Below are 144,179 nucleotides of genomic sequence, written 5' to 3'. Positions count from 1 at the left end.
TAACCACTTGTCCATTTTCGCGCTGCACTGAATGCTTGGAGGCAACTTCAACTGTTAGGTGTCAGTCATTTGGGTCATTTGGGCAAATCACGCCCATGTATTTTGTCAGAGCTATTTTTTTGCTGAACACCAGAGGGTGGTATATAGTCATGTATTTAACAGTCAAATAAAACTTCATTAGCGCAAATTTCGGCTTTTAAAATTTTTGATCCCCACTCCAACCCCAACCCACGCGTACCACCTACAGCCACTTGCGTACCCCCGAGGGTACGCGTACGGTAGTTTGGGAACTACTGCTGTATATAAAAGATAGACATGGTTGCATTGATGTTACTCATTTGTTAGTGAAGTCGGTTGGCAAACAAGGGTTTGACTTGATTGAGAAACTGAGGAACACTGCATTCTCTGTCAGTTATAAGATAGCATCTCAAAGTCTCTCCCTTTATTTTCCTTTTTGACTCTAATGGGTTTCATGCTTCACGAAACAATCGTGCTTCACTTAATAAAACTTAAAACTAGCAATAAACTTTATCTGGAAAATGTGGAGTTACAAACTGAGGTAAATGAGTAGCAGGGAAATATATAGAAGCAAGAGTATAGTATATAACAGAAATTGTGACAAATCAGCCTTTCTTTCTTTTTGGTCAAAGTTGTTGAGAAAGAGCCTTAACTGAGTAAAATGACCTTGTTGCATTTAACTGGCAGCTAGGATAAGAGCTGGAGGGAATGCAGGGTTAAAGAAATTCCACATTGGCTTTACTTTTCAGACCCCATCTAGGTTCAAAATCCATCATTTTAAACTGTTTTTCCTCCTGCTCTCTGGTCTGGTTGACGTCAGCGAGAGGGGATTTCCATTGTGCTTTTTCTAACTTGGAAAAACTTAGCAGTATGCCTCTGCAAGTGTTGGAAGTTGCTTTTTTGATTGTGAGGGAAAGTTCAATTTCTTTGGATGTCCAAAAGGAGAAAACAAGACAGCCGTGGATGCAGTTTATTTTTTCGTACCAGTAGCAGCCAAAGACCAACATGTTTGTTTGTTCACGCCACTTAACTTGAGCTCAGTATGAATTTGGAGTTTTGGCTAGAGGAGCTGTTCCATTTATAAAAGGCAGTATTACGTATCTAAGCCGCAAGCTGTAAGCAACATGTGGCTAAAATATTATGCTTCTATTGATATTCGAACCAAAGGCCATAATCACAGTGTTAAATATAGTTAAGCTGCTCTTTATAATTCCACTAGCTTTTGCAAGCTGTTGGTGTTATAAGCAATGGTGCAGGAAGATACAGTACAGTTAAACTCTAAAATCTATTAACATTTTATTCGACAGTCACTTTTATATTTCCTGGCAGATTCCCAGTCCAACTGGCATTTCAGCTCATTTTCCTCACATACACCTTTTAACGGGAATACGTTTAGACACTGTTTTAATAAAGTGACTTTGAAGACTAAAAGACTAAACACAGACAACCTGCTGTAATATTTGTTGCTTTCTTCATGTCTGTGATGTCTACTCTCATATTCTTGTTTGAATTAGGGCTTCACTGTACATCAGTTGATTTTCTTGCCATTTCCAATCAAGTATAAGAAATGGTTTTTGTTTCTTTGTTTTTATTTATTCGCAGGTTTGCAGTTTGTTTTTAGGTCTTTCAGATTGCAAGAGGAAAATGCTCAGTTATAGACTGTATATAAAAGGGGGAGGCAGATGGAGATTTCTGGACTCGTCACTTTGAAGCTTCAGCATGATCTTTTTGGCCCCATCACCATGTAGGCTTGAGTGTGCATTCTAGCCACTATCTGTGCTTTTCATATTATATTTTTTGTCCTTAATGTTTTGTTTTGGGGGGTTTTAACACTTTTCCCATTCCTAGTGAACTCCACTGTCACTTGCCTGCAATCGGACTGCCCAGGAGCATATTTGCATTGGTTAAAAACCCCTTTCTGTAGGCTGTTCATAGGAAAATAACTCCATAAACGGAGATGGACGCAGTCCTAAAAATTAAGCAATAGACTGCACTGGTACACAGATATCTGCGATTTAGTTCTAAGTAACGGACTAATAAATTACTAGAATATCATTCACTGGATAATCACACAGGACTATACTATTCATGAGATAATGCAATTAAAAGCGCTCCAAAAGGAAGCGAAGGGGGAAATTAGCTATAAAGGCTAAAACCAGTTTGGTACCAAGCTACCAAGGTTTCATGGCTGGTACTGTGCATTTTTACATGAAATTCAATGTGAATTTACTCGCTTTTTAAGCCAGCTTAAAGCGCCTATTAAAGGAACAGCAGTTTTAGACACTTATATGTTGGCTCCATTTTTCACCCTAGAAGTTCCTGAAAAAAGGGAATGAACAGCCAATCAAAAAAATGTAAGAATAATTTTGAACTGTGAATCATGCAAGAAACTCTAATAGAGCCCAGTAATAACGATGTGGAAAATACTCATTGTGATGCAAAATAATCACTTTTAGAGTGTACCTGAGTCTTGAAACATAGCATTTTGTGTGCAGAATTTATTCTTTTGTTGAAGATTAAGAATAATAGTGCAAGTCTTGCTTTTCAAATTTCTCCTCCAACTTAATCAGCTACATAGTGACCTCATGTAAACTACAGCAGAGCTTTATATCACCCGAAAAACACACGTGTGGGACTGCACAGCTTAAATTAATCAAAGTGTAAAGGCTAATTTAATAATACATTTATGTACAAATGATGAATAATGCAATCAAGTATGAAACAGTCCAGTGGAGCAGTGTAAAATCACACATAGTGAGGACTCAAACACAAAGTGCAAATTTACTTTCCACCACTCGTAATAGGTTGATGTGACATTAACCCTAACCACCAGTGTCTTACTTTAACTGACCTTAACCTCAGTCCACAGCTATTAGTAATCTGTTCTTTCAAATAGAAACTCAATGAGCTTACTCCAACAGTAATCTGCTCATTTCGAGATTTTCCAGCTTCTGTCAGAAAGTCGTGTCAGCCTTCCTGCCGTCGTTCAATATTTCCATGTATTTTGGCGCATTTCAAGTAAAAACACGAGACATGATCAATTTTGTCAGAAAGGAAGAAAATGAATGAATCTTATCCACAGCTGCAGCTGAAGCCGAATATAAGGGGAAGAAATCTGCTGCACCCTGGCAAGGCTGTACCAGTGTGAATACAGTATTTTTGAGAAAGCAATCAGAGCTGGGGTTTGGTTACATGAGTAGCATATACCTTGGAATAAGTTGAGGGATTTTTTTTAAGTCTGTACGAACTTTAATTCATTAGTTAAGGAAGCATCTAAGAAGCACACTGTGAAGAAATGCAAATCACCAACTTGTGCATGCTTCTTCTTCTTCATGCAGCTTCTCGTCGGTGTTTGCCAGTAACTTCTGCCTTCCTCGAGTTGATCCTGGCCTTCCGGCTCTTTTCGCCATTCTCGTGTGACTTTCAAGAGATCATTCAGCGTCTGAAAACGCTCAAGGAGAGCAATGGGACATAAGAGGGACACGAGAACATGCAGGGCTTCACAGAGAGCTGTTCAGATGGGTGAGTACAATTGTCATGAAACTCCTGTCCTTGACCTCATGAGGTTTTCCATCGAGGTCAAGGGATGTAAAAGTGAAGAAGCAGGAGGAAATATATATAGGAGCAGCAGTATGGGATGTAACAGAGATTGTGACCGAAGACTCTTTCTTTCCTTCAATTCACTCAGTTAAGGAAATGACTTCATCGCATTTTCCTGGCAGCTAGGATAAGAACTGGGTGAATTTTTAAAATCTTTTTAGAAAGATGCTTCAATAATTCACGTAAACTGAACCATACTCAAAATCAGAAATGATGCTAACAAGTTATTTAATTCAATCACACTAATGACTCACGCTGATAAATATGAGCGACCAGGTGCCCCAGCAATAATGTGATATTTTGTTTCAGCTTTTGTGTCTGATATCTTCCAACATCTATAATGAAGTAATATTTTCACTGGGCTATCCACAGTTTTATTGCCTGCATGACACAACATACGGTAGTAAGAAAGCATGGGCCCAAGTACAAAGATATGCTTTATGCTGTCCATCTTTGAAACACTGTAGTTTCACCCCAGCAAACCCAACATCTAAGATAAGATAAGATGAGATAAGATAGAACTTTATTAATCCCTCGGGTGGGTTCCTCTGGGAAATTCGACTTCCAAAAAGCACAGCAACGACCGAAGTTACAGTTACAGAATTGTTATATATATATATATATATATATATATATATATATATATATATATATATATATATATATATATATATATATATATACACACACACACACACACACACACATATATAAATACAGAGACAATATAAATAAAATATACGAAGGGGATAAATAGAATAAATAGGAATAAAAAATAAAAATACAAGTGAATTGCACATTTCAAGTATTGAGTCTATTGCACTGTTGACTATTTACAAAAAGTATTGCACAAGGTATTGTACAGTGAGGTGCAGAGGCACTACAGCTTAGTTGTTCCCCCCTCCTTTGTCCTCCTGTTTCCCCTCCCTCTCCCCTCCAGAGAGGAGTTAAACAGTTTGATGGCGTGTGGGACAAAGGAGTTTTTAAGTCTGTTAGTTCTTGTCTTGGGGAGAAGCAACCTGTCACTGAACAGACTCTTCTGATTGTTTATGGCCGTGTGCAGAGGATGCCCAGCATTGTTCATAATGTCCATCAGTTTCTTTAATGTCCTTTTCTCTGCCACTGTCACCAGAGTGTCCAGCTTCATGCCGACCACAGAGCTAGCCTTCCTGATCAGTTTCTCCAGCCTGGATGAGTCCCTCTTTGCTGTGCTGCTCCCCCAGCACACCACAGCATAGAAAAGTACTCCAGCAACCACCGACTGGTAAAACATCCTCAGGAGCTTCCTGCAGATGTTAAAAGACCTCAGCCTCCTGAGGAAGTACAGTCGGCTTTGGGCTTTTTTATACAGGTGCTCTGTGTTGCATGACCAGTCCAGTTTATTGTCCACCCACAGCCCGAGGTACTTGTACTTGTTGACCACCTCCACCTCCTCCCCCTCTATCTGAACCGGCAGTGGACCTTCTCTGGACCTCCCGAAGTCCACAACCAGTTCCTTAGTCTTTGAGGTGTTGAGTTGCAGGTGGTTTGTGTGACTCCATGCGACAAAGTTCCTCACCAGACTTCTGTACTCCTCTTCCTGATCATCCCAGATACACCCCATGATGGCCGTGTCATCTGCAAACTTCTGAATATGGCATAATTCAGAGTTGTAGCAGAAGTCAGAGGTGTACAGGGTGAAGAGAAGAGGGGACAGCACAGTTCCCTGTGGTGCTCCTGTGCTGCTGACCACAGTGTCAGACGTGATGTCCTTCAGCCTGACGTACTGTGGTCTGTCGGTGAGGTAGTCGGAGATCCAAGCCACCAGGCAGGGGTCCACCTCCATCCTGTTCAGTTTTTCCTGAAGCATACAGGGCCGGATGGTATTAAAGGCACTGGAAAAGTCAAGAAACAGGATCCTGACCGTGCCTTTTCCCCCATCCAGGTGTGAGTGGGCTCTGTGTAGGAGGTACAGGATGGCATCCTCCACTCCGACACCCGCCTTGTATGCAAACTGTAGTGGGTCCTGGGCATGTTGTACCTGTGGTCGGAGGAAGTTGAGGAAGAGCCGCTCTAGAGTCTTCATAAGATGTGACGTCAGTGCCACCGGTCGGAAGTCATTCAGCTCATTGGGCCGGTTCTTTTTGGGGACCGGGACGATGCAGGATGTCTTCCATAGGGCGGGCACTCTCCCCAGTCGCAGACTGAGGTTGAAGACTCGTTGTAGCGGCTCCCCAAGTTCAGCAGCACACGCCTTTAGCATCCTAGGACACACCTTGTCTGGGCCTGCTGCCTTTCTGGGGCGAAGCTTCCTCAGTTGCCTCCTGACCTGATCCACTGTGACACTGGGAGATGTTTGGGAGGAGGGGAGGGGGGGAGATGTCTTGCTGCTGAGAGAGGGATTGGAGGAGGGGGGTGTCATGGTCTCAGGAAGGGGGGGAAGCGAGGGAGGCAGGAGAGTGGGGAGAGGACTCTGTAGTGAAGGTGAGGGTGAGGGTGGGGGGGGTTGTGGGCTGGTCAAACCTGTTGAAGAAGTTGTTGAGTTCGTTTGCCTTCTCCACAGTCCCCCCCGCTGTGCTTTTCTTGGTGTTGTGGCCTGTGATGGTTTTCACACCATTCCAGACCTCCCTCATATTGTTCCTCTCCAACTTCTGCTCCACCTTCCTCCTGTAGGTGTCCTTTGCTTCCCTCAGGCAGCGTTTCACCTCCCGCTGTGCTGCTTTCATCTCCTCCTTCACTTTGCTCCTGAAAGCCTTCTTCTTCATGTTGAGGACAGCTTTGACTTCCTGTGTTACCCACGGTTTGTTATTAGGATAACACCGTACCGTCTTAGCAGGGGCGACTGTGTCCACACAAAAGTTGAGGTAGTCTGTAAGACAGTGTGTCGCCCCCTCTATGTCCTCACCATGTGGGCTCAGGAGCACATCCCAGTCTGTGGTGTCATAGCAGTCTCTCAGAGCATCCTCCTTTTCTGGGGTCCATCTCCGGATGGAGCGCGTTGTGACAGGCTGCCTTTGGACGAGGGGTGTGTATTGTGGCTGTAGGTAAACCAGGTTGTGGTCTGACTTCCCTAGTGGGGGGAGGGGGGTGGCTCTGTATGCATCTCTCACATTAGCATACAGTAGGTCAATTGTCCTGTTGCTCCTTGTGGGACAATTCACAAACTGGTGAAAAGCAGCCAGAGTAGAATCCAGTGTGGCATGGTTAAAGTCTCCAGATATAATAATGAAAGCCTCGGGGTTTTGTGTCTGAAGTCTTGCTGTCACTGTGTGGTATAATTGCATTACCTTTACCTGTCCCATAGTCATCTCCACTGGTGTGTCACTGAAAGATTGCGCCCAGCTTCGTCCATGCCTCTCAGTCCTCAGATGCTCTCGGATGGTGTGAGGCCTGTCCACTCACTGATGTTGTCCTCTCCCCTCTCTTTTTCTATCTTTCCCTCTTTCTGCCTCCTTGCATTCTCCTTACTTATATACATGTATCTTTTTTTCCATGACTGCAGAAAAAAAGATCTTTGCATGGTCTGATCATTGTGTTTCTCTGACATGAACTTTGCATTAGTGATGTGGTCCTTGTAAAAAAAATACAGAGGATGTGGTGGAAACGTTTCATCTCTAATGCCTTTAGCTTTTTCTCTTGAACAGATGTTTCCGTAGCTTAGAGGAAGTGCATTTGACTGAGCTGACTGTGATGCTCTTGTCATTGGAAATATGTTTCAGTTTTGAAAACACTGATGTTGTCTTACTGAAAACTTCTGGCCTTGATCCCTTGTCTGAGTCTGTATTTACTGGTTGCTCTCTTACTTGTGTGCTGCGTCTGGGGCAGCTTACTCCTGGCGGAGTCCATCCTTCTCCAGGCTTAACAGCTGGTATCCTCACCCTTGGAAATGAATACATAGTTGTTGAGGTGACCCGGCAGCCCTTTCAGCCTAGCCCTTGCCTTCATTAGGAGTTTCTTCGCTCAGTGCTGCGGTGTTAACGGCACCTTATCATGTTTTTTCAGCCAACCAGCTGAAGAGGTATACCTGGGTGTCCCACTTGCAGCCAGTATATGACAGATTTAAGCAGATTTAAGCAAAGTGGGAAAGTGTAAAATAGGTGCAGCAAATCACTGACACATGCAAATATACAGAAAATACAGTATATAAGGAAAAAACAGAGTTTGTACAAGCTTAAAAATTAACAACTGATATGACCAACTTTATTCTTCAACACAGCCTGAACTCTCTTAGACAAGCTTTCTTGTAATTTCTTTCACTACTCTTCAGGAATAGCTACCCCGGCTTCTTGAAGGTCATTAAAAGCTCTTCTTTGGACGACGACTGGCTTTTGTTACATTCTTTGTCAAGATGACCCCACACTATGACCCCATAACGTTGAGGTCCGGGCTCTGGGGAGGCCAGTCCATGCCTGCTACTGTTCCGTTTGTGTGTTTATCTATCCAGTTATGCTTTAACTACACTGCCAATGTCTTTGTGATCACTGTCATGCTAAAAAATGAAGGTGGTGCCAGTTTTGTACCATTGTTGTACCGCTCAAAAAAAAATTAAATTATTTTATACCCCTAAAACTGTTATCATTTGGTATTTTTCACAGATTTCTTTTCTTTATTTTTTTAATGGGAACAAATGATGTGTTTGGGTGACAGACAGCTAGTAACAAGGCATCTAAAGGTACAATTTAAAACTGGTTCTTTGCTCATTTGTCTGCTATATGTAGACACAACACTGCTGTCCACTTCTTTAGGTGCCATTTTATCCTTGAATGATTTATAGGTCAGTGTTGATTGGCTTAATTAACAAAAAAGCATTCTTCTAAAAGTATTCAGGTACAAGAATTGGACTGAAAATGAGAGAAAAAGCTCTCAATGTCCAAAGAAAACCTGTAACAGCACAGACACCTATTGTTCCAGATCACTTGTAAAAAATCTGAAAGTCTCCTCCGAAGCAAAATATAATGAAATGGGCGGTGGTTCAAGACTTTTGCACAGCATCCTACATTGCCCAGTGTAAATTGAGACATACATGTACCCCAACAATTGTAACAATTTTAAGTATCACAATGACAACTTTTATCAAAATCACCTTAATAAAAAGAATATTTATTTCACCACTAATTGGCACGTCACATCTACTGTCACTCTATTAATAACATTTCAAATAATTTGTATTTTACACTTAGTGCGCTACAGCCCTTTATGTAGTTTGATATCTGACAGATGAAAGAGTGCTTACTGGAGGTGGAGGCTTGATAATGGGGTGCCAAAACAACAGCATGACCCCAATTGTCAGCAACAAGACAAAACAGCTCATTTTTGACATTCGGGAGAGAAGTGAGAGCCACACTCCCATCAGTGAGACTGGAGCAGCCATTAAGGCGGTGAACAGCTTATACAGCTCCTACAGGGTGGGATTTCACAGCAGCCTGCTGTCTTGCTATTTTTCAAACAATACAGCTGTCAAGCGGACTGGATGAAGACTCAGTAGATTACAGAGCAATCTGTTCCACCTTGCTATCGCATGCAGGTCTAATTCATTACTGCCACTGGTAAAAAAAAAAAAAAAACTAAAAAAAAAACAGAGTAATCTGATCAAAAATAGAACTGATTATTTGTAGGATCAGTTGGAGCATGTTTAGTGGAGAAAATGGTATTTTGATTGTGCGCGTTGGGACGCGAACGTAATCGTAGGCATCTTGAGAATAGTTCCCGATAACACTAATGAAGCTGCAGCTCGAAAACTAAAATAAATTGCCTTCTCCGCTCGTGTCTGAGGCTGGGAAACCCAAACATGAGAGAAAACAACCACATTTTATCAGCGAGTTTGTGCATGAGTGATTAGTTTTCCAACGGTAAGATTAGGCATGACTGTTGGTCCGTGATTCTTCCCATTTTGACATAAACTTTTCAAAGAGCAGAACACTGAGGCAGACCACAGACATGCCACAGCTTTAGAGTTAATTAGTGGCATGCATCTTACGTCCGTGGAGGACATTTACTCCGCCTACTTGTGGCTAAGGCGACACATTAATTGGGTCAATAAAAGACTTTGTGGTGGCAGGGTGCCACAACAAACACTTTCATGTCGATCAGTTGCCAAATAGTAGGGGGGAAAAGAGCCCATTTTCACAACTGGCACAGCACATGCACCTCTGCTGAACCCAGACTGAAACCGTTATCTCCCTCACTTTAGACTTTATCAGCAGTCACTGGCATAAGCTCCAAGTCCACTTTACAGACTGGTGGCAAGATAAATGACTATTTCGACTACAAAAAAAGGCTTGTTTAATTCAACACCAGAGAAATAAACATGAAACTGAAGCGGTTATTAGTCACTTCACACGCATCCATAGACATATAGACACGTGCCTGCTCAATACATATTAATGTGCTCCACCCTCGACACGATCAGCGGCCAGAGGCATTAATATTCCCTCAGATTTCCATGCACACAGGCATTAAAATACTGTCATTAACATCATTACCGCCATGGAAATATATCAACAAGTCATGTTGAGTTAGTGTTAATGTGCCCACTGACGGGGCACGTGCTCCCCTCCGCCCGGCTGAAATGCCAGCATGCTGTTTTCTGCTCAGTCTGGCAGGAGGCCTGATCTGGCTGCCCACTCATGACCCTCAAACACTTGCTGTTGTCGTGGAAATGGATCTGCTTTTCTGGTGCGCTAAGTTCTTCTTCTCTCTCTCTCTTTTCAAATTGGATTAATTGGAGTAATAGGAGGTTGTCTTACCCTTGCCGCCATGCTTTTTATCTCTCACTAATTGCTCTTTCCTTCACTGCCTCCTTCTGTCTCGCTACCTTCACATATTGTTTGTGTTTGGTGTGTCTTCCCTTTTCCTTTCTCACCACCGTCAACCTATTATACAAGCAACCGTCAAAGTCTTTGTTTATCCTCCCATGAATTTCTTTTATTCAAAAAAATTAATAAATTAATCAATAAAACATCCGCCGAGCCATTGTTTAAATCTGAATGACTGCTCATTTTGTGGTTGAATCCACATTTTTACATGCTGCTGTTCAACCTTTCTTGTTTTCATTTACCGAGTGCTACTCTCGTTCCCACTTTGTGCACACTAAGCTTTCACAGTGATGCATGACATGGTTCGCAGTAACACACACAGAACTGACAGAGAGCGCCGATTTTATCTTCACATAATCGAGAGTGCACACAAACAACTCAGACTTGTGCATGAGTCAAAACAATGCACGCCCAATGCTGTACGTTGGTCCACAGGATGAGAAGAAACTTGTTGCCATGGTGAACGCATGGATGTGTGACTCAGTGTTTGACAGTGGCATTTTCCTTCCACTAGTTTGTATGCACAGAGAACCAGCTGCTGACCTTATTGTGGTTATTGTGTGATTATAAGCTATTTGCATGAGCATTTATCACCTGGTGTCAGGAGTTTCTACTAAAATGATAAACGCAGCTGCCTAAATATCGTTTACTTTACCCGCAGATGTTTTTGCAAACTATATGTAACATCTTTCATGACAACAGAAGGTGCGCTTTCCAGCAGGTGTATCAAACATAGGGCCTTCAGGCCAGCCCGCTAAAACGTTCAAATGGGCACACTGAATAGCTTTGCAAAGTGTGACAGTTGCACAGGAGGGCCTCGTTTCTTTTTACTTTTCACTGCATTTTGCATCAGAATGCTTTGTGGTGCAAGAGATGAAGAGCGGATCATGTCATGACTGTGGTTGTCCAAACTATTTGATCAGAGTCAGAGGTCTGAATCATCTCTAGTTGTACAGCAATCTTTCTTGGCTTTCCATTTCACTACAAAGAAAGGTTGTGAAGCCAAGGGGCTGACTGTCACAGGCTGGGTCTCCGACCCAGCACTTTGAGCTTTCTTTGTATTGTTCTCATTTTTTGAGATGTTGTTAGTTTTGTGGTATTTCCTATTTGCCTTTAGTTTAGGCAGTTATTGTTCCTGGGTTTTCTGTTTGAGTTCTTGCATTATTCATCACGTATTTGGTATGTTAAGTTTGTATTGTCATGTCTAGTTTTAGTGTTTCCTGTTTTATTCTGACAGTGTCATGTGTTCTTTGGTCATTGTATTTAGTTTCACTCCTCCTGGTCCTGTCATTAGATTTATGTCAGTCAGCTGTTTCCTCATGTGTCGCCACTTCCCCTGATCACCTCATGTCTGTATTTAAGCCTTTTGTTTTCTTCATGCCATTGTCAGTTCGTCTGTTTATTCTCACCAGAGTCATAGTCATAGCCTGTTTATTTTTCCACCTCGGTCATAGTTATAGTTTTTGGTCTTAGTACCTTTAGTGTTTTGTTTCTTAGTGTTTTGTCAGTTCAGTGTTTTGTTTCTTAGTGTTTTGCCTGTTTGCTTTGGTCTCTTGGTTCATTTCCTGCCGTCATCGCAATAAAGGTTCACTTTTCTGTTAATCATTACTATTCCTCGTCATCATCTGCTTTTGGGTCCTGTTTCCGCACACATCGGCGCGCCAGACTGTGACAGAACGAACTGACCAGTCATGGACCCAGCGGATTCTGCTCTCACCGAGTGTCTGGAGGAGACTGCTCGGATCCAAGCGATCCTCGACCGCTTCTTTACAGCGCCCGATTTGAAGAGCAAGCTAGTAATGATCAACGCTGCTGAAGCTATTATGGAGAGGGATCCCCGCCTTCTCCAGCTCCCGGACTCACCTGCCATCGTTGATGCCTTTACGAGGATAAAGGAGATGCTGCAGGCCCAGGGACTGTCGAGTCAGGAAATGGCTTCCAGCACCCACCAGTCACAACAACCCCACAATCAGTCATCTCCATTGCTGCCTCCGGAACCTGAGTGTGTTCGTGTCGGTTCGCTGAGATTCGCCGCAGCGTCACCACCTCTCAGCTCACCAGTTTCCACGCCCTCATCACAGTCTCGCCATACTCCTGTCACAGTTCAGCGCGAGGAAGCGCCGCACACCATAGACTTGAACGACGACGAGCGCCAGTCTATATTCTGCGCTCTCTTGGAGGAGGAGCTCCGGTGGAAGCCGTGGCTCATTCCGGAGCACGAGCACTCTTTCCGGGGAACTCGACTGGCTCTCGGGGGACCTCGGAGTTACCAGGGACTTCCACCCATCGCTCCGCCGTCTTCCACTCCTAAGAAAAAGCGGCGTGCGCGCCACCGACGCTCCGTATCACAAACGCAAGTGAGTGATTACATTTTGGCTCCTCATGTTTTCTCTCAGGAAGTTGTTGAAGTTGACACTACTTTTCCGGTTAATGAGCCCGGCTATACAGAGACTGTTTGCCCTGGAAAAGCTAGCCATCAGGCTCAGCTAAGCTGCTGTGGTACTGCTATCCAGGCCGGTCTGGAGCCAGAGACGGAGGTACAGCTGGTGCGGCCAATTTCAGTGTCAGCCGGAGGGCCCGGGGAGCCCGTCCGGCCTCATGTTTCGTCTGCTGGAGGTTCAGGAGAACCCAGCCAGCTTCATGCTTCATTTGCTGGAGGTTCAGGAGAACCCAGCCAGCTTCATGTTCTGTCTGCTGGAGGTTCAGGAGAACCCAGCCAGCCTCATGTTTCGTCTGCTGGAGGTTCAGGAGAACCCAGCCAGCTTCATGCTTCGTCTGCTGGAGGTTCAGGAGAACCCAGCCAGCTTCATGCTTCTTCTGCTGGAGGTTCAGAAGAATCCAGCCAGCTTCATGCTTCATTTGCTGGAGGTTCAGGAGAACCCAGCCAGCTTCATGTCTCGTCTGCTGGAGGTTCGGGAGAACCCAGCCAGCTTCATGTCTCGTCTGCTGGAGGTTCGGGAGAACCCAGCCAGCTTCATGTCTCGTCTGCTGGAGGTTCGGGAGAACCCAGCCAGCTTCATGTTTCGTCTGCTGAAGGTTCAGGAGAACCACATCAGCCTCGCCATGTCCAGCCTCACGCCACGTCTGCTGGCGGGCCCGAGGAGCCCGTCCAGCCTCACGCCACGTCTGCTGGCGGGCCCGAGGAGCCCGTCCAGCCTCACGCCACGTCTGCTGGCGGGCCCGAGGAGCCCGTTCAGCCTCATGCTTCGTCAGCTGGAGGGCCTGAGGAGCCCGTCTGGCCACCTTCTGCTTCACCACCTGTGGCTGCCTCACTGTCACCTGGTTCTGCCTCTGCTACGCCAGGACCAGCTCCAGCCTGTGCTTCGTCAGCCGCAGCTCCAGCCTGTGCTTCGTCAGCCGCAGCTCCAGCCTGTGCTTCGTCAGCCGCAGCTCCAGCCTGTGCTTCGTCAGCCGCAGCCTCAGAGCCTTCGTCCTCGCCTGGTCCGGCTTCAGCCTCAGAGTCTTCGTCCTCGCCTGGTCCGGCTTCTGCATCAGCTGCTCCTGCTCCACCTGGTCCGGCTCCGGCATCAGCTGCTCCTGCTCCACCTGGTCCGGCTCCGGCTTCAGCCTCAGAGTCTTCGTCCTCGCCTGGTCCGGCCTCGGCTTCAGCCTCAGAGTCTTCGTCCTCGCCTGGTCCGGCTTCTGCATCAGCTGCTCCTGCTCCACCTGGTCCGGCTCCGGCTTCAGCCTCAGAGTCTTCGTCCTCGCCTGGTCCGGCCTCGGCTTCAGCCTCAGAGTCTTCGTCCTCGCCTGGTCCGTCCTCGTCTTCAGCCTCAGAGTCTTCGTCCTCGCCTGGTCCGTCCTCGTCTTCAGCCTCAGAGTCTTCAGCCTCGCCTGGTCCGTCCTCGTCAGAGTCTTCAGCCTCGCCTGGTCCGGCCTCGTCAGAGTCTTCAGCCTCGCCTGGTCCGGCCTCTGCCTGTGCTTCTGCTACGCCTGGTCCGGCCTCTGCCTGTGCTTCTGCTACGCCTGGTCCGGCCTCTGCCTGTGCTTCTGCTACGCCTGGTCCGGCCTCTGCCTGTGCTTCAGCGTCACCTGGTCCGGCCTCAGCCTCTGCTTTAGCGTCACCTGGTCCTGTGCCCTCCAAGCCTCGGCCGGTACGCCTGACACTTGGGCGCCGCCGCCGCCTTCCGCACGGCCGGCCACCTGAACTGTTTCTACGCCGTTGCCGTCCGCACGGTCGGCCGCCTGAACTGTTTCTACGCCGTTGCCGTCCGCACGGTCGGCCGCCTGAACTGTTTCTACGCCGTTGCCGTCCGCACGGTCGGCCCCCTGAACGGTTTCCATGTCGCCACCTTTGCCGTCCGCACGGTCGGCCCCCTGAACGGTTTCCATGTCGCCACCATTGCCGTCCGCACGGACGGCCCCCGGAACTGTTCGACCATGGACTTCTGTGCCGTCGGCCTCCGGGCCGGCCCCCTGATCACATGAACTATGATTTTCTGGACCGTCACCCTCCGGGTCGGCCCCCTGAGGAGTCATGAACTGTTCCCTGCGCTCCTGTGATTTTGATGGACGTTTTGTTTTTGGTTTTTTTTGGCCTTGTTTCTGTATTTAAGCCTTTTGTTTTCTTCATGCCATTGTCAGTTCGTCTGTTTATTCTCACCAGAGTCATAGTCATAGCCTGTTTATTTTTCCACCTCGGTCATAGTTATAGTTTTTGGTCTTAGTACCTTTAGTGTTTTGTTTCTTAGTGTTTTGTCAGTTCAGTGTTTTGTTTCTTAGTGTTTTGCCTGTTTGCTTTGGTCTCTTGGTTCATTTCCTGCCGTCATCGCAATAAAGGTTCACTTTTCTGTTAATCATTACTATTCCTCGTCATCATCTGCTTTTGGGTCCTGTTTCCGCACACATCGGCGCGCCAGACTGTGACACTGACTCTTTGAATTATTAAAGCAGTGTTTCATTGTAATGAAAGTTGACTGAATATTGAAAAACTAATACTGAGGCATGCCTCTGTTGTCTTCTTTTGCTTGAGACACCGCTTTGTAAATTCATGGTTCATTATTCAATTCAGTTTTAATTATATAGCACCAAAGCACAACAGTAGTCGCCTCAAGAAGCTTTACATTGTGAGGTGAAGGTCCAACAATAATACAGAAAAACACTAACAATCAGACGGCCCTGGCAAACCTAGCAAGCACCTGGCAAAAGTGGGAAAGAAAAACTCCCTTTTAACAGGAAGAAACTTACAGCAGAACCAGGCCTAGGGAAGTGCAGCCATATACCGCGACCTGTTGGGGATTAGGGGAGGCAGATAACTAATGATTAAATTATTTGTACAGCTATATATTGATCTGAAAGTATCTATTTTGACTATATCTGCACTTCTTTGACATTTACATATAAATATTTATATATAGGTTCTTATGCAGTGTTTTTCGTTCCGGTCCAACCCAGTTGAGATCAAACAGCTTTACAGAATCGAGTCACAACCTAAATTTAATAGCTAGGAAAGCATTTGTACTGTAGCTGTGACTCTAACATGCAAACATCTAGTGTATTTATGTCCAAGGACTCATCTAACAAAAGTCAGCAACTGCCAGGGATACTGTAAAGGCCAATAACTACTTTGACACACAAACCCATGTAAGATTACAAAGGTTGTTTTTATGCTTTAGCCTTTTTGTGTGTGTTACATGTAATGACTTAATTGGAGAGGTTAGAGGAGCTGATGTGCAGATTTTGTCACCTTTTGTTACCTCTCTGTTTCACTCTTTATGCTAAACTAAATAATTGGTTTCTGGCAACAGCTTCATTTTAACTGTCAGATTTGGCAGAAGTATCAACTTTTTCTCTTTCAACTAAGGCTGTTTCCACAAAATGTCAAACTCTGGCTTTAAATGTGAAGATATTCTGCTTTTCTGTGCCTCGTATCTTGGTCAGTTAAATATTGTTGAGTTGTAAAATATCATGCTGGGTCCTTGAGCGAGGTATTCTTTACAATTTTGTGACATTTTTATAGACCAAATAGTTAAGCAGTTCATTAAGAACATGAACTGCACATTAACCAGCAGTGAATTTGTAATCATTTTCTGCCCAGCTCACTTTATTCCTGCATTTCAGTGCGTGCATTAAGAAAATAAGAAAAATAGTAATATAACATTAATAGGGGAGATGGCCAATCCTTTCGTGCTTTTCTTAGTTCTAGCACAAGCCGTATAACCTTGATGTGACTTTTATGAGCACGGGTTCTATCATTAACCACACTGCTGCCATAATCAGGTTAAGGAGGAACTTCACTCTGCGTGTAGCCACTGGCAACAGTGGACAAAGTCCACACAGGAAGAGTTAAATGTTTGCATGTGCAGTATAACCTGCTGAGAGAGACAGGAGCCTAATGATCTAAAACCCGAGAATGATAAAACTCAAATTAGGTGTCACCACCACTCTCCCATTACTGCTTGGCCCTGTGTGCACTCTGTCTCTGGTTTATGTGGCTTCTGATGGGAGGCAGAAGAGAGGGAGGGTTTATGGCTTTAAAGCCCAAATAGGGCACTCTTTGCTTCTTTAACTCACACACACACACACACGCTTTCATTCTCACTCATGCCACAGAGTGTGGAACAAATTTATGTCCTGAGTATCTGACACTTTCTGATGGTTAAAAATGAGTTATACTTAATGACTTATAAGATTCTTGCCGGTCGGAGGCTCCATAAATTCTGTACTAGGCCGTGTCATACTGGCCACCCGAGCTTGCTCTTGCTTATTAATAGCAATTTACCCACCTTGTGTTTGATGCACTGCGGCTCTGGCTGGCCAGTCCACTGCAGGCCGCTCCCCTCCGTACTCCAGTCAAGGTTTAATCTCCCCCCTCTCGGGCATCTGCGGGCAGGTTTGAGGGCTACGCTGACACCTGCTGGCCACATACGGTACTTCTACAGCGAGTCGCCCTCGATCCCCATTAACCCGTGCAATGATCCTCACACTGGAGTGATGATAAAAATGTAACACAGCTAAAGCCGCACACCATGGTGGCTGTATTCATATGGTGATTTGACCATTAGCCTATGACTTTGAACAAATGGCAGCCCATTATTAAGTTGTGATGGGGGATGGCTAAGCCTTTAAGAGTGGCTTAAAATCTCCCTTAAGACATTAAATCACGTCCTACTTTCTCGCATTTTTCGAAAGAAAAAAAAACACCGTTGCCTTTAATGAATTATGAGACTGAGGCAGTCCACTGAGTAGTGTCCTACTCTGGTTATAATATATCTTGCTCACTCTCTTTTCAGCGGGCTGGGCATTCACTCACTCTAAATATGGAAAGTTTTATCAGGACTGAGTTCTTCTCTCTGTTCATGAGCAGAATAACTTACCCTTCTCTCCTCCTCTAGAACCCCTCTTTACTCAGCGCCTGCGCCAGTAGGCATATTGAAATTGATAGTTGGGAAGCAGCAATATCCGTGTGCGTGTGTGTGTGTGTGTGTGTGTGTGTGTGTGTGTGTGTGTGTGTGTGTGTGTTATATCTATTTGATTCCCTAACAGGTAATGTAAGTACCCAGGTAGTTCAGAGCTATTTCCCCCCTGGGACCTCTTCATCACAAATGTCTTTTGCGCTACCTCATCATCTCCCTGAGCACTGATTTTCTGTCTCTCCCTCGCTCTCTCTATCAACACACACTCCCTCCCACCAGGTAAATTAAGATTATTGGTTCTGAGGCGAAATAGTAATGTCTGCGTGTCATCGCGGGTGTTTTTAATAATATCAGCAGGATTATATTGACAGAGAGGATTATATTATTTTACATGGAAGATTAGAAATCCTCAGAGGGGATGTGGTATTGTAAATTGCTATTAACACTTAACGCCATCCCATCTTCCATTTGATTCACGTCTTCTTCCCAGCGTGCATTAGCATACTGTAATGGCTGGTGGTTTGCAGAAAATCCACCATCATCACTTTTTCAGTGGATACCGCTTGATAAACACACCGTCGTGGTTTTGATAGGATCAGAATCCACATGTTGACAATCAGGTGTGAACATCTGGCTTCTGTCTGGGGACAACAACCTCATGACACTCTTTTTCTGCGGCATAACCATTTTAATAGTGATTCTCAAAAAGAGCAAAATCCGTCTCTGTGTTGGTAAGACTGCTCTGCTGAAGTGATATAAACCCACAGGCAGATTTGCTTTAAAGAATATTAAAAGAGGTTCAACGCCAGATTAAATGACTTTCCAAGAAAGACACTTTTTTATCGCCCAGAGAACCTTCGCTGCCTTTGTTCCGACTCAGCTTTTTAGGTTTATGGAGACATAACGAGGTTCTGACAGACAATTCAGCTCATGTAATTGTTACTGTAAGGAAGTTGTCTAGTCGCTTGTCCTCTGCCAACTAAAAGGGTCAGAATGCAAGTCAAGGCCTAGGCTGGTGCTTTTTATGAAATATTAACACAAGGTGGTGCTCTTGTTCTCTGGAAAAGCCATTCCCAGCCCGATGCATGGCAAAAGGAGTCACTCCAGTTGAGGATTCAGCTATTTGACTAAGCACTTAGTAGCTAAATAAGAAATTAAGGTATATTTGTGGAAAATAAACATCACTTATTGGTCTAATTTCCATTCCTGCAACAATATTCTGCTTTTGCATATGCTGATCATGGTGTTCATGTCTAAGTTGTGATAAAATAGCTGATTTTATTTCAAATTTAAAGTTTCTATATCAATATTAGACGTTTTTTGTCATGTCCGCGAAGAAGCTGACCAAAAATTAAATGACTGCCACAAGCAAAAGGGGAATTACGGAATGCCGTGATTATGTTAGATAAACAATACAGTGCCAATAAAGCATGAGGTGAAATAAAGTGTTTGCTTTCTCTTCCATTAAGTGGGCAGGGCTCAGTTTTAGGACACAGTGCGCGATCTGTCTCAGCCGGCACAGCCCTCGTTAAATCGTTTAGAAAATTGAACAGGGCCGTTTTAATGTGATTAAGGCGCAAATTGAGCGCACTACCCACCTCCTCCTCATAGCTCCTCTGCCTCTGGACAATGCAAATGTCAGGCGTGTGTAGTAGGAGCACAGAAGGAGAGGAGATGTGGGTGGCGTGCAGAGCTGCCCCTGTGTCCTTAAAGACAAAGTAAAATTGAAATTTGCAGACGACAGGGCCGGGCATGTGTGGCTCAGCAAGGCTGTGCTGGCACACAGAGAACGTGAGGAATGGACATGTTGTTAAGTGCATGTGAGAGTTTGTTTGTTTGTTTGTTTGTTTGTTTGTTTGTTTGTTTTGTTGGGGGAGGGTGAAAAAACTAAAAGCGAAAGAATCTCATAGCCGTGACTAAAAAGACATCCCACCTCTCCCCTTGCTTCCCTCTTCCTTTTCTGTAGCACTCTGTGGTCTCCTGGCCGTTCCCAAGTCATTTCAATCTAAATGCAAATTTCATCAACCTCCCACTAAAAAGACTGATATTAGTATCAAAGCCAGTGCGTTATGCCTGTGTCGTGTGGACGTGTCACTCTCCATAGCATCTCCAGAGCGTAAACCTGACAATCTCCCTCTACTGCTGAGAGTGGATCTGTGCATTCTTTCTCTCTTTTCCTCACTGTTTATGCTCCCCTTCCCACTCAACAGCACACTCTCTGGCTATCATCTCGCCTTCCTGCCCAGTTTGATCACTCAGTTTTCCCTTAAATTCGTCCTCCCACATCCCCTTATGTTTGGCCAGGGGTGTCACTAGGTTTTAAGGACAGGGGGGGCTTAGCCCCCAAGAGATGCACACGACATGAACGAACGTAGTGAATGAGCACAAAATTTCACAAACAGAAAACAAAGACTGAGAAATTGTTTTCCTACTTTTTTGGACAGATTAAACATCCTAGGCCACCAATAGATCTATTGTTTTATTTCAGTCTGCTTTATAATACAGTACAACAAAAAAACAGAGGAAATGTGTTTGCTGCATCAATAACAAGAAAAAAACTGAAAATAAAAAAGTACATTTTTCTGGCTGCAATCACCAGTTACTTGGTGGGTGGAAGCATCAAAGAATGACGTCTGTTTTTAAGAGTGGCAAATCGGTCAATCACTCTGTTGTGACTCAGATGCTGAATCGTGTCTTTTTCAATAGACATGACTGCAAGACTGTGAAGTCTTTTCTGACCCATTGTTTGACGCAGCCAGGAGTGCAGCCGACGCAGTGCACTAAAGGACCGTTCGCACGAGCAGCTGCTGACAGGCACTGTTAGGGCAACTTGGATGGTTGCCTTCAGAGAGGGAAACATGTCTGAATCAAGGAGGTTGTACACAGACAACATATTTTTGGGTGGACATCCAGCCTCTGTTTTCCGGGTAAGAAAGTTTCTGGCCACCAGAACCTCCTCTTTTTTCAGGTCAAGTCTGTAGTGCTTTGCAAGTTCATTCAAGTGTGGTTCACTCAAGAAGTTCTCAGATTTAGGACTGCATGCCTGGACGCCTTTTAGCAGCCCTGCATCTACACTGCAAAATCTTTGATCAAGCTCGCCAACCATCCGATCCACACAAGGGAAAAGTAACTCTCTTTTCAATGTGTCTGAGTTGTTCAATTCAGTGCGTGAACCCACAGTTGCCTCCAGGACAAAATCCTCCATTTTCCTCTGTTTGTGCCTTGTCTTGGCACCTGGTTCAGGGATACTGTGGGTGTTACACAGGGCCTTGGTTTTCTCATACAGCTCTGTAGCAAATGCATCTGAGTGTTTGCCCTTAAGTGTGTCACACACAGCTTGTTTGCAGATAAAAGCTTCTGCCAGGTCTAAAGTCTCTTTCTGCAGGAATTTGTGGAGTCCTTCGGTTACAGACAGAATCGACTGAAACATCAGTAGTGCATAGACTGCTGAGAACTTGTAGAGCTTTGCTCTGAGACCAACAGCTATGGGGGATCCAATTGCAGATAGGCACTCCAAAATGGCAGGCAATGTCTCAAGAACTGCACTGATTGATCGCAACTGACATGCCCAGCGAGTGTTTGAAAGTTGCACAAGCTCAGTTTTTGTCAATCCAAGCTTTGCCTGAGTCTCCATGAACTTATGATGATTGACTAGGGAGGTGCTGAAGAAAGAATACACACACTCCAACAAGCTGAAAAGCTCCACAGCCTCTGGGACAGCCTTGCAAGTATTGCACAAAACCAGGTTGAGTTGATGAGCATAACAATGCACATAGATAGCCTCAGGATGGAGCCTTCTAAAATGTGCTTGTACACCTCCAGTGGAGCCACTCATAACGGCTGCACCATCATATGTTTGTGCTACACACTTAAGCTCTGCAAGACCATAGTTTTGGATCTGCTGCTGAATCTCATTTGCAATGGACTGGGCATCAAATGATTTTATCTCTGCAAGTGCAAGGAAACGCTCCTTCACTGCCCCCTCTGACACGTACCTGACACAAACAGCTAACTGCTCTGCCTTTTTATCCCTTGCCTCATCCACCATGATGGAATAGACTTTAGACTTTGTCATTTCAGATACAATGACACTAGTAACTTCCTGGGCACAACAGTCAATCATGTCATTCTGGGATGTTGGTGAGATATACTGTGCATTTGATGGGGGATTATGTTTTTGAAGAAAAGGATCAAACTCCTTCAAAAGCTCCATGCACGCAAGAAAATTCCCTCTGTTTGGGCTGTCTTCACCTTCATCATGACCACGAAAAGGGAGTCCCTGTCTCCCTAACATAGAGGTGACTGCAACAATTCGTCTGAGATACTCTCTTCTTTCGACTATCTCACTCACATTTGCAGTTGCTATCATCTGTGCAACGTTTCCCTGTTTGCTAGTTCCCTGGTAGCTTTTCCATGTAACAACACTGTCCTTATGTGTTTGTGCCATCTCATGCTTGCCAAAGATGACTAAAGCTTTCTTCCAGTTCTTGCAACCGTTACTGACCAAACTATCATGTTTGATGTTTTTGCCAAACACTCTACATGGGAAGCAGAAAGCTGCATTCTGGTTGACTGAATATTCTAACCAGTTGTGCTTTTCAAACCAGCTGTGGTTAAATGCTCGCTTCTGTGTACCAAAAGTATCATGTGGATAGCTCTTCAGCTTCACCTGTCTGGGCCCTGTGTCTTTGTCACCTAAATCAAACCCTGTAGTAGAATGAGTTGCTGCAGCTGCTTCATCATGTTCCCTCTCTTGGCCTGTTTGCTCTCCTCTCTCTGTAATAACTTGATCTTCCTCTGCCTCTCGATCTATTTGCTGCAGCTCCTCTGTCTCTCCTTGCTCTCTCTGACTTGAACTTGCCTGTTGACCTTTTTCTCCCTCAGCCACTCCTTCTGCCTCACCCTTCAAGATACATTAAAACATACTGAATTGTAATGTAAATTGCTAATATCATGACTTCTGCTCCCGCTCCACAGTAATTTGTTGCTCCCAAATATTTTGAAGTTACAAACATTATATTTTGAGCACGCATGTGACTAAAATGGTTGCAATTTAAAGCCCTGAAAAATATTACTAAATTACTTGAATTGAAGTAATATTAAAATAGAACCCTCAAAAATATGTGAGTCAGGCTAATTTGACTTATATACATATCTCTCTCTTTGCTCTCTCCACTTTCTAACCTTGACTCTCCTAAATAAAAGCTCAAGTTAAACAGGTCTTATATGTTGTACCGTGACTGAAATGTTTCATATTTCATATCCATATTGAGTCCCATAAAATTCTAATCAGACTGTCTCCATCACAAATGACTCCATCCTTTGACTCACCTCTCCAGCAGACGTCTCTCCCCTCTGCCTCTCTGTGCTCCTCTGCCCTGACTCCTACAGGTTAATGGGGATGGAGTGATTATTATTATTTCCACTGATGATAACCATACCTGAATGAGCTCAGCTGGATTTTTCAGAGCTAAAACGAGTGACAGAAATTAACATTATGCTAACAATTTAACTTAGTGCGCTAGCCAGGTTTTTATTTACAAAATGGGGAGCACCTGGTTCATTATTTACATGGGATTCTCTGCTGTTAGCTGGAGCTAACTAATTGTTACTACCAGCCAGTGATGAAGACTTACTTTCTTGAAAAACTTGCGTATATCCATGATTTCTTGCCGTTTGCCACATGCACGCTAGTGTTTCTGCAGGTGTATACGAGCGGAGTGTAAAGTAGCAGTGAAAACGAGGACTGGATTTTCAGTCATGTGGATGTCCCCTGTGAACAACTGGAAGGGATTGGATAACGAAGCACTGACGCTACCTTAACAATGTAAAGCGAAAGGGACCAACCGAGTTATGATCATATTTGTGTGAATAGCGACAGGTTTATATTATTATTTCTTTAAACTCATATTCCTGCATCTTTATATTGAATTTGTCTGCAAGTTCTGTAAAAAAAAAATCGAATAAGTTAAAAAAAAAAAAAAACCCCACCAAATTATTTAGGGGGGCTTAAGAATATTTTAGGGAGGCTTCAGCACCCCTAAAATAGGCCTAACGACGCCACTGTGTTTGGCCTTGTCTAACCTTTCTTTGAGAAGCCCTTCAAATAGAACCTCATTAGTCTTCCATATGTTGTGTTTTGCCTCCCCGAGCCCTCTTGCCCCTACTCTGCACTAAGCAGCTCACTGGGACTCTGCACATGCTCTCAGCAGCTCTCTCCCCTCTCTCATTCTTTGAGAATTTCCAGCCTCAGTTTTCTTCCTCTCTCTATTGTTTCTGTATTTGCAGTCAGGTGAGGCGAGGTGTGGCTGTAGGGATGGAGGGATGGATGAAGAGGTCTGTGGAGGGAGGGAGAGGATGGGTACACAGAGAGCAAGGGGTGTGGGGAGGCTGAGAGAGGAGGCAGAGCGCCCTGGGGAGGCTGCGCTCCAGGGATTGTTAACATGCAGGTTGCATATTTCTGAATTGCAGAGCAGCCTTATCTTGCCGAGCTGGGTCAGTGAAGCACTTCCCTCTCTCACTGAGTGCGCCGCATGCATATATGTGTGTGTGTGTGACTGTGTGTGCGCCCATGAATGCATGTCTGCATTTTGGAATGTGTGATTGCATGTGCACGTGCTTCGCTCATGTGCAAATGTGTATGCAGCTGTGCTGGAAACAGCAGCAAATGCGAAGCCCTGATGTGAAGGGATGCTCTGCTTCTCCCTCTCCCTCTCTCCCTTTCTCGCACTGCAGCAAGAAACACTCATCAAACTGCAACACGCATCTCACAGAAACCCTCAGATAAAGCAGTAGCAGCAGCAATATAGCCTGGGTTTCCTGTTAACACACAGAAATGACACAGCGACAGCCAACAGCTTAACACTCTGCTCCCCAACTGGCTCTGCTCTCAGGTGGGCCACTGAGGTCTGCCAGATAAAAGCTTGCACTGCAGGGTATTAGGCGTTCTAGCCAGGGGGTAGCTTTCTGTGTCGCTGCCGGCCCCCATTTAATACCTGTCTGACTGCCGGCCTGGTGTAAGTCAAGGATTTTGGCCTATGTGTCCTTGGGAGGTCAGGATCCGCTCAGGGCCATTTTGCATGCTGGGTCGACATCTTCAACATGTACGGGACTCCAAATGAGCCGTTCTGCTTAACATATTTGTCACGATCCCCTCCGTTTGTCACAGTGTAGCAGCAACTCTATTGTCACAGATATTGCTGTCGCCATTATCCAAGTAACACAGTGTCATTCAGAGGTCAGAGTTAACGCCGCAGGTTGTGTGTGAGAAGAGGATCATGTAACTGTAATGGTGGAGATGCCGTGACTACTACTGAATGTTCAATTAGTTCTGTCGCTCTTTTAAATGTGTTTTTAGTCCAAAATTGACAGACAGTGGGTAGCGAGAAGCCTGTACACAGTAAAGCCTTTTCAACCTTCAACACATCTATGCATTATAGACCAGTTTGTTTCCTAAAACCAGAGAGTCTTTATGAACCACCTCATATTATGCTCACCAGTGAACATGATGTGTTTACCCACTGAGGTCATGGTCCAATTAGAATTTATATCATTTTGTTTAATAAAAAAAATATATCTAAAACTTCCACAGACTGGCTGTTGATTCATTCCTTTGACAGCATGAGGGCCAGCATGAGGGGCCCCTAAATGTCCATGTATATCCACGTAAATGCCTTCTATCCAGCTCCTTCCAATTCTTCCCGCAAAATACACTGTCCCCTTAGATTAATAATTCTGAGAATGATTTTCTGTATTGAGTTGGGCATGACCAGCTCAATAGCTTTGTTTGATGCAGAAAATTTTGCCTAACATATATTTGAGGATGAAGACGACTGTATTTGACCATCTTTTCATGTAATTGTCTTGTTTGGAAGGCTATGAATAGGAGTTTCGTCATGTGGTTCATAATCAGAATCATTAAATTCAGAACTGATTTCAAGATGGTCTTCATCTCCTTATGCTTCCTCATCCTCTATGATCAAAGTGGAGTTCTAAAATGTATGTGTTTTTATTAGTATCTATAAAGATTTTTTTTTTATCTTTCTTTATTTTTCGAGAGAGTGAGAACTGTGATCAAAATAATCTCCACCATTAGGATCATCTCTGTTTCTCTTCTCTATCACTGCTAGATGCCAGTAGTGCGACTCATTTAAACTATCGTAGTTGGTTGTCTGTTTGGTCCCACGGTATTTGAAAAATTCATATCTGCATGACATTAAAACTACCCATTACTGTTAAATGCAAGTATGCTTAGAGTGTGCTGTAGAGTTTTTTATCGCATGGGAAGGCTAGACCAGATCAGCAGCAATGCCGCAACCCACCCCTGGGTCTCACACGGTGACTAAGTGGATGTGCATGTTATAGATTCAGGTTAAAATATGCTGCTTATAATAACCACACTTTGGATCTTAGCAACCAGCTTTGCTCTTGTTTTGGATGTGGCTCAAGGTTAAATAGAGCATGTACTTGTTGAGGATATACAGCATAGCATGTCTGTGCTAAAATACATGTGTGCCCTGGGTCCTTGAGAAGCACTCTACCAGAGGCAAAGCTCACTGGTTTTTCCTCAGCTGGCCTCATTGTTGATCTCTGGCCCCTGCAAACGCATTAAAGCAATATTTGCCACATCCAGGCCAGTGTATTTTCTGAGAGGAGTCCTTTTCAGCCGCTGATATGGCTTAGCTTAAATCCCCTGGCCTTGTGACGACACACCAACGCAAATGGGCCAGACAGAGGAGGGTTCAGGATTTAGAAAGCCAAAGATGAGGAGGCTTCTAATTATGCTTCCTCTTCCCTGTCTCCTCAAATCATAAACAGCTCAGTCGTTAAATCACAAGCTTGAAATGATTTGGACTTCAGAGAAAAAAAAATCACATACTCGTTCAAATTCTAGATTATATTTATGGTTTCGTGTTGTTTGCGAAAACTGACCTTTTTGGGATTAAATATTGAAAAAGGTAGCATTTCCTCAATGTTGTGTGAAATGTTTGATGCTCTGTATTTCACCATTATACCCAGATTTGTAAAGATTTTACTTGTGAGCTGACAAATGTGAGACGTGTTTTTAATTGCTGTGTCACAAACAAGTGGACTATAGGCACAATCTTCAAAATGTTAGTGTTTGTGACCACGCTTTTACTCCTAAACTGATTTCCAGGCCTCAGTCTGAGTTTTAACCCTAAATATAGGATCAATAATAATAATAATGATAATAATAAGTTATTTTCTGCCCATTCAAATATATTGCGCCTTATACTCCTGTCATTATTCTCATACCTACATCTATTTTACTAACACAAATTCTCCACCTTCCTCTCTTCATTGTTTCCTTTAAAAAAAAATTTTTTTGCATGCCTTCCCTTTCTGCATCATCTTCTGCATGGCTGCCTCATTTTTTTGACTGGCTTGGATGTGAGTCAGGGTTCCTGCGGTGAAATGGGAGACCATGCAGAGGTCACCGTGGGTGAGCGCCAAGACTCTACATGCAAGCCAGACAGGACGAGAGAAGCTGTGTGAAGAGAGTGTGCTGAATCCATTTTGGTGGTCATCTTTGAGGAGGAGGATGAAAGGTGGGGAGGGGGTACCTGGACCAGTGAAAGGGCTAACTGCTATGTTGCTTTGGTACCTAACAGATTGGCTGCTTAGCTTGTTGATTGACAAGCTAGCTGGCAGAACAAGGAGAGTCTGGGCTCACAGCTTTGCAGTACTGCCAGCAGGCATGGATGAGGCTCTGAGGTCCACCAAAGGCCGAGATGAGTAATAAGTCATGTAACTCTGGCTGCCATGAATTCTTCCTTCCCTGAAGCATCTTGACTTGGAAAAGAGGGAGAGGGAGGGGGATGTTAGGAGGAAAGAGGCAAAAGATGATGAGAGGTGTGGGGCAAGAGGAAGATTAGGGAATATCTACATTATGGGGAAAGGTATTTACATCCGTTTGGGGTGACATATGCTTCCATCTTTGTCCCCCACATGTGCATAAATGTGGACACACGTACAGGAGTCTTTACATTCATGTGTGATGCTTGAGCTTGAGGAGAGAGCGCTGTGCAGGAAGTTGTCCAATCCGGTCCAGCTATGCCGCTGATCCCAGGCCGTTGACTCTGTTCCCAGGCCTTGTCAGGTCCAGCTTCTCTCCCTCTTTGGCCTCCTCTGAGTTTCTAAACCACCCCGAACCACAACACCCACGTTTAACTCTGTCACGGAGTTGACAACTTGGCCCCAACAGCTCGCTAACCACATTACCTGAACTCACCACAGTCATTATCCTGCACCGGGCCCACTGAAGCTTGAAAGTCATTCCAGGTTCTCTGCTAGCAGAGGTTAATAGGTGTGTATGGACGTGAGATTACATCCCAAAGGCTGCATGGCATCTGGCAAATCCCAGAAATCAATTCTTTCCAGGGAACAGCTTGGAAGAACGGTTACCAGAGGGTATTTTTTTCCTCTCTTTTCTTTATTATTCAGTTCACGTTTCCCAACTTGCACATCAGATTTAATGATAAAAGACACCCACAGGTGTCCAGAACATTGCTGTGCATCTCAAGACATAAAAGCATCAACAGCACACCTATGAACTTAACCCTAAATGCCCTTAAAATGGCTCTTAACTTTTTATTTCAGATTTGATTATGGGTTAATGTTTCTCAGGCTGACATTAAAATGGTGCTGGTGAAACGGTTCACTTTGAAACACCTATGAAGCAAGTCAAAGACAAAACTTCAACAGATAGGCATTTCTACTGAGTAGTCATGTCATGAATCTTTGCTAAGTAAAAAATATTATAATCACTAGAAGGCCATTGATTTGTCAGAGTGGACAAAAAACAGACATTTCTACATGTGCATATAAAAGAATCCCCCACTCACCCTGCAGGTGGTCTTTGTCCTTCAAGCTTGGGTTCTCTCCTGAAAGCCTGGGATCTTGAGAGTCCTGCGCAGTATATCAGCTGTTCCTAGGACTGGAATCTTCTGGACAGAGATCTCAGACAGACCCATTCTCCCAATGTGGGAGTCTCCGCCCGAGCGTTTCATTTGTCCTTCATCCATCAGGGTCGCGGGAAGGCTTGAGCCTATCCCAGCTATCACAGGGTGAGAAGCGGGGTACACCCTGGACCACTTGCCCTCTGTCATGGGGCTACCACAGAGAAACAGACAACCATTCACTCTCACATTTTCAAAAGTCAACAACACTCTGCTGGCTTGATAATTGCAATTTCAAACCTCTTCTGGCATTAACATTAGAATAAAAATTGCGCGCTGGGAGTTTCATAGCATGGGTTTCCATGGCTGAGAACCTCCTCTAGGTGTAATGTGTAGGTGGCCGAATACTTTCATCCACATAGCTGGCATGGATCCAGCATTATTGAATTTTTCCCCCTGTCCCTTTCAAGGTTGTGTCCTTTTTAACACTAATTTTAGATACCCCACTGCAAGTCCTGTCCTGAACACCCTAATTTTGTATCTGCAATTTTATATGGACCTTAAATTTGCAAAGAGAGGAAACAGGAACCTCTCTGTCAAACTGACCTTACTGACATCACGATAATTGGAATTGGACCTTCTCTAGACCCAGAGACCAAAAAGACATTTTCAGTGGAGCGCCATTAGAATCATGCTCCTTGGGGTGATTTTGATACTCACAAGGGCATATACCATAAATTAGTCCCTGTCATGCACTGCCACCCAACTTACTAAATACACAGGCCATAACATTGTCTACATTTTGTGATTAGATGAGGACTTTTCAGAGCAAACTGAAAATACTACGCTGGCTGAAGGCCGTGTAATACTGCCCAAGGTGACCTATAAAGAGAGATCTGACAAATATAAATCAGGCGGTCAATGGTTTTAGTTATTGTGGTTAGAATCATGGAGGTTTCTGATCTACCACCTATAGGTGTGATTAACTGTCAGGGCAATGCATTAATTGAAATATACATGTGACAAATTAACATTAAACTTTAAATCAGACAGTTCTGCATGGTCCTAAATATGATTCAGTGACTGTGGCATAAAATAAAATAATATCCATAAAGGCAAAATCTATTTGAACTTCCTTCTATTAGTCAATTAAACATAAAGAAAATGAAAATTGTTGCCCTAATGCACAACCCAAATGAAACTGAGTGGTTGTGTATCGTCTGAGGTTCTGCTTTACATAAAGTCCTATATACTCCCAATTTGCTTGAGACTGCTAGTAACTGTCAAACCAAATGTGTCCAGGATGTGATTTGGAAAGCCAGGTTTTTGGCCACAAAGAGTATGGTTGCTTACACAAACATTACATCACACTCCAAAAAATGAAATTGGGTGATTGTTACATGTACAAGATTCAAACTTGTAATTTGAACTAAATAATTTCATATTTCTATGGTGAACATAATTAAATCATGTAGCATCTGCATGAAATTCAGCAACTTCATTTGTTGTTGAGATGACATGATGCAATCTAGTAAGAGTGGTTAGTTGCCTGGACTCACGAACTTCACAAGATCACATTAGATGTCAAACTGCAGGAAAATCGCTGAAGTTTTAAGAGGCAAGCAGCTACACCCACACCACGTGTATGCTATTGCTATTTATTGTGGTTTAGCCCAGCGGTCTCAACTTCCTCGGACCGGTACCGGTCCGTGAGTCGTTTGGTACCGGGCCGCGAGAGTTGAGGCTCAGGTGTGAAATGTATGGTTTTCAGGGTTTTTATCGGTTTTCAGCGTTATTTTGTTATCGTTTTTGTCGTTAACTCGGTTTTCCTGGGTCTTTTCACGTGTGTTATGAATAAATCTTCTTTTTTTCGGTACCGGTACTAGTTTTATTTTGTTGTATTTATCCACGACACCTTAAAGGCCGGTCTGTGAAAATATTGTCGGGCATAAACCGGTCCGTGGCGCAAAAAAGGTTGGGGACCGCTGGTTTAGCCTGTCAAGGACAAAAACGTACAGAAAATTCTGGATCAAGCCTTGTAATCATAGCTTTCCTAGTTTTGTTAAGCCTGGATTGACAGCTTTGTGGTGTGATGGGTTGTGCTGTTGCCTCACAGCAAGAAGGGCCTGGGTTCAAATCCACAATCTGGTTGGTTTGCTGTGTGTAATTAGAGTTAGTTTAAATGATGATTCTAAATTACCCATGAATGTAAGTGCAAATGGTTGTTTGTCTCTATGAAATCATCAACCTGCACGGTCATTAAGCAAGACTAGCAGTAACTGCCTTGATTAACAAAGTAGTTGTTCAAACAATAAGATTTCATTGCTTTTTCCTGAAGTTTTTAACTTGTGTCGAATCAAAAGAAATTTTACTCTGCATACTTAAATAAATCACTTCAAGGCAATGTAAGTATATTACGTTGATCCAACGTAATGTGATTACATCAAACCACCAAATGCCAAATGTGTTGGTTTGACATGGTCAAAAATGGGTTATTGTACTTGGTTAAATCACGTGGAAATAGGTGCCATGATTAACTTGTGTTTATCCAACAACTGATTTTTTTTGAGTGCAGGCGTGTCACTACGAATAGAGATGGATGGGTGTATTACCTTCCTTTCCACACGGTGTAGCTGAGACAAAATGAAGGCCGGGTTAGCCAGAGATACTTCACAGAATAACACATTTTATGGTTGTATTTAAGTGGCTTCAGTTAAATCTGAAAATGTATTCTGCATACAAAACGGGATTTCTAGATACATGGTATTTTATTTATTTATTAACTCCGTCATGTAGCAGAGGTCCTTCCTTAAACTTCCAAAAGTCCAAGCTGACTGATTATCACACGGTGAACCCATTAACAAGCGTTTTGGGTTTTGTTTGGGTTTTTTTTTTATTAGTATTCTGCTTTAAGGGCAGAAAATCTCTACGCTTAACTCCTTTGCATTAGGAGCCAATTATACAGCTGAAAAAAAATGACCCAGGGTAGTTTGGTGTCCAAGGTTGTTTGTGCTGACATTCTGCTTTTCAAATGCCAGTCTGTTAATTATGCAAATGGACCACAGGGCCTCTGTTCAACATATACATAGGCCCCCTTCATGTGTTCACAGTACCATATATCGTGTGAGTTATTAGAGTCAGCCGTCTCTTTTCCTAGATACAATAAAAACTGAAATATGAACAAGGCTCCTTCGGCTGCAGCGAGCCTCCCTTTCCAGTGTCCCTCTCAGACTTTCAGGCCCTCACTCTCCTCCCCTGTCCTCTTTTTCCTTGTGGTGCAGTTCTTTGCACAGCGATGCTATGCGACACCGGCCAGCTTTAGAGGAGGCGAGTCCACATTGCATTAATTCTGTGCAGAGCGAAATCCAGTATCAGATGTAATGGGTTTGAATCCAAAGCCCTGGAGCAATGTTCTGTGCTGCTGTAATGGTGGTGGGAGTAGGCAGAGATCCTGCACTCATCAGAATGGTGCCTAACACACACACACACACACAAACACACACTCACTCTCTCTTTCTCTCCCAATCTATCTCTCTCATTCTCATGTTTTCTCTCTTGTTCTTCCCATTTTCCAATCCTCCCTTAATTTCTCTCCCTTCACTGGAGCAGACCAGAGGTGTACACCACCCTGCCTCTTACTCGTCCCAACCTCCTTGCCATGTTGTTGCCTAATTACTGTCTCTAAACAAGGGTTTTGTCCCCAGCAGTCCTCAATTAAATGTCTGCTGCTCATTCGCAGATGGATAATTGTTTTGGGGGTTTTTTTCCCTTCCTCGCTCTCTTCCCCTTTTTCAGCTCAGGCCACATTTAGTCAGGTATTCTGCAGAAGGCATCAGGGAATAATGCTAAAAAAGCCCGAAGGTAAGTTTCCCTTTTCTTGTTTACTTTTTTCCACCTCTTATTTTAATTAAGGAACAGCATCCCACCGTGAGCAGGGGAACATTTCCAAGACGACATATGATTGGTGCAGGGAGTTAGAGTCAAACTGCCTGCTCCAAAAAAATGCAAGTGACATAAATCCATTAAGTCTTTCTTAAAAGAAAAAAAAAAGAAGAAAGACTGAACTTTGACTAATCAAACACACATTTGGTTTTAAATGAAATATTTGACCTATATTAAATGATGAGGTACATCGCCATAAAGTGGTGTTTAACTTTGTGGAACCCTGTAAAACTTGCAGCTGCACGCTTTATCATGCATGTAACAACTTCAGCCTGCTGTTTTCTTTTTAGGAATGGGGGCAGGCTTGGGATCATTGGAGTGGAAGTAAAGCTTTACGGCTCTTTGGTGACAACATCCTGCATGTTTTATGGCATTGGAAGTATCTGTTACTTTTTCCAGCCATTTCACCAGTCCAGAGACTTTGGGGAAATTATGAAATCAAAATAACAAAGGGCATTTATGCAGAAATATGTCCTTGTTTGTCTCTGAGGTTGAGTAGGTTATCCTCTTTATGCTGTGTTTGCATTTACAACAGCTAAATTTGCTTTCCGTAGTTTTGTGGGAGATTCCCCTGCCAGAGTCCCCAGCAGCCTAAAGACAGAGTTTAAGTGCCTCTAATGCTGTAAAACACAAACACCCAGAACAGGCGGCTGTCCTCTGGCTGCACCCTTTCTCTTCTTTCTATCTTGGGAAAACAAGGGGATTCCCTGCGCTCACCACAAAGATGAGGATGCATATGTTTACGGCTCTCTCTGTCTACCGAGGCTCCGCTTTTTATTGTGATGGATGGTCAGGCAAAAGGGCAGAGCGATGGCCCTTGCCTCCCCGTCACCTAGCCATGAACAGCGAGCAGCTCGACCGACAGTGAGGTAATTACACCATCATTATAACACGCACTTGTGCACAAGCATACTTATTTGCACACTACATAAACACAGTCCTCTACACACCAGATGGGGTCCCCAATGTCTTCAGCCTGATGACTCCCTCCCTCCCCTCCTCTGTACATCTCTCCTCTACTATCTTTTTTTCTCAGTTTCCCTCTCTATGCCAACTAGGGAATTCCAGCCTTCCAGGAAAGCTTGCCAGCTCTGGACCACAGAGTGTGTCTGCGAATATTTGTGTATGTGTGTGTGAGAGAGCAAGAGAAAGAGAGAGGCACCGTCTGTTTGCATTGTATGTGCACATATGCGCAGTTCATCTGGGCATGCTAATCCTCACTATTAACAATTGGTAAGTATTTAACACTGGTGTCTCATTGACAAGCTGACAGATGTGTAAGCTTTTGTGATGCTGTGCTGGAGGGAAGAATACCGGACATCTGTATTATCGCACTTTACCTCATAATATAAAGCACCTAGAGGCAACTACTGTTGTGATGTGGCGCTATATAAATAAAATTTCATTGAATTGAATCGAATTGAACATGTTTTTCAGCGTTTCTAAAAGAAAGTCAAAAAAAGCATTGACTCTTTCTTTTTTCCCCTCCCTTTTTTCTCTGTGTGTTGGTGTACTACGTTGTTTTGTCTGTGAATCTTGGGTGTGGCCTTCTCCAGACCCTCGCTTCATTCAGGTTCTCATCACCCTTCTGTAAATCGTACCACCTCTTTGATGTATTCATTTCAAAGAAGACTATTTCCAGTGCTTTGCATTTTGGGGTAAATAGTTTTGAATTTGTCTGTCAGTAATAATAAAATGATTGCACCCATTTTATTTGTATATTGTATATGTAAGGTTTTTGACTGTGTGCATTGTTTTTTTTTTGTTTTTTTTTTTGTTTTCTTGTTTTTTAAAGAAAAAGTACATGAAGATGCGTGGTATGTATTCCATGGCCTTAATAAATGTGAATTTAAAGAGAGAAAAAACAGGACCGGGAGCATTTAGCTCGGACAGGTTATGTAACTGGTATCCAACTGAGGTATGCAGTGCAAGGCAACAGTGCACAACAGGACATCAAACTTCCAGGGAAGATCAGGAAGGCGTTCAATAAGCCCTTGAATGTCTTGTTTCATGTCCTTGTCAGAGCACCCCTGATGCTTCGCTGTGTAACAGATGAGTAAGAAAAGAGTGGAAACTGTGCCATGCACTTGGTTGGGTCATTGGACAGGAATATGGCAACACTGATAAAAAACCTAGAGGAGCTGTCTCATTTCTTCCTCCTTTAGTGTGCTCATATACCTGTGCTGATGAATTATGATAGATTCCCCCCCCAATGAGAATAATACACCATGGAAGCATGAGGCCAGTCCATAAATAGCAGCGGTGCTTTTTTGCCCGGGGATGTAGTTGCATTTTTACAGGTCAGACTGTGATCTCCTCTTAAGCCTTTGCATTGAGACACAGCCGCAACATCTCTAGAGTGTTGACCTTGCTGTTTGAGGGCCCCCCTTTAATCTAATAAAGCAGGTGGCGTCTTAAAAAGGAAGAGCTGGACGGAGGAAGGGGCTTAATTGGGTTTTCAGATCGTAGAAAGGATGCTGTTATTAATCACGTTTTAGGGTCCATGAAGCCTTCCTAGCTCCGAAGGATGCATGACATATAAACTGAGTGACGTCTGCAGACGTAACTACTGTTAATCAGTCTCCCTAAAAGCCTTCTCAGAAAATAATGGTCTCCATAAGAAATAATCTAGGATCCACACTACAACCGTGGCTGGCGGCCAGCAGAGTGATGTGTGCGGTTTAAACGGCCCCCGCATCCTGCCCGCTTATCTGTAGGTGTCCCGATGATCGCTCGGCGTTCTACTCCTCTCGTCTATTTATTTATTTATTTATTTATTTTTTGCTGTATCCCAGCCCTCCTCCAGAGCTTCCTCCTCCTCCTCTTCCTCCTCCTCCCCTCCCTCTCCCGACTAAGTTCGATGCGATCGGCTCTGGGCCCTGCCGTGAGTTCTCGGTGCGGGCGACAGCGCTGCTGAACATGGCGTCAGACGGGATGATTTTAACGAACCACGACCACCAAATCCGGGTCGGAGTCTTGACAGGTAAACGCAGAAATGTCCACCGCCCGTTTCATCTTTCGCTCATGTTTCTGTGAATTCATTTCCGCCGGCTGCCGGCCCGGTTCTTCATACGTGTCGGCTGGCTTTGCTTGGCGGCGGCGGCGGCTCTGAGTCTCTCGCTGATTTTTTTTTTCAGCCTCTTGAAGGCGACGCTGATTTAAAGCCGGGTCTTGGGGTTTTTTCCCCCCTCTCTCCTCTCTTACCGGTATGCATGACAACCAGTGCTAATGTGGTAAATGTGGGCTCTGCATTGGCGTGTGTAGATTTCTTGTCGAGCCGTTTTCCCTGCTGCTGATGCTGAAGAAGAAGAAGCGCTCAGTTTGTGCATTGAATAATTCATGCCCCTATCTGCTTGTCAAAGCTGAGAATTACAGCTGACCGTGTGTTGTGTCGATACTGAAGATGCTCAGCCTCTATGTTGCATTACGGACACCCAACTGACCACAGCATTTTTTTAAGTGCTGCTCACGACAGTTGCTGAAGGTGGATGTGGTAGTGATGATGATGAGCGCATCTTTGGCCTATTTAGAGCAGTGGCTGATGTGAGAAATTCAGTGAAATGAGTGTTAGACGGCTCACTGGGGGTTATTTTGTGAATGACATTGCCGACCGAGAAGTTTGGGCTGTATGATAACAGCTCTGGCTCGGTTTGGTAGGGCTGAACACACCGGTGAATCCCGACATTCCTCTGAACGCAGAGCGATGACGGCGCGTCTCTCGCTTACCAACACTGGAAACGTTCTGCGTTTAGATGCGATGTGAGGCTATGAGACGGCGGATGGTGTTGGATCTGGTCGCCGCCGGCCTTCATTTTACCCATATCTGTCACGCGCGCGTGTGTGTGTGTTAGACTGCTGCTTTGTCATGTTTCAAATCGGTAAAGCATAATGCGAGGCGAAAATCAGCAGTTGTGGTCATGATCGGAAAGTAAATGAAACAGATTTGCTTTTTTTAGTGATATGGAGCGAGGGAGGGAGGGATGGAGACGATATCGGTGCTGGTAGTGGGAGCATGATAAAGGCTGTGCAAAGGAATACCCCCCCTCCAACCTTCCCCCCTCACCCCCTCCCTTTCCCTCTCTCTTCCTCTCCGTGTCCATGAGGCTGGATCGATCAATATTTCATGAAAAGCCGTGATCTCTCTCACACACATATGGTATTCCTCCGTATGGAAATCCAGTACGGAGGAGGTAGTAGGCGGTTTGCAGCGATGGAGGAATGACTGTGTAGACCCTCTGCTGAAATCTGCCAGGGAAACCCCCTCCATCACCAACAACAACACCACCACCACAACCACTCGTCTCCATCTCCATCCCTCCTCCTCCTCTCCCTCCTCTCCTAGCGCTGGAGGAAAGAGGCAACGCGCTGTCCGTGGTGCTGAAATCCAAGCGTCACTCACAAATCAGTGCGGTACTGACCCTACCACAGTAAATACTGCATGAGGTAGATACAGCCGGGAATGTAGCGGAGGATAAACGCATCCCAAGCCACTTTGATTTCTCTTCTTATCTACATCATCGTTTTTGGGCTGTATGATGGGGAGTTCCAAAGAGAAATAGTCATCGGCTGATGAGGATTTGGCATTAAAATTGGAAGTAAGCTTTTCTTGTGGATTCTGATTATGTTGGTGGCTGTTAGGTGGCTTATGTTCATCACCAACTGGAGGTCAAAGGATACTCATCCCTTTTTTCATTTTTTTTAAACTGACATTAAGGCCCACGCCACATTAGAGTCTGTTAATTTCTGTGTGTGTCATCAGTCACTTAAATCCCCAACTGTATCCCCAGCAAACTGACAGATTGCCAGTTTGATCTTGCTGTGCAGTGTTGACAATTCCCGCATACATATGCCGATGTTGAGACGCACAGAGACACAACCGACAGCTTATTTGTCTTTTTGATGTATTTGTGTGTGCAGGAAGGCTCGCACTGTCAGGTGAAACAAAGCATCAAAGGCGTGAGGGGAAAATCCTGCAGGAAATGGTGCACAATGGCATTAAGTTCCCATGTTGTACCTGACCCCTGGTCTTTTAAGACTCTAATCATGCTAGGATTACTACAATAACCTCTGCGTGTTTTGTTTTGGGTGGGTTTTTTTTCTCCTTTTGGGGAATTTACTGAGAGATGATGTATTTTGACAGCAAAAAAAAAAAAACTCCCCTGCTGTGATGCCAGAAAGAAGCAAAGCATTCAGGTTGACTGAATCTCTCTTACAACTCAGAACCTTGTTGCTAAGCCTCAGTCTTCTACATCGACAGTGTTCATTCCGAGTCTGCTATGGTATGGGCCGTGTGTGTGAGCAGAATGCTAATGGAGTCTGGAGCGTTGCTCAATCTCCTTTTCTGCCAGGGTCAAAGGTCACCCGTCCACTCCTGCATTCAGTCACCAGGGAGCAGATGAGACCTTGGCTCATCCTCCTCCATCACTTAGCCCCACATCTCTTTAGACAGGTGACAGAGCCCAGGGGACATCTCTGTTTAGACCCTGGAAACAGTGCAGGAGAGGTGAGCTGGCATCTCCAAGTGTGTGTGTGTGTGTATTAGAGAGAAAGAGAGAGAGGGGGGGGGGGAGGTAATGTATGTATTTTGTTGAACGTTTGAAGAAGAGGTGGGGTTTATTTGTGAGGAGAGGGAGGTAGAAAACTGGATAATTGGGGTGAACATGCTGTCACTTGTCAAAGATATCACATTGAAAATATGAGCTTTGTTAGGAGTGGATGAAAGCTTCTCACGCTGAGCTCAACCTTTGTGTGTGCTTGTTTTATTTTTTTGCGTCTACCTGTATGTAAGTGCTTGTGTGGTTGTGTATTTTTATGCATGATTGCTCAGTGGCTACTTTCGAACTGTCTGTGTTTCTTCCACTTTACCGTGAATTTTAATTGTCCTATGCCTCCCACCCTGGGCCTGCCTCAGGGTCTGAGCACTCATCTACGCACTCACTTCCTGTGAGTGTGTTCTTGTTTGTTGCATATGCATTTGCGTGCTCCATTCAAACACTCACATGTCATATATTTCTTGCTAAATTAGTGGTCTGACTTGGCATGATGTATATTATGCATTTACAAAATGTACTTTGTATAAAAATATGGCAAAAATTTTGACTATTCTATGACATCTTGCCTTCTGAGGTCCAGGTTCGCTCCAGTTTTTGTCTGAATTGTGTGTGTATGTGTGTGTCCTTTGCATGCACAGTATGTGCATTTGCATGTGACTCCGCTTTGCTCTTCATCTTTGTGTAGTAATACCAAGCTCTGGCTGGGAAACACAGCTTCCAAATCCCCCCAGCCCCAAATATAGCCTCTGTATGCATACCTCCCATGATCACGCACACTGAGAGAGCGTGTAAGAGAGAGACTGAGTGAGAAAGAGAGAGAGAGAGCAGCAAAAGGCATTCAGTGGCTTTTAATCTGTGCAAAGCTGGCACGTATGTGTGGGACCATACAGTATTATTACACGGCAGCGCCCCGTGCAAACGCCACGGATGCTCTTGGATGTGTGGCTTGATTCGCAGCCCACTGAAAACTCCATTGATGGTGGATGTTGTGTGTGGGTTAACGCTAGCCTTTCCTCAAAGAGACTTGGACACAACCTAACCACCAAGCTTCCGACGAAGAGCCGAGGCAGGAAAGCTCCACTGTGCGACAGTCAGCACATGTTTTTCCCTCTCCGATCTCCTTGTACCCCTTTCTCTGTCTTGTCTCTACCTCCCCACCCCACACATATATTTTTTCTCTTTTTCTATCTTCCTTGGTTTTAAGAACTCAGAGAGGCTCAGGGACATGTGGGCATCTCTCCAAACTTACATGTCTATCAGAAAGACATGAACTGACAGCAGGCAAGCTTCCCAAAACAACCACATTTAGATCACGCTCTCCATTCCTCTCTTAAGTAGAACTAATTCTGTGAATCTCATCAGAATGAATGAATGAAGCATTCATTTGGAAAGGATGGTGGTCTTTTTTTTTTTTTAATCATATGAAGTCTGCATTTTATTGCTGAGTTAAAGACCCAACATGCTGTCCTAAAAATGAGACAGAACAACAGAAAAAAGAAGTAGGAGAGTAAAGTAATTATTTTTTGAACATATATGTATTTCCCCTGCTTATTGAACAGTGCCCCAAAAATTTCAACCACAAAAATTTTGCATTAGTTCCCTTCAGCCTTAATGTATTTTGCTCGTGTGCAAGTGTGCAGGCTCACGGGATTGCGGAGATGTAAGTGTACCTTCTTGTGTGTGTACTTGTCTGGCTGCAGATGGGATAATAACTATTTAATCAGCTTTTCCACGTAATTTAATCTCTGGAGTTTATCCCAAACTCACCTTAACAACTTAGGTGCTAAAGAGGCTCTCAAGAGTAACAGGAGTCAAGTCAGCAAGAGGTGGAGCAGCTTGCCTGCGTACCTTGACCAAAATGCTATCGGGTGTCACCAAACAACACGGGTGTGTGCCAAATAATGGAGCAATTTCCTCTTAGTGTCTATTTATGACTCAACAAAGCAAAGTGCAGTTTTTGGCATTGTGGCCATTCCCATCTTGGGCTTTTTTTTTAGAGCCAACAGTGACGGCATTTAGACAATATGGTCATTATTATTGCTGCATTAATTGGCAAGCTACAGGGAGGTTGGCAAACTGCATCCATAAATTGTAGGATTGAATCACACAGATACCTGATAATTAGTGTTAAATAACATATAAATAAAAATGTTGGCAAACCAAAACAAGGAACACATGTTCTGCATGGTCTGTTTTTACAATTAACTGCAAGCCCTGTAATTCATCTTTCATTAAGTGCAGCAGCAGCACTCCCAGTATGGCCTAGAGTTCCAGTTCCATGTCTGAATTAGGGGAGGTGAAGGGCAGCAATGCTAAGTTACTAATGAAATAGTAGAAATGAACTAAAGACAACAACACCGCAAACATGGTTGAGAGGTTCAGCTCAGTCATTCGGCAAACAGATATCGGCTACAGCTGCAATCAGAAGCTGTTTCTTATTTACGGCCTAATGAAATTAACATTAAATAAGGGAGAATTTATCAATAGATACCAAATCCATTTTTATACCAGGCTGTAAACTATTCATGTAGGCATATTTTATGCTCTAAAGCCATTTTAATATTGGAATCTATGGGGATTGACTTGGTTTTGGAGCCAAGTGGCGATTCCAGGAACTGCAATGTTTTTGGCACATACGTGTTGGTTTTATTTTTCATCCCCCAGGGGCTGTTGCTTTGTTGCAAACAAGCAAATGGACATTTTTTTTGCTGGTGGGAAGCCATTGTGGGATTACCTTATGGCTTCAAGCATTAAACAAACAAGAGCCAGGAGACTGATCAGTGTTGTCTGCAAATGTTAAATGAAATAGGATCTTAAAGAAAGGTTTTGGCTTCTTGCAGAGTGTGCATGTTCTCCTCTAGCCTGTGGATTTTCAGCAGGTGCTCAGGCTTCCTCCCACAGTCTGATGAGATGAAGGTTAGGTTAACCTAATCGGCCCGTAGGTGTAAAGGTGTGTGATCTGTGTTTGACTGGCAACCTATCCACAATGGACACCGATTGTCACTAAGGAAGGATGTAAAATGACAGTGCATGGTGGTACTGGATGGATAAGTGATATGGGATATGTAGTTTAGCCTATTTTTATATGAAAAAAATGTGATATAAGACAGATTTAATTCGAAATTTGCATCCTTTTCAGTTAAACTCTTTGCTTTTTAATAACAGCACTATGTACTGAAAGAAGCAAATAACTGTTTACACACTTTTCTGGTTGTCTGTACAGTTAACAGCAGTACAATCTTTCAATCTGGAAGATGTTCTCAAACTCATTGTAGCTGTTGTAGTGTCGTGTTTTCTTCATTTGGCCAGTTATCCATAGGCAATGGCAAAAAATGCACAACTACACTACAAAGCAAGCTCAAAAAAGTCATTGCTAACTCCCTCGTGGCCACCAGCCTGTCATTGATCCCATTAGCATCACAAGATTATTATCATTCCTTCCCATTTTCCACTTCGCTGACGCTTAGACAGGCAAACGTAATATCCTGACAAAGCTGACATCATGACAGGATAACAAAAACACAAAATAAATGTTAACAGTCGGTTCTCTGGTGATATAAAGATACGTGGTTTGAATGGGAATCAGTGAGCCCCAGGCGTGTGTCTACCCACTAGCATGATTTTATTCCTCCTTTTTCCTGTTTTGACCCTACTCTTTGTGTCTGCGTACGGTTGAATCATCTCTGAGCTGTTACTGGAGTGATCCCTTGCAATGATATGTGGGCATCTGTTCAACAATATGCTAGTCTGAGAGGGATACACTTGGAACAGAAGCGCTAAATCGGGAGAAAAAAAAAAGAGCATATACTTGTTCCTGCTGCTTATTTCTCATCTGATTCCAGTATTTTTAGATCATCTCTGAGCCAAATTTGAGGGATTTCTTTGTATTTATTTAGACTTTGGTGGTTGTTGCCTGCATCATCACTGATGCGTAGGCTTCCAGCAGGCTGTCAAACTGGAAATGTTCATCATGTTACAATCCCATAGGCATGGAAGGCAAAGTGGTGCCGTTGTTAAAACGCAGGCATGCACCTTAATGGTTCCTCTTTGGACTCTACATCTATCTGAGCCCTTTATTTGCATGTGGTCAGACAAGGATTTGTCTTTTGTATGGGTGCAGCTCATACTGTAGCAGTAGGTAATACACAGACTGACCCTTTTCTCACTCGTTCTCTCTCTCTCTCTCTCTCTCTCTCTCTCTCTCTCCCACTCGCTCGCTCTCTGCATCAAATACACATACACACACAGCTGTCACAGCGGACAGCAGTAAGGCAGGCAGACCACATGACCAGAATAGACAATACGGGATCAGGGACACGAACACAGAATGAGAATTAAGTCTTCACTGCAAAGGAATTATTTTCAGCATCTAGTAGTGGGGATTGCAGGGTGTGCTGGGCCGGGAGGGGGGTGACTCCCCTCTACTCTCCTGTCCTCTCCTCTCCATTGCACACACCCCTCACTCTCTCTGGCTTTCTCTCTTTCTCTGTCTCTGCTTTCATAGCCCATGGAAATGATTCTCCCTTACTCTAAATAGTCTTCAGTTGGAATTGCGAGTTAGAACAAGAGGCAGACTGTATTGGCGGGGTCTCCTCCGCTTATGTAGGCTCTTGTCAACTCTCCAGAGAAGAGCTCCGTCGGAGCTGCCTGGAAAGCCATTCCCAGACTAAACGCGTAGGTGTAGGAGAGTTGGTTGGTTCCCACTCCCTCTAGGCATAAAGCAGTGCTACAGTCTGTCATTCATTTGACGCGATAAGCAGTTTAGACAAGAAAAGGACATTTGTGCTTGGTATTTTTAGAATGAAGGATTTGGAATTGTTAGCTTTGTGATAGTCTGGCTACCTGTACATGGTGTACCTCTCCTCTTGCGCAGTGTGGGTTGGCATAGGTATTATCCCACCACCTGTGACCCTAGGCAGTTAAGAACATAGATGAATGGAGCTTTTTAGTCGAAGCACTTAACTTGAAATGATTGATGATAAACAGGAAAGACTATCCTGACTGACAGGATATCTCTATGGCATCTGTGTGATGTTTTCTTGCCAACACATGCATGTCACTCTCCTGTTCCACCACATCCCAAAGGTGCTCTGCCGACTGTGGGAGCCATTTGAGTGCATAGAACTCATAGAGATTTTTTGAGCTTTGTGACATGATGTATTATCCTGCTGGAAGGAGACATCACGAAGATGGTGATCACAGTGTTTGCATAAAGGGACGTGATCAGAAACAACAGCATTATGCCACCACCACCAGTTTGAATTGTTGTGACAAGGTTGAATGGCGCCATGCTTTCATGTTCTTTATACCAAATTCTGACTCTAACATCTGAATATGACTACAGAGATCGAGACAAGGCAACATTTCTCCAGTCTTCTGTTGTCCAGTTTTGTGAATCATAGCCTCATGATTTAGGTCCTTGTTCTTAGCTGACCAACCCAGTGTGGTCTGCTGCTGCTGTAGCCCATCTGCTTCAAAGTTCAGTGTGTTGCACATTCAGAAATACTCATCTTCATCTCTTGGTTCCAGCAAGTGTTTATTTGAGCTGCTTTGCCTTCCTACCAACTTGAAGCCATTCTCCTCTGACTCGACGATCAACCCTGAGAGCTGTCGCTCACTAGATATTTTCTCCTTTACAGAAGGTGTTTGGTAAACCTCGAAGAGTGTTGTGTGGGAAAATCCCAACAGATCAGCTATTTCTGATGATGCCACATTCAAAGTCACTTAAATCACCCTTCTACTCCGGTCTGATGTTCAGTTTGAACTTCAGCAGGTTGTCTTGACCATGTCTACATGCCTAAATCAATGAGCTGCTTCCACCTGATTGGCTGATTAGCTATTTCCATAAAAGAACAGGTGAACAGGTGTACCTGATAAAATTTATTACAATTAGTTCTTAGCTACAAATTTCTAAAAAGGCATCATAAGGTCATGAGCTATTACCAGCTCTCTTGACTGAAATTATTATGTTATTATTATCAATATGATAGACATTTGCATACAGTTGCTTTAGTAAGTATTCGCATTTCGTTTAAACCAATTAAAAATGGAAATGGCTTGGATCAAAGTACAGAGTAAGTACTGCAATTACTCTACTTTTTCTGTCTTCTTTTCCAAGAGAAGTTTTGCACTTTGACAACAATGTAATTTGACCTTTGGAGCAAGAGAACAAATAAGGTTAATTGTTGTAAAAAACAAAAAAAAAAAACAACAACAACAGTAAAATAAATAACCCATTTACCATCAGGAGATATATCCCATGCCCTTTAAAATGATCAGAAGCAAAGTTATTGTTAAATAATTGTTTATTATATGTATTATATGTTTATATGTTTCCAAGAACGCTAAACTTTTGAGATGAAGGACACTTCTGGGCTGTCTACAGACAGCAAGGGGTGCCCCCCTCCTTTGCTCAGGTCCGTCTCCTGCGATGACCTGTGCGAGGAGAGAAGCTGCTGAGTGATGGAGATAGAGATGGAGATAAAAGATAGAGTGGTGGTTTTAACTGATGAGTTACTCTTAATGCTGGATCCTCTGTCTTGGCTTGAGCTGTTAATTAGGGCTGGAGGAAGCAAAAGATAAACGATGATGGAAAAAGAACGAAGGGGAAAAGCATCAGTGGCCTCCATGTGCTGAGATGCCACCATGCGACTTTATCATTCCTGATCTAACAGGCGTCTGAAACATATGCTTCCACCATGTTTTACTCTGAGGACAAGGTCAGATCGCCTGTATCTAAGATTTGTTGCAGACTGACTGGGTGCTGATGAGACAGGGAGCTCCTTGTTGAGAGCAGGGGCTAGGGTAACAATGCTAATAGTCTATAGGTAGGGCCTCATTTTCTTGAAACAAATGCTTTGGTTTCTGGATTGTCTCACCTGGTGTCTGCTTCAATGCAATACAACATTTCAGTTGGCCCAAAAGATCCATAAATATTCTCCAAAAGTTGATTCTGTTCATCTGGACGTAAATATTCTGTTTCTTTAATTTAAATAGCAGCTCAACTCCTTTTCCTAATGCGATCTAGTAGTTCTTCAGCCAGAGAGCGTCCTCCCCCACTGACACTAAACATACTGTAGCTAGAACCTGGATATAATTTAGATGTGTTGTACAGATTTGAAATATGTCTGACATAATCATGATGAAATCAGATTTGTCCCTCAAAATGCCGGCTGCTGGACACATCAATTATGCTGAGATCCTCACAGTAAACACCTTGCTTATATTTGGTGTCTGTTACTGTCTGAGCTGCCCACTACCTGCTTGATATACACTGCTGGTGTTTTCTGGTTGGATGCACACACAAATCACTATGTCTGTTATAATACTTGAATCTATTGTTACCATATTGGTTTAATTTTCTGATTTTCTGGGGCTCAATGCATGTTAATTTTGGTGATAAGACCGGAGGATAATTTCCTGGATTTTTTTTATTGATCGTAGGTAACGTCAGCAGAAACTGTATTATTATCAGCCTTTTTTATGTCATGTCATGGCAGACAAATTCATTCAAAGGCACACTACAACCAAGATCAGAGACAATATATAAATGGCACCAATTAAATAGTGTTGATTTTGGCTTGGAGAGTGCAGATTTTTAGTGCAGAAGCAGTGTTAGAATTTGGGGCATGGAAAGGTATAAGTTAGGACTGCACAATTAATTGAATTTTAATCTTGATGAAAATTTTGGCTTTGCACAGATAAGTGAATATGACTGACGTATACAGAAAATGCACGCGCCAACCGTAAAATGCCAAGCAAAAGTGTTCCCTAGTCTGGATGAGTAAGACTACATTAAGCGTAAGCTATACAACAGATAACAGACTGTGGAAACAAAAATTTAATGTCTAGCAAAGCAGAGTGCAAAGACTTGTCGCTAGAAGCTGATCATCATCCACTTTTTGGAAATACTTTTGATTTAAGACAATTGATGTTAACCAAGAGCAAATCATGGGCCGAGTGCTGTAGAGTTATGTGTACACTGCAACTCCTTGAACTCTAGTATAATGAATATATGAAGACCCAGGAAAGCATTTTGTCCAAGTCAGACATCCATGAAAGCGAGCCTGCACAGTATGTTTGCGTATCTGTCAATCTCATAAAGATGCACAGGAATTACTGAAATGTGATCACATTCCGTTTGGCCAAAGATATGTGTCTACTTAACACAGCAAGTAATGAAGGCTTCAGGAAAACGAAGACATGTTATCTCCTCTCGCAATTATTTTCCCAAATTGGCAATACCTGCAGTGTAAGCAAAACAGGGGAAGTGTAGACGAATCTCATAGCTGCTGCATAAGTTTTAGCCACTTCCGTTGTGCAGCAACAATATAAGGAGTGAAAGACTTCTAGGAGATACTCTTAGGTAGTTCCCCTTTTCATGCAAACATTTCATTTCTAAAATTTTCCAATATACTTATCAGCTAAATAACTTTAATGGCAAAATGCAAGACATGCTGCATGAGCCATGTAACAAAATGCCCCCACCCCCACCCCCGGACCACCATCAGTGACAGGAGTAATGCGCTGAGAGGGGGGCTTCTGAGATCTTCTATGTAGTGCAGCAGCTATTAAATTTGCTTCCCTGCAAGAAGAGACGGGGAACTTCATTTATGTCAACATCACTCAGGTTTCCAGTATTTCGACATTTTGTTATTGTTTGCCAAACAGAGCAGGAGAGTGGGGTGCAGTTTGAAGAGGGATGAGGAATGAAACACAGGAGGCAAAACAGAGTAAGTCAAAGCAAAGTTATGACAAGTGAAAAAATAATTTTTCAAAACGGTAATATTTTTCTCCCAAAAGGTGTGCACGATTGAAAACCACAAGCCCTTTAATGTTCATTCAGACATGCAAATAAAAGAGGTTAGAAAGCATCAGTCAGCAGCACACAACATCAGCCATTCATAAGAACAAAAACACGAGTCAAGAAGGAGGAAAAGGACCTCTGGGAAGTGCTGTGGTGCTGTGTGACTTCTGGCTGTCACCCTTGGCAATGGCCCTTCCACTGCTTCTTGACTTTCTGCCAGCTTATCCATTGGCTCGTCACTTCTTCAGACCTCTTCCCTCCCACCATTATCCGTCCTTCCCGAGGCCACAAGACCAGCCATGTCGAGGTGAGACGTGCTGATTGATGTGTGTGACACATGCTTCTGGGAACCTCCGTCATCTGAATTGCTTCTATTTTAGAAACAACAAATGCAAAGGTGCCACACTGGGGGGGTTGTTGTTATTGTTTTGTTTCTTTTTCTTCTTTTGAAAATGTATTCTCACTAACCATCATGTTTGGTGGTCCCCATTATGAAGGTTTTCCCCTGCAGTGTTTGGTGTCGCTATGGAGACAATGCTGCAATTGCATTCATAATTGACAGCGATAATTTAAGTCACTGTCTTGCTTGCACATGTATGTTTGCGTCAGTTTCACAAATCGATTCTGAATCAGTGATGACTGACATTGAGTTTGAAGAAAGTCTGAGGATTTCAGAGATAAATATAACACATTCACCCTACGTTTTCTACTCTTATAACACATTTTATCCCAGACCGTTCCCCCTTTTTCTCACCTACTATATTTGTCCCTGTCTCCTCACCTCTCTTTCTATGTCCACCTTTATCATTTTTTTCCCTTTGCTGTCTGTCTACATTCAGCTCACTCCATCTTCCCCGGCAAAGCAGTATGAGGGGAGCATGTGCCTGTGAATAATGGAGGAGGCCAGCTTCCCCTAACAAGGTGTGTTTGATGGCCGGCCTCGTCCCAGTGTGTGTGTGGTCAAGGTGTTCTCCTATTCTCCTCCTCCATTATTCAGTGTCATGCCTTTTCCGTTTCTACCACAAAATCCTTTCAGATCATGGCACCTAGGAATCAAATGTTAAGAGACACCCACGCGCCCGCATACTCACACACATCATAGCCATAAAATTTCAACACATGAACACAAAAGTCAATTTGATTGACAAGGCTTGACGGCTTTGTTGCCCTTTTGCATCATTTATGGTCTTGCAACAGGCATGACTGGTGATTTTTCAGTTTTGGCACGTGACACTGGACATTTAAAGATGTGAGTCAGGGAGTGTCTCACTCAGTTTCTTCAGTTTTGTTACATTAGCCCTCTTATTTTTACTTGTTTTGTCTTTTCTTACATTGGCAGCAGATTTCGAGAGATAAATAATTATCAATACTTGTGGCTTACCTTGAAATTCTGCCTAATGCAATAGAAAAACAGACATTCACTAATTCCAGTGTGGTGCTGCACTGTTGCTACTGAGATTTGCATAAGCACATCTACATGTTGTAGCAGTCTTCAGCCATTTGGGGACATTTAAAAAAAAACACAAGCTTCTTTTGTTTAAGTTTAATCTATATGTACTTTAGCTGCAGAGAGGATAAATGAAACCAAAACATAGGGGGTCAAAAACTGCAGCTTCTCTAGTGACCCTTTGGGTTCATGGAAATGTGTTTAATGTGCAAGGTAAATGAGACTGGAGGCCAGGAAATGCCTTCTAGAGTAACTATCTGGCAAGACAAACATGATTTTGAGAATTATATGTGCAAATGCAATAATTTTGTATGCATATCACAGTAGAGAATTACATGCCATCTAGCCCTTATAGTTCTTTAAGACATGGTGATAGTTTATTTAAAGGATTTGTGTAACCTTGTTTCACAGATAAATATAACTGAGTGGCATCTGCATTCAAATGGAAATGTATGCAGTGTTTTTAAATAATATGGCTCGAAACAACCATGTGTAATGTGTAGTATGGGACCTAGAACAGAGCCTTGGGGGACTCCATGACTAACCAGTCAGTCTAAAAGTCAAGCTAGTAAACTAGTAAGTCACTAGTGTAACTTAATTTCTGTGCTGTAAATCCTGGCTGGATTTCTTGTTATTATTAAACTATTCCTCTGCTAAGGATCACATATTTGATTTTCAACAATTTTTTTGAGAAGGTTGGAAATGGTTCTGTAATTGACTAAAACACCTGAATCAAGTATAGATTTTCTGAGACCCATGTCCACATATAATTTGCTAAACATGCAGTGGTGTAGTGGGTTGCCTGACAGCAAGAAGGTTCAAATCAACTCGCTGGATGGGGCCTTTCTGTTTGAAATTAATATGTTCTCCATGTGCCTGTGTAAGTTACCTTCAGGGACCTTGGCTTCCTCCCATGTAAAATGCATGCAAAGATGCATTTTGGGTTAACTGGTAATTCTAAGTCCTTAGAACTGAATCGTTGTGTATCTTGCTATCTAGCCTTGTATCAGAGTAGCAGCCTGTCCGGGCTGTACCCTGTCTCTTGCTCTGTGACAGCTGTGATTGGCTCGAGCCCCACCATAAACTGATCCATGAACTGGATAAGAGGAAGAAAATGGATGGATGATAGCATTTTCTGTCATAGCTGACAGCTATCCCAGCTAATTTCAATTCTTCTTAGCACAAATTAGCAGGCGTATGTGTCTGTGCAGTGCACCCATACGCTCATATTATACTATATAGCTGATAACTTGGCACTCCACCTTCTGGTATTGTCAATTGTCACCTGTGGCTTCAAAACAACAACATGGAGGTACCGCAAATGCACCATTCATAACAATTATACCACTAACAGCAAGTGAAGCAGCACTTATTGGATCCTGCTCCTCAAGTATGAAGATTTAATGCTGTTCTTTGTCATATATCAAAGTTAACTGAATATTTTTTTACAGTTAGTTGTGAAGAGATTACCTTAGTCTTTTTGTCAAAGTGGTGTACTTTATGATTATTTGCAAAATAGTAAATTTTTAAATTAATTATAACGTATGACCTTTACGAAGAGGTTTGTTAACAGCCTGGAAAAAAGGTCATCCTGTGGATATAAACTGAGGATATTGTTGTTTGTGGCCAGTGCCTGTGGGCAACCAAAGGCTCCAAAAGGACTAATAATACTAGGAATGTAATAAGGTAATTAAGGAGCATTGAAAAAAATCAGTAGCTGCAAATCCAGGGGGTAGAAAGATGAATGGGTGATTACCATCTACTGTCATTTATTTACATATCATCACATACATATGGATATCTTCATCAGCAATAGTGGGATTGATTGATTTGATAGGCTCCACCCCCCACACACAAAAAGCTGGATGGATGGATGAATGGATTTTATTTAAACACAGAATTATACACACAATCACACCAGTCCCAAAAACTCTCTGATCCTTAAGGATCTTCCCTCTTCAGTTGCCCCCACAGTGACATGTAGATGTATGTGTCTCAGTGGGATAAGTGATGAGATGTGTAAAATATGGCAAGTGGAGCACTCTATTAGGACGCTTCCCCCTTTGCCTCCAGGCTTCCCTTCTGCTCCACCATACAGAGAGGCTGGTAGAGTGAGTCGTCACAGGGGGTATGGTGATGTGGTGGTAGATCTAAGTTTGCATTGAGAGGTTTGGGTTTTAAAGAGCCAAGCCTGAGCCAAATACCCACTACTAAAGAAGAAGAGGAACAGGAACTCCTCCCTGCATCAACCTCAATTAGTCTGGAGAAGAAGTATCCAGCTGTAGTGTGTGTGTGTGTGTGTGTGTGTGTGTGTGTGTGTGTGTGTGTGTGTGTGTGTGTGTGTGTGTGTGTGTGTGTGTGTGTGTGTGTACATACATGTGTGAGCTCTGACAGTGGGAAGCTGCAATGTAATTGCTGACACTGTCCAGAGGATTGAATGTAATGAAGGTAGCTGCTTACAGGCTTCTTCATTAGTACAGCTGGGCCCGGGGCACTCCTCTTTCTGTGTGTGTGTGTGTGTGTGTGTGTGTGTGTGTGTGTGTGTGTGTGTGTGTGTGTGTGTGTGTGGGGGCATGTAAAACTCTGCATCCTGGGAAATAAGGGGAGTCAAATCATTTGCACACATTCATACTGATACACCCATGTATTACCACCCACTCACACATTAACAAACACATCAACAAGCACTGGCAACGTGTGGAATGTGTTCATCGTAACTTTCATCCACAGGACTTTATTTCCACTGTGAGTTTGCAACTTTAGGTACATTTTCTCAACAATGACGCCATTTCTGAATATATCACTTTTTGCATATCCTGTGAAAGATCTTTAATTCTTTGCAGCAATGCTGCACTGCATTTTTGAGCGCTTATACTGGATGTAGTCAGATTTAATGCACTGATAGATGTAGGCCTGCAACTAATGACCCTTATCCATACTCAGCTGATAATGTCTACATTTAATCAATGCACTGTTTGGTCTTTAAAAGATCACATAACAGCAAAAATCCCATAACAGTTTTCAGTTTGTTTTATTCAACCAACAGTCCATAGCCCAGAGATATTCATTTTTATGTAAATAAGTCACAGAATGAAAGCCACAATTTAGAATTGAGAAGCTAGAGCCAGCAAAAGCTTAGCAAATTTAGTTGCTGATTAATTTCCCTTCAATTGAATTGCTTATTCGACTAATCGTTTACGCACTTGAGGGATTTGCAAAACACTTTGCTTGTTCCTCTTCAGGCCTATGTGGATGTGGAAAGTGTAATTTGGGCTTGTTGAGGTGCTTCAAGTGTTTGGCATGTCCAACCACAAGGAGACTCTGGGAAACACTGGATGCCTTTGCTTACAGTGCTACTCCACAACCCTGAACTGAATAATACTTAGAAGGTTGATGCATGGATCTGTCAGTGGATGGGTGCATTAGAACAGCATCAGTTTCTGATTCATGCTTCTTTTCACTTTCTTTCAACACCTACCAGCTAAATAATGCAGGTGTCATTGTTTACTTTTAGGAAGTAGTAGCCACAAGTTTCCACACCTAAGAAGCCCATATTGTTTAAAGCTGCAGAGTGCAGTGCTCAGTACTCTTGGTTGCTGCAGAGTTTTACTTTGCTCTGTTCCACCGATTTCACGATGATTGTTGGCACAATGTCCTAAAGCCGCAGCTGTGCTGATCAGGCTTTTGTTTTGCCTTTTTAGAAGCGAGGCTGGCATGAAATGGGATTTGTGGACAGAGAGCGGAGACTGGTCATGGGGAGGGCAGCTGGTAGACCAGGCGATGATGAAGCTGCCATCTTTGCCACATGGGGACCCTGTGGAGATGCAGTTTAGATTAACTTTCCACTTAGTGAACAATGTGTCACTTACAATATGGACGACTCTTTTGCCCCAGAAATCGTCTTGACAGCTGCACCTCTTGGGACTTGTTTGTCCCAATCAGGATTGGAGTTGTGGTTGTGCATTTGTCCTGCCCATCAAATGATTCCCCTCTCAGCATGAATGTGACCATTTGCTCTGATCAGAAATGAGACACTGATTCTCAGTGGCTTTCTGTCAGTATAACCTTGACCTGTAACCCTTATTGCAGTACCATAACCGTTGGTCTGTTCCTCCCTCTGCCTTTGAGCTTCTCTACCTTCCTTCATATGAGTGAGACATATCGCAGAGGAGCAGGGAGAGCATTAAGCTTCCTCCTCTATGAAGACCAATCGATACCTGATCTGATTAGGCCTCAGCACATATGTACCACTACAAACCCTGAACGCCAACAGATTAAGAGCCCCATTGCTTATCTTAGCCAATAGCTATACATTTCAGAGGCTAACCGCTCTCCAACCTTCGATCTTTACTCATTTTAATTGACGTTTAATAAGTGAGGTGAGTGGGTTTTTTTTTTTTCCATGTTGTTGTTCCATGTTCAAACTGGGATGCGTAAATCTGTGGTTGTACTGCTGCAGCCTCGCATGAGCATCTTGGAAGGATAAAGGAGGAGGTGGGGGTGGAAGAAAGTGGAGGAGAGAGAAAGAGAGAGAGAAGGGAATTGGAGGCAGAGGGGTGGGGTGGGGGGTGGGGGGCTTCTAAAGGAGATATCAAAAATGTACAGCTATACCGATGCCAGTGTAAGCACTTCTATTGAAATCAATAGAGCTGCTCTCAAACTCATTTTGGCTTCTAACAAGAGAATGGTACCTGGCCGATTAATGGAGCAGTCATAGATATAACACACACAGCTCGGTATTTGTTTGCATTTTGTAATCCTCAAAATGACAATATCCATTATCTTTTAAATATGTTGTTTTCTGAATTCCGTAAATCAGCCAGCGAGTTGGTTCACAGAAATTGCACACACACACACAACAGAAAAATACTTTTGATCTAATTTTCCTATATTTAAAATTTTTTGGTAGCACACAAGGACTTTTGTGCTGATAGCCAGTTTAAATTTGAAATCGGCACATAATTTTGTTAATTCTGAGCAAAATCTGGATAATAAATGTTATTTTCACAATAGCCTCCCATCTGAGATGTGACTATTCCTTTAGATATGCTCCTGCACATCAAATGCAGGCGAAGTCTCTTAAATTAAACTGTTATGCATATCACATCAGTATTAATTTTGGGGTCTCCAGTACTTGGGCAAAGTAGGAACTGTCAAATAAATTTAGTCAACAGGTCATGCTGTTTATTGCTATCCCAAGTGGTAGCCACAAAGTGGTATTACGGATTATTAGGAAATAAAAAGGTAAGAGTTTTTCAGCACTGAGCTTATTTATAAATTAAGCTACATCTGTAAACTGTATATAAAAGATGAATATAACAACCGTAATAAAGCAATAGATCTTTCAGCCCAATTCTATTTTTTCTGCATAATCCATCATATAAAATGTAATCAAAAGAAAAAGCCTCTTTTTGAAACTAGTTTTATTAGTTTTAATCTTTTAACTTTACGCATGAAGCAAACATTAAATTATATGCAACATTCTCTGACTGGAAGAAATTTGTTTAACATTTAAACCTATTTTCTGCACATTCCAGCACATAAAATAAAATAGTTTTTTGTGTTTACACTCACTCTTTCAAATAAATGCACGTAAACCACAGCAGAAAATAAATAAAATCAAAGACTCAGCAGTCCTGTTGCTCTATTTTCACCTGTATAGCAGGAGTGGCATAGGCGGAGGTTTGCCCTGGTGCAGGTGTGTCGTAGTGGTCAGTGGAAGGATCTGGGAGTTTGACATTCCCGTGGCGGCGTACTGTCGGTGCTTGCTCTGCTCGGAAGTTTAGGGGTTTTTTCGCTGTAAAAAGAAGTTTTCTTCCCACGCAGTGAACAGCGGACGCTAATGTTTTTGTCACTTTTTACGGAAACAAACTCAAAGTAAGGTCAGTACTTCCACGCTTTAAACGCTGCACGGTCATACTCTCTGCCGCACTCGTTATATTATCCATTGTTGATCTGCACGCAGCTGTTGCAACGAACGTGACACTCGCTTACGTCACTGTCATGAGTCACTCGCAAACAGTGTTGGGTAAGTTACTTTAAAATAGTAACTTAGTTACATTACTAGTTACTTCTCTCAAAAGTAACTCAGTTACTTCAAGTTACTCGTTACTTTCAAAGTAACTAGTTACTAGGGAAAGTAACTTTGGTTTTACTCAGAATTCTCTTGTTAATGTGTTTCTTCCATAACTTTGCCAGTCTTCTAGCTTGCTTACTTGCCACAGTGCACTGTGCCACCTACCAATAGAAAGGAAAAAATAATGTGCACATTTCCACGAGAGAAAGCCCACGCCTGATTCTATCCTAGCCATTCTATCCTCGCTTTTTACATCCAACACAAAAACTGCAGTCGTGGTGCTTTCGATTGTACTCAGAACTCGGAAATTCTGCCTTCTGAATAGGAAGATGTAGGTAACACCAGACTGCAGATGAGCTGCATACAGGGCTGGACTGGGACAGAAAATTGGCCCGGGCATTTTGACTAGAGACCGGCCCACCATTATAGGAAAAATCATAAAGCCTTTGAATGAAAATAAACACTGTTGTGACAGTGATGTACACTGTTCTGATGGTATATATGTATCAATCTATCAATCGTTTGTTGTAAGATTCAGATAATTATTTTTTAAAAGCTAGACATTTTAAATGAGAATAAGACAGAAAAGTATTTCTTTGTGCCCCCCTTTCCCTGTTAATGCCCTACCTGGCCCCCCTGGCAACACTTTGCTAGATCCGCACCTGCACAGTTACCAGCTGTCAGCTACATAGAAAGGGATCCTGGTGTTATTTGTCTCTCAGAAACAGTTCATAACTTCCCTTCAACTCATTCATGTCACCTAAAAGGTAAACCTGTTTCTCCATCACAGCTCTTATGATTCAGTAAGGACATCTCCTGGTTTCATCTTCATGTTTCCCTCTCACCAGATAACCAAACCATATCATGACCAGCAGCTTTACAGCTGTGGCTCCAGCAAACATCAGCTGATACTAGAAATTAATATTAAATAAATTCTAACAACAGCTGATCAAGCTTAAACGTGCTGCTGTTGTTTAGCGCGACATCCTTTGGTTTCCTCTTTCTGGCGCAAAGTGAGCGATAAACAAACAAGAGAGAAAAGCCGATCAGCTGATCATTGATCAGTTTTCATGATTGAAGTAGAAACGGGAGAGGGAGGGGGGAGAATGAGAGAAGAAGAGGCAGCTGTGCAGCAAAGACACAGAATAACTCCAGCTTTGTGCCTTTTTCATTGTAGCTGAATTACGGCACAAACTGTTCCTTTTCACCTCAATAAGAAACGCGTAATATTTCCTCTGAATACCAGACGGGACGGTTGGCAACTCTAATAACTTATGAACAAAATAAAGTCCAACATCATTAACTTCATAGCACCCACCCAGCTGTATAGAAACTCTGTCATGCTAGCTAGCACGCAGAACAGAAAAAGTCAGAATAACAAAAATAAACTCCACCTAAACTTGGTTCATATCTGACCCAGAGAGACTGCAGGTCATAACTTCTTACCTGAAGTTCAGTTCACACTTGGACCGGCGGCCGCCTCGGGTCTCTTTTCCTTCTGCGTCCCTTTTCCTTCATCCACCTGCTGCCTCCACCACTTGCTAATGTTACTGAATCTGTGGAAGCTCCGCGATAGCCACCACACGAAGTAACGAGTAACGACCCTATCTAAAATCCCAGTAACGAGTAACGCGTTCCTGATTTTGGCATAATAACTAGTTACCGTGCTCGTTACCACAATAATAACGTAGTTACTGTAACGCGTTACTTAATAACGCGTTAGTCCCAACACTGCTCGCAAAGAATCACGGTTTTAGTAACGCAGTAACGCAGCGTGCTTACGGGAAAGTAACAGTAATCTAATTACCTTTTTTGCAATAGTAATCCCTTTTTTCTCATTACTTGAAAAAGTAATCGGATTACAGTAACACGTTACTTGTAATGCGTTACTGTAATACTTGTAACGCATTGCTGCCCATCTCTGCAGAGGATGCAATGCTGCCTGGTTGTGTAAGTAAGCTTGGTTAGTAAACACCTTCCAGTGTATGAGTGATGCACACCAACACACACATCTGCCTGTTAGTGTAGTAACTAACAAACTAATAAAGAACTAATAGTGTCATTCACCAAGACTGTAGCGCAGCCTTTTTTTCGACAGCCTGTATTGCACAGCAAGTCATATTATTTGTTCTGTTTGGCAGCTTTTGGAGCAATGGCGCAAGCTATGTCCGCTTTACAGTATCCAAATGGATGCGTTATGAAAAACAAAAAATCACCCACGGTGTAGATGACATGAAGGGAAAACTCATCCATAGAAAACAAAACCATGTGTGTACCAAGCTGTAAGCTTTTTAATGCTGTTAAGCTGGAAATTGTAAAAAAAATAAAATAAAAATTGGAGCCAGCCTTTCTTACTTGCGAACATTAAAAACTAAATCTAATCATTTTTCAGGAGGAAGTTAAAAAAATTTGGAATCAGAACCTCAAAAACATTCTTCTGCAGTGAGAGACTGAGAAAATTACATTTAGTGGATGTGGGCGTGTGTCATACTAGGTAGACAAAAACCCAAATTACCCACATTGTGAAATAGCGTTGGTGGCAAAATAGAATTCACTGTATACATACTTTATTTTTTAATTTCTTGTCAGCTACTATAGATAGTGTGTTTCCCTGCTTGAACCCCTGTGACTTGTGTACATCCAATGTGAAAATTACTGATTTCTTTTTTGCCCTCACCTATACTTCAAATGGCATATAGTAATAGTAATAGTAGTAATAGTAATAGGGCTATAGTAAAATAGGCCTATAGTAAAATGAATGTGTGAATGCTTGCTCTCGTGCATTCTACATACTAGCACTCGTGTTTATAAAATGCCCAGTGAACATTTAGCTTGTGTGTATGTGTGCATAAACAGCTGTTGGAAATGCCACAGAGAGCTGGCTTGCCGTGGGCTCTCTGCCATCGAAATGTCATGCTACATGGGGGAAAAGCTGTGATACCTCATCCCCCAACAGCCACACTCTCGCCCAACCTTCTTACTACATGCACACACGCGCACGCACTCCTGACTGGCTATATTGTAATGCAACGCCGAGCCACAGACACATTCATCACGCCTGTTGTCATTAGAAACAAGCCTCATTATACTCAGAGCCTGTGGTTTATGATTAATATTTGCAAGGGGTGTGGCAGATTGTCAAGCCCCTCCAATCCATTGATTTCATTGAACAAGAAAAACATAGATTGGGGAAGAAGATGGAGGCTGCTGAGGGGTAAGTGTGTGTGCGTGTGTGTGTGTGTGTGTGTGTGTGTGTGTGTGTGTGTGTGTGTGTGTGGGTGGGTGGAGGGTGAGCTGCAGGGGCATTCCAGCCATGGTGTGGGAAATAAGATGAAGGACAACGAAAGAGAAAGAAGGGTGACATAATCAAGGCCCCCGTACTCCTTGCTGCTGTAAATTGTCTCTGGAACTTTTCTACGCAGCTTCATTAGTGAGTGTCTTTTCAATATTTATGGCTATGTTAATAAAACATTAGTACCTGAGGCCTTTGTGGAGAGCTGCAGGTGACTGCAGGTTTTTAGTAATATTTGGATCATAAAGAGAAGTTCAGGTAAGTGTGATGCAGAGTGACTGCAAGGAGCTCACCTGTGGTGGGACTAACATTTGGATGACTGTGGCAACTCTGATGGTGGGTAGTTTGCAATTCACTGCCTCACACCACCTGCTTTGACTGCTGGTACTTTTGTCATTCGATATTGTTTGTAGGTAGTGTTGTAGAGTAACCATAAACTGCATTAACGTGGACGCTGTTTTGGACGGGTTTTGTATCAAGCATTGAAGTGTTGAGTTGGGCATTTGGAGATGAATGCACACAAGCAACGTATGAATATGGATAAGAAGCAGGGAACATTGTAAATGACAATGTTGCCACACTCTAATGCATACTTTCCTTTTTAATCACCTGTTTTTCTCTAAATGGGACCAAAATGTGCATAATGAACATCACAATGCATTAAAGAAGACTTCAAGCTAGCAATTGACACCATAAACTCATTAAGATGTTTATTCTGGTATTAAATAAAGTGAGAAGCTCAGTCATTTTCACATAGGCTTCTTTAAAGAAACTGCTGGAAAGAATCTAGGTTTCCTTTTGCAGTGCACTCTCAAAGGTTTCACTGTAAAACTAGATGTGGAAAAAAATTATAGTTTACTAAAATACAAATGAAAACTTTTCACAAACAGTAAAAGTAACTGAAATGATTCTGTGAACTTTAAAAAAGTAACTAAAATCAAATCAAAAGGAGAGAGGAAATATCCTTAGTTTTAGTATTTATTAGTATGGTAACTTTTTATTAGAAAACTTGCCTGATGAGCCTTTGAAGGCGGTAATTTTTAAGACTGGATGAGAGTCAATTTTATTTCAACAAGTTCTGTGTTTTATTGTAATACCAATGCTGATTTTCCTAAATCTTCCTAAATCTTGCCTCTGACATTTGCCCTCTAACACTGAAACTACTAAAAACGCATTGATAAAGGTAGGAGCCAGATTTACTAAGGTTTTTATGGCGTTAAACAAACTGCTGTCAGTATCTACAAAGACACTGAGAAGATTGTGTGTACGAAGCCGGGAGGTTGCGTTTTTGCAACTGAGCCTCTTGGATTAAAAAAAAAGGTATAGATTATATAGCCACCTAATTCAAAATTTGTTTAGTGAATTCAGAGGTGACCTCGAACCTTCACCCAAAGGGAGTCAGCTTACACCAGCAACAACAAAATTCTTCCAACTCTTTCATTTTTGGTGTTGGTCCTTTTCAGAATACTGTGGCTTCTGTAGCAGGAATTTCATGAGGTTCAAAGCTAAATGCCTGAAAAACAGAGAGACCAGAGCGAGGACGATGTTGTCTTTGGACCCTATCCTGAATATACTCAGGCCCCGGTTTGATATCAGGCACAGGAAGTCTTAAAAAGCGGTCTATTTTTTCATTTTGATGTTTTAGATGGTTTGATAGTTTGAAGGTGCTTTTTGTTTTTGGTCCGTTTAATAAACTAAACACATTTTTCCCTTAATAAAGTTTTATTACACTTAAACAGTGAAATATTAATTCAACTTGTAAACTTAAACTGAACCACAGACAGTGCAAACAGTTTTCACTCTGATTTCGTAGCTATGATCGAATATGGCTGTTTTTAGTCGTAGATCTACACAAATTCAGCTGCATGCACTGACAGCACGTGAGGGATAGATCACAGATGGGCAAACATCTGTAATCTATGATTGTTTATCCTTTTAATTAACATTGATAGATAGCATAGATAAATTGTGCTGGTACTGTCCACCAGTTGCAAAGTATAGAAATAAACGTTTGTCAATCAAACATTTCTGGTTCATTTTATCCCTTCAAGTGTTGTAAGTTGTCTTAATACATGAATGCTGCATAACGCTGTGTCAAAATATTGTTGCAGTTTACAGTTCTACATTGGAACCTGTCAATTATTGAAGCTTGTTTCCATTATAATGACTCTGTCAGGCAGACTGCCACATAGGCCTACTTTTAACGTGTACGTGTGACCTATATTTAAATGCTTTTCTGATTACAGTGAACAAGTCTGTCCTGTTAGTAATTACCCACAGCTGGCAGATTGGGCATGACATATGCATAAAACAGCAAAACCTTTGTAGATCACCGCAAAACTAACCCATTTGGGGTTTGCCCTCACAAGCCTTGTTTTGCCCTGTTTAGTAAATCTGGCTTTAAAAGCAGAGCTTGGTCCATTTGAATATTTAATATCCTAACAAATCTCTGAAATCTCAGCTATATAAAGTATTTTTACAATGGCACCAGCCTCTAGAGGCAGAGGCTCAAGTAAACAGTTAAACGTGAAGTAAAGGAATGAAACAAAATCAACCTGGCAATGACACGGCAAGTGCTAACACACATAATCAAGTATACTAAAACAATGCTAACACAACCTTGCAAAGCCAGAAGCATTTATGGCGAAACTAAAAGCTGAAATGTAAAAATAGAAAAAGAACTACAGAGGTGGAATATCATATGCCGCAGAAGAGAATGGGAAAAGAGAGAGCAATAAGATATCTGCTGCGCCTAGATATGAACCTAACAGCTAGATGTGAAGACCTGCAGAATAGACTGAGAGGCAATAATTTGAGAATATATTGTGTGCCTTAGGGGAGTGAGGAAAAAGATGTTAAGGAGTTTGCAAAGGAGCTGATACAATTCACAAATAGAGAGCTCACCGTTCACTAACAACCAAACTAAAAAACCCACCAGCAATCCTTAATTGTAATATGTGTGAACTACTTGGTCATACAAGCATGGACCTGAAAACTTGTCGAAGTAAATGTTCTTTGTAGACCATAACTACTCACTTTTTAAAAAAAGTCTCTGACCTTAAATGAGACGCCTGCGGTTCTTTAATATTGTTCTGGGTTCTTTTGTGACCTCCTGGATGAGTAGTCGTTGTCTTCTTCTTCGGGTAATTTTGGTCAGCCGTTCACTCCTGGGACGGTTCGCCACTGTTCCAAATTTTCTCCATTTGTGCATAATGGCTCTCACCGGGGCAGCACGGTGGTTAGCACTGTTGCCGCACAGGAAGAAGGTCCTGAGTTCAATTCCACCATCAGGCCGGGGTCTTTCTGTGTGGAGTTTGCATGTTCTCCCCGTGTTTGCGTGGGTTCCCTCCGGGTACTCCGGCTTCCTCCCACCGTCCAAAGACATGCAGCTTGTGGGGATAGGTTAATTGGATAATCCAAATTGCCACTAGGTGTGAATGTGCGAGTGAATGTGAGTGCGAATGGTTGTCTGTCCCTGTGTGTTAGCCCTGCGACAGACTGGCGACCTGTCCAGGGTGTACCCCGCCTCTCGCCCTATGACAGCTGGGATAGGCTCCAGCGCCCCCCGCGACCCTGAAAAGGATAAGCGGAAGCGAATGGATGGATGGATGGATGGATGGATGGATGGATGGATGGCTCTCACCGTGGTTCATTTAAGTCCCAAAGCCTTAGAAATGTCTTTGTAACCCTTTCCAGACACTTGGAAATCAGGAAGGGGGAAAACAATTTTTCACACCACTGTACATGCTGTTCACACATATAACACTAAACAAAGAACCCACCCAACAGTTATTACCTCATACCCAAGCTATCAATAAACAATTCCTGAGCACAGGAAAAATGGAGCCAATGCAGTAGTTTTCTTTTCCTTGATCAGGCAGATGCCAGGGTTTTTTTAAGGACTCCTCCAAACCTTTTTGACAATTTGATAAGGAAAAATTTGAAAAAACATTTAAGTGTTGATGTTGAGTCTCGTGATCAAATGTCATTCTGTCATGTTCAAAGAACAATTATATACTGACTCTGACTCTTGGCTTTCAAGTTACGAATATTCCCCACAGTCTTTGCCTATTTAGGCAGAAGAACGGAATAAATTGTGAGGCTAAAGAGAGACTGAAACTATAGATAGTCAGGCGTATCTGGGAGCACTCGGGGTTCTCTTCCCCCATTTTCCTTCTTCTTTTCTTGTACCTTTATATGTTCTATTCATCTCCATGTGTTTTATTTATTCCTCTGCATCTCTCTTCTCACACACTCCCATTACCAGTCTTTTCCCCGTCTTCCCATTTTACCGTACAACTCCCTTTCCTCTCCTTCTTCCTTTTTCTGTCCTCCCTCTTTGTTTTCAGAGTACTCCCACTGCTGCTCCCATCTGTCTTCTTTTCTGTGTTTACCTTCTTTTTTATCCAGTGTGAATTGCTCTGTTAATCCTCTCAGGGTTGGGCTCCAATTTACCCTCCCTCAACTCCACATGTCCATCCTACCACCTCTCCTCCTCCTTTTTTTTTTTTTTTTTACTCAGGCTGGGATGGAGCTGCCTCATCTCCAGGGAGGCAGGCAGGGGGAGAGTTGCATGAGCCGGGCTGGGAATGGTCCCTCCCTGCATGCCTGGGACACAGCTGTGAAGAACAGAACTGTCTTCCTCTCTCCGTCCTTCTTTCTCTGCACATCTGGTGCGTAGGGGGGACTGGGCCATGCTGTGCTGTGTTGTTTTGTCCTTGGCGCGACACGGCTGCCGGATTTTGGCCGGGCCACTTTGTAGTAGGTTTGGATTTGAGATGCAAATCGGCCCATTGCTATGCCCACACGGATGAGCCAGGCTCCTTTGGTTATAGTAAGCAGTGGTTATTAAGCCAATGGATTAATTATTAGCCACAGTGCTAGCGTGGGCCCAGTGCCTTTTTGAGTTGTTTCCCTCTGTAGTTTTCTTCAGCGGCTGGCTCAGTAGTAGCAGGTGGAGTGTCGCACTAGTTGCATTATGTAACTCCACCCCAATTTAGATCTGACTTCAAATAAATGAAAATCAAGCTGCTGGTTGGCTCCTTTCCCCATGGATATAAATAGCATTTTCAAATCTTATCTAGAAACAGTGTTGTAGAGGGGAGAGGCTTTGAAATGCAGCCCGACGATTAGGATCCCATTGTTCCGCTCCACACCCCCTCCATTCTCCTGACTGCTTACAGTAAGCCTGAGGTTCTGTGTGCATGTGACTATATGCGTACTCTTGCACATGTGTATGCCTTGATCTTTAGCACATGTGATTGAGATAGCAGGTAATGGCAAGATAGCATGGTGTCGTGGATTTGGATTGGATTGGATTTGGGAGTTTGAGTAATTGGTGTGTGTGCGTGTGTGTGTTGCTGCCCTGTGTGTCTTTGATGATGGATGCTGTGCTTCTGCTGCTTACCCCACTGCTCCTCACAGAATTAACAAGGTTGCTAAGATACAGTGGGCTTATATTAGATTAGGTTATCTGCCGTTATTGCTGTTACTATATTTTACCCAGCACCGTGAAGCTTTTATTAATTTGGAAATTTACCCTGCCATGGAATGAAGATGCTGGTATTTGTGCACCATTGCTCCTCTCCTCTCCTGGCTAAGAAAGGGGTTGTAGTACTGAAAGCCCCCTAGTCAGATGTCTACCCCACCCTGTTACAATCTGGAGGCGGATCCAAACCTCTATTCATCATTAAGCCCATTTAATCCAAGGCCTGGGGCCCAGTGTTTCCATTTGATGGAGAACAAGCCAGTAAAATAGATGACAAGAGGTAGTGATATCACTTTGGTAGAGGCTTATTGGTGTGCAGAGGTGTTGTCCCTCCCACCGGTAGATGTCAGCCCAATCCAGTGTTTGACCCCCCAGAGTAGCTTCTCCGGGGCTGGAGGGCCACTTGCACTGCTGTTAGCAGATAAAGAAGAAAAAACAATAGAGGTGCCAAGTGGGCTGCTGAGAAAATGAGACGATACCCTACTATCCCAGCGCTAGTGAAATTGCAGATTTTTTTCACATGTACAGATGTAATGAGCAACTTATAGCCAGCTGGATTTCTGTGTCCTTCTTTCAAAGCAGCAGGGTATATAGTCTTACTCATGGCGGAAGTGTCACAATGGGACTGGAAGCAAACTTTATCCATTCTGCTCTGCACTGATTTGTAATCTAGCTAAGCCCCGTTGCTGATCCATATAAGAGCCTCCAAGGTTGTGCGTGTCAGTGTATAGGTGTGTTCTTACACCTTGAAAGTAGAGTGCAACATTTAATAGGCATCTAAACACATCTATACACCGGCACACTGTGTGTGTAAGCTATGTGATGGGTGTGGAAGGACCTGTTATAAGAGAAAACCCCATTAGTGTGGAATCCCAGGGAGATGATGAGAGTTGACTGTTTTATGTCCTGGAAATGATTAAGTGGAACAGGCTAGCGGTTTATGAAGCAGCAGTCTCTGCTAGCGGCTAACAGACTGACAGCACACAGACAGCTAGCTAGTCAAGCAACTTACTCTTTTACAGACGCTTCCTGCCTAGTTGCATGCTAGCATTACCTATATCACAGAGACACCTAACCTGGTCTGTTTGCTGACTTCATTGTCCGTTTCACCATCACTAATAGCATAGTTTTATTTTTGAGGCTGCAGCTGAGTCCGAGTTATAAACCAAAATAAACTAATTCTAAGTCGGTTATGGACTGATACTTATATAGTGCTATTTAACATATAAAGCACTTTTTTACTACTCATTCCCCTTCTTAACTTTTATCTATGCTTTGTTAGTGCTTAGTAACATTCAGTCAGGGATCAGTCCATCGACCTTCTGATTGGAAGGTGATCCACTCGATCACCTGAGCTACAGCCTCTTATCACTTCAGGTTTATACTAATCAAAGAATAGACTATAACTAATTAATGCAGTGCAATATTTGGAGATCCTACTCACAACTTGAAAACAACAATTCAGATGTTTTGTCTGTTGTTTTGCATGTTTGCTTATGCATAAGTCTTTTGCATCATCTTGTGACATCATCAAGAATGGCAAATGGCGGGCAGGCGGAGTGGACACCTAATTTTATGAATGCGATAACTCGAGAAGGAGGCAGCGTAGGAGGTTCAAACTGATACCACATCTCTGACGAGTTCGAAACTCAGTGACCTCAAGGTCAGAGGTCAAGTTTTCTGAAAATCTCGTGAACGCAATAACTGGAGATAACTTAGATTGTCTGGAATAACTTCACTGATGTGACAAATCTAGTCATGTTTTGTTTTGTGTGTGTGTGGGACTTGCTCAAATGGAAGATCGGGATTTGCAGTTTTGATGTGATTTTATTTTCAGTTATATTAATGTGCGCACAGATGTTTACCATAATCATCACCACTACATACAGCAGATGGCAATGAAAAGACACCTTTTACTGAGGCATAACTTATTATTAACATAAACAAAAATGAGCATTTTTTTGTAAATGACATTGTTTTTGTCACTCCTTAACAAATAAGCAATGTGTATTATTTCGACCCCGCAGTCTTAGTCCAGCTGAAAGTTTCTAACCCTCTGAAATATAAGAACAAGAACAGTCAGCAAGGTTTCTTGCAGGATCCTTAACATAGTTCTGTCATGTAACCTCTAGAAGGGAAGCCTCTTGGAAATGAGATGTACTTTCTAAAAAACTAAAAAGTTTCCATTTGCTCTTGTAGTCCATGTTGTAGTCTTAGTACTAAAGACTGGTCACGGTAGGGAAGACATTAGTTGCAAGAAAGCAAACAGTCAATAGGAAGAGCAAAAGAAGAAAAAAGACTTGTGAATGACATCTCAAAACCACTAGCTATTATTTAATTCTTTAACTTTTTATTTGCTTTTTTTTTTTTTTTAAATGGACTTTAAAGTATCAGCCCAGATGTTCGATGGCCAAACACACCTCAGTCAGCCAATGATTGCTTCTGGTTTTCTAGATTGATGTGTAGGCAAGATATCTATACTGTACCGGGCATTCTTCCACAGGTTTTATTGGCATTGTCTCCATTATTCCAAGGTCAAAGATACATAGCATCAAACTTTTGTCCTATGATGACATTTCTTTCCACTTCCTGATCAGTTCTCTTTTCTTTGTACTCTTGATGTGCTCTCCTGTGCTTTCCCGTGCACTAGCAGTTTACCCTTTAAGAATGTGCAGGAGCCCGTGTTTGCGTTAGGGTGTGATCTAGATCTCATGCGTGGTGCTGCCCTGCGTAATGCTTCTGAAGCACAGGCCTCCTGTTCCCCTCCCACTACTTTAGCCTGGGGACATCCGAGCTTGTGCACTCACACACATTCACAGGCAAATATAAGATGATAAGAGTCAATACCGACAGACACCCCAGAAAAAAAGAGATTAAATAGAAAATTGATCAGGATAACGGAGATACCTGTATGGATAAATGCAATACTTTTAGGGACGTTAAATCAGTACTCAAAATACTTGTTTTTCACTATTTATTTTTTAATCATTGAAACAATGCAATAGCAATGCACTATAACATTGGTTCAACTTTGTAAATAGTTACTTAGTGGTTCTCCTTTCTTAATATAATATGACTCAGACAAATAGACAGTGACATAAATGTAGAAAAACAATGTAAAAAACTGAACATTTATCCTTAGACTCAATATAAATAACATTGAAAAGAAGAGGACAGTTCAAGGGAAATGTTCGGTTGCACTTGTTATCATTGATGTCCAATATAAAAACTAAATGCATTTGCTCAGAACTGAAACTTTTCTCAAAAGATATGAGCCTGACCACAAAATAGCAGTCAAATAGAAGTCTGTCTGGGGTTTAGCCGTCTGTCTCCTGCTGGATGTCCAGTCATGTAGAAGCATTGACCTTTAGGTTGCAGTATGTACAGTATGCAGCATGGGGTATAGCACCCTCTGGGGTGGGACAGAGGTCACTGCATTGCGTCTTTACTGTCACCGGGAACAGAGTTGCACTTTCTCAGCTGCTCACTGATCAGGTATCATCGTCGTGCTTGTAGAGTTGGAAGTAAAACTCTGCATGTGCTTGCTCTGATGATTAAATCCCTGGTGGCTACTACACCGCATCAGGTGTGAGTAGAATGCAGGCGGGCAGTGAAGGCTTGAGCTGCAGATTCACCTGGAGAAAGGTGCATGGGTGGAGCTACACGGATGGGAGATAGCGATGTCATAAATTCTCACGCCCCTTTTTCCCCTTGCCTTCTCTCTCTCTCTTCCCCATCTACCCTCCCTCTTCCCCCTTCTCTTCCCCTGTCTTCAGCTCTTGCACAGGATCACATTAATATTCCTTTGAAGCCTGTTTCAACTGCAGCCAGATCTCCCTGTCCCTCTCTCACCCGCACTCCTTTCCCCTCCTCATTTTGTTCCCCTTTCTCTCCCTCCTGCTTTCTTTTTGTTTTCCGAGCTATTGTTTTCTAGGAGGGATCACTTTCCCACCATTTCTAACCGGTGCAGAAGGGAGGGGCAGTTTTATTACCCTCAGTCAGGAGTTCCCCTTGTTGCACAAATGCATGCACGCGCACATGGACGCACGCACATACACACTAAGGGGTGGTGGATGCCGATGCCTTTGACAGACCGTGTTGATTGGTTCAGAATAGTTGCTGCCTCTTGTAGGAGAGTGGAACGGCTATTTTTAGATCAAGGGGTAGCTGGGAGAGAAAGACTGAGGAGGGCTCTGTGTGTGCGCGTGTGCAAGAGTGTGTTTGTAAGGAATACTGCAGTCTTGAACGAAGTTTCGTCCTTATACACATACATACGCTCAACCTGATACACACATACACATCCTTGCACTTATGCAGCAGTCCCCCTGTAAAGCCAAGGTGGTGTGTATTCCATGTGCTATCATCCCCTTTTCTCTCCTCCCTCAGACTTTTTCTTTTGCTTCGCCACCACCCCTCTCCGACAATCTTTCTGTCTCTCTTGCTTCTGCCTTTCTTTCTCTCTTTCTGAGAAGGCTCAGTGTGCAAATGTCAGCACTTTCCTATTTATTTGCCAGAGCCTAGAGCAACGTCCTGCTCCCTCTGTTTACCTCCACAGCGCTGCCCCATCGGCACAGCTTTTTTCGCCATTGCCCTTCCCCCTCTTTCAATTTTTTTTTTCATCTTCTACATCTTCCCATTTTCTCTTCCCCAACTCAATCTTTTATTGCCCGCACTCAGATCACGCCATACTTTCCCATCTTTTTTATACAGCTTTGTTGCATTCTCTTCATTTGAATTCCTCCCCTTTGCCATCTCAATTCCATTTTTTGCACCATTCTTGCTTCACCCATGTCCTTACCCTATCCCTCCGCCCCCACCCCCCCTCCCCCTCCCCACCCGCTCTTGTTCATGGATCATGGCACTTTCATTGGAGTAACATCATGACATTTCCAGTGTTGGCTACGACTAGTGCATCAAGTTTTTTGGCTTAAATCCACCGCCATCACCCCCTCCATTGACTCGTTTTGGATCTATTTTCAGATGCGAGTGCGTGTCTGCTCATGTTTGACCCATCGGATTACAAAACACCTTATCCCTCTCTCCATTATCTTGAAATGTCTCTTTCTGTCTCCTTTTGCTTTGTTACTCATTTTTCTTTCTCCACATATTCATCTTCCTCCCGTCGTACTCTATCCATCACTCTATCTGTCTATCATCACCGCGATGACTCATGTGGCTCACACCTGCTCTGCAGTCAAGGGGGGTTTGCGTGAAGGTGTGGCTTTCCATAGGCTCACCGATATCAAAAGCCTGCACAATGAAGGGTTTGGAAGGGTGTCACTATGTATTTTTCTCACACCCTGACCGTTTTTTTAATTTGCACTATGGTTTGGGTTGGAAGACAGGGTTCAGGCGACAATATAGCAGTTACACCAGACATGATTCTGATATACAGAAACACCTGCCTTATAATAGTCTCAGCTGACAAGTGTGGCTGCAACAAATATCAGCATCCTGTTGTCCCCGTTTTTGACAGGACGAAACCTGTGTGCTGGAGATTCTCTGTTTGCCAAGGCATAGGTGTGAAATGTAAGAATGAAAACAAAAACAGCAGAGATCCATTTAAAGGTGCGTGTGGAGGGATGTTTCCTGGATTTTCCTCCTCTGGTGTTTTTCATCTGTTCACAAGGAGAATCGTTTTGGTTTATTTCACTATTTTCCTTCATCTGGTAATCAGTTCAGTTTCCCACTGTGGATTCACAGGTAGGCACAGTTTGGAAAATTAGAGGAGTAAAAAATAGTAATTTTTCTTGCGTACTGCATTAGGAGGCAGACACAAGAATAAAAAGGTTTATGAACGTAAATTCTTGAGGTTTTCTTTTGCTTTTCCCTTGAAATTACTTGCATTTATGGCAAAGAAAAATCTTTTTCCTGGACTATGCATGTAATATAACATTAGAACTTGGAGCTAACCGCATTTTTTCTTCTTTCTATCGCTGCCTATCCAGTGAGTGACAGCTGTTTTCGAAACCTAGCAGAGGACCGCAGTGGGGTCAACCTCAAAGATCTCGTCCACGATCCCTCCCTGTGAGTACTGCCCTTTTCTAGACAAATGAACACACACACACACAAACACACAGATGAAAGTTGTTTTAAATCTACCACACACAAATGTGATGCACAGTCTCCTGCATGTGTGCGTCTTTGAGTGTAAGCCGCCTTCTTTTAGTGCAGGAGTGTAACTAAGAAACTAAAAATATCTCTTCAGCTCAACATCAGTGTTGCCCCTCATGAAGAGAATTTCCCAGCATGCATGGCAACAACAAAAGCGCTTGCAGTTCTCTTATCTATAAGGATGAATTCTGGTAGCCGCAAGAAGTCATTATTTACTCAAAAGAAGTTGAAGGAGGGGAAATCAACAGTTGTTAAAAATGTCCCAGTACCACCGTGCTCATTTGGATCATTTATTTCTTAAATAAAGTCATTCATTCAGTCACAAGAGGATTAGTGAAGTCAGGCCGGGCTCACAGTTTAAGTTCATCCTAAAGGTGGGATTCAAAATGGTTGAGGTCAGAATTCTGCGTGAGCCAGTCAGGGAAAGCCGTAAAATTTCAAGCACACCATTGTCTTGTATTTCTTCCATTTAGTGATTTGAGAGTCTTTTTATACCCCTGCAAATATCACACATAGAAGTGCCATCTCATCCTGCGAATACAACACTAAAAAGTGTGACCCCCAACACCAGCCTCAGACACGCTTCTCTAGACATCCGAGCAATTTCTCATGTGACCGTAGACCTGCTGGAGCTACCCTGCTCCCTTGTCACTGTCTCACACTATTCAATATCACTGGAGTGTCACGAGGCCCCACCACCCCCCTGTTGTGGGACCCTGGACTGATCCATGCTTGTCATGTCCTTTACGGTATGTTTATTTTGAGCCTGATGTGTAATTCATGTGTCAACTCCGTGTGACACAAAGAGGGAGTGTGGGCAGCCCTATGCCATGTCATGTGCGTCACGCTCGACAGGGTGCCAGAAAGTGATTAGGGATTCATGACATGCTTGTTTGTACAGTGTTGTGCAGCAGGAGTAGAAATTTTAAGTTGCTTGTTTCATTTTGTTTGTGTATCTATCAGTGCATGCATGCTTTAAACCACGTGTGCGTGCATGTGCGTGTGTGTGGCTGCGTGCCTTACAATATACATATTTTCGAAAGATATTTTAGAGTTGACGGGTCAAGCAAAGCAACAACAGTGTTAAAAGATCCTTCAGTTTCCTTCTGGTATTGATGGAATTGCATTTATTTGCATTAACTCTTTAGCCCTTGGACGCCTACTAGGGGTAACCCTGTATCTCTTTTGTGACCTGAGCGGTTTTTATCATACTCCAGCCCTGCTTCCAGAACAAAATCACTCGATGTACATCAGAAGTTAATAAAGGCGATCTCTTCCTATACAGTTAACTGGGGGGAAAAAACATAATCTGTTTTAATGGTCATCAAACCACATCTTTATTGATGTATTTAGAGTCAAGACTTGTCGCTAAGGGTACTCGGCAGGTTGTCAGACGTCATCTTCATGAGGGTAAGAGTTAAAGACGGGCAACCCTGTTGATATTTGAATATAATAGGTGGATCTATTTTAATATGAGGGATGTAAAAGACTTACAGAGAACTCTTGGCTCGCTCGTTGTGAACTGGGATATGAGAAAATGCAATTGGCTGTTGACAGCTGATAAAAGGTTCTGTTGTGGCCAATAATTTTGTTATAGCCAGTTCATTGTGAGACTGTTGGCTACACGTATTTGATGTTTGTCTCCATGCTGGGCTCCCACTGACTTGAGGGACTCTCATGCTACTAAAGAGCACTTGAGACGAGTGTGTTTTATACCAGTTAACTGACAGAGATGACTAGTGGTAAACCAGCTGCTGTTAAGCATAAAACTGGAAATTGGAAGGCAATGTCAGCATTGGCATCTGTTCTCTCTGGTCTGTTGGGTCGTGGTGATGATTGACCTCCCCTGGCTTAAGAGTCTCCATGCCATGTTAATCCACACCGCACCACAAGTCAGCAGCTCCATCAGGTTGACCACCCAGAACGCCGTGCCCTCAATGTGCCACTGCTGCCATGACAAAGGCACATAGACAGAGATGAAAACAGAAAGAGTGGAGGGGAGCCAGCGAGGGAGAGAGTATTGCAGCACAGCAGGACACATAACATAAACTGTAATCACAGTGTCTTTCAGGCACGCAAATACACATTGGCACATGCAATCAATCAGTCTGCCCAGTTTGACATTCAGGGGTATCCAGAGGTCTGTGTCAGGGCGAGAGAAAAATGATGTGTGGCAAGTAACAGAGGGGGACAAATAAACGATACCTCGAGTCAGGGACACACAGATGAGGATGAGGTGGATGCGTGAACAAGCGGCTCTTTGTATGTGTCTTTTTGTACGCGTTCATACCAAAGTGTCAGCAAGTTTTCATTTGAGTAATTTAGCATAGCGTTAGTCGAGCCCAGCTGCAATCCCAGGCAATCAGCTGATCTCAGTGCAGTCTAATATCAGCTTAAGGTTCAGGTGATAGCTTTCTATTTTACTGGCACTTTTTTTTTCCTGAACACAGCTGCTGTGCATCTGCAGACTGCACTTCAACCTATCATGCTTTGTCTGACTTGGTGGATGGTGTTGCTGCTTTCTGTATATATCCTTTCTGTAAGGACACTGAGATCCCTCTATCTAGCTGTCGATCTATATTGGTTTGTAATTTACGGAGGACAGATGTGGTCAGGACACTATAGCGGTCCTGACTGAAATATTTTTTTATCAATCCACTTTTTGTGAAAATCTCTGATGATACTATAATTCAAAATAACACTTTGATTGAAAGCCCATGCTGATGGGTGTTTTTCTTTGTTATTGTTTTGTTTATTTTTATTTTTTGTCATGCATTTTCCTCTTTTTTGCTTTTTGTTCTTTTTTGTAACTTACAAGTGTTAATGCTCTTTAGCCCTTCATCGCTCTACCTTTAATAAAGCTGCAGCATGCCAATTTATGAACATGAATCCCAGATATAATGATTGCAAAGCTATATAACCCAATAGATACATGGAAACTTAGGCTCCTTCTGGCTTATGTTAATTGGTTACTGCAGTTAACATTGCGTATTATCATCTGTTGCCAAGAAAATGTTACATCTATGACATTTGCTTCATGGGTCATTGTAGCTATTAGCATTTATGTTAAAGGTATGAAGGTATGTGTATGTGTCCCTCCCTTCATAACAGTTAATCTCGTGTCTTTCTGGTCTCTGCCTTCCAGTGACTCGTGTTGTAACGACCCTTTGTCAATTTTATAAATGATTATGGCTAAGAATAGCTAGAAGCCAATCAGATGCATGATAGTAGGCCTAATTTTATTGTCAGGAGATGGTCGTGGGACAAAGACGCAATTGTAAATCTGTGCTGCTAGAGATCCAGCACCAATAAACAGTCGAAGGCCAGACTTGTTGTTATTTCACATTAAAATGCTGACCATTTAAATGGAAGATTCCTGGTTTTTACCTGACTTGACACCTTTGTTAAATATCAACATGTTTACTTTACTTTTACCTATTTTTTTTTTACTCATTCTACATTTTAATATATACTTTATGAATATATATTTATACAGCAGTCACATAATAGTGTAAACCTCTCCTTGCTACTACCTCAGTTAATATTGTCAGTACTGTTGTTAACACTACTCCTACAACCATGAGCGCTGCTACTTCTGCAAGCATTATTATTATGTAGCAGTTGGAATTTTGACACTGTTGTATCACAATATAAGCAAGAAGTGAATTTATATGTATCCATACATGTAGTTCTCTGTGTAACTCTCAAATACATACGAAGTAATTGTGCACATCAGTAAGAATTTAAATATACCTGCACTGCATCCTGAATGTTTTTATGGATTTTATGGATTACCTGGATAAATCTGCACCCGTGCTAATGGTTACTGCCACCATAAACAGTGGTACTTTTTTTTTTTCAAAAATGGGTGGTGTTGACTTTGAACCGGTGGGTTGGCATGGGTGACTTTCAGGAAAGGAACCAGAGGTTACCACAGAAGTGTTTTGGTTGCTTCATCTGTTGAGCTCATCAGTGGTTCACGGAAAGTTAAATGCTATTACACAATCACAACATAGATTTTCTTCCTTTTTAATTTTTTTTAATAATTATTTTTAATTAATGCACATTTTGTTGTATTTGTGCTTACATTTAAATTGAATTACTTCTGTGCTTCCTGCGTAAATTTAGTAAATCTCTGCAGTACAACACTGCCTGCTGTTGTACGACATGTACTCACAGCAGTATTTTGTTATACTTAATTTAATAAAATGGATTTGTTCTAGAAGTCTTATCATTTGTTCAGATGCAGTTGTGCACCCCTAACCAGTGCTGGGATGGGGTTTTTTTTTTCAAGAGAGTAAGACATAACTTTCTTATTTAAATGAGGCTTATAGGGTCTGTTGTGGCATTGTGTAAACGCATCTAAATGCTCCACACCAGCAAACTGCCAAAACGTCTGCTTTATAAAGATGTTCATTCTTTCTGATCATCAGTTAATTTAATTATCGTCACCTGGCTGCTTCTCACCCTCTAAATTCCTAGCTTAGTTTTCCACAGGATTGCATTAAGTTCTGTAAAATCATAAATCTGATAAAGAAGAATATGCATGTGGAGTGAATAATGTGTGGCTGTCTGTTCGTAACCATTATCAAATTAGCTGACAATAAAGCACTGTTGTACTTTAGAAGAAAAAAAAACAAGTGCAAAAAACAGCATTTACTTTCTTTATTGCTTTGCATACATTTTAATGGTCTGCTTTGCATATTTTGCCATCATATCGTGACCAGTTTTGACTGGAGGAAATAACATCAGTATTTCAACCATGTTTGCTATTGAAGTCAGACATTGAAGACCAACTTGAATACTTGAAATGAAAAAAAAAAGAAGCTGCACCTTTCTGAAGGTCTGGGCAGGTCAAAACAGACAACCTTATCACCACAGTGCCCTCAGCTGTGTGTCAATAAGGCTGCATTATTTTAATGATCTAAATCGTTATATACAGTCTCATTGTAGGGACTTGTCTGCCTTATGGGGGCAAAAAGCAACATCCTTGTTTAAATAGTTATATTTTAAGGAAAAGACATGTTTTAACATTAGGGTAAGGTTCAGTTAAGGCTCATGTAGTAGTAGCTACGGTTTAGGTTACAGTCAAGGTTGCAAACGTCTAACGTCATTGAAACTTGACTCGGTGTGCTGTTTCTGTGGCTCTTTGCATGTTGTTTATTGGCCATGAGTTGGAGTCATGGGTGTGGAACTGGGCACTCAGAGCTCTCATCACAGTAGGACCTTGAAGAGGTTGGTTAGTCCACTCCTCCCCCTCCATCCCTTCATCGTTCCCTCTATCAGCGAACATGTTGAGCGGTGACCTCTTGAGAGCTTTCCTACATATGGATGAACCAACAACTTAGCTCTAATGGGCTCAGCTCCATGCTACTACCAGGAGTGTGGAGATGTCCAAGTCTCTCGTCTCCTCCCTGGGTGGAGTGTGAGTGTGTAAGAGAGCAAGAAAAGGAGTGAGTGAGATTGAGTGCCCTGTACAAAGAGCTTGTATTATTAATGAAATCACCCTGGCAGATGGGTCTCATCTTGGAAGTGTCCCACAACCACTGAGATTTGCAGCTGGCTCACATGCATACACACACATTTGCTTTTCCTCTCTCTTGTTAAGTGTGCCCCTGACGGTCTAGCCCTCTTCTTTCCTCTTTTTTTTCTTGCTCTTTTCACTCTGTGCCTCTCTTGCTTATTCTGTCTTCCTCTCTTTATCCTCTTCTCTGTGCTCGTCTTTTATTCATAGACAGATTTGGCCAATGCGTCCAGGCTTTCAGGCCAAAACTACTGCCATGCACACCCCCCGGTCTCTCTCTGCTTACCCCACTCTTCCCCCTGCTCCTTCCTCCACCCGCATCAGGATTTGTCCACACCTCAAACAAAAAGCTTTTTTTTTTCTTTTCTTTTTTTACCAGGCTGACTACCTCCATCCTGCAGTTTGAGGAAGAGCTTTATATGCCATAACCCCCTGCAGTAGAAAGAGACATAGATGGGTTTTGGAGATTAAAATGTTGCAAGCCCTTTCCCCTCTAATAGGCTTCTCTCAATTCAGAGCACACCCACCTAAAATACAGCCAAGCACTCTATCTGCAAAGAAGAAGCCAGTCATGCTGAAACTAACAATTTATTCATATACTCTCATATGTATAAATAACCATTTTACATCCTAGATGCATGATACTTCCATGTGCACAAATATGTATGTGTATTTTGCATGTTCACATACTGTAAGCAGCGTTATGTGAATGAACAAACCACTGTTTTGCATTTGTGGAAATAAGTGGGCAGTGGTAGGGTGATGATAGCAATCAAAGTAAATTCAACTACCTAGGTTCACACAGTGTTCATGTCATCGGATTTGCTGAGTTGCAGGGTTTCTTTGTTTTGTTTTGTACCAGCCATCAGTAAAAACTTGTGTACACTCCTGGTGTTTTCATTTTTATTAAAAAGAAAAAGAAGAAAAACATCAGTAGTCATCAGAGATAAGGAGCACCTCCTCAATTTCATCCTTTTGAAATATTTTTGTTAATTTAAACTTTGGTTGCCCCTAGGCATGTGTGCGGCCATATTTCTTACTTTTTTTCTCACAGGTAGGTGGTAGGTGGCTAACTAAGAAGATGATACCCCATTTTCTTAATCCCACCCACAAAGTATCATTCAAGTTAGTGGTGCACATCTGTGTTCTATGTCTATGTTTAAATAGTATACACATATTTGTGTGCAAACATGCACAGAAATATACACAGGTAGGTCTGGAAATTTTGTCTCCATATGCCACTGCAATAGATTTGAAAACATGCACTTGCAGCTTCAACTCGGGCATCACGTAATGCTTTGCCAGGCCTTTACTGCAGATCTCTTTTTCATTTAAACATTTAGTTAGATCCATAAATATTTAGACAATTGCAGTTTTTTGTGATTTTGCTTCTGCGCACCACCACAGGAGATTTTAAATCAAACAGTCAAGATGTGATTGAAGTGGAGACTTTCAGCTTTAATTCAAGGCATTTAACTGAAGTCTTGCATTAACTGTTGTATAGTTACAGACATGTTTATACCTGGAACCACGTTTTCTGTGGCTCAAATTGCATCGGAAAAACTAACATAATTTTAAATATAAAAATGTTTTTTAATACTTGGATGAAAATCCTTTCCAGTTTTTGACTGGATGAAGTATAGACCCCACAAACATCGCCAAATGCTGAGGTTCCTCCTATTAGATGCTCTGCTCGGCCTCTGCAGACACCTTCAGTTGTTTCTTATTTGTGGGCCCTTCTGCGTTCAGTTTTGTATTTAATAACCGAAAAGCTATTATTGGGTTGACATCAGATGACTGACTTGGACTCTGAAGAATATCCCCACTTAAAAACCCTTGGGTTGCAGTTTGTTTTGGGTCATTATCCATTTGCAGTGTAAAGCGCTTTTTGATAAGTGTTGCAGCATTAGGCTGAATCTGAGCAGAAGGTAAAGCTCTGTGCAAGAATTTGTCCTGCTGCTCCTATCAGCAGTCACATCATCAATAAAGACTAGTGGGCCGGGTCCACTGGCAGCTACACATACTCATTCTATAACATTGCTTCCACCTTGTATGACAGATAATGTGGTATGCTTCAGCTCATGAGCAGTTTCTCTTCTTCTCTGTAATTCTAAAGTTATAAGTTCATCTTGGTTTCTGGCAAAAGAAAGTTTTCCAGAACAGTGCGATTTCTTTTTGATGTTTCCCTGCAAAGTCTAATCTCGTTTTGTTAAGTGCAATCAGTGGTTTGCACATTGTTGTAAATGCTGTATTTCCATTAGCAAAGATTTTTGTGAACTTTTTGCTTTTTCTTATCACATTATGATACACCTTCCTCCTCAAGACAGTTATTAACTTGGTCTTGATCAAAGTCAGAGTTCATGTTTTTCTGAAAATCTTGTGAATACGATAACTCGAGGAGGAAGTCGCCTGGGATTGTGAAATTGATACCACAGGTGCATCTGCAAAAAGTTTCGGACAAGTTGGAATTTCAGTGATATCGAGGTCAAGGTCAGATGTCAAGTGTTTTGGATAATTTTATGAATGCAATAACTCGAGAACAAGGCGACATAGGATTTTGAAATTGATACTCGTGAGTGTATCTAATAGGAGGCAGCTGCAGTATTTTTAAAGAACCAGGTTGTGGTTCATTTGGTCTCTCTTAAAGTTTTTGCTTTTTCTCTGATGGGTATACTATATACTGATAGCATACAGTTAGCACATATTATTATAATGTAAGCAATATCCAGCTATCCATTCTTCCTATTATAAATAAAAGGCATCTACACACATCCATGTTGATGAACAGTTTCAGCGCACACACTAGAGTGCATCTCTGCAATTCTAGTGGAGGCGTGAACACCATTTGTCCCTCATTTGGTGTTTTCAGTGGGGTTGAGATCTGGCCTTATAGCATGTGAGTCACATTACGGTCCCCCTCATTAAACCGTTCAGTGACACCTCTTGTTCTATTAATCAGGGGCATTAAAGAGACCTCACCCGTTATATGACTGCCTGCTGCCCCCTTGGCCGGGTCATTCTTGAAAAAGAAACATTTAACCTCAGTTAGACTTTTACCTGAATAAATAAAGGCTCTGATAATAAAATAAAGTAAAAGTTTTTACTCAGAAGAACAGATTTGCAGTGACCTTTCCTTTGAAGGGGGCAAGTCGTCACAAAAATCCCCCTCACAGCATAACAGAAGCACCGAATTGATAAAGTTGAGGTATTTCCTTTAATTTGTCTGTTTTTCATGAACATGTACCTACAGACAAATGCTCAAAAAAAACCATCTAGTCAACACAACATATTGTTGCTTTTGCAGACAACTGGTGTCCCCGATAGTTACCAAAAACAAAACACACACGCATGCATGCACCGGCACACACAAACTCTCACTCTCACGCACTCTCTCACATTGAACAACACAGCAACTGGAGGCTTCAGACAGGAGGGGTTGCCTAGGAAACGGTGGGAAGGAACCCTAGCTATTTGTGTTGAGCATATTTTCATTTGGGCTGAAACAGAGAGGCATAAAAACCCCAGGAGAGCGAGAGAGGTGATTTGTCCTGACAGCTCCTTTACTCTCCCGAGGTGTAACACAGACGCACGCACACGCACGCACAGACACATCAACAGGCGAGTGCGCGCGCATGAACACGTATACACACATGCGCGCTCACATGCACGCGCAGATACATACAGAGATGCCAAAACCCCCACCCCTTCCGAACACATCAAGAGAAGTAAATCAGTCGTGCCATCACAGGAATGTCAGCAGGGAAGTTGTGCGGTTGTGTGTCTGTGCATGAATGCACAAGTTAGTGGATGCTAAGTGGCCCTACATGTGCAGTGTTACATGCAAAAGTCATTCTTAAATGATTCTTCCCGACTTCTCTGCATCTTTTGTCAGAAGCAGCTTCCCTCTGAACCTCGTGCTTCATCTTCATGCATGCTTGCTGCAGTATTTCGGTGTTGTCTAGCGGTGGCTCGTCTCACTGCTGCTCCATCGCACAGCTTGAAAATGAAGCAGAGCCAATGGATTCAGCAAATTATATTTCCAGGGCGCACAATTTGTAACTCCGTGTGTGAAGAGTTAGGGTTCCCATGTGGATAAAAGTATCTGAAAGGCAGAAAAAAGAGTTTTAATGTTCAGAGTTAATGGGTGTTTGTCTAAGGGAGGGTATCATAGCGTTTAAGTGTCTGATGCGGAGGGGAGACATCATGCAGAAGTCTCCCAAAATAGTGCTGGTTAGAGAAAAAAAGAAAAGGTATTACATAAGGGGGTGTCTGTGTAGAGCCTTCACCTTGAGCCTGGGGTTGTTTTTTTCTTGCCTTGTTTTGGGGGGGTTTTCTTAGTGCGGTACTGAAACTAACCACAGGAGGTCACTATGGCTCGCTCTTAAACTGAAGCACGGCCCTGTCCTTGACAGAGCTCCTTCCTCACTGGGCCATCCTGTGGAAAATCCTTTCAGGAAGGGATGTTCAAGGGCATTCTCTCTCTGGACATTTTTGCTGCTGTAAAGCTGTGTCTCTCGCTCCTTCCTGCCTCTGTTTTCAGTCTCGTAGACTGTTTTCATCCCCTTCATTTCGCCCACATTTAAAATACATCCTGAGAGTCTCTGTCTTCTCTTCTGTATTTTCTCCATCAGTGTGTCCACAGCTGTGTGTTTTCTTGAATGTGTAATAAAGGTGTAGGCCTTATTCTAAAGGCCAGTGGTAGCTGAAGGACAGAGGATGAACCTATCTAAAAATATGCCACATTCTCATTTCTGCTTTTTTCAAGCAATACTTTCTGCTTTGCTGCTTTGGGAAATATATAAGAGATTGTGTAATATTAGTGTAATATTGTATAATAGCTTTAGCCTGCTGTTTTGCAAAGGCTTTTCACTTGTGTATGTAAATGATGGACAACATCCGCTTGAGTTTGCAGATTTCCTTTGTGAAGTTTCTTGTTGATTATAAACCAGGCGTCACAAAGAATGCAGTGGATATGCTGCACACTTACTTTCTTCACTTTCTTCGATCGCAAGGTAGAAATTTTCTTCAGTATTTTAATCTAAATGGGACTGAAATTTACAAAGTGAACATCAGGAAGTATTAAAACAAAACTGAATTAGTGATTAAGACCAGAAACTCATTAGGAAAATGTTTTTCTGTGTCAATAAATCAAATGAGAAGTAGGGTGATTTCCACATGGACTCCTATACCACTGGACTTTTTTCAGTGAACAGAGAATTCGCCTCCTGCTGGCCAGGCAGTTTCTCAATGGCTTCCCTTTTTGGACCTTGAAGCCAAGAATATTGTAATACAGACTTATGGTATATACTGAGTGCAAAGAATTTTTTTTTACCTCACTCTGGTGAGAGGTGACCATGGATTACTGCTTTGTGATCAAATCATTTTTTCTACCTTTTACAGGTTGGGTGGTATGATCGCGGCCTACAAGATAGTACCTGATGAAATTGATGAAATTAAGGTAACTGCCATCTATTTAATGTATTCCTTTATTACAGGATATGTGTTTTTTGTTTGTTTGTTTGTTTTGCTTTGCTGTTTATCTGGATAGGTCGATCCCATGGTGAGCAGTAATTTGTACTCGCATGTGTGTTCTTTCTATCAGGAGACACTGGTGGACTGGTGCGACGAAAAGGAACTCAACCTCATTCTCACCACCGGAGGCACCGGCTTCGCCCCCAGAGACGTCACACCAGAGGTTAATTTACACATTTTTCATGAACACGTGTCATTCGAGTCATGCAATGGATTTACGCATAATACATAATGACGTACTGCACTATAGTATTCATGTGCTTTAAACTCTTAATGCTGACTTTGGAGTAGCGAGCATGGGTGTCATGGCACAAGATCGTGGCTAAGCACTTCACTATGCATGCATCTTACTGAAGCTGTTTCTCAGTGTTATTATTTACTGCGTTCACACGCTGAATGAATAAGAAGTTCTCCCCATGTTTATGTCGGTTCTCTCTGGGTACTGTGGCTTCTTCTTGTAGTCCAAACACGTGCATGAAGTTAGATTAACCTGTAATTCTAAATTGTGCTTACGGGTGAATGTGAGCACGAATGATTGTCTGTCTCTTTGTGTTAGTCCTGCAATAGATTGGCGACCTGTCCAGGGTGTACCCTGCCTTTCGCTTTATGGCAGGCAGCTGGGATAAGCTTTAGTCCCTCGGCAGCCCTGAATTGGATAGAAAGCGGAAGAAGATGAATGGTTATCCTCTTGATTTAATAATCCATGCTTGTCTATGTTTACATTCAGGAACTGAGTTGCTGCCCTTTGTTTTCGTATCACTTCTCTCAGTAATGCAATGAGGGGGTCAGTGGTGCAGGTGCAGAAGAGGGCAAAGGCACACCAGAATGTTTTTTGCATTGGGAATTTAGTCTTGGTTTTAGAGCAATGACACGTGTGCTAACTCATGAAAATGCTTCACAAATCACATTTTATTGCTTGCAGTATTTCATAACTGTAAAATTAGGTTTAGGGTTGAGCTGAAATGCAGCTAGAAACATGTTACATAAGAATGAGCGAGGACAGCTCGAGTTGAAATATGGGCACTGTTTTCTCTAAGAGGTCGTGTAAGGCAAATAAGGTCATACTACTAAAACACAAGAATGATTGCAGTATATTGACACGTAACGGAGCTTTAGAGGGTAGCGGATTTAAAAGGCAGGTGTTTCTTTTTGCTGCACGTGCTATATTCAGAGAACTGCAGCATTTTTATACAGATCACATACGCGTGTTGCAGCACTGATAAACACACAGTGTAATTAGCCCCACAGTCAAATGGGAAATAAGAGGTAAGATTCTTCTTGACTCCCTTTGAAAAAATAAATAAACAAATGTGCTGTGCTGTTGATAACTCAGAGATAATGGGTGGCATGTGGCATTATGGCTGCACGGGGAGGGGTTTTTTTCTGCTTACTTGACAACATGAGGCCATAGCAGTTCCCAAATGTAAACACAATTAAGATTTCATTTTTGTGTCCAGAATCAGTCTTTAGTTAATTTTTAGTTAATGCCTCCATCAAAATGCAAAATACACAGTTTTTGTTTACTTCTTTTAAATCCACAAAATCAGTAATGGGGGAAATTCTCTGGTTGAAATTAGCCTGAACAACTTTATTTAGCAGTTACAGAAGCAACTGCGCTCACTAGACACTTCATTAGATACAGGTTGCTTATAACTGGTTGGACCCCCGATTGTCTCCATAACTGCTTTTTCATTAGCTGGGCCCACATCCTCATTTTAGGTTTGACAGCGTTTTAGTGGTAAAGGTGAATGGCTTGGACATGACTTGAGCAGCAGTTTGGGGAAGGCCTCGAAGGGGACTGGCGGCGGCTCCCGGGCCTGGCAGATCCCCATGTACTAAATAGAAGTGAAGAAGTTAACGAATTGAAAAGGGGAGGGAAGGTGGGGCATATAAACGAGAGTGAACAGAACTGGGGGAACTGATATAGATGAAAACCAGAGGGAGCGTGTTTGGAGGCGTGGTCCCGCTCCTTAAATTTTGATACATAATCTCCAAAATTTTTCATGTCACAGATTCACCAAGTTGATGGAAACATTCCTCACAGGTTTTGGTCCCTGTTTACATGACGGCATCACACAGTTTCTGCACATTTGTTGGTTGCACATCCCATTTCAATATAGGAGATGGGTACACTATGATTATAAAGGAAAGGACATGGTCAACAGTAATACTTGAGTATATTGTGATGGTTAAACCATGCTTAGTGGGTAGTAAGGATCCCAAAGTATGACAAAATAATGTCCCCTACAACTAACAGCGTGAACTGTTGATACAAGGCAGGATGGTGCCATGCTTTCATGTTGTTTACGTCAAGTTCTGAGCCTACCATTCAAACGTCACAGCAGATATTAAGACGCATCAGACCAGACAATGTTTTTACAGTCTTCTGTTGTCCAATTTTGGTGAGCCTGTGTTTCAATTGTAGCCTCAGTTTCCCTTTCTTGGCTGTGTGGTCTTCTGCAGCACATGTTGTGCTTTCACAGATGCTCTTCTTCATAACGAGTGTTTATTTGAGTTACTTTTGCCTTTCTTTGAACTTTAAAAAGTCAAGCCATTCTCTTTGTCTTTTTCTTGAGGTTTATTTTTGAATATTGTAGCCTAGACAGCGGAGCACACAGGAAAGAGAAAGAGCAGAGGGAACAGCAAACAGGAAATGACCCAGAGAATTGAACGCGGGCCTCTTGGGTGACCGTTCAGCTGCCACCTGAGTCTAGCTGTTGTCCTCTGACTTTTGCCATCAACAAGTGATTTTTCTCCTGGAGAACTGTTGCTCACTGGACATTTTCTCTTTTTCAGACGATTCTCTGTAACCCCTAGAAATGGTTGTGTGAGAAACTCCCAGTTAGATCAGCAGTTTTGTAAATACTTAGACCAGCCCATCTGGCACCAACAACCATGTGACAAGTCACTTAAATCACCCTTCTTCCCCATTCTCATGCTCAGTTTGACCATGTCTACATTCTCAAATGAGTTGCTGCCCTGTGATTGGCTGATTGCTCTAGTGTTAACAAGCTTGGGGAACAAGTGTACAAAGTTGTGGTTGAGTGTATGTTGTCAGTACATAGTCAGAAAAGTGTTTGTTGTAGTTTTTGCTACAGCTATATATATTTTTTTTTTTTAATTATTCATGAGTAGTCGTCGGTACTGTATCAAAAACATCTAGCTTGATTTCAGCCAACATGAAGTACAACGTTTTTAGTGTTATATTTTATTTGAATCCATATTCATGCACGTGTAAATAGAGCCTAGTGTGAAGGCTGTGCACAAAGTCTTTTGTCTTTGCATGCAGTCAGCAAACCTCTCAGTATCACACTCACCAACACAAACGCAGACAAGCAATCTGTGGTTCTCAGCAGTATCATTGGTCCTCATCAATCACGGGAGACAGCAGCAACCTTCCTGGAAAAGGAAATACGCATACACGCTGTAGTCACTGATAATACTTGCTATCTGATTCAACCCTGCATGCTGGAAACAGTCATATCTTTCTGTCTGTCTCTATGTTTGAAGGCTGTACATGACACATGTAACTGCTCTGACTTGCTTTTAGTTATAACAGAAGTAACAGTGACACTTTATTAACAAATTACCAGTAATTTCATTACTCTGTACCTGCTTTCAAATGCTTAAAAAGATGTGTAAGTGTGAATCTCATCTTAGCTGTAAGTGTTAATTTATTCTTAAACACTACATGTTACTGAATTTTACATTGCATCCATTACTGACTATAATAATCCCTGTCTCAGCTCTCTGAATGTTAATAAATCCTCATCTGATCAGCTTGCTCTTCATCTACATTTATCAGCATTAGCCGCCAAATCACTAGAGTAATATATATAATATATTCTTGGTCAATTCATGCATCTATCCATCAAGACAGTTAATGCTGAATGACTGTAAAGTCAAACCTGAACTGACTGGGCATTAATTGTTTTATTCACAATGTTTGTTTGCATTATGGAGAAGATGGTGTGTGAGTCTTACTTACTTTTTAAGGACATGAACAGAAGAAGTTTAACTGAGTTACTGTATATTTCATTGCTAGTACTCTGTCTTGTAGATGTGCTGCTAGTACAAGTCCTTTTTCTTTATGAAAACCATACATTACCAAGCATCTGCTTTTCTCTGCTTCAGTCTGCTTTTTTCTACCTTTTATGTTGTTTTTATGTCTTTTTACTGGCTTTGTTACCTCTGCCAAGCAGGATATGTTTTTGGTAGTTTTCATGTGTCATTCTTTCTGAAAACGTGATAGCCCGAAAAGTTTAGAACAAATTCTAATAAAACCTTGTTGACATGACCCCACTTGACACAATCTATTAAAATTTGCCTAACGCTAACCCATCAGGATGTTCAGGGTCAACTTCATGATTTATTGACAAAATCCCATAAAACTTTAAACTATTATTCTTAAAAATGTGGTGCGTATTGTCAATATATAGAAAGTACTGCATGAGGATTTAAAATGTCATGTCACATTTGACCTTTAACCCCTCATACAAGATTAATATTGTTGATCTGAATATCTTAAGCAATAATAATGCTATATAGACCAATTTTAAACTATCTTACTGCAATACGTTGTATTGACAACATATAGGTGTAGAGGTAGTAATATATAGGGGTTATAAAACATCCCATTATGTGATATGTTATATATGTTATGTGCACTACAGTAAAAATTTATAACTGTTTAAATACATAACAGTTTAAAAACATGATCAATGTTCCTTAATATGCTTTTAAACAAAAACTTGTGATCAAAACAAACATTTTTTTAAAAATCTGCTACTAAACAATGAAATGAATGCTACGGATTTACTGCATCCACATAAATGCACAACTTCTGTCAGGAATATTAAAATGGGTTTCAACAGTGCAAATAATAAAAACCTGCACTTTGCACTTGTTTTTACTTCACTACAAACATCTTAAAGTACAGTTAAAAAGAAGAAGAAAACAAATGCTTACAAAACCTTACGTACGGGTCGGTATTTATCCGGATGTATAGCTTTCTTTTAAGAAGGACGTGTTCAGTGTATGACTTTAACAAGGGCACATATTTTTTCTGAAGCTATTAATGTAAAAATCCCATTCTTACAAGATTTAAAACTAAATGACTTCTTACTTTTACATGAATACGTGCAAACCATCATCACTCGGCATTTAGATATTTGATACATTTGAAATCTTTTTCAGGTTCCTATTAAATAAGATTCCATCACATAACATTACGTTGTGAGTTCTTCAACCTGCACTTGCCATCATATACTGTCATCTCATACTGTCATCAAATGCATATCAATTAAAAAACAACAAAATCACATATTATTTTGTCTATAAGTGAAGAAAAACTTGTAAAATCTGGCAGAGTTCATCAAAAGCATGCCACAAAAATATTTGTGGAGTCGAACATCAGGCATACATCTCCGCCTTCTTGATTCTGCGTGATGTATTCGATGAAGTATGAGTCGAGCTTAACCCCTCACTGTCTCCATCCTTCCCTCTTGTTTCTCATTCACTCTTCCTCAGTTCCCTCCCACACTCTTTCCCTTCTCCTCATCCCTCTCCCTTCCCTCCCTCCCTCCCTTCCCTCTCCTCTCCTGAGTCCAAGCCTGAGATGCTCACCAGTGGCTCCTCTCCTTTGAAGTTCTTCCTCTCCCCTCTCCCTCGCTAATGGTGCGTTTGAAGTGTCACTCAACTCAAGGGCACCCAACACACACAGCTGGAGGACCAGGCATTTTTTTGCCATCTATCTGTCAGGAATGTGCTGCATCAACTTTGGTCCCATAAACATATCTGTGTACTAAAAAATGTAAATCAAATATTTTAATAAAGAGCTGTTTCCACCATATAGCCTTTAATCTGTCTGACTTGCGTATTATGGGCAACAACGAGATACTATTCATTTTTTATATATATTATTTTTTTCCTATAGTCGTTTTTGCTTAGGCAGCAAAAGTCTGTACAAAAGTATTGAACCACCAATCATTTCTTGATATTTTGCAGACTTTTTAAGTGGTCTTGAGTAATAGTTCTCTGGGCTTTTTTTGAACATTGGTACCTGACCACTTTCAGGTACCACTGTCTAATTGTTTTATGCCACTTAACACTCACCTATGAATCATTTAAGTGTAAAAAAAAAAAAAGCACATAACTCAAGAGATGAAGCCATGTTGTGCTCACACATACCAGATAATGTGTCTTTAGGCACCCTGTTACTTGCAGCCTGTCAAAACATCATTTGTTCCGTTTGTTTAATTAAATCTGCAAAAACAAAAAAAACTTTACACAGTTTGATAAGCATAAAATAGCATTTTCACACCAACAAGCTGATTCCCAAGCAGCTGTTAAAGTTTTTGAGGAAACTGGATGAGTTCAGAAGCAAAGAAAGGATGGCAGGCCTAATAAACAACTACAACAGATGAACAGTATCTGAAAGTCATGATCTTAAGAAATGGGAAGAAAACCAGCAGGACATGAGAGATGCATCTGGCCCTTTGGCTGACATCATGGGAATACAGTTGGTTTCTATTGTTATTGATTTGTTTAGTTATATTTGCAATTTCTCGCATCAACACACAACAAGAGATCCACTTCAGAGGCTTCTGCTAAGAGCTGGGTTTAGACAAAGGTGCTGCCAGATTAGAGTATGCACACTGTGAATTCATTTGGCAATTGTCTGCTGTGCTCTTATATTGGTTAGGAGGTGAAAGGCTATTTAAGTCTGATAAGACTGGATTGGATGTTTGCCTTCTCGTGTGCAGCTCTGTCATGCTATGCTATGCCACTGATTAGAGTCAGTAGCAGCTAAACACTTTCAAGCATGCAGGTGTTTACCACCATCAGATCTTTACAGCATATAATATAATTCCAGTGTTTCCCCTAATGAATATTGCTCCAGTTTGCTCAGAGAAGGAACAGCAGCAATGTTTTTAGTTGACATGGCATGGCTCGCATGGTTGGCTGGACAATGATCACACTAACAACTCTCCTCCTGTCTCTCCAGGCCACTAAGGAGGTGATAGAGCGCGAGGCTCCAGGGATGTCTCTGGCAATGCTGATGGGATCCCTCAACGTCACACCACTAGGCATGCTTTCCAGGTCAGACGCATTTTTAGTACAGACAGCACAGCAGAATCACACACACCAGAGTTATTATAACACTGCATTTTCTAAGTAATTTTTATTTCATTTTGATTTTTCGGTTTTATTGTTTGAAAATCTTTAGTTTCAGTGTTAGTTTTAGTCTTTTTCATTATTAGTGTCTATGTTCTAGGACTTATGTCAGAGGAAACATTTAGGAATGTCAGTGAATATGTTACGACAAAACACATTTTATTTTCATTTCATTATTTAATTCTCTTATCACCCTAACATGAGGAAAGTTTTCCCTTCAAAGTGATTCCAAGTTCAGACTAAACTGCAGCTCAGCTAATGTTAAAATGTCCTGTGAATCTGACATTAAAATTACTGTATTTAGAAGTGTTCAAGGCAGGTAATTAGGCAGGTTTTTTTTAGTAGACCCTCTTTCCTCATGGTTAAGAAGACCATAACACTTTTTTATTTTTATCACTTGATTTAAGGAGATTTTGGTTTTACAGTGAAAGAAGAGCAGCACCCACATTTGTCACTATAATTGAGCGTATTTCTCACAGCACTTTGTTCCACTGTATTCATTAAAACTTTCTCTTGTCTGTTTACAGACCTGTGTGTGGTATCCGAGGGAAGACACTTATTATTAACTTACCAGGAAGCAAGAAAGGTTCCCAGGTAGGAGACACCGCAAGCATCCATTACATGGATGTAAAAAAAACAAACACAAAAAAAAACAGACTCACCTGAAGTAAGAGAGGAACATTCATATTTATGTGGTTCAAATATATACTGTACATCACAATCTGTGTGAAAGCTTCCTAGAGTGAGACCGATACGGTTTTTAAAGCCAGTGCTGGCAGACGCAGAAACACCTTTAAAAGGTTTAGACACAAAAGGGGATGCCGAGTTGAGGGGTCCAAGTAGTCGGTGGTCTCTAGCTATTGAAGGCAACCAAGCAGGGTATGCAAACTTGAGAGGAGAATCACAGGCGGGCAGGGAAGCTGACAGTTTGCTGGCACACATATAGTCTAGCAGACAAAGAGAGCTGAATTACAAAAGTAAAAATCACAATAAGGACTAGGAAACAATAGAAGAGCCCACAGTTGATACTTGACAATTGAATTATTATACGTGAGAGCTGATTTCGGGGTGTGTGTGTGTGTGTGTGTGTGTGTGTGTGTGTGTGTGTGTGTGTGTGTGTGTGTGTGTGTGTGTGTGTGCGCGCGCGCACCTGTCTCTCTGTCTGTCTTCCTGTCAGGTCAGTATGAATGGCCTGTTTAAGGTCATGCCAAAGGAACTCAATCAGAGTCCGAAAGTCCGAAATTTTAACTGGGGATTTTTTTGTTTTGTTTTGTATTGTTTTTTAGCCTTTTAAGCCCTATGCTGGTATGTTTTGGACTGTTGTTCTACTGCCCAAGTGCTCTTGAGCTTGCCAGACATTCTCCTTTTCTAGTAGAGAGCAGAATTTACGATTGCATTAAATATGGAAAATCGTCCAGGTTGTCATCAAAGTAGCCCCACTTCCACCACCATGTTTGATTGCTGGTATGATGTTCTTTCTATCAAATGCTGTGTTAGTTTTACTCCAGATGTAATGGGACTCAAACCTTCCACAAAGTTCAACAAGAATATTTTCCCAAAAGTCTTGGGGATCATCAAAATGATTTTTGGCAAATCAGGAAATAAAAACAGGAAGGAGGCAAACACTTTTTCACGTTTCATTATTTATTTTTTTTTTTTTTTACAGTATATACCCTGGTTTGGAGCAGGTTGTGTTCATTTTTACTTAAAAATGGGCTGCAAGCCTTCATTTACGCTATGCTTCTGTGCTATACAGATTCTCTGCTGAACACGTCTTTCATACATCCAAACTTTTAAGTCTTATTGTACCGACACCGCAGAATGAAGCACTCCTGCAAAGTCGCCGCAGCACAAACTGTAATACATCACTGTCACTGGAATTTGCATGCATTCTTTTTGTGATGCTGAAAATGCGTGAATATGTTTTTATGCTGATCCTAATGCCCTGCAAAGTCTTTTTTTCCACACTGTTGGAACTGTAGCATTTGTAGGCTAATATTTAATTTAAATTTGTTTTATCTGACCTGTAAAACCTAGTTGCTCCAGATCATTAGACCTGTTTGCATATGACATGTTTGCTTACTGCCAACCAACAAAACATATTGTAAAATATTTTAGTTAGTCCATGTAGAGTTAGAAATTTGGAGCTTAGTGAATTATTCTTGAACAGTTACTGTATCCAACTGTGTTTGTTTCAAATTTTAGGCAGACCTTTCTGTGCAAAATACCTCTTTTGAAACAAAGTAAAGAGCAGAGTTCATGGTAGTGCTTCTGGTTATTTATTGTTTTAGCTAGTTTGCTATGACCTGTTTGCCTGAACAGCATTAGCTTAATGTTGTAACACCTAAAGCTCATCTTATGTTGGATTCTGCACACTGTTGCATTTACTCATTACCCCTGTGCGTGTAAACACCAGGTGCACCATTTGTATATGGATTTGTTGTTGTATGGTGTAGTTGTGTGCCTCTGTCTGCTCGGTTTGAATGATTGATTACTTCTGTGCAGACTGATCTGCAGGTGGACTTTGGTGTTTGTGTTGTCATGGTAAGCCCACATTGATGTTTTAATGTTTCTATGTTTTGATTTGCTTTAATATAAAGGTTAGCGCATCTCTGGACAACATTACTTAAATGTCAAATGAGTGAAAATTGCAAATTGGGGACTCTATAAATTTTATCTCTGTGAGTAAGGCAAGGCAAGGCAAGTTTATTTGTATAGCACAATTCAACAACAAGGTGATTCAAAGTGCTTTACAGAGACATTAGAAACAAGAACAAATAAAAAGCATGATTTAAAATTGAATAAAACAAGCAAATAAACTAACTAACTAATTAACAAACAAACAAACAAACAAACAACAGTATATAAAATCAAAACAGATAAAATCAGTGTAGACTGAGTAGTGGGTGAGACTTCATGTATAGCTGGCATCGTCTGTGCAAACTACTGGTAACCGCAGCAATCTGCTACCGAACGAATCAATCACTAGAAGGCTTTTGGTCCAGCATTAGATACCTCTTTGTGATCAAATTCACTTAATGACTGCAATCAGACACACCGACTAGGCAACCTGTGCAAGTGCCTTGTGATTGAAGTGGTCACCCAGAGCTTGAGGATATTGCATACTCATGTCCTGGATGTCACAAGGATGTTACTGTTCTACTTTTAACTTAGTGTAAATGAGCCATTACACTGATTGCATTACTTCTAAGTTGATAAGCAGAATCTTTACAAAGAGCTTCTAAGCAATGACAGGCTCCAAACTCATTAGAACTCAGAAACTCATTAAACTAGTAGTAAATACAACTGCAATCACTTATACAAAAGTCAGAAAACCTGTGATCACTGAAAGATAATCGAATACACCTGTGATTACTAGTAGGTCTATTTGCGTGAACATGAAAATGTCCTTTGTATACCAGAACTGTCTGAACTTTAGTTCTGTGGGTTGCATTAGCATGGCTCCACACGGAAAATAATTTCTAGAAAAGTCTGATTTTTAGACCTTACAAAGGACGGAAAAGGATGTAGGTGACTTGGTGAACAGATAAAAAGCAGGGGAAACAGGACAACAACAGTATGAGCAGTAAAAAAAACAAGCCATGGCGACACGGTGCAACTCGCTTCCTCTCTCTTTACCTCAAAAATGTACGATTAAAAGTTGCTAAATAAAAAGAAACTAGATAAATATTGGGAGCACATTCTTTGTCCACATGAGATAAAATTGTTTGGTTTATATGGGATCCAGCATGTTTGGTGCAAACCAGGGCACCAAACATGTTCACCAGAAATGAACAGTGCCAACAGTGACGCAATGAACCATTTTGCCCTGGCTTGCAAAACGGTTTAATGAATTAATTTGTGGGTTTGAGTTTATAACTTGTGCATGTGATTTCATATATGTGCTCATATTTGTTTATTGCAATGTAAAACTCTACATACGCTTGTATTTATATATACATGAACAGTGTTGGGCAAGTTACTTTGAAAAAGTAATTAATTATAGTTACTAGTTACTTCTTCAAAAAAGTAACCGACTTAGTAACTGAGTTACAATATTCTAAAAGTAATTAATTACTTGAAAAGTAACTATTGCGTTACTTTAAAAAAAAACGTTGAACCCTCTGGGGTCCAGGGTATAATTGGCCATTTTTAACTACTTTTGATTTTCCCTCCACAGTTCACCTTTAAAAACTATTTACTTTGCCTTGTTTGGTATCATCCCATTTTTGGCACAACCTTACGTGTCTGAATTTACAGTTATGTTTTCATTTTGACATACTGTATTAACACAATTGATCTAAAATCACAAACATGTTTAATGAATCATATTTCATAACCTTAAATACAAATATAAATTTTCAATTTTAAAATCATATGCACAAGTTTTCCAAACAAAGTTATTTGCATCCATTTACCTTTTAAAATAACCATTTCAAACTATTTACAGAAAAATCAGCTGTTCTGCATTCAATAAGATGCCACACAAATTATTTGTGCCACTACAAAAACATAATTTCTGTCCACTATAAAGTGTACTTTTTTTATTGATCCCCGTGGGGAAATTCCTCTCTGCATTTAACCCATTCACCCAGTGAAGCAGTGGGCAGCAGTGTGTAGGGATGGTACCTTGCTCAGGGGTACTTCAGGGTAGCTGTTCAGGGGAATCAAACCCCCGACCTTCCGATTATGGAGCCACCACTCTACCCACTGAGCTATCCCTGCCCTATGGGAGAACATCACAGCCTGATACCTGCAGGTCTGACAGCAGCAGGTGTATCACTGCTCCTGTTTCTACCTGGAGACAGCAGTCACCTCATTGTTCTGACACACAACACAAAACTATCCACAACACTAAACACTAACTACACAAGACAACACATTAACTACACACCCCAAACACGCTAAATGTCACAAATCTCTCACATCTGAACACTTGCTCGCTCTCTTTTTCTGCTGTCTCTCTCTCTCTCTCTCGCCGTCACTCCTAAAACTTCCCCTGTTGTTTTTTTGGTTTTTTTTCTCTCATAAGCAGAGAGTGCTTGCTAGCGCTGTCCTTAGACAGTAAACGCGACTAAGCTATTGAGGAAAAAACACCGCTTATATATTGTTTATCATGACTCTGGTTTTACGTGGCCTATCAACACAATTTAAAAACTGGTAAATCATCATGTTGTTGCTTTGTCTTTAAGTGGTCATGTGATTGGCTTACCACGACTACTTTATTCTTCCTCAGTCAAACAGCAGCACTCATGCGATCGTTTTGCCCCCTTAGCTCCAGGTGTTGTGCTAGACAGTGATCGTGATTACCGTCCGCAGGAGCGCGCGCAGCTGCTTGAAGCTGTAGCGCCCAGATTACTTACAGCTACTACCGTGCAACTGATATAAGATGCGGTAAGCTGAACACATCTTCAACCTTCTGTTTGTTGAAAAATAGTAACGGACAGCATTTTGTTGTTAGTAACTGTAACGGCATTGTAACAATAGAAATAGTAATTAGTTAGATTACTCGTTACTGAAAAAAGTAACACCATTAGTTGCTTGTAACGCCGTTATTCCCATCACTGTACATGAATTTGTTTTCACCTACTGCTGTCTCCTTCTCGACCTTCTTCACCCTCTCCGCCTTGCTCACCTGCACATCTATCTCTGTCTCGTTACACGCCCGCATCTCCTGATCGATTTTAGTATTTCTTTCAATCAATTACACCACCTCTCCCCATCTGCTGCCATATTAGTGTCTCCCTGAACAACCTCCAGTTAAAGTTAACGGTACAGGAAGCCCATTGTGGGCTTTTATTACAATGATCTCCTGTCATAAAGATAACAGGGATGTCCAGCTGAGCCAGCCGGACGAAGCCCCTTGTGTCCAACTGTCAGCTGCATACCTTTTAGCTCCTCATTTAGTCTCTTTGGCCTCATTTATGCTGCAGATATAATCCAAAGCATGTCCATTTGCAGCATTTACATATCAAGTTTTCAGCTAAATACTTTAGATCTTTCTTTTTTTTGTACAGTGAATTATTAATATGTGTTGTTGATGCTTTAATTCTGTCTCCACTGTAAAGACACTTTGAAATAATGGTGATGAGAACATGGTTTTACCCTCAGAGCCAGTAAGCTGGTAGTCTTCTATGGACTGTGTTCTGTAACTGCTTTTTATAAATACATTCTGACTAAAGTAGAAATACTTTTGATATGAAAATGACATGAAAGGGTGCTCCAGTGATTTGCCAGTGGTACTTTTTTTTTATTATGTTTCAATAATCACAAGACATGAAAAAACAGAAGCAGCAAACGCGCATTTGTTGACGTGAAGCTTGGAAATCGGTATCTTCCATGATGCCGCTCAGTAGCATGCTACTTTTGGACTCTTGTGACAACCTTGTTATCCTTCCTTCTGGGTGCAGTATTAACATTTTTGCTTAGGTATCATAATTTAGGCAACAGTGTTTTTCTTCTCACATCTAGTCTAATAGAAGCTTTATATGTTAGATTCAAACTGTAATTGATAGGAAACTGATCATTACCATATAACTGCAGGTTGCTGTTGCTCTCTTCCCCCAAATTTCCATTCGTGTTGGAGTGTGGAGACATGTTATGTATTCTCAAACGGTGCTACTTAAGTGCTACATAAAAGAATAACTTAGCAAAAGTTACACTACAGTTGGAAAGTGAACAATTTTATTTCTTTCATTTCATGCTGACTTCATCATTAAAATATATGCTAATAATATTGTTGGTAACAATGTTTCAAACCATAGTGAGAAAGGCATTTCTGCACAGTGCAATGACATTTTTGTCCAGTGGGCGAATTTTGTTTTAGTTTCTTACTGAAAGCAAAACCTGCAGAGCTGATGCAAATTAATTTAGCTTTATATCATTTCAACATGGATTTACACCTTCTTATTGTAGCCATACACTGTTTAACATTTTCACCTCTCATTTCTGACAACTAAACATTTGAATTCCTTTTTGCTTTATCTATGCGTGTACAGTCATGAGCACAGCCCATGATAGAATAGTCTTTCTAGCTGAGGCCTTACATTTGACTCAAGAATATCTGGTCTAGAAGATGCTTTGTAGTCGACTCAATATCTGCAAGGTGTCCTAGTCCTGTAGCTGCAAAACAAGCCCAAATCATCACCACTCAACCACCGTGATTGACAGAATGTGGTGTTTGTGCTGATATGTTGTGTTTGGATTTTACCAAATGTGGTGCCAAACATTTCTACTTTTTCTAATCTGTCCAAAGGAAATTATTCGAGTTGTGCACAAGATTTGACTTTGTTGAAATCTTGTGGTGTGTCCAGATGCGACTTTACAAATCTAAGCCATGCTGCATGTTCTTTGTAGAGATTTTCTCCATTAGCATTTAACATGCTAACTGAGGCTTTAGAGTCTGAGATGAAGGCATTTTGTTTTTTGCAGTCTCTTAGCATTACACAGTCTGTTTTTGGAGTAATTTTGCTACCACTGTCTTTCACTTCTGGGAAGATTGTGGCATTATATTAACACACACCTGAATGATCCAGACAACCAAACTGCCAAAACCTCTACATTTGCTGGTTATAAATTAATGCATGGAAAATATGCAAAAGCTTTATTTTTCACACAGTGTATGTATGCATATTTCGAAGACTGGGTGTGTCCACTGTCCTGTACAGAAGTAATTACATTGTTGAACAATGTAACAATGTAACATTGTTGAACAATGTAATCACTTAGTGATGATGGGAAGGAAGAATTTCCTTTTAAAAGGAAGACCCTTCGGCAGACCAGACCAGATGGGGCGCTATGTATCAAGTCTGGTTGAGTGATGAAGGGAAAGAGAAGTGAAAAATGTTGCATGGATGTTGAACTTTCAGCTATCAGCCCCCTCACCTGTGGAAACAGCTCCCAGTTGTGGTTCAAGAGGCAGATAATCTCTCTACTTTTTAGATTATGCTTCAAACTTAAATTTTTTAACAGATTTTAGAGATGGAGCTGGATTAGGTGGCCCTGTATCATCCCTTACTTATGTTACTATATGCTCAGGCTGCTGAGGTCCCATCATACATTAAGATTATTTTCTCACCTCCACAAGTTTCTGCCATCATGCATTTGCAAGCCACCACTGGCTCCCATAGTTTATGTTTTGTCTTTGACAACCCATGCACTTCTTTTTTCACTTTTCTTTCTTTCATTCATCAACCAGACTTGATAGATGGCTCTCCATTCAGTCCTGTCTTCTGAACGGTTCTTCCTTTATAAAAACGGGGTTCTTCCTGGCCACCATCACCAAGTTTTATAATAAATATTAATCATTTGTAGGCATTATAATATTTACTTACAGGGGCTTAATTGTCTAATTTTTGAAGAGGTTTTTTCAAAATGATTTGGGGAAATTAAGACTTTTGCAAGGCAAGCTGTTCAAGCATCCATTTCTTGTTAAGTAAACATAATTTTACACAATTCAAAGTCTGCAAGTCCAACTCAGTGTTAAAGCAGAAAGAAATAGGCCATTTGGTTTGTTTGCATGTGTGAGGCTATGGACAGCTTTCCTTTTAGGTTTTGTGAAAGAGAAGTGGTAGCAAAAAAGTGCCTGCAAGTTTCCAGACTAAAAGAATAAAATTACAAGATACACATGGAGTGAGATTTTCAGCCTATTTTCAGGACGTGACTCAAAAGTCAGTCCCCTCTTTAGAGTACATTTTTTCTACTGCTTTGGAGAGCTTTGACCACAGTTGTGTTTAGGTTCTGTCCTGTTGCCCTTTTAGTCTCTGTTCATTACGTCTCATTTACGTAATGAACATTGCATTTCTGTTTAATTTAATTCAGTGCTGGCACTTACCGATAACGAAGATAACATCAAGATAATAGTCCATGAGATCTTTAAGATCTCTCTGAATCTCTCTCTCTCCTCTACCCCAAAACTCTTTATCTCTTGAGATCTCATCCACTCTCATCTCACTCACTACTTTTCTCTCTCCTTCCATCTTCCTGTCATCCTTTCTCACCCTTTCTCAGAACAGCAATGCCTTCCCCTCTTCCTCCATGCCTCTTTCTCTCTCCTGCTCGTGTTTCTGATCTGTTGGTAGGGATTCTGCTCTTTAGTGTTCTTGACAGTTACTCTCCTCCAGGACAAAACAGAGAATAAGAGCAGAAAAAAACCACTCCTAATGTAGCTAAACAAAAGAAAGAAAGAAAAAATTCCCAGCATGTATTAAATGTGCAAAACTGTAAAGGATGAATATATCCAGGCTCTTGACACAATCCTCACTCATTCTTTAGTGGAGTCCATCCTCTGTACATCTCAAACCCACCCAGTCCTTCTCTCTGCATCCTCCAGACATGCTCAGATGTAGGCTTCAAACTCAGCAGCGAGAGACATAAACAGCCTTCATTTTGCTGAGGGGTTTTGGAGGAAAATGCACGCGAGAGATGGGGATGTAGGGTGTAAAGGTTAGCTTGCGGCTACGCAACAGGACAGACTAGCTTTCATCTACTGTTTTGAGTCCTCCTGCCTGGCTTTTTTGATGTTTATGCACATTGGTGCTGAGAATGCTGTCTCAGTAATGCATGAATTGCAGTTTGGATTTATGAAATTTGAATTCAGTCAAGCTGAGGTTAGCATTGTCAGATTTAATGCGGATTCCGATATGTACACATTAAAACAGACAGTGGAGTGGAAGAGTTGCCCCGAAAGCCCATTCACGGGCAGTGTAAAGTGTGGGGGCGATTAATAATGTATCTTCTCCATGCTTGAAATACACAGGAAGATAAATAATTTCACAGATTAGCTCTTGTCTTGGGAGTGAAGAGAATGGAGCGTTTAGCCGACGAGCCCACAGGCACATTGACACACACATACATGGAGACATTGGAGAAGGAAACTGGGATGGATGCAGAGAGGAAGTACCAGAGCAAAAGCCAATAGACGTGTAGCCAGGGAGAGGAACTGTGATTTCCTCAAATGAAATCTTTGTGCCTCAAACAGGTCGCACCTCTGTGTGTCATATGGTCAGTAGTTTGCACCCTAAAATCTCACAAACTGTATATTACGGAAATGCGTTCCTCACATGTTTAAGGCATGTTTTCTCCAGGAGCCTTCTGTCTGCGGGAATGTCAATGCATCACTTCCTGCACGTCTGTCATAACTATGATAATACGTTGCTCCCACCTTTTACCTAAATAAACTTTTACTCTCAGTACTGAGTGAAAGCCTTGAATCATCACTCAATTATTTATTTACTGTTGGGAAAATGGGGACTACGGGCAGGGAATTATTAAAAGATATGTGAACATACATGGACAAACAAGCAAAAAGTGAGTTTGTATAATTGTAGTGAGTTTGAAAGTCAATATTTGGTTTGACCATATTGAACTCTCTTATGCAAGTGTTCTTCTAATTTCTTTAATTAGTCTTCAGGATTAGTTTTCCAGGCTTCTTGAAGGACATTCAAAGCTTTTTTTTATGGATGTCGGCTACCTTTTGGTTTTTTCTCTGTCAAGATGATCTGACACTGCTTCAATAATGTTGAGGTTTGGGCTCCAGTGAGACCAGTCGATGACTAATAGTGCTCCATTGCATCTTTTTTTATCCAGGTATGCTTTTACTGCGTTGGCAGTGTGTTTGGGATCATTGTCATGCTGAAAATTAAGATTTTGCAAATCAAATACTTTACAGATATTATTACATGATGGATTAAATTTTCAAATTTAAATTATTTACTGCATAAGACCTGTTGCCCCTAATATTCAGTCAGTTCTTGAGTAATTTGGCATAACTCAGCCTTTTTTCCATGTTTCCCTTCCTTAAGAATGGCTGACAGCTTCCATTGAGGCCATTTGTGATGAAGCTTCAGGGAACAGTAGATGGATCCACTGAAGGGCCAGATGCATCTCTCAGGTCCTGGGTCAGGCACTTCTTGGATATTTTTCGTAGTTCTTAAGACCGTGGCTTTAAGATGCAGATTCCAGTTTCTTCAAATTTTAAAGGACAGAACAGGGCCAATTTTTGACTAAAAGTTATTTGGGAATCACCTTGTTGGTGTCCGACTGTGATATATTCAGTAATAATTGGCTAAATATACAATTTGAAAAAGGTTATTGCTAAGTTGGTTCATTGCTGGGTCTTCTCTTGAGTTAGATGGTTGTTTTATGCTTGTATAAATCATAGGCCAGTGTTAAACGGCTTAAGAAACAAAAAAATGGTCATGGACTGGACTGAAATGAGTGAAAAAGTAACTAATGTTCAGCGAAAAACTGGGAGACCTTCAGCAAGTTTGGAGAACTATTTCTCAAGACCACTTTGTATGTATGGCACCTTGGAAGCAAAAACTAAAGAAATGTAGGATAGCTTGAGACTTTTAAACAATATTGTAATATTCAGATTACAGAATACATGGCCCAAAATGTAGTTTGTAACGTATTCTGTTAAGTTACTTAATGTGAGTAACATATTCTGAATACTTTGGGTTACTTTACATATTGTCATACTTTTTACAACTACATGAATGTACTATTGCTGTGTGATTTATTACTGTGACTGAAGGCTACTCGCCACCTAGCTAACGTTGTTAGCTGGTGTTAGCTGAGGTTAGTTCATAGACCGCAGACTGCTAGTTGCAAATAATCCTCTGCAGTTCTGAAAGCAATACCAACTAGATCTTTAAATCTTGATATAAAATGAGTAACAGTAGGGTGGACATTAGGTAAGGCTGCGCTTTTTGCAGTGATCTCGTATAGAAAACTATGTCTTTACCAGTATTATGTTTTCTTCTGTCTTCTTTCAGAACTGCACATGATTATTTACAGCTAGCAGGTTGTAATGCACCACATAACCCAGGTACCTACCACAACCAAAACAAGGAGGTTTTAGTAAGCTAACATTAGTTTTTAGAAAAGAACTTACTTCCAGATGTTTCTTTAGGTTGGAGGTGGAGTCTTTTGACGCTGAGAGCAGCTTGGTTGCTGGCAAACAGTTGCATTGAGTTTGCATTGCACGCTCAGATTTCCTGTCAGAGCCTTTATTTGCATATTTGTTTGGGTTTCCGACAATGCGTGGAATTACCAAAATTAGAGAGGGGATATGAAACAGGAAAAGACCGCAGTGTAATACATTTATTTCAACAAGGTAACAGTAACGGAATAAAGTTACTCATATTTTGTATTTTAAATACATATCACCGCTACATGTATTTCGTTACTCCCTAACACTGTTAATATTTAAGTTAATCTTTAACATTTTTATCATGTATTTTCTACATTAAAAGCCTCCAAGCTTAAGAACATCATGTTCACACTGTAATTTTGAGAATATTGGCAGTCCTGTATGACCTGGAAATGTTGCGTTTAACTAGCACTACTTCAATGTTGATTTAAAATTACAGGAAGAGAAAACGTAATCTAATTAGTGGGAAAAAAACAACATGGGTTTGAAAAACTGATACAGAAATGTGTGAAAGAGGTCAACTGTAAATCTGTTCTTTCACCGACAGAAAAGGTCCTTCGGGTTCAGGTCATAACACTCAAATGTGTTCAACCAACCTTCACTTTCTTCATGCTGGCAGCTATTAGATGAGATTGTGCCATGATTTAAACCCTCATTAGGACAACTGTGCTTAATCTGTTCCAGGAATGCTTCCAGTTCATCCTTCCAGCGCTGCCGCACGCCATCGACCTTCTTCGGGACGCAGTGGTGAAGGTAAAGGAGGCAGCAGACGAGCTGGAGGACTTGCCTTCACCACCACCGCCCCTCTCGCCACCTCCAAACAGTTCGCCACGCCGCCAGACAGAGGATAAAGGTGTGCAATGTGAGGAGGAAGATGAGGAAAAGAAGGACAGCGGTGTGGCGTCCACCGAGGACAGCTCCTCCTCCCACATAACCGCCGCATCCATTGCCGCCAAGGTACCAGGACAGAGAAGAGGAGAGGGGAGGCTTGGTTGTTCCATAAAAATGACATTTTTCTCAGATATGATTTCATCCATTTCATCGTCATTACGTGTTCACGTCATTCATAGAAGATGTTAAAGTAGTACTTTAAGCACCAGTAAATTGTTGAACATAATAACTGAATATAACAAAGCCTGTGCCAGTGAGATGTAATTATAAAAATTATGTAAATAGCAATTGCAAAGTATATTTTTCTGATCTTTCTTTGAAGTTGAGAGTTCAAATAGAAAACAGTTATGCACAATTGCTGCTCATCCAGGCAGATAAGATAGTGCCATGATATTTATTTTTTGCAGACACTCTATATGAACAATACTGGGCCATATTGCATCATCATTGAATTCACTTGTTTTCAGTCCCCTTGCCACAGGTGTGTAAAATAAAGCATCTAGCTATGTCTTTACAAGCCTTTGAGAAAGAATGGATCTTTCTAAAGATCTCTAAACCTCCTGTGGCATTAACATCAGCATTACAACACCAACTGTCCCTTCCCAGACGCCCTAACGCCCACTCACATCTTGTGTCAGTTGATCTCAATAAGTCACACGATTGGATGAGGCACAGTCTCACAATGGTTTCACCCGAAACCTCTGCTGATAATGACCCACACCCTTTTTCACACCTCGATGAGGTGCATGATCAATACTGGGTCAACAATCCTCTTAGGCGACAACTCATGCTAGCGCTTAAAAATTGGACTCTCCACCATTTAGTCTCAGAAATGAAGAAGCTTCTTGGATGAGACGTACAACGTAAAGAAGCTCCTCAGATAACTTTAACATATCATGGTGTTGTGACTGTCTGCCTTTGTGTTTGTGTGTGTGGGTTTGTGTATACTCTATGCATTCACATGTAACATCAAGTACGTCTCCATACTCCTCCAGTCTGCAGCCTGGACCCTGCTTAATGACTCCATTCTCAGTCTAACATCTCATCTCATTGTCCAGTCATAGATTGATCTTGGTAAGACTCCACCAAACAGCCACAATCAATGTTCTTTTTAAAAGGTCCAATTTTTCTCTAGCATTTTATTAAAAATGTTGAAAGACTTTGTCCTCACGGTCATGTTACATGTATATAGGTTTGTAGGAATTATTCATGCGCAGCTTTTTGAATTTTCAATGTCAGGATGTGTGCTATGGGTTCATGGTATGTGTGTGTATGTGCGTACGTGGTGTTTATATGCATGTGCGTTTGTGTTTGGGTGTATGTGATCTCAGATCCCAGATTCCATTATCTCGCGGGGTGTGCAGGTGTTGCCCAGGGACGCGGCCTCTCTCAGCACCACGCCCTCAGAGTCACCCCGTGCCCAGGCCACCTCCCGCCTCTCTACCGCTTCTTGTCCCACACCCAAAGTAAGTAAGCATACAGTACACCCAGTGGCACGCATCGGCATGTAATTACACTAGCAGGGAATCTAAAATGCTACGTTAACCATCAGCCGTATAAGGTTTGCAGCTCAGTTGTGAAGAGAACACATCTAGAAAAAAACAGACTTAAAGCAAGCGAGCGAACAATACCGGTAATCCTAAGCAAACTTGGAGGAACTTTACCAAAGCTGAGCTTTAGCTCTTGCTGCTCATGGAGTTATCATTCAGATAGAATTTTTGCTAGATAAGCTCAGCAGCTGTTTATAAAGCTGTTATATGAAACAGGATTGCTTTTCATGGAAAATGCAGCTATCTTTACAACCTATAGCTTAATTAACTTATTTAACAGTCACCCAAGCTCTGTTTAAAAGATCAAATGCTTTCTAGCACACGTTAATTCTGAGCCCGGTTCGTATAATCTATAAAAAATGTTTGGTAACCAACATAACTCTGGTTCTCTGAGAACCGAGTGAGGTATCTTACTGTGGGAAGTAAAACGGGGTCTGCTGGATTCTGCTGTGACTAGCTGCTGTCTGGCAACACGTGACTCTGTGGGAATTTGAAAAAGGTTGCACAGCAGCTAAATAAATCTGGTTTGTTCTTCGTTCTACATGTCTGGGTTTAAAATGCATCTTGAGGGTTCTCAAAGGACCACTTAGTGACATCACAGTAGCTGCATCCATCTTTGATATACAGTCCATGATTTTTTTGAACGTTAGTAGCAGCCAGTGAACATAGACAGAAATACACAAGAAGAAGAAAAATTGTGTACAATTTGATTCACAATATGTGCATGTAGAGGGGAAACTCGCTTGGAAAGAACGTTTTCGATGGTTCCTACATTGTTCAAAGCACTTTTCAAGGTTTCTTTGGTTAAGTACTTCCACTTTTTTATATTCAGGTTTTCCGCAAATTGTCTAATTTATTCTTAACGTTTAAGCCAAAATGACATACAGATATTAAAACTGGTATGAACACAGTAGTGACAGCTACTGAGCTTGAATGTCAGCAAGCTGCAGACATTGACTGAACTCTTGAAAAAGCTGGTAAGTAGATCTTGAATGTTTTTGTCAAGGTCAAGAGAAAACTCTAATGCTTTATGGTTGGTTCAGCTCCTAAAGCACCTCTAAATCTGATTGTAAATACTAATTGTAAATGTAATTCAACCCAAGCCCCAAATCAGATTGTGTACTTGGTTCTCACTGGGAGAGAAGTACAAGGACATGCACTTCCAGCAACACATATGCATGCTCACACAAACAAACAAAGGCCGCCCCTAGCCCATTTTTCCCTTCTGCTCAGCCCTACTGTTCGTCTCCCACAGCTCAGTTGTATTTGTCATGCCCTGACTCAAACATTTAATGCTTATAGACTTGTACAGGAATAGGAATACTGGACAAAACCAAGAGTTCATCATATTATTTCTTTTTAATATAGAGAGGAATATGTTTTCTTAAAATCTTTATTTTTTGCATCTTCCACAATTAAAATCTGATTATTAGTAAATGTGATGTTGTGTAAAATGATTATGTTGTGTAAACAGCGCACACACACTTCAATGACCGGTTTCAGTGTCACAGCATCATAAGTGTCTGTGTTTCTCTGTATGTTTTGTGTTTGCTTCTATGTGTTTTATATGTTTATGTGTGAGTGTGTTTATGGAGACAGCAGGTTGTGGTTTTTTATGCTTGGATGCTAACAGTATTATTTAGCAGGTTTCACTGCAGTTTTATGCACTTGCTCTGGGCTTGCTTTAATGGGATACTTGAACATGTCGTCTATATGTATTCCCATTTTTTTTTTTCCCCTGGCATTGTCTCGTTGTGGCTATTTAACTGAACATTTGCACAATTCTTTGTGAAAAGACTGTTTTAACTGATCTCTCCTGCAGGTTTTTAAAATGCCAAATGGTGTCAAGTCTCTCTTTCTGTCTCTCTATTCTCTCTCTCTCACCTCATCTGTCAGTGTCGCGTCTCCGTGTGTCTCCCGGACAGCAGGCAGGTGCCATGGGAATAGATGAGTGGGGTTGCCATGGGAACAGAGGGATGGGATGTTAGCAAAGGAGGGAGGGCGGGTGCATAGATGGGTCATGCAACTGAGGAAGCAGCCATGAACAGTGCTCTCTCTTTCTGCTGTGCTGTGTTTGGGTGTACATGGAGTGGTGAAAGGTCAGACAGGCAATAAATCATTGCAAGTAATTTCTAACAGGCTTGTTAGATATGTAGATATTTAAAGATATTTGCAAGTATAAATAAGCAGCAAGATGTGAGGCAGTGAGAAGTTAGTCATGACATGGTGTAGTGAGTAAGGATTCTGTTAAATCTATTTGGTGAAAATGAATCTTGAAAATATTCATCCTCCCAAGAGGCCACTGAGCAAGGCACTGTAGGTCTGAGGTTAATAACTTTGAGAAGATGGTATGTGAATATCAGTTCTTTGGTGAAACACACTTCCTTGTCTCTGGGTTTTATTATTTTGTGTGTAAATATGAACACACTAGCGCTAAACTTAGAAATACAGTTTCTGATTCTCCTCTTTCTTTCGCTGACCCTAGAAAAGTTCCTAATGTTTTATCATTGCTTTATCATTCTTTTTTAACCTAAAAGGGCCCATAACTTACAAAATGAGTATTATGCTGTTATGAATAAAACTGAAAAACAATGATTGAAGCCGTAAGTCCATTAGGGAAATTGTTTTTCACTGTATTAAATCAGATGAGAGGGAGGGTAATTTACTTTGCTTTTCAGATATGCTTCAGATACGCTTATCACTTATGCACGGTCTATAGGTGTAATCCACACTTTACTCAGTTTTGTTGCGTTCCTCTCCAGATTTCCTCTTGCTCTGGTCCACAGCTTGTAGTGATCGCAGCCTATCCCGCTGATCACATTTAGAGAGCCAAGGTGTTTTTGACCTCGACTGAGCCACAGAGTGTGGAGCTGTAAATAATTGGACAGTGGGGAGCTTTAATGCTGCTGTTGGCTCCACTAATGCATCGAGGTAGCCCTCACCCCATTCCTTTCCCGCAACACCCAAGCACACGTGTGTCTCCACCTTTCTTTGCGAATGACCCCATTTGAGTTATCGCCAGCTTGTCATGATCACATTCCGGCCATATTACTCAGGGTTTGTGTGTACTGTGCATGCCTGGGAATGTGTGTTTTTGTGAATGGCAGATAACAGGCAGTTAATGGCTTTTCTAGGTACAGCTTTTAGCTTGTTTAGATTCTGACATGAGCTTTTACCCAGCGACAAGCTGCCATATGTTCTTTGAAATTCCCACATTGCAAGCGGCTGCTGACAGTATGTACACACTGTCCCTAGAGCCACAGCCAGAATGGCTCTGTTCACTGATGCATTTCATGTGCCACTGTGGGCTGTGTTAGTTTGTTAGCTAGGTCTTGTTGGCAAGGCTGTGTGGTTGCTTTAAGAAGAAAAGGTATGAAGTAGGTCTTAATCTTGTCACTGCCTGAGCTGCTGCTGCGTTTTCTGTACATGCCAATCCGACACCTCAGCTCACAGAGCGAAACAGAAGCAAAAGGGCCACTTATTTTTTGCCAAATAGAAACGTGTATAAATCCACAGAGGTGGTGTGTTAGCACTTTAAGTTCAGGTCACATTTGTCAAGTTATGACACTATGCATGCAGTCTTATTTGTTTTTAAGGGGACAGCAAATGTGTTTGCAATAATGAAGTCACTTTTAAATGTGCACATCAACACCGTGTGTGTGAGTTTGGATCCTGCACGTATGGATTCGCTGCTAAGTATAAAGTCTGTGCGTAAGTGCAGCGTGTGGAACGAACTGATGGTCAGACCTGTGTGTCTGCTGCAGCACGGCAACTTGGAATGCACACAAACACTGCATGTAATAAATTTTGACTCACATCCTCCAGACAGAAGGTGTCTGTGTTGCTCTCACACTCCCCACACAGCATACAGCCCAGGAGCAACTTTACAAACCATTCATGTAACCAGATTTCTGTCTCTGTCATACGGTTTCTTAGTTGCGCACACACGGAAAGATGCCACATGCACATGCACAAGATGTACGGAGAGTAGTTGTACCCTTCCACTCTTGTGAGCATTTAGTACAGTTACGTAATGGTGAGTTTGGATTAATGAACCATATGGGAGATAGGGCTTTGATTCAGAGGATGGCTGACAATGTGTGTGTGTGTGTGTGTGTTTTGCCAGTGTTTTCTGGGGTTGTGTCTCCTGTTCTTATTCTCACTTAAGTGGTTAGTTAGTTAGGCTTTTTATGTTCATTTGTATAAAGTTTGGGAGGTTTTTTTCTTGCTGTTATTTTGGTTTTTGTAAAGACATAGTCTCTTAAAATCCCTGGAGCTGTTGCTGTAACAAGTTGATATGTAAGTAGATTCTCTGTGTTTTATGCAGCAGTCACAGCAGGTTTCATTTCTGCATGAACATTTGGCTGAACTCAAAGTGTCTGAAATCATTTTTGTTTGATTTCTGGGTAGCATCACATTTGCTGCCAATATTGACTGGAAGCAATATCTGAAGCAATATCTAATGTAACCTTGATAATCCAGTATAATACTCCTCTCACTGATTCATCAGTCATCCAATAAAAGCGCTAAAATTCCCCAGTAAGGAAAGTATGAAGTGGTTAATGAGTATTTACTTCGTGGCTGCTCTTACTCTCATTTATTGATTACCTATCGGTAGATTGAGTTGAGTTGAGTTGTTCAAAACTCAGCACCAAAAACGAGGACGTAATATTTCATTTACATTGTGAGGTTGTTTTCTTGTTGGTAAAAGACTTTTATAATCACTGCCGTCTTTTGGCGCTATTGCCAGTAGTTCTTTATGGAATTGAATATTTTAGTATTGAATTAAAGTTTCACCTCCTTTTTAAAATAATACTCCTGCCTTAGAGTGGCTGCTGCCCTTACTGTACATCTACACTCCCCTTTCCATCAGACCTTTCGCCTTGATCGCCACGCATTTTCCAGAGCCAATATTATTTACCGTCAATATATTGTATACTGTTCCAAACATCCCATCAGCTTGTCAGATTTGAGCATTTATTTTGATTAAAATATTCAATGCTCTCACTTTCAGATGGTGCCTTTGCACAGGTGCTGGCTGAGCACCTAGAGGACACTGCCTCATTCCACCCTGGTCCTATAGCATTTTTTTTTTTTATTAGTGGTTTGATGTATGGCTTTGGAGCCAAAGCCAGGGCTTATGGAAATCACGTCCTCCTCTGCAATGTAGGACATGAGTCACTCTGCATCCCAAACCACTTCGGTAACCTTCACCGTGGATATTTGACATTCAGCTGACTGCTGCAGACCAACAGGGAATATTAATGTACACACGAATGCAATCAATTTAATTACAGTAAATTTAATTACCAGTTAACTGTTAGTTTGCCAATTGATCGTGGAAAATGGGAAAGCATCTTCATCGAAGATTCAGAGAGGCAAATTTATGAAAGAAATAATGGGTCATTCAAACCAACACGAGCCTTCTGCTCAACCTTCTCCAATTTGCATAAAAGCTTTATGGTGCAAAGTTTATACATATAAAATTATTGGTGTGAAATTTCAGCTTCATATATTAAATAATTTTCATGATCACAAAAACAAAAGAAATTACATTTTCATTCAACTTTCTTGTTGTATTGAGCAAATATGACAAGTTTTACAACAAAAATAAAATTCTCAGAGTGTCTGTCAAAATAGAGTAAAAGTATGGATTTTCCAGACTCTAACTATAGCTCAGAAAATAATATAGTTAAATATGTGAGTAATATTCATTTTCAAGACCTGGGTCATTCGATTTTTACACCGTTTCCGCTCCATTATCTCTGATTTGTCCATAGCTGTCATTATCGTACCATCTAGAACAGTGTTATATTCAGATTATACCATCTATCAATATTTTTGTTTTTGTGGTACAACACAACTCGTCATATTAGCTTAAAATAGCACGAAATTTAAATGAAAGTGGGTTGGGTTTTTTTTTTTTCATTTTTGTGTCCTAAAAATTTCATGTTAAAAAGTATTCGACGTGCTTTATTTTACAGTATGAGATTTTATGAGAAATCCAACTATATATCATTCAGACATTGTCACTAGTTGTCTTTTGCTGTGTTAGTGTGTACTGTAATAGGGAACTTTGCAGGAGTGCTGGATGTTTTTTGGTTTGTTTGTTTTTTCATATTTTAACTAGCCAATATTCAGACTTTTTTATGTATCTAAATCACAGATTCTGATTCATTTTGAAGCTAAGAAAGACCAGTGAAAATTTCAGCCTTTTATATTTAAGAGTTTTTGAGATATGCGTGTTCAAACATTGCAGCAGATTTCAGTGTGGGGAAAAAAAGAAGCCTGAAAGTGGGGTCGACGTGCCATATATATATATATATATATATATATATATATATATATATATATATATATATAAGTATATATACTTTTTCTCTTGAAAAGTATTTGATATATGAAACTAAAATGATGGTCGAGCAGAAAATGTTCTAAAAATGAGCTGATTTGGGTTGGAATGAGTCTAATATTTATAAATTCATGTTTGATTAAAATTTTAAAATGACACATTTCTTATTTTTCTGACTTAATCATCAGCTGTTTGTTTGTTGCACTCATCTGAATTTTCCACACCTTTTTCCTTTTAGTGTAACTACTCTGATTTTGTTCTATTTTTGGGTAGCTCGGCTTTCAACAGTCTTGATAATCTGTCCCTTGCAAGAGTTTGACAGATGTCAAAATGCACGTTTTAACGTGATGTATAACATGAGCATGAAAAAAAGAATGCACATGCAGTTTGGCCTGGGCCTAGTCTGTACTCAGATCACAGCATCATCACTTGCAAATATGTAGTGACAGAGGATCACTGACAAACTGAAGTGATCTGTCAGCAGGACATGAATGATTTATGCCCTGGCTGTATGCGAATGCCCCATTATAGTGTCAGCTCAGCTGGCTCTATGCGTGACAGATCAATGATCTGTAAGCTTGTATGGCAGATTTCTCCTTCTGTAACCCTGAACAGGAGATATGACTCTTGACTGTCCAAAGGTAAGAGTTTGTGGTACAGTGTGGGTATGCAGGTGTTTCTCTGTGTGTCATCTACACTCAGTTTGGTACTGTGAAGATGAAGCCAGGTGTGTGTGTGCCTGGTTTTAGACCTTTAGCAGCAATAAGTTGAAGTAATTGTTTTCTGTGTGACTTTATCAGTCTCTCACATAATCTTGGCCCACTCTTCTTTACAACCTTGCTTTAGTTCATTCAGGTTTGTGCGTATTAGCTTATGCACAGCTCTGTTAAAGTCCTCATTTCAGTTGGTTTAGGGTCTGGACTTTGAGTGGGTCGTTGCAAAAACTTTATTCTGTACTTTTTCAGCCATTCTGCTGTTGATGTGCTGGTGCTGCCAATTTCACCCAGGTTTTAGCTGTTGAACAGATGGCCTCATATTGACTGTAGAATACGTTGGTATACAGAGGGGTTCATGCTCGACTCAATAAGTGCAAGGTGCCCAGTTCATCTGGCTGGAAAATGAGCCCAAACCACCATCCGCCGCTAATGTGCTGGATAGTCTCGTGGTTTGTTCAGATGCAATTTTGCAAAACTAAGCTGTGCTGGCATGTTTTTTGTTGTTGTTGTTGTTGGTTTTTTTTTTTTGGGGGGGGGGTGTTTATTTGCTTGTTTGTTTTTTTGAGAGAAGCATCTTTCTCCCAAAAACCCTTGCAAACAAGCCATAGTTGATCAGTCTTTTTCTAATTATGCCGTCATAGACTTTAACATTTAACAAGCTAACCAAGGCCTGTAGAGTCTGATATGTAGCCTTGGATTGTTTGTTTGGGGTTGTTTTTGCATTTTTCTGAGCATTGCACAGTCTGACATTGACTTCAAGTGCATTTTGTTAGCAGCTTCTGACTTCTGCTTAACACCTTAATAACATATTGAAGCAGTAAAGCAATGCTTAGTACTCTACATGAGTGCAGAGAATCCTACATTATGAAAACATCTGTACCAGGCTGTAAGTGTGCTTCATTTTCTGTGCTGCAAAACTGAGCATTTTTAAAAAATGAGAATCTGTGTGTTTGTTGACGTTACAATGGGAGTCTCCTTCAAGTTGCACTGCAGTTTTTCGCATTTCTGCCTCGGCTTCATTTTTTAGTTCCCAGATATTGCCATTCGGTCATTAGCGCCTTTATCCAGTTCACGCAGTTACAAGATTCATTAAAAGGGTAATGTCAAAGAAAGTAAGAAAGAAAAAGCATAACTGAAAATGGCCTCAGTTCATTTTAATGTATGACAACTTAGAACAGAACGTGATTAAAACTGAAAGTAAAAGTGAAGTAAAAAAGTTAAAAATTCAGTTAAAGCCAGTTAAATGCGTATGGCTGTAGTTTTGTTTCAGATGAGGATAATATGCTGAGCATGCAGTTTGGTGACCTGTGACCTTTAAGTGAAGAGTTAGGATCAATAACGGTGCCACATAGATTAGAGATGGTATTAAAAACTGCCATTCACAAATCCCATATTCAGTGTGGCCTGTGGTGCTGCCCTGCGTGCAGCCTCGACTCTTTTATGGAAGTGGTTAATGCATGTGCAGCACGTCAAACCAGGACAGATTTTCCAATGGAGATGGTAAAGTACAGTACATTGTTATGAAGATCCTAATCAAACTTAATTGATAAAAGCACACATAGTACAGGTAAAATGTATTGATTGCTTTAATGCTCTTTTCTTTTACTCTACTATTTACTGTATGCTGCAGTGGGCGAGAGTGTTACGAGATACTTTACTGTTGGAGCGAAGGCGCAGTGTGACGTTCCGGCGCTTCTTTACAGCTCGCATCGTCGTTCTTTTAAGGTTTATTCCCCTGCACAAGTGATAGATAGGATTTTTTATATGCCTTTGTGTTCTGCTGAAAGTTTTATTATGTTTGATTTAACTTGACAGTAGTGACCGCTTGTGTGTCTGCTGGTGTGTGTGTGTGTGTATGTGTCTTCGGCAAAGCGGCAATAGTGCTAGATATGTGTTATTGTCCTCCTCCATTGCAGTAAGGCTCATAAATGTGACTCCTCGTCTTCTGGCCTGCTGGAGGTGTGGAGGATTTATGATGGAGTGAGTGAGAAAGTAAGAAAGGCGAAAGGAGAGAGAAGGAGAGAAGAAAAGAGTGGGAGGGCGTGAAAGGGATAGATAGCTAATAACTTCGAGAGGACAGGGGACTGGGAGAGAGTAGGAGGTGGCGAAAGGGTGATGGAAGGAAATTAAAATGCACACAGAGTGAACAGTAAGGACAGTTCAGCTATTTTGGCCTGTGTCTTTTTGTCAGTCTTTATTCATCTGTCCATCCCAGAGGTTGAGTCCGGTAGCTCACCTCGTCTTAGCCTCAGCATTCTCCCCTCCCCCGGTTCACTCATCTCAAATCAGTGTGAATGTGACAGAAGGAGGCAGAATAAAGTTGAAAGATGCAAGAAAGAAAGATGATCGTGAAGAGGAGAAAGTCACATCTGTCACTTTCCCTCAACGGAAAGGCTCATGGGAAATACACACTCCCGCACACATAAACACGCACACACACAGACCTCAGTCATGCATGTACAATTTAGGACAGCACACATCACCGTATGTGCAGCTATATGCCCTCCTCCTCACTCTCCTCCTCCTCATTGTCTCTCTGGCTGTTGCATTTCCTCGCCACTCTCTCTGTCTTCTGCATCCTTCCTGCTCCTGCCTTCCCTTCTTATCGCGTTTTCTCTCTCTCACTCTCTTGCTCACCCTTCCTCACTTACCCTCTCACAGTTAGCGAGTGTGTAAAAGTGTGTGTTCGTGTGTGCATGTGCTGGGGAGCTCATTCTGTTTCGACTCCAGGCAGAAGATGGTAAGTAATGTCTTTCCTCCTGCATATCTGAGAGTGTTTACAGGTTTTGAGTGTGGAGGGTTGTGTGTGCGGAGGTCGCTTGTGTCCATGTTTAATAAGTGAAGGATTTTGTATTATTAGCTGAGTGGGCATGGGGGGTGGATATATTGCGTGTGCAGCGTTGTGTTTTGCAAATGTTATTTGTGCATGTGTGCTGCTGTTGATGAGGAAGCTGACGCCTGAAGGAGGTACAGTGTCAGGCCATGGATTAGTTAGGAGGTAGGAGGGTGAGTAATGTAGGATACTGTTGACTAGCTTAAACTAGCGGTGGGCTGCAGAGTGTGGATAAAGAGTAAGGGACTTATGTGCCTCATGTTTTGGTGGTGGTGTTACTGTCGTGTTGGACGGTGGCAGTTACATAAAAAGACAAAGAAAGGATGATGAGTATGAGTAAGCGACACAATATCTCATAGGGCTCTGCACTCCAGCAGTCAGTCAGTCACTTAAGAAGTAGATGACACTCCATCCACATTTCCCTTCCTCCCTCAGCTGCTGCTTTTATCCAAACCTTACAATTTATGCAGAACAGGAATCAGAAAGCCCATGATGCCGATGCCTTTACTGTTATTCCTTGTCCCTGGAGTTATCATGTGCTTCCTTCCAGGCAATAACAGAGCAGCTTAGCTGGAGCACTACTGTAAATGGAAATGAGGGCAATATGGATGAAGAAGTGTGGAAGCAGCGCCTTCAGAAATCCATGATGGCTTTATACAGTTGACAAGGAGAAGCAGCAAGATACTGATGTAACTGTGGAGAATGATGCCACTAATAGCTAAATGTCAGGTACGGCAAAAATAATGGCTATTATGGAGGCTATGCTTTGTAGAGCCTGTGAGAACCTGTGGATAAAATAGAGCTCTGCCTCTTTGTGCTTGTTTGGACTAAGAGATGACCAAAAGAAAACCACACACAGCTTACATTAGGAAAAAAATGAATCCAGAAAATTGCATTTTGTTAAAAGATAAGTTGGACATTTTAAGCTTTTTGGCTTTCTTGCTTATAGATATGTTTTAAATTGATTGTTGGTGTATTTTTAGGTTGTCTAATAGTCGTTTGGTCACCAAAGGGTTGGGGCCAAACGTAAAGGGCTGTTGTTACCATAAAGAAATGATAGTTGTATATTGCTGAAGCAAAGAAACCACATTTCTTGAAATATTGAAAATTTTAAGTGACAGAATCCGTCATCCCTGTTTCCTTTTCAAATGAGTCCTTTACAAGACTGCTTTAGAAGTGTCTGTGTATTGAAACCAGACAAAACAATACTGGCTGCTGCACTGGATTTTCAGATTTATTGTTTTTATTTTAGAAAATACGCGAAAAAAGCTGGTTCACTTTGGAGACACTAAAATATTCACATCATACTGACAGTTTTTTGCTTTTGAGAAATGAGACCCTTAGACTCTTTGTCTACTCTTTCTCCCTTTTATAAACCTGCTTAATCCGGTCTTTATGTAGCCTTAAGGAAAGCAGAAACATGGATGTCAGAGTGTTCAGAAGAGACACAACAGCCTTCAGTAACTGGATGAAAAAGGTAGACTGATGTTATTTAGCTGTGAGGAGTGACTGCGCTGCAAAATGTCAGGTACAGAAGAGAAGGATGGCTGAGAAAGCTTAAAGGGAACCGACTGTATTGTAATAAGTGTGAGTGTTGAAAAGACCAGATGAAAGTAGCTATGGCCAAGAGGAAAGTGCTCTTTTGTCTCTGATTAATGTACACACAGTTGGCCCTCCCTGCCTTTATTTGGCTCCAGGAACCCATTGACTATTTGGGTCAAACTGCTGTAGGCTTTAAATCAAAATAAGTCGAATGTGCTTGTTCATGTGTGGAAAGAGCATGTGCGCACACGGTGGATTTTCCACTTTTGTTATCGAGATTATTAGATATTCAGGAGCGTATATTTTATATGTCAGCGTCATCCATTTAAAATATCATGTCTTCTACGCACATGCAGCGCAGACACGCATCTGCATGTGTGACGTTTGCGTGCACCGTGTGCGATATTATATTTGTCTCGAGTTACTCACGCCCACTGACTCAGAGCGTTTGCCTTTAGGGCAGTCGAGGGAGAATAGAAAGCGTACAAGTGCAGTGAACAGCGGGACAGAACAAGAGCAGGAAGAGAAGACAGAAAGACAGACAGGAAAGGCATTAAGAAGAGTGGATGAGTTGTCTGACCAGCTGTACTGAGTGTGTTCCATCACCATGTGGGCTGGGAATGTGAAGCGGGGAAGACTGGTAAGCGATATAACACAGGCCTGTCAAATCAGCTGTGCTAATGCCACGCTCTCTGAAAATTCACTCAGTAGCTCATTAATTTCTAACATATGTAGACATGGCCATAGGAGCGCTGTGATGAATGACCGGGACAAGATAAAGATGCACACAGCGCATGCTCCGGGTCAGCCTGGCTACTAGTTGTTTGGCTTTTCCAGTGTGGACTCTTAGCCAATATTAGTTATTCTTGAGGGAGCTGTTGGAGAGCAGAGTTTGTTTTTTTGTTTTTCTTTAGTAACTCTGTTTTGAAACTGTAAGCAAAAAACTTGAAATTACTTTAAAGCAGTGACAGCAGGAAAGTTTAATTTGACAAGTAAAGAAAGCAGCTCATCATAAACCTGCACAATCAGCTGGTGATATCATTCAAAAAATGTTTACTTCAACCAAACTAAATCTATAATTCAGCTCACGTATGTGTAATCTAATCCCAGAAACTCTAAGTGTGTTACATTTTCTTTTCTTTCTTCTTCTTTTACTTTCATACTTTGAACTGTAAGTAAATTATAGACTGCATTAAAAAAAAAAAAAAGGTATCCAGCATGATGATGTCACCCATTAGTTTCTAGACTTCTGCTTGAGCTGTGAGTTATGAGGTAAACAGATTAGCAAGGTGCATCTGCTAGACCTAAATTAAATAACACATTCACACTCTTAGAAATTGAGCACAGAATGTTTGGATGGCCGCATTACTTTTAGACAATTGCATTAAAATGATGCAAAATCCAAAGGTCCAAAAAGGATCCAAAAGGCACCAACACTACAAACACAGTTATGAGGTTAAGAGGTACTCAGTGCATTGCAGTGCCGATGTATCAGTTAAAATATATGAACATGAAACAGCACTGATTGGGTGGCATTCTGATGCATGAATATTATTACTGTCCCTATTAATATGTTTGGAAATATTTGATGTTAACATTGTCTTTCACCTTGTTTTTCTATTAATACTAGTCATGCTAGCTTCACATTTACCTTTGTTGCAGAGATGAGGGAACCATTAACCCCAGCGAATATCACTGTGTGTAATATGAAGCACAGTGGGACATTTATTAACCCCATTTTCACATAGATGATTTTAAATGCATGTCTCCAAATCTGACCAAATAGCAACACAGAAATTTGTGAACTAGCTGCCCATTGATGGCTTTATTTAAAGTGCTGTGTATGATGGTTTCTGAAGAAATTAGTTTGCGTTTCACTATTAAAATTTTCCAAACAGAGGCTGTGCTGTAAAAAAAATTGATGAAAAGAAATTGTGTAAACAACGTTTTAATATAATATACTAGATTATTTTTTTTGTCTTCAGCGAGTGCAAAGACACATTGTTATTTGTCAAAAATTATTACCTAAGAGGTGTTATGATCATTGTTACATTTTGATTTTTGCACACGTGTGATGTGGTTTGTGAAGTGTTTTTGTATCTGAGAACAGTGTTAACATTTGGCTGATATCTCTGGGCCAAGAGTAATATCTTATCTTACAAGTCATTCCATCTCAAATGAGCTTGTTTGACAAAAATCTTTGAGCTTTAAAATTTGGACGTAGGTAATTATATCTGTAACATTTCATTTATCATGTATCAAATACTTTTCTAGATGTTTTACCACTGCAAATTTTGTTGTAAATACAAATAAATATAGCAAAACAACTGACAAGTAAAAAAAAAAAAAAAAAAAAAGAGTAAAGAAAAAGGAGTTGGTAGCTCATTTCATGAGAGTAGCCGATTTGTTGTGTCCACATGATGTGATTGACACAATACGAGTAAGGATCAATCAAGAGATCGGCATGCTGCCTGGAACAAATGCTGCAAGAGAAGTAAACTATATGAAAATGCTACATTGTTGCGTTTTTAATGTCTGTTAGTATATTTTGACGTTAACCTTACAATCATGTAATAAAGTAGAGTATACGTTTTTTTTTTATTGTAGTGCAATATATCTATATAATATTCAGAAATTGTCACTAGCTGTTTTTGGCAATATGATTCAATTTTATGGTAAGAAAGGCCAGTCCAAAGTTTAGACTTTTATCTTTAATAGATGTGAGATTTGTGCCTCAGATTTGTGTGATAAAGCATGAAAGCTGAAAAAATCTATCTTAAAATGTATTTGATGTATGAAGATAAAATTTAGTAGAAATCATTATTGGTCGATGGATGGATACCATAAAATTTTGAAGCAAATCAGAGATGGTCGAGCAGAAAGCCTTCGATGATTTGAGATGGAAAGAACCTAAAATAACAGTCTAATGACAACCTGACAGTATTATACTGGAAAGTCTTTATTTTATAAAACACCTTAATTTATTTCATAGAAAAAAATTGTAGATCACAAGAGTTTAATTGCAAAGTAACATTCTGATGTTTGGAGATCTATCTGCTAGCATTGTGTTGCTGTACTTTAACAGGGAACTTTCTCACATCTTGTGGATGATTATGTAACCCAGTTTCATTACAAAACACTGTCATATTCTTGAGACCAACCCTCCATCACCACAATAAACTCAAAAAACAGCCCTCATCTAACAGTCTACACAACTGCTATCATATACATATAATTAGATTTTAATAGAACATGGTAGACTAAAATTCTGGGTTCGAAAAAAGAGAATCGATGTATTCAGTCTATGGTAGTGAATTGAGCCCTACCTCACCGCTACAGTATTTAGGAAAACCTTGTGTAGTTTACTTCTGAGTTTCAATTTGTAACCTCCTATGGTTTCCTGCCAGTGTCCATTATCTGAGCTGTGAGCCACATGAGGGCAACTGCTGTGAATGTAGAGCATTTCAATTAGGAAGGATGAGATGCTCATCTCCTTCACAGTGCTGCTTTACAAAGGCTATTTATTATATAATCTGAAATGTTACTGATTCATGAGGAAAAGTCAGGAACTGTCTAATGACTTTGCTAATAATTCATACTGAGCTTTGCTTTCATGTTAGGCATTATTTGGGGACTAGATGTAATACTTCTAAATGGGTTTCCCAGTGATATGTCATAGCTGGAAGGCTCTTCGACCAGAAACAAACAGCCGACCCAGATGGCTGCATTTATGTGCAGTTTTTGTTTGGGATATTTTGGCAAACTAGCACATGAATGAAAGGCTGTAGAGCAGTTGTCATAGACACAGGGATTGGCTTTCCGACTAGCACATGATCATCTTAATAAATCAAATTAATCTGATCTCTGAAATCTGATGAATCTAATGATTCAGTGTCTCTAAAGTAAGATAAACTGGATAGTCTACGAGCACCGTCCTGAAATATCACCCTAAAATAGGCTGAGACATAACTTCCTTCTAGCTTCATTAGGGGAGTTAATAAAAAATTTCATGTGCCTTTTGGCGAAGGGATTGTTATTAAAGTGTTGTACCACAGCTTGAATAAAAATACACCAATCATGGGTGACCCCAGTGGAGCAGTAACAGGTGATACCTGGGGATGGTAGAAATAAATTACACTGCCTCATTTATTCCCCATGTGCTTTTGGCTTACGGAGTCCTTTTAACAGTATGTCACATGTGATGTGAAACTGCAGTTGGAGGCATGTTGGATCCGTGACTGACATCTGTCTTGACTGTAGAACTGACATTTTTACTGTGTTGTGGTCAGGTTTGCATTCTTTTTCAGTTCAAATGGCACCTCTGGTGAATTCAGTTCTTCTACTACACGTGACGTAAAACCTTGTGTTCGAGTAGTGTATAGTCAACAGCAAATGAGTGTGTTATACATGCCCTATATCACACTGATATTTGCTTTTACACAAAGTGCCCTGGTCTAGGATGGTGACATACAAAATGATGGGATAATCTAGTTTTGCAACCATTTATTTGAACACATTTTCATCCCTGGTGTTGCAGAGACATGCGAAAGGTGTCCTCTGGCATTAGTGTGGCCATGTTAGGAGTGGCGTTTTAAATCTTTGAGTTTTGCAATTTATTTATTTTTTTCAGTCGCTAATTCATTTTCTTCACATGTGCTTTTTTACTATTGCTTTCACCCTCTGCTTGGTGAAAAACAGGAAATCATTATCAGCATTTATAATAGCCAGTTGATGAGAAATGTAAAAGAACAATGGAGATGGTAGAAACACTCTTTAACTGAATTATTAACGGTTATGTTGCATAGTCTGTCCACCAGAGGGCACTTTGCAAAGTCCATGGGGAAAGCAGTAAAGTCGGGTAGTAGTCTCACATTACAACCGACAACACAGCAAGTGCGAACCATTGCTGATGCTATCTGTGTGTTTTCGCTCCTTTAGCCCTTTGTTTGGCCTGCTAAAATGGCGCTTCGGCGGTCACGCCCCCTCCCGTGACATCACGCTCCAAAGCCCTATAAATGACTAATCACCGACATGCTGCGACAGCAAAACAATATTTTTTAAATAGCATTGTCATATTCTCTTAGCAAGGATTGGGGAAATCTGTTTATGTTTTGTGTCTAAAAAGAAGATATATTGGATTTTCAAATGTCTGTATCAGTAATGATTTTAAAATTGTTCAGTTAGACTTAATTTGACAGACTGGGAGTGAGAAACCTGCCTGGGTATTCTTATAACATGCCCCAATGCTGAAGGACACCCTGTGTTTATCTGTGGTGCAAGTGGAACTTGGTGTTTCACAGATATGCATGGATGGATCTGCCACCGTGGGAATGGAAATAGGTTGGTCATTCAGATTTCTGGAAAGGGCTTAGCAGAAAGTAGCGAGAGCTTTGTGGATACATGTGGATTCTCTCTGGTCAATTTTAAAAACATGGCAATTCTGGAAAATGCATTGAGAGGCTAAGAAAATGTTACATTAATGTGTGATTTATTTATTTTTTTGTTCCTGTGAAACCTGTTCTCCTATTGTTCTGATGGGGAATGAATCCCCATGTAACTCCTACCTGCTGTCCTGACCTGTCCTGTCTTGTCCTTCATGCCCTTGGCTGCCATGGCCTACCTGAGACAGTCACACAGAGAGCTGTCATGCAGATGTCCTCCTGAAAGACAGAGGGCGCTGTCCGCTCCACCCGCCAGTCTCTGTGTGCCTCTGTGCCCCGCTCAACCCGGCTTTGGCTCTGTTAAACCTCTTCTCTTCTCCCCTCCTCTCTCTCGCGGCACCAGGCGCGGCTCCCCTCCTGTTCATCCACCCTAAGCATTGCTGAGGTATTCCTGCATGTGTTCTAAAGCATCGTTACGGTCATCATGGTGGCATCAGTTCCTACTCCTTCCCTCTCCAACAGCACCTCTAATTTCCTGCCTGGCATGACTGCTTCCTGCCTCCTTTCCTTTCCCTTGTGTGTATGCTGACTTGCCTGCTACACTCCTGCTGTCTCTCTGTGTTTTTTGACACACAACCCACAATCCTTTGTTTTTCTCCCTGTGTTTTTGTGCGTATTTGAGTCTTGTAGTGAAATGTTGTCTGATTCTCATACACATACTGTATCTAACCCTTTGCCTGGTTTCCATGCACACACAGCCTCCAGAATAAACAAACGTCCATCACTTGGCATATTACTCAAACGCGTTTCAACCTCACAAGTGAAGTTGAAAGTTGCTTGAATTATGTATTTGAATGAAAGTGATACTGGTTTCACAAACAAAGTATGTTTCTCTCCCTCTGTGTATACACTTCAGTTCTTTTTAAAGCGCCTCGCTGACACACATTCATCAGCGCGTAAAAGAGAAAAGGCCCGGTAAATATAAGCTTCGCAGCTTTGCTGTGCTTGGCACACTGGTCATGGCCCCAAGTGACTCTGATCAGTGAGTGATAAAGACATGACCTCTGTGCAGGGCGTCAAATGGTGCTGGCGCTGTCCACTGTGATATTGAAGCCCATTGATTAACTGTAATTGCACAGTAATGAAACTACAGATTTTGAATACGTGTTTAAAGATAAATTATCTAGCGAGCTAATGCACATTTCAATTTCAATTTTTTTTTCAGCACTAATGCATTAGAGGTAACTTTTTATCTTCAGTTTTATTTTGAAATGCAAAATCGGACATTAACTCAAAAGTAATTGTTGCCTATTTAGTGTGCTATGTATGCCATTAGTCTTAATCTTGCTTTAGACTTAGGCTGATCTTGTCATGTACTGGAATGGGATGCATATAAGTAACAAGGTACTGCAGTACAGAAATGCCCAATGTGCAGTATATTTGAGGTAATTTAGAAATTTTTGCAGTGCTCCCAGCACAGGCCTACTCAGGTACTTTCCGTATCATTTAAAGTTGTATTTATGTGTAATTTCATATTTTTGGTGGCCATCTTAATCTCATCTTAAAAAATAAGATATATATGTCTTTTTATTTTATTGATTTTAATAGAACTTATGGTCTCAGGGTATAAAATTTAAATAATTACGCACTTAGAGGCATGTTTTCTAATATTTATTTGTAACTAAATGAGTTAAGGAATAAAAATAACTAATTAAATTAATAAAGCTTAATCTCTTTTTTTAAATGTACATCATTAAAACAAAACAAAGACACCGAGCGCGGCGTTGAGTAGGGCCAAGGGTCAAGCACTCGCTTGGGTTCACTTCTTTAACATTCACGTTAGTTCAAAAATGTATTTATGCTAGCAGAGCTCACCTGGAACTGTTGTCAGATCCACTGAACTGATTTTGTTTCTCATCCGTCATTCCTTATGTTGAGTTTTTTGGCAGTTTTCCAGTGACTTGTTTGCCACTTTTTTTTTTTTTTTAATTTAAATTTGTCTGACTGCCGAATGTATGTCATTCAATGGCTTATTTCTGGCGTGTGTGTGTGTGTGTGTGTGTGTGTGTGTGTGTGTGTGTGTGTGTGTGTGTGTGTGTGTGTGTGTGTGTATTTGTTGCATTAGTATGCTAAATTAGCAGACTGTGTGTGCAGCTGTGTTTAAAACACTAGTATCTGATGTGTTGCAACAGTCCGAGTGGGAGTGTATGCCTGTCGTCTGTACGTGTGTGTGTATACGCATGCGTGTGTATGTTATGAAGGTGAGTGACTATCCTGTGGCTTCCCCCAGGCCTCACGGAGAGAATTCAGGGCTCACCTGGATGAGGTCATCACGCTCAAGTCAAGGTACTCTACCTTGGACCAGGTAAACCCGCTAACCTTCTAGCAACTTCTTCTCTACCGGCATGCAGGCCACTGGCATCCCACTGAGCACCTAACCACACTAGTGACATGCACAAGCATTCACGTACACAGACAGGAAGGCTGATGGAGGGACAGAGAGGCGCACGCTGTATTTTAGATTGCAATGGGCTTCACTTTGCTATAGCATGTACCTGCAGCACTGGAGCAGGTGAGAACTTGGCACTACTTTAGTAATAGACAGTATCTAACTGCTTATGTTAAGTTGAGAGACGGAGATATGAAACATCTAAATGCAAGAGATCACTGCAGGGTGAGACTGTTCCCGCCATCTCAATTGGTCAGCCTAAAACTTAACAAACTAACTTTTAAGTGTTTAAGTCTGCCGGTTTGCTCCAAACTGAATTGCATATAAAGTAGATTACTTGGAAATTACTTGCAAATAAGTAGAAAGCTTAATATTACCAGCTGCAAATGCAAAGGCCAGTCTATATTCTCTGCATGACCTGTGTGGACACAAATCAAATCATGTATAGCAGGTGTAAAAGGGATCTTGTTTAATGAACACAAACACACATAGGACACGTCCACATGTTGCATATTTCTACAGCAGAGGTGTCTGTTGCCTGAGCCATGCAGAGCTAGGTTCAGATTTAGAAGTGCAGTGGTGATACACATGGGCAAAAAGACAAAATGAAGTGTTTTCCAAAGTCAGATGTATTTGGACACTGATTTCCATCTGATTTTAGTCTATAAGTTGTCCTGTGTACCACCATCTTTAATAGTTTGCAACATTTCTTCTCCATGCCTCAATCTCAAGAACTCCACCAGCACTCATTCTCTTCCATTCATCCCCCCATCTGGTCATTTGTCAGGTTTGATGTGTGTGTAAGTGCCTGGTTTCTGCACAGGATGCAACGTATTTGTGTGTTTGTGCCTGATATGGATATGCCAGTGTGCTGCTGGATTCACAGAGGGATCACTGAACAGTAACTGACCTCCCCACGGGAAGCCATGAGTGCACTCTCCAGGAGGTTGAAGCCATCGCTCTGGATTGCCACAGTAGCATTTCCCCCTGCCCTCTACTACTCTGTCTCTATCATCCTGGCATTTTGTCCTCTGCTCCATCCCTCTCTCACTCCGTCACAAGGGGTGAGGCGGTTGAAGCCAGTTTACAGCAAGCCTCCATGCCCTGTCACAGCCTTCTCCTCCTTGCAGAGGATGTATTAATCTTCCCCTTTTTGCATAATTTGTCTGACAGCTCCTTTGTTTTTGTGCTGAGCTCAGCACCGCGGAAGTTGCATCCCATCATTTCCTGGAACATCTCCTTAGCCGGCTAGTTATTGGCCCCATCGATTTTTCCCCGGGCGGCTCACAGATGCCGGGCCACGTGTCTCGCTGACCTGGCCGTGTTCGCTATTCTGTGTCCGTACACAGAACCGTCACCTGCTCCCCAGCCCATTGATCTTCCGGGCAGATCTCCATGACAACCCGTTGTCAGGCTGTTTCCGCGGTGACGGCAAGGTTGCCGTTTAGAGCGCTTAGTGTTTCTGGCACGAAAGCCGGTGGTTTTTCCATTTGCGTGTGTGTCTGCATTCCCTGCAACATGCCTAATGCTTCGTTGCAAACACTCACACATGAATGTGAAAACTGCCTGCTTTTTATTTCCTTTATTTTTGCTTATCCAGGGAGTTTTGAAACTGTTGTTCTTGCGTGTATGATGTGTGCCTGTTAAAATTTGCATCCCTCATACAAGCCCATTCTCTTCTCTCACTTGGTCGGTCTCTCACCAGTAACAGGGGATTGCAGCGAAGGGTAGATTAGAAATGAGTGCGAGAATGTTTGACAGTCTGCTTTTATGCCTTTCCTCTAAACGTCCAAAACATCCCAGTCTGCCTTTGTACTCATTCTCCATGTATCCTCCTCGCCTCTAACACATCCCCCTGTAGCTTTTTTCCCGTGTTCATCTCCATATGCAAACTGTCTTTCCCCTTGGCTCTCTGATGGTATGATCTTTTCTTCTGAGCTATTTTTTGCCATACTGAGGTTTTGTTTTCAACCTGTGTCAGCATTAGTGTCATCACTCCACATTGCATTGAGGTTTTTCCGCTATGTGCTAGCTAATGGTGACCGTATATTGCTGCAAGACAGACTAATGATCCATTACTACACGACAGAGTGTGAAACTGGGTTAGGTAGAAGAAGAAAACTTGATCTTTGTGGTTTATCTGTGTGTTTAAGGAGACCAGTTAGGCAGTAAGATTTTGATGTAATTGTTATGCTTTTTTTTTTTTTTTTTTTTAAATTTTAGATGTCCTAGTCCTAGTGTTCTTGGAATGGCACACCTTGTACAAAAAATGCCCTAGCTGTCAGTCGCTAGTTTTCATATGTGCTTTTCAATGTCTGCAAGTTTGATCTGTGCCTTGCTGTAGCTGTAATTAGCCCCCTTAATCCCCACCTTTGTCCTTTTTTGTTTTTTCATGCCTGCCTCTCTCTGTTTCTTTCTGTTTCTATCCCTGTCTCTATCACTCTCTCGCTTGCTCTCTCTCTTATATTTAGGGTTATATAAAAGAAATATAAGGGCTTTCGAGCTTCAGCACAAATTTGCTAGCATGAGCTGTTGCCATCATGGCATCCGCTGAAAAAAGCTTGTACCAACTAAGAGAAAGTGGTAAAATTGTAAATATGATGAGGCATTTTAAATCCAGAAATCAGATTCTTAAGCACTAATGTCAACAATTACAGTTGTTGTGTTACTGCTAGTCCTCAAAATATTAGGTAGTCCATCTGCGTGGTGACCTATCTGCTGCCAGCCTAAACTAAAACTTCGTTAGCATTTGCATCTGCTGAAAATTGTTCATAAATGTCAATATGGGTATACAGCTTACCAACATGGCAGTATGGGGGTTAAAATGCTGAAGGGGAAACTGGTGTTTCATTCACGTGTTCTGTCCGCCTAAACTGTGCCGTTGTACGGTTATAATCTAAGGCTATGTCCACACATGTTCAGGTATTTTTTAAGACAGGTTTTTGTTTTTTTTTTTTCTTTTTTAATAATAAAAATCTACGTTAAATAAAAGATGTCAGTCGCCCTCAAAGTAATAGCCTTATTATAGCAATTTATTATACAGTTGTATTTGCTAATTTTTTTTATCTTTGTTTCATTTTGACTTTTTTTGTCTTCTTTTTTCAGTTTAGTTTCCCTTAGTCTACAGAGTGAATTTTCTTTTCAGTTATTTTGTTTGAAACTGTTTAGTTTTAGTTTAGTTTTTTATTAGTTTCAGTGTTAGTTTTAGTCAGTTTAATTATTATTGTATGGAGGGCACATGTCAGAGGGAAAATTGATGACAATTAGTATGTGTATTACTACAGAAACACATAATTTTTTTAAAGCGGTTGATCCATAGTGTGTCATAGAATTGTAGACCCATTATACATGTATATTATGTATTTTGAGACTCATCAGGCAAGTTGTAATAAACTATTTTACCAGTCTAATAAACACTACAACTAAGTATATCTCTACTACATTTTTAGTTAAAAAATTAACTAAAGTTTTTTTTTTTAACTCAATTTTCGTTCATTTAGTTTAATTTGTTTTTCAAAAGTTAGTTAACTAAAATGTTTTCTCACATCTCTTTACCTTTTATTTTAGTGTTAGTTAATTGTGAAAACCTTGGTGGACATGGCTTCAATGGCTACATTAAATTTGCTGGACACAAAGTAGGAACACATGAGGGTTACTTATCCAAGCGGCATGCAGGAACTGTTGACATCGGGACTGGGACTAGATTGAAAGGCAGAACTGGCTCTGCTCCAGCACTGCATCAGAGGTTTACGATACAGTGTAGTAAGTCAAGCTTTCCCAGTGAAAAAGAAAAAAATCTGCTCTGTTATCATTTTTTGTAACTGAACATTTTTAAAGCATCGCGGTTTAATATGTTATTATAACTTCTGATTGTTATAGAGCGCATCCATTATTTCCGGATCAGCATAATCACAACATGAACCTCAGCGAAAGTTTTCAGGAAGCCAAAAAGCCACTAGGTGTTCATTCTTTATGGCCCTGCTTTATGCCACCTTTCTCTTTAGCTCTTTTTCCTTCTTTCTCTCCTTTCTGCTCCTCTCCCCCCAGCTCCTGCTAGGGTTGCTTGTTGTAGTGGATGCCTGTCTGTCCGTTTGTCCGTCCGTCCGTCTGTGTGTCTTGTCTGTCTGTCTGTGGTGTTCTGGTTGCTGGGACAGATGCACTGATGCCTGTGATTCGATGCTTTATCTCCACTAGCTCCAGTGTAGGTTGGAGGGGCTTAAAGATGATCGCAGGAGGACCTTCAGCTCTCGAGTAACTATCCCGCCCCCGCCCCCTCTCCTCTTTCCCCTCTTCCCCTTCTCCCCCCCTCACCCTCCTCCGAGGAGCGCGCAAAACAAATGTCCTGCTCTTTGTACCTCCCCACCCCACCCCACCCCCCTACTCGCTTGCCTAGCTATCTCTCTAGCTCTCACTCCCTCTCTTTCTCTGTCTGTTGCCACTGGTCTGTTTCTTGTACTCAATCTGTCGCTCACTCTACATCACTCTTTGTCTAGCTGTTTTCTCTGTCCGGTCTGTTAGGGTTCCTCTTTTCTCAGTCTCCCACGCACACTTTCCTGTCTCTTATTGTTCGCTTTCTCTCTTTGTTTCTCTCGCTCTTCTTCCATCTGCTCATCTTTCTCTGTTTCTGTCTCTCCGGTTAACATGCTCTGCTTTCAGTAGCTATGTCTGGTGTGCTGGATGTCTGTTAAGTAGATGCCATCAGGCCGCTCTAATGGTCTTTATTGTTTTCGTTCTTTTCTTCCTCTTTTCCCTCTTTTCTGCTATGTCTCGGCTCTGTAGTTTAGTGAAGTCTGTCTAGTTTGTGCTTCCTGTTTTTGTTTCTTTCTTTCTGGGCTGTGGGACCACGTCACGCTGATCCTCATCCTTCCACCCCCACCCTCCCTGTCTATCTGTCTACCTGTCTCCTCTATCTCTCTGCCTGTCCATCCCTCCTTCTCCACCATCCCATCCACCTTTGCCTCACCTCCCATTTACCACCTTCTCACCTTGGCTGTTTGGTGCCCAGTGGTGTCACAGTATTAGGCATTGAGGGAGGGGAGGAGAAAGAGAGGGGTGGGTGGGTGAGTAGAGAGACTTTCACCTTCACCGTGGGTGTTTTGGTTCTCCATACACAGCACACTGCCCACACCCAACTTTTATGATAACCACGGGTCATAGAAGTTACTGAGTTTCAGAGGACTTTCAGAGCCCAGAGGGATTGAAAGACATGTTAGCGCAGACAGATAATGACTGCCAGAGTACAATCAGCTATGTCAGTTGACAAATCTGAATATTAAGGTTGAAAGACAGCCAGACTAACGAGCAGGCGAGAAGACAAAGGGAGAGCCAAAACCAAAGAAGTGGACAACATTGGCACAAATCCCATACTTTCACTCCAGTGTATCCAACCGGACCTCTATTTGTGTATGTGTCTAAAGAATAATTACTTTCTGATTATGTGCCAAACTAGCTTAACAAAGTGCCTCCTGTGATTCTTCTTCCCTTATTTATCGTTCCCTAAGGCTGAGTTTCCCAAAAGCATGCTTATTACTGCAAGCCAGCATCTTCCTTTTTAAAGGTGTGCTACAACATTTTAACATAAAAGCATCAAAGCGTTGCTTGATTTCCAGAAATACAGCTAAAAGAGACAGGAGGCTAGAGCAGTAGCATGTCCATGGATCAGTGCTGCTTGGCATCACATCTCTTTTCTTTCACTAGCAGCTAGTCTTGGACTAAATTACTAAATGTAAAGCAGAATAAAGGTACTTAAAATTGGGAACAAAACTGTGTTCCAGACACACACTACATTCCTTTTGGCATGTAATGTGTTTACAGTTGAGAAGTTTCATTGTTTTAACTCAAAATGTCAGCAAACATGACAATTTTCTAAAACGTTACTGTCTTGCACAAAAGAAGGCAGGAAGTATTGACAATTGATCGTCTTCTACCATTTTCTACCACTTCTCCTGATCCGGGTGGCAGGGGGCAACAGTCTAGACAGAGATGCCCAGACTTCCCTCTCCTGGTCACTGTCTCCATCCTCCATCAGCTCTTCCTGGAGGTCGCCAAAGATTTCGCAAGCCCTTTAGGAGACATTTTTACTGACGATTGGAAGTAAAACTTGAGAATCGTCCTAAAATTGTATTTGAGAAACAGGAAGCATTTTTTGTTTTATTTTTGGTTCAGTACTGATGTTGCCATCCAAATAATTTCCAACAGGTTGATTTCCTATAGCACAAAAACAATAACCAACCATAGACTGTAAATAAAAGATCTTTGAACAGATAATTGAAATAATGAGGCAGCTCCTCTAGTTGGAAAGAAAAGTCTGATTATCCTGAAGTCCATTGGACAGTTACAGAGTTTACAGACTTTCGCGTTACATTATTATTAAATACAACATCATCTTCTTTTTATCTTTTATATAAAGTCTGTATAACAAAGTTTGATTGAAACGGTAATGTTTAAAATTCAAATTTCTCACCCATACTGTGCGCATTTACTATGTTGTATAGAGCAGGGGCACAGCAATAGCCTCCAAAATAAACTTCAAAAATCCAGAGAGGCCACTCAAGCAGGAAGACAGAAGTCAATGGGAAATGTAAATGCAATTATTGCTAATTTTGGCAACACTGATTATACATGAGGAAGTTAAGAGTTTTATAGGAAAATTACAAGCTCCACGTGCCTTCTCTCAACCATGGACAGCACCTGAGCTCCAGCCTCAGGTTGTTTTTGGGAAACTCAGCCCAGTTTTAACCCGCTCTGCTCTCCTCCCCACCTTGCCGTAGATCACGGGTAGCGTTCAAACGCAGCATCAGCAATTTCCAGAGAAATCTGAACCCTCTTGCGCCACATCTGAACAGCCACTATCGTAACTCAGCACTACATTTCCACTACATTTGGTGTTACACTGTAGCACAGTTAAAACATCTTGTGATACAATATTGTCACTCTGTATGTTGCTGCCTTTGTCCGTATATTCTTTAAAGTGCTTTAATTATAGTGTGACATGTCAGTGCATTTATCAGTGTGACAACCACCTGTGATATGATGATGTAGTGTACCGTAAGTGATCATAATGGTCATGGGGGAGATGTAACCATCTCCCAGCAGCAGGACAAAGTGCACAGTGTAGTGTGACGCAAGCTCTTGCCAGTGCTTCTGACTGTTGTATAAACAGCTTGTCATTTCAAGCATGTGAAAAGAGCAGCTTGGTTTATCTCAAATTACCACCACCTCTGCTCTCTCTCTCTCTCTTTCCTTTTCTCTTTCCTTTTGCCCTTTCTTGTCTTTCGTTCCCAATCACCCTCTCAATCCCCAGGTGCAGTCACGATGCAGCAGCAAAGAAAATATCCTAAGATCAAGTAAGCACCAACTTTCACGTTTCACATCTGCACGTCACAGACTGTGCCCTCTAACACTCAGATAGATTTTAAGTGTGTGTGTGTGTGGCTTCTGTGTTGCATTTACATGTCCCTGTGTGTTTGTGATGTTTTGCCAGAGGTTGTTAAGCCTCATGTTAAGCATCAGAATATGCTGTGGAAGCGTAAGTGTATGTTTAAAGGAGAGAAATTGGGTCAAGGGAAATCAAAGCACGGCGTCTATTCTTCGCTGTGAGGCAGAGCGAGGCAGAGAGAGATAAAGAGAGAAAGAAAGAGAGAGCAGATTACACATTAGTTACACCTTGCTTTGTTCCTTTTACCTTTGGAATTATTAGAGAGGTATTATTAGACCAACATGGCTGCTATCGAGCACCTCTGTCATCCAGCTGCGTTTCACAGGAACAAACAAACAGGACTGTTTTTTGCCAGTCCCTCCTCATGGCATTCAAATAGCACACATATGCCTACATGCAGCAAAAATAAGTCGTCTTAATCCAGTTTTCTTACCATGGTGTGAAGACATATTAGTTGATATATCCTTTTTTATAATGATAATTTGTGCATTTTAACTGTATGTCATGTAGACTCTGGACTTAACAGCTGAAAATCCAGGTTCTGTTTGAGATTTTAAAATTGTTGTTCAGAGTTGTTCAGTTCCCTGCTTTTAGAGCCACGTAGATGCCTGCTGCCTTGGGAGTGAATCCCAGTAGAGTTCTCACTCTTCTCCTTCCTTATCTTCCAGTCTTCCTCTTTCAAAGTGTCTAAATAAAAATAAATACTTTTTCTCTTCTTTTTTTTTTAATTGTTCAAATTTAACATGGAGAATTAAACCTGATTTTGTGGATTTTATGACTACATCTGTATGTTTCACATCGTCTCAGGTCACAGTGCTGTGGACATCACCAAGGTGGCCCGGAGGCACCGTATGTCCCCCTTCCCCCTAACCTCCATGGACAAGGCCTTCATCACTGTGCTAGAGATGACTGCAGTCCTGGGCACTGAGATCATCAACTACAGGGGTGAGGAGGACAGATAGGTGGTTACCCTTTAAAGCCTGTAGCCATGCTGCTACAGAAAAGCTTCTAGTTTGTAAGTCTTTCCTTTTTTTGCATATCCAGCTCATATAGATGCTGGGATGTTGTGGTGGTACTCCTTTCCGATTGCTAAGTACACATGACAGCATTTAAACACCACCTGTTCACAACCAGACACCTCACTTAATCAGCAGTTCCTGTACGCAGGCCACGCTGTCAGTCACACAGACTCAGATTGTCTTTGCTACAAGGTCAAATGCATAACAAACAAATGACTTGCGTGTGTTGTTTGACTTCCCACAGCTTGTGAGACACTTTATACAGACAATGGATCCAATTTTTTGCTCACCTGATGCATTTGTTTGTTTATTCATTTATTAACATGTACCAGGTTGGAGTTTCGTTTTATTTCTCTGTAACCGACAGTGACATGCACGTGATTGTAGCTTTATTCCTTAGCCATAAGAGCGCTACTGTGTTTCCATCAGAGTACATTTCAGCTAAACAGAACTGAATTCTACAAAAGCAAAAATTATCAGAATTGTGGCCCCAATATTATGTCAAAAGAATAGTGAAACTAATGTTTTTGTTACTTGAGGCATTTGAAATTGAGATCACAACACATCAAGAGACAAATTGAGGCTGAAGCTAGCTTTTGCTTCATGGGTATATGGGTCTATATATAACTTTTGTGTAGCAAATAGCTAAAGCCAGTAATTTTCAAAGTTGATAGTATACCAGGATTATTTACAGCTCATTTCCGCTGCCCCCAAGTGGTCAAAATAGTAACAATTTTTAATGCAGTTGCAAAACTAATTCCTGTTTATATAATTCTCAGTGTCTGTCATGACATTTGTATGTACACATTACTGCTTGTGTGTTCATGTCGCTGTATGAGTTAACTGTAGCAGTATTTTTGCATTGTGTGCTTACAAGTCTAAACAGACATCCAGATTCTAAGGTACAAACTTGCAAGACAAGTAGGTTTAGCACCTGAGGGTCTTGTCATCCTTCTGGCAGAGTGGCTTAAGTGCCAGCGGAGGATGACACAGAGTCAAGCTGAGGGCTGGAGGGGAAAACACAGTCTTTAATTCATCTGTAGAAACCGTAGCAAAGACTGGCGGCAATAATGGCCTGCAGCGCACATGACTTCTAGATCAATGATGGTAGCAGGAGCGCTTTCGTTTTCCAGGTGTAAAGTGATGTTTCATGTTATGGAATAGGGGACTGGATTGCAGGATTTGCAAGAGCACAGCTGGGTGGCGGACAGTTGGGTAAGGAAGAGAGAATGGGGGGATTTGAGAGATGAAATATTTAGACAGTCAACAGCTGGAGCAGCTCCCCTGCTGGATTTAGAACAGTGTGTGTGTGTTTGCTAATGGATGTGTATTCTGCATTTTTTGCATATAGTGAGTATTGAATTAGAGGTGTCTAGCGCTGATTTTATTGTTATAATTGGTTACTACATATTTCTACGTAAGCTATTACTGGAGGAATAGTATAAATTAATACTAGATCCCTGTTTATCTTTCTTATTGTATCGTAGAGACATTTGCTGTGATTCAGTACTTAAATATGAAGTTCTTGACAGTTTAATATTTAATGCTAAACAGTCTAAAACACTTTAAAGGAATAGTTTGAAATGCTTACTCTCTTTCACGCCCGGAATTAGACAGAAATATTTATCTGCATGTGAATTATGAAGCCCTAACTATCTGGAGGTTAACTTAGCCCAGCAATTGAAACAGGGAGAAAAACAACATGCTCGGTTACACTTGGTTGGTTTTAAACACAGAGACCTTCAGATTTTTTACTTCAGAGCAGTTTTAGTTTAGTCCGCCCTTGTTTTCAGGCTAAACGCTGGGCTAACCTCACTGGCTTTAAATGTACTTTTCTGCAAAGGCATGAGAGTGAGTCATTTCATCGAGTTTTAGTTAAGGAAGTGAGCGCATTTGTCAAAACAACAAAACAAAAAATTCATTTAGTTCCTCCCTATTTTCCTGTCATAATAACCAGTGTTATTGTTCTTAAATAGGGCTATTTCTTAAGCAGAAATCGTAGACATTAAAAGATTTAATAAACCTGTTTTGTTTTTTGTGTTTTTTACTTTATTTTTCCGATACATATTAGCTCACACTACTTTTTAAATTACTGACGTAAACATTTGCATTTCAACTGAATGAGACATTATTTTAACCACATCTGCTTTTATAAGTTTAAACTGATACACTTCAACAGACGAGGTGGTGTGAGGTTCAGTCTTATTGGCCTCAGAAACGCTGGGAACTGCTGGCTTAGACTGGTGTCCAGAACGTCTTACAAAAAGAGGTTCTTCTTTTTGAAAAGCACCTTATCAAACGTGCACTTTTCTGCTGCAACAAGACATCACCTCTGTTCTATTATTAGTCACAGCTCAGCTTCAGCACATGGTTTTAACAAGCTTTTCAGTTCCAGCTTGTGTGTAAAAATACACCAATTTAAATACTGTTAATATAGAGAAAAGATGGGAGGATTTGGACACGAGCATGTGTGCCTTTATCCATGATGGAGATGCATTATGTACGTCAAGGTCAAGGTCAGATTTATTTATATAGCACATTTCCAACAGCCGATGCTGCACAAAGTGCTTAACAATAACAATAAAATTAAAAACTACAGTGTAATACAATAATAACAATAGAAACAATAAAATAGAAGAATTGAAACAATACAGCAGCTCAGTATTCCTGTCATCTGCATGTGTGTGGGTGTCTGTATGCACATGCATATTTTTTCCCCTTAAACTCGTTGATATCAAAGCTTAGATCTTCATATTAACACCCACATAATCACAGCATGAAGGCTCAGCTATATATAGGCACACAGCAGCTTAAGGTATTTTAGTGCCTGGATCTTTTTTTCTCCCTCCACCCACTCTCCCTTCTGACTTCTATGTCTTTCTTTCCTTCCTTTACTTTCTCTGAGCCATTGTCTCAGTGAAGAGGCTCTGTATTTCCTCCCTGACATTTTTTAAGTTGTCTGGCTGTTGGAAATGCTAAAGAAATGTGCACATGAACATTTGCAAGCCCCCACTTGCGGTGTGCAAATCGGTAAACTGAGGTAAAATAGCGCAGTGTGCAAGTACATGTCCGTGTGTGCAGGTCAGGCGGTGAGTCATGCAGAGAGATGCTGATGCGTGGTGTCACACTATGGCTCTCTTTAAAACATGCACACACACACACACACGCATATACACACCTCCAGCTCAAACATTTCTCTGTATCTTCATCAGATGCACTGTTTCACCCTCTATGCCTCTGTCTCTCTTTCTCTCTCTAACTTTTGCTCTCTCCTTCCACCAATCTTCAACCAGCCTCTCCACTCCACACTCATGTTTTTCCTCTTCTTCTACAGATGGGATGGGTCGAGTCCTGGCTCAGGACGTTTACGCCAAAGACAACCTGCCACCCTTCCCTGCTTCTGTCAAGGACGGTTATGCTGTGAGAGGTAGGTAACATCAATTACGGCGGGTGATGCTAATTGAATAATATCCTCTCATTCTTGTCTTTGCCACATTTTGTTGCCCATCCATCTGACATCCTTTCAGTATTTAGTACTTTGGATCTTATCCTCAGTTTATCAAAAATGTACATAAGTGTAAATGTTGCAAGGATTATACTGTTATTTATGATATATAGCCCTTGTTGTGTTCAAATGACACATCTTACCTAAAAATCAAACACATTTATGTTTATTTTTAGTTGTTTACGGGTCCTTTTTTACCTCTTGTTATTACCATGAGAGCAATGAGACAGTAGGCCTGCTTAACCAGGTGTTCGTAAGTGCAAACTTTGCATGGTTATATGTAATTATTAAATGGAAACCATTTATAAAATTACATTTTACAAAGTCACAAGAAAACATAAACACTAACTGAAACAATACTGTTACAAACCTTACCTAAAAGAAAATCCTAAATATTTAGGAAATGTCTGTAGTTTTTTATTTTTATTATTAAATTTATATACACGTTTGTGCCTCATTATCATTTTTATTATATATAACAAATATCAAAAATTATTGAAAATTACTACTAATTACTGACTAACTGAAACTAAATGGAAATAAAATATTCATTTAAAAATTAAAACTAAAGAAAAATTCAAAACTGTACTGATTATGCTTTGCCGATCTAGTTAAACAAAAGTAACATAAAGAAGTGGATCACTTCAAAAGCAGTGCATATACTTAAGAGTAGTGGTGTCAGCGTTAATCTCGTTAAAATTGCTGCATGTGGCAAATCTCCGTTAGCGCGGATCACCCCATGCTGCACAGCGTCAACGCATTAGCGCGGTTAGCTCGTTAATGCGTAATGTGGTTATGGCGTTAACGCGCTTTTAACGAGATTAACGTTGACAGCACTATTAAAAAGTTGATGGACTGAGACTGAAGCTAACGTGTTAACAAGCTAACCGCGCTAATGCATTGACACCGTACAGCCCCACGCACAGGGTGATCCGTGCTAACTTGCTAACGGAGATTTGCCGCATTAATGCGGTTATGCCGTTAAAAGGTCATTTTAACGAGATTAACGCTGACAGCACTATTAAAAAGTTGATGGACTGAAACTGAAGCAAGTACAAACCTGAAAAGATGTGCAACCTTTTGATACAATTAAATAGTGTAAATAGATTGCACATTATTTTGAGGAAATACTGTGCACTCACACGTCCTTCCTCACATGGCGGATTGTGATTGATTCCCGTTAGGCACTGCTGCAGAATTTTTTCAACTGATCCGAGCATATTTATAAGGTATAACAGAGACAAAGCTTTAATAGTGAAATCTGACAGTTGAAAAGACAATTATGAAATAAGAAAACTAATCAAGGTTACTTTTTGAATTCTACCTCACATTGACGCAGCTGTACGTGCCTGTCATGTCATCTTATTCGTAAAGTCACTGCTGTGTAACAGAGCAGTGATGCTGCAGAAGGACTAACTGTTTCTGTCCCAGTGAGATCACTGCAGGACACCGGAGCAGGAAAAAACTGCTTGTTGGACAATGTAAAGGCTTTTTCTGTCGCTGTGATTGAACGGTGATCCTTTCAATTATTGTACATAAACGAGGCTGTCCTCCACAGCTGCCAGGTGGCAAGAGATAATTCTCAAATGGTGGAGGATTTACCTTTGTTCAGACATCCAACTCTCAGAGTTTCATCCTTATGGCTGTTAGAACTCCTTTCTAGTGTTTTTCTAGGTGAGATTCAGAAGACGTTGGTTGAGATTTTCTGTCAGTATTTTAAATGAAGGGAGTCCTGTAAAGCACTGAGGGCTCTGTTAACCTGAAGAACAGGGTGACAACTCGCTGACTTCAGGCAGCTCAAAACCTCCTGTACATAACATCTGCTGTTGGTTCCTACTGAACGAGTAGGAGGAGAAGAATACCACAGATCTCTCAGGATTTTCTGCATCTGTCCTAAGGGCCTGTTGCCTGCTAAAGGATACGTGTGTTTTTTAGAAATTATAGTGCTTAAAATATGGGTCTGAAAAGAGTCTGTTGTCTAGAGCTTGAATTTTTCCTTTTACCAAAGTGTAGCTTCTGCCTTTTATTGTCACTTTAAGTAATAAAAAGCACCAAGAAGCTGACAAATTAGCCTTGGTTAACATCCAAAAAGTGATCAGGGAAGTCCTGGGTTCTGCTACGTGTGTAGTGTGAACAGGTAAAAATGCAGTAGATGTTAATACTAAGAACTGCATTGGTATGAAGCAGAGTTAGATGAGGAGAGATGCTCCATAAAAACCCATAGAAACTTATATTTCCATCATGGCTCTCAGGTTTTTCCCAAAAATGTGAAAAACCTCTTCATGTCAAAACAGATTTTTGATGTCATCAATGGGATTTTTTAAACTTTCTGCACTAAAGAGAATGGCAGATTCACCCGGCAAGGACATTTTTAATGTCAAAGGATGTAGTATATCCATGTTCAAAGAGCATCTTGTGATGACTTTCGTTCCTCTTTCTGTGTGTTTGTTAATTGATAAAGAGGGATGCTAAAAATGATTCTTGATTTCTCAATTTTTGTGTTTGCTCTGGTCGGTCACAGTACTTGGCTGCAGTAACAATAAGGGTTGGGCTGTGCAAAGGCTATCAGACTGATTTTTGATTAAAACTGTAAAAATCTGCTTGCCCTGGTAGTACTGTTTGTGTCTATTTTGGAGATGTTTAATAAACTTTTCCCCCCAGATCTTGTTTTTATCATTTCCCACTGTATTTTACCAAAAGAAATGACTCAGCTCAATACACACTCCCACACACCCACAGGTTTTCGCCTGCACTCGTGCGTAATACTTTTCAATCTTTCTTTTATTCTAGCGGCTGACGGCCCAGGCGACCGCTTCATCATTGGAGAGTCCCAAGCTGGAGAGCAGGTTTGTGTCCACGCTGACACCTCTGCAAGCACACAAAGACACCCTCACTCACACAGTCGGTCTCACACAAACACCCACATAAGCTGGATATGAAAATAAAGTACTTCACTTTTGCCCTTCACCTTATGCCTTGACCAGCCTGTAATTGCACATCAGTGTGTTCCCTTAGCAGGTGATGAAAAGCCCTTCGCACCAAAGCATGGCCAGAAAGTCAAAGTGTAAACACATGAGATCACTGAGACAAAAGTAAGCCTGACATATTTTCGACAACCCCTCACATCTCCTCTCAAACAGCATCACCACACATTCAAGCATCTGTTTCCTGTTTGCCTTTATAAGCTCTTAAAATTGCAATTATGATGTACATAAAGTCAGTTTTCTGTTTTATTGTATAGATTACTTCAGTCACAAACAGTCCGTCATTTATTCCATAACACCTATGGGTTAAATGTTAACCCAGTGTTTGAAATTTGACATGATATTGTTTGTCCTTTCCTGTATCTTTGACTTATGTTTACCTTTCTGTGTTTGCACAGCCCACCCAGACAGTGATGCCTGGCCAAGTGATGAGGGTGACGACGGGTGCCCCTATACCCTGTGGGGCAGATGCTGTAGTCCAGGTGGAAGATACCGAGCTCCTCCGCGAATCAGAAGACGTGAGCGTGAAGTTTCATGCTAAATGAAGGACAGTCAGAATCAGAACGCTAAAAGGCCTTAGTATGCTCATTTCCAGCTTCATATTTTGAATCTAAAACTACTCAGTTTTCCATGATTCATAGTTTTAAAAAGTAATAATTATTATTATATACTGGCCTTTGATGCAGTGTCTGGGTTCATCTACTGTCTGAACAAGATTGTTAAGCGCATGTCTCTTTAAGGCCCGAGGCCTGCTTTCTTTTAATTGGTTGCCCCTCACCTGGCTATTGCAAGCAATGCCCACTACATGTAAGCACCAATTCCACACCACAGACACATCTAAGGGCACACCTGGCCATAAAAGGAAATCCATCCCAAGCTGATGTTAGCTTGGTCAAGAGAAGAAAAACATTAGAAGCCAAACATCCATGGCGCCCTCAAGCCCAAGCTTTTGTCTCACTTCCTTTTTAACATGCCAGTATCTTTATTAAAAACTTCAGCTATGTTTATTATAACCATCCTATAAGGTTGTCTTTAACCCAAACCTGTGAAAGGTTTCATTTAATTCAGTTCAGTTTTATTCATATAGTGCCAAATTACAACAGCAGTAAACTCAAATCACTTTATGTTGTAAGGTAAAGACAAGAAAACCCTAACGATCAGCTGACCCCCATGACCTAGCACTTGGCGACAGTCGGAAGGAAAAACTCAATTTTAACAGGAAGAAAGCTCCAGGAGAACCATGCTCAGGCAGTCTGGTTCAGGCAGTGATCGGTTGGGATTCTCTCTGTGTACTGCAACTGCTTCCCAAATTCCAAATACATGAATGCTAGGTTAACTGTCTATGTGTTGGAGCTGCAAGAGACTGGTGACATGTCCACTATGTGCCCGTCACCCTGTGACATCTGGGATGGGCTCCAGTCATGGACAATTTCAAGCTCTCAAATTTGTGGGATAGCAGTTTGGGGATAGCCTCTTCCTGTTTCAACATGACTGCAGACCAAAGCAGTTCATAAAGACAGTAAACAAATTTGGTGTGGAAGAACTTTACTGGCCAGCACAGAGTCATGACCTCAACCCGACAGACCACCTTTGGGATCAATTAGAGCGGAGACTGTGAGCCAGGCCTTCTCATCTAACACTGTCTGACCTCACAAATGTGCATCTAGGAGGAATGGTCAAAAATTCCCATAAACAAACCTATGAAAAGCCCTCCCAGAAGAATTCAAACTTCTCATAGCTGCAAACAGCAGATCAGCATAATGTTAAACCTTATGGATTAGGAATGGGATGCCACTCAAGTTCATATATGTGTGAAGGGAAACAAGTGACTACTTTTGGCAATATAGTGTCTTTTATCCTAGAAATGGACAGAATACTGAAAGCATCATTTTCTTATCTGTCACTGACCCAGCCTGTTCAATGTGATAAATGTTTTTCCGGTAGGGGACGGAGGAGCTGGAGGTACGAATCCTAGTACAAGCTCGCCCAGGGCAGGACATCAGGTTAGTCCGTGACTGAGATGTTTGCTATGTATTATACTTATTAAATACTGTAAGGCTGGAAGACACTGTTGGGAGTTAACTTGAAAAAGATTAATGCAAGGTATAGTGCACCACTACTACTGCCGTTATTATAATTCTGTCTGTCTGCATGTTTTTGATTATTATTGTTCTTTATTTAACATTATAATAATGATGAAGACTGAAGGAAAACAGATGCTTAGAACACATTTCATGTCTTTACCAGAACATCTATGGTGAATGTAGCAGTACCCTTGTTCTTGCAGGCTTTAAATGTTTAGTGCCCATCTCTTCATAGGCCTATCGGTCACGACATCAAGCGTGGCGAGTGCGTGCTGGCCAAGGGCACCCATATGGGCCCATCTGAAATTGGCCTCCTGGCCACTGTTGGAGTTACAGAGGTGGAGGTCCAAAAATTCCCTGTGGTGGCCGTCATGTCCACAGGAAATGAGGTAAAGGTTAAGAAAATCTTAGTTTTTGTTGTGGTGAATTATGCCTCTCGACTTGGCTGCGAAAGGTACAACAGTATGCCTTTTTTTCCTAACAACACACCACGTTCATATTTATGCACAATCACCATTGTTTGCTTTGGCTGGCGACAACAGAACATCATTTAGAAGTGAATGTGCAGTCAGCTGTTTCACATGTGCTTTCAGTTGTGAAGAACGTGTTTATCTGTGACCAGGTGGTTTCGTTTAAACAGTAGAGTCAGATTTGTGCATTTTCTGTGTGACTAATGCGCAGTTTAAATTTCATGGGGTGCATGAATATGCATAGCTCTCCATTTTCAGGGCCGTGCAGACCCATATTTAAACTTTATCACCTGTTTGTTAGCATATTTCACTCATCTGCCGTCTTATGAAGTAGAGGATTAGATGCAGCTACATTTTATTCATGAGCACTTATTTTGGTGGCAGTGGACAAAAAAAATCCATGATATCCTTTTAACATGTTGTGATTCAAAGATTTTAAGATACAACTAGACTTCTGTACCTCTTCAGTGTTCCAGTTTCAGATATTACAAAACCTAATCCATGACGGCAGACTTTGGCTAATTGAAGCTCTTTTCCAACCTGATCAGGTGATGTGCTATAAAGAGTGTCATGGTGCCACATGGAAGTAAGATGTGGTGGCACCGTCAGTTAAGCGTAGCGCTTTTAGAACATGAAGCTGAAAGACTGCATGAACCACATGCGTATGCCCGTGTTCATCTCATGGAAGGACTAAGAAAAGGAGAGGGGCAATGGAAAAGCAGTGACTCTAAGATATTGGCTGATATTAGCTTTTTCTGATATATCAGTGTCTGCATTGATAACAGCCAATAAATGAGCATTTAAAAAGTAATGAATATGATGAAAGACCAGGTTGACAACATGGTGACAGGTGGGTTTGTAATACAAGAAGAAGAGTCAGGTGGATCGTAAAAATAATCGTGCAATTAAAATGTTTATTTTTAAAAAGCATTTTCATATTATTTTTGTAAAGACTCTTACATAATTACACGCAGTAAATGTTAAGGAAATCTGTCTGTTGCAACATTGTGTATTTCAGACTTTTAAATGTGTCAGTCATGTTCTACTGTTTAGTCTTAAAATGTGACAAAATGGTGACAAGAGCACCTCACAAGTTCCCAGAGGCCAAGCTGACATCTTTAAAGTGCATTGGTTTAGATGACACTAACTTTAGCACGAACAACAGATGGGTGTTGCTAATTTGAAACTTCAGAAAGTGTTTTTTTCTCAGTTTTAAAGTATTATTTTATGCAGCATTTTTAACTCAAGGGTAATAGAACCAAAGCAGATTTATTCAGTACAGAGAGCATGTTAAATATAGTAACTACATGACTGGGTACAAAAATGAAAAAGTTTGCATAAGGATTATAATATTGTCTCATCTTCCAGCAGAATAATTATTTTTTTACTTACCAGACCTCATCGCAAATCAAAAAGATGCAGAATGATTTATTTAATGATTTTCACAACTAATAATAAAAGATTGCCATCAAATAGGAGTTTCTAACATGTGATTTGTTTGGGCGATAGCTTCTGAACCCAGAAGATGACCTCCATCCTGGAAAGATCAGGGACAGCAATCGCTCCACCCTGTTGGCCACAATTCAGGAACATGGCTACCCCACTATCAATCTGGGCATCGTGGGAGACAAGTATGCCGTCAGATCTTGCCTCTGCCACAGTTCCCTTTAGCTATGCTTTTGTCCTTTTAATAAGCCCTGTGTACTTATCCAAAGATAGGCCAGTTTTCTCATTTTCTGTGATTTCTCTGTCCTGGGTGTCGCGGGGGGCTTGACATTTGTATGTATATGTTTGTCTGTGCCCTGCAGCCCCGATGACCTTCTCAACGCTCTGAATGAAGGCATCAGCCGTGCTGATGTCATCATCACCTCAGGAGGAGTGTCTATGGGAGAGAAGGTACAGTGGCAGAAAGTCCAGTGGTAGAGTTGTGTTGTACTGACACCATGTGGTAGCTGATAGCCAGACAGCTGAGCTTCACAGTTCGTTTGAGTTCATTATTTTATGAAACACATTTTTTGGAGTACTTGTTCTTCATGTCTGTTGAGTATTCTTAAGGATTTTAATTTTCTTTCTTTCTAACATCATTTTTAGGACTACCTTAAGCAGGTGCTGGATATCGATCTTCATGCTCAGATCCATTTTGGTCGTGTGTTCATGAAACCAGGGTAAGAAAAAGAATCCGCTTCAAAAGTGCTTCACAAACAATACATACAAATGACATGCAGAAGGAGTCATGTGGTGTAAAATGACAGCCGGTGGAGAATTTAGAAATTATGTTTGTTTTTGTCTTTTTTTCCAGTCTCCCAACAACTTTTGCCACGTTGGACATAGATGGTGCTCGCAAACTAATCTTTGCCCTCCCAGGTAGTGTGTGAAGTTGAGAGAAAGAGTGATTCACTCCGCTGTTTGCGCAGAGATGTTACTCACATATTCCCCCCCCCCCCTTGCTTTCTCTCCTCGCCCTCTTCTCTCTGTCCCCCCGTCTGTCCTAGGAAATCCCGTGTCTGCTGTTGTCACCTGTAATCTTTTTGTCATCCCTGCCTTGAGAAAGATGCAGGGTATTTTGGACCCCAGGCCCACCATCATCAAAGCGAGGGTAGGACACACAGGGCAACTGGGACATCCTGACTTCATCGCGTTCCCAAGTGCAAAAAGTGTCCTTTGCTCCTGTGAGGGATGATTCAAAGTCGCTGTTGTAACAAATAGGCTTTAAGAGTGTCGATGCAATCAGCTGCAACAGAGAGAATATATAATATATGGGGACATTTACAGTTATGTTTATACGTAAAAAAACAGGGTGTATTATTGCAGCCCGTTGCAGCCATGATTTGATATAATTTTCATCATCTGCTTGATACATATTTATGACCACAGTGTTTTGCTCTGATTTGACAGAGGAACCAATCACGGCCCACACTGACCCAAAGGCCTGCTCCCCGGTCATGAATATTCATAACTGTAGAGTGAGAAAATCATATCACGATAATACACAGTGAGCACACACAGCCTATGTCCCCAACTAACATCATGGAGTGAGCAATCTGGTCCCCTGCCATTATGGGTGCTATTCAGGGTGCAGTGTTACATCATTTGCTGTTATAAAGCAGTTAGAAATCAACTTGAACACATTACTGCCACTTAGGGGTGCAAATGATGGCCTTCGCCAGATGTAGCCAGACAATTTCCCAAAGCAGATGGCATCAGACACAGGTCAGATAATACTCTGAGAAAACCTTTCCTTTTGCCAGCAAACTTAGATAATCTTTGAACTAATGTATTTGCCCTGTTTTAAATGTGTTTGGCAGAATTTTACCCAACTTGCTTACATTTTGTGACAGTTCAGATCTGGATTTTTGCCATTAGAAGATTTGTGTGTGTACATGTGTGTTTAGCCTATAGACTGTATATAAAAGATGGCTGTGGCTCTGAAGATTACTGCACTCTGTTTTTTTTAGAAGAGGCCATATTTGGACGAGCCTGGTTTTTTCACTTCTGCTAGGCTTTAAATTATAGCTCTGTTGGAATTCACTTGGTATAGATATGCCATCTATTGTGTGGCATTCAAGACCGAGGAAGGTTGTTTATTATTCAACTTCTGGGACTTGGTTGAAAATTAAAAGACATGCTAAATAAACATGAAATGTGACTGAGTCCAAAAGCTTGTCCAGACCAGAGTGCACAGGAAAGTCGGAAAGAAAGTCATGCATGTTTTAGATTGTGGCTTTCATCAGCATCTTTAGCATTTTGTAATCAGTGTACGTGAACATCTGAACTCAAGCAAGACTCCTGTTGTGACTTTTGTCTTTGTGGTTCCAGGTAACAGTAACATGAGAGCCAGATGGATTCCAAGAAATTGTCTGAAAGCAAATTTTGCATTTTTTTCTCCACTACATTGGGTGTATCCTCTTCAATTTCATACTTCAAGCACAGTGGTGATTAAAAAAGGGTGATGCAGCATTAGAATTTATGTTGTGTGTTTCTTCGCTCTAGTTGTCTTGTGATGTGAAGCTGGACCCTCGCCCTGAATACCACCGCTGCATTTTGACATGGCATCACCAGGAGCCTCTGCCGTGGGCACAGAGCACAGGTATAAAACCAGCATCTGTGGGGGGAAAATAACATTTGAGCACAATGATAAAATAACACTCATAGGTGTGGTTAGTTTTATAGTGATTTACAAAAATTGTGTTGTTTTTTTAAACATAAGTGCAATCATTTAAGAACACCTTAAATTATCAGGACTGACAAGACTGGCAGCAGTTTCTTAGACGAGTTTGAAGATCAGCATTTCGATTCCCAGTCATGTAAACGTGTGATCATTTTGGCCGTTTAGTATTCGTCAGAGTGGAAATAATAAAGAGACTTACCAGTGTTCACAATCTCTATATGGAACACGGAGCAGAAGTAGACATGATTCCATACTAGGCTCGCCTCGGGGTTTCTTTGATTTACTGCAGGTGAAACTACTTCAAATACATGGTTTCTGTAGTTTTTGAATACTAGCCAGTTTGGCAGTGGAAAAAATAAAAACTGCTCTTTTTAACAGCAATTATTGTTTCCCCTCATCATCTTTTCTGATGCAGGGAACCAGGTGAACAGCAGACTGATGAGCATGCGCAGTGCTAACGGGCTCCTGATGCTACCTCCGAAAACAGAGCAATACGTGGAGCTGCACAAGGGCGAGGTGGTCGACGTCATGGTCATCGGCCGGCTATGATGTCATAACGGAGGGACGGAGAAACGGCGTCACATAGCGAGGGAATGGGTGGTTCACGGTGCATGTCCACATATCATTGACTATTCTGTAATATGCAACGGCACAGCTAGTTTTTATTGATTTGGATAACGTTGAGGTATAGTCAACATCTTGATCACAACCTAGATACATATGAAAAAACTAATTTAAAAAGATTATAGTATTTCAAACAAAGAAAATATAACTTTTAATGAAAAAAATCTAATTATAAAAAGAGATTTATTCTGTAATATATTATTATGATTATTCTTATTATTATTATCATTATTCTTATTATTATCATTATTATATTAAGGCAACTTTGTTCCTTTCATTGCAATTGCTTTGTGTGTTCAATGCTAGACCTTATCTATAGCAGTAGCATTTTAATAGACAGCTGTAGGTGCCTGCCAGGACAAAAAAAAGAAAAAAAAAGAAAATTATTATTTTCTCATCTTTAGTGGAAAAAAAAAAATACTCTGTTTTATGAAAATAAAGAAAACACAGAGGAAGGCTCCAGATTCCCCACGGTGCTCAGCTAAGAGGAAGAGGGGGGGCACATAAAGGCCACTTCCTCTTTGGAGTGCCCATCAAGGTGACACTTCTGTTTTTCTCTCATTAGTATGCATCATAATGGCTTCACAAAGAGCTTTGCTTGTT

General features: G+C 41.4%; 2 protein-coding genes across 5 annotated transcripts; one reads left to right on the top strand and one right to left on the bottom strand.

The window, feature by feature from the left end:
• Positions 1 to 20,295: 20,295 nt before the first annotated feature.
• LOC146617305 (zinc finger MYM-type protein 1-like) lies at positions 20,296 to 22,455 on the bottom strand. Its single transcript, XM_085372565.1, has one exon. The coding sequence runs from the start codon at positions 22,212 to 22,214 to the stop codon at positions 20,367 to 20,369; it is 1,848 nt and encodes a 615-aa protein (XP_085228691.1). The 5' UTR covers positions 22,215 to 22,455; the 3' UTR covers positions 20,296 to 20,366.
• A 13,092-nt stretch (positions 22,456 to 35,547) lies between these two features.
• gphnb (gephyrin b) lies at positions 35,548 to 143,501 on the top strand. 4 transcript variants are annotated; one of them, XM_085373622.1, is made up of 25 exons: positions 35,548 to 35,611; positions 69,238 to 69,316; positions 80,328 to 80,385; positions 80,530 to 80,622; positions 87,466 to 87,560; positions 88,163 to 88,229; positions 100,255 to 100,527; positions 101,793 to 101,927; positions 119,239 to 119,280; positions 121,126 to 121,200; positions 125,479 to 125,535; positions 128,588 to 128,630; positions 129,530 to 129,667; positions 133,076 to 133,168; positions 136,037 to 136,092; positions 136,629 to 136,748; positions 138,175 to 138,233; positions 138,550 to 138,703; positions 140,294 to 140,415; positions 140,593 to 140,680; positions 140,876 to 140,949; positions 141,084 to 141,151; positions 141,277 to 141,380; positions 142,775 to 142,871; positions 143,368 to 143,501. In XM_085373622.1, exons 1-25 carry the CDS (start codon positions 35,548 to 35,550, stop codon positions 143,499 to 143,501), a joined length of 2,388 nt encoding a protein of 795 aa, XP_085229748.1. The 4 variants fall into 4 exon arrangements, with proteins under 4 accessions (XP_085229748.1, XP_085229749.1, XP_085229750.1 ...); XM_085373623.1 differs by having other exon boundaries at positions 140,294 to 140,418; positions 140,581 to 140,680; XM_085373621.1 differs by lacking the exon at positions 35,548 to 35,611 and adding an exon at positions 62,330 to 62,474.
• Positions 143,502 to 144,179: the final 678 nt, after the last annotated feature.

This window comes from Diplotaxodon limnothrissa, linkage group LG15 (genome assembly GCF_057381915.1).
Source record: "Diplotaxodon limnothrissa isolate DT_005_m linkage group LG15, D_limnothrissa_male_GT1.1, whole genome shotgun sequence".
In the NCBI taxonomy this organism is placed as follows: domain Eukaryota; kingdom Metazoa; phylum Chordata; class Actinopteri; order Cichliformes; family Cichlidae; genus Diplotaxodon; species Diplotaxodon limnothrissa.
This window is presented reverse-complemented; position numbering and strand designations above follow the sequence as displayed.

What these genes read in the sequence shown, in the direction of transcription:
- LOC146617305 (XM_085372565.1), bottom strand. Translation starts at nt 22,214, where the DNA reads ATGGCACAAACACATAAGGACAGTGTTGTTACATGGAAAAGCTACCAG.
- gphnb (XM_085373621.1), top strand. Translation starts at nt 62,330, where the DNA reads ATGGAGCTGCCTCATCTCCAGGGAGGCAGGCAGGGGGAGAGTTGCATG. An exon ending in CTCGTCCACGATCCCTCCCT is followed by an intron (nt 69,317 to 80,327) that starts GTGAGTACTGCC and finishes TACCTTTTACAG; the next exon opens with GTTGGGTGGTATGATCGCGG. An exon ending in CTTCTTGTCCCACACCCAAA is followed by an intron (nt 101,928 to 119,238) that starts GTAAGTAAGCAT and finishes TCGCGGCACCAG; the next exon opens with GCGCGGCTCCCCTCCTGTTC.